Source organism: Oryza glaberrima, chromosome 1, assembly GCF_000147395.1.
Source record: "Oryza glaberrima chromosome 1, OglaRS2, whole genome shotgun sequence".
In the NCBI taxonomy this organism is placed as follows: Eukaryota; Viridiplantae; Streptophyta; class Magnoliopsida; order Poales; family Poaceae; genus Oryza; species Oryza glaberrima.
Genome location: NC_068326.1, coordinates 9,796,396 through 9,932,779, shown reverse-complemented (window position 1 = coordinate 9,932,779; position 136,384 = coordinate 9,796,396). Strand labels below are relative to the sequence as shown.

The 136,384-nt window shown below is 42.7% G+C and overlaps 10 protein-coding genes and 1 pseudogene across 22 annotated transcripts; 8 read left to right on the top strand and 3 right to left on the bottom strand.

The window, feature by feature from the left end:
* Window positions 1-37,643: 37,643 nt before the first annotated feature.
* LOC127766422 (peroxidase 2-like) lies at window positions 37,644-39,215 on the top strand. Its single transcript, XM_052291468.1, has 2 exons — window positions 37,644-37,967; window positions 38,178-39,215. Exons 1-2 carry the CDS (start codon window positions 37,740-37,742, stop codon window positions 38,991-38,993), a joined length of 1,044 nt encoding a protein of 347 aa, XP_052147428.1. The 5' UTR covers window positions 37,644-37,739; the 3' UTR covers window positions 38,994-39,215.
* Window positions 39,216-43,439: 4,224 nt separating this feature from the next.
* Window positions 43,440-44,856, top strand: LOC127760079 (peroxidase 2-like). The gene is made up of 2 exons (XM_052284289.1): window positions 43,440-43,757; window positions 43,925-44,856. Exons 1-2 carry the CDS (start codon window positions 43,527-43,529, stop codon window positions 44,729-44,731), a joined length of 1,038 nt encoding a protein of 345 aa, XP_052140249.1. The 5' UTR covers window positions 43,440-43,526; the 3' UTR covers window positions 44,732-44,856.
* Window positions 44,857-56,089: 11,233 nt separating this feature from the next.
* Window positions 56,090-57,579, top strand: LOC127760130 (peroxidase 2-like). The gene is made up of 2 exons (XM_052284345.1): window positions 56,090-56,405; window positions 56,496-57,579. Exons 1-2 carry the CDS (start codon window positions 56,175-56,177, stop codon window positions 57,309-57,311), a joined length of 1,047 nt encoding a protein of 348 aa, XP_052140305.1. The 5' UTR covers window positions 56,090-56,174; the 3' UTR covers window positions 57,312-57,579.
* Window positions 57,580-71,308: 13,729 nt separating this feature from the next.
* LOC127758871 (peroxidase 2-like) lies at window positions 71,309-73,694 on the top strand. Its single transcript, XM_052283943.1, has 2 exons — window positions 71,309-71,591; window positions 72,071-73,694. Exons 1-2 carry the CDS (start codon window positions 71,382-71,384, stop codon window positions 72,884-72,886), a joined length of 1,026 nt encoding a protein of 341 aa, XP_052139903.1. The 5' UTR covers window positions 71,309-71,381; the 3' UTR covers window positions 72,887-73,694.
* Window positions 73,695-78,168: 4,474 nt separating this feature from the next.
* Window positions 78,169-79,489, top strand: LOC127760808 (peroxidase 5-like; annotated as a pseudogene).
* A 3,684-nt stretch (window positions 79,490-83,173) lies between these two features.
* On the top strand, window positions 83,174-89,143 carry LOC127760254 (peroxidase 5-like). The gene is made up of 2 exons (XM_052284480.1): window positions 83,174-83,452; window positions 88,195-89,143. Exons 1-2 carry the CDS (start codon window positions 83,216-83,218, stop codon window positions 88,966-88,968), a joined length of 1,011 nt encoding a protein of 336 aa, XP_052140440.1. The 5' UTR covers window positions 83,174-83,215; the 3' UTR covers window positions 88,969-89,143.
* A 1,296-nt stretch (window positions 89,144-90,439) lies between these two features.
* LOC127760266 (protein WHAT'S THIS FACTOR 1, chloroplastic) lies at window positions 90,440-95,236 on the bottom strand. Of its 6 annotated transcripts, XM_052284497.1 has the most exons (4): window positions 93,926-95,236; window positions 93,617-93,701; window positions 90,768-90,855; window positions 90,440-90,644 (listed from the first exon to the last, which is right to left on the bottom strand). In XM_052284497.1, exon 1 carries the CDS (start codon window positions 95,227-95,229, stop codon window positions 93,988-93,990), a length of 1,242 nt encoding a protein of 413 aa, XP_052140457.1. In that variant the 5' UTR covers window positions 95,230-95,236; the 3' UTR covers window positions 90,440-90,644; window positions 90,768-90,855; window positions 93,617-93,701; window positions 93,926-93,987. The 6 variants fall into 6 exon arrangements, with proteins under 6 accessions (XP_052140457.1, XP_052140455.1, XP_052140453.1 ...); XM_052284495.1 differs by having other exon boundaries at window positions 90,768-93,701; XM_052284493.1 differs by having other exon boundaries at window positions 90,440-90,984.
* Window positions 95,237-103,474: 8,238 nt separating this feature from the next.
* LOC127759666 (transcription factor TIP2) lies at window positions 103,475-105,647 on the top strand. The gene is made up of 4 exons (XM_052284004.1): window positions 103,475-103,678; window positions 103,890-104,535; window positions 104,635-105,096; window positions 105,282-105,647. Exons 2-4 carry the CDS (start codon window positions 103,909-103,911, stop codon window positions 105,351-105,353), a joined length of 1,161 nt encoding a protein of 386 aa, XP_052139964.1. The 5' UTR covers window positions 103,475-103,678; window positions 103,890-103,908; the 3' UTR covers window positions 105,354-105,647.
* A 4,559-nt stretch (window positions 105,648-110,206) lies between these two features.
* LOC127769534 (S-adenosylmethionine synthase 3) lies at window positions 110,207-112,812 on the top strand. Its single transcript, XM_052295130.1, has 2 exons — window positions 110,207-110,338; window positions 111,367-112,812. Exon 2 carries the CDS (start codon window positions 111,377-111,379, stop codon window positions 112,565-112,567), a length of 1,191 nt encoding a protein of 396 aa, XP_052151090.1. The 5' UTR covers window positions 110,207-110,338; window positions 111,367-111,376; the 3' UTR covers window positions 112,568-112,812.
* Window positions 112,813-113,665: 853 nt separating this feature from the next.
* LOC127769501 (squamosa promoter-binding-like protein 1) lies at window positions 113,666-120,118 on the bottom strand. Of its 5 annotated transcripts, none has more exons than XM_052295105.1 (12): window positions 119,712-120,118; window positions 118,696-119,342; window positions 117,216-117,397; window positions 116,902-117,114; window positions 116,744-116,808; window positions 116,586-116,660; window positions 116,364-116,471; window positions 115,903-116,020; window positions 115,640-115,781; window positions 115,425-115,566; window positions 114,732-115,370; window positions 113,666-114,373 (listed from the first exon to the last, which is right to left on the bottom strand). In XM_052295105.1, the coding sequence occupies exons 2-12, from the start codon at window positions 119,151-119,153 to the stop codon at window positions 113,909-113,911; spliced, it is 2,607 nt and encodes an 868-aa protein (XP_052151065.1). In that variant the 5' UTR covers window positions 119,154-119,342; window positions 119,712-120,118; the 3' UTR covers window positions 113,666-113,908. The 5 variants fall into 5 exon arrangements, with proteins under 5 accessions (XP_052151065.1, XP_052151051.1, XP_052151071.1 ...); XM_052295091.1 differs by having other exon boundaries at window positions 116,744-116,811; window positions 119,712-120,117; XM_052295111.1 differs by having other exon boundaries at window positions 114,732-115,349; window positions 116,744-116,811; window positions 119,712-120,114.
* A 5,228-nt stretch (window positions 120,119-125,346) lies between these two features.
* Window positions 125,347-132,830, bottom strand: LOC127757986 (nuclear envelope-associated protein 2-like). Of its 4 annotated transcripts, XR_008013570.1 has the most exons (6): window positions 132,559-132,830; window positions 126,636-126,746; window positions 126,262-126,489; window positions 126,028-126,132; window positions 125,586-125,839; window positions 125,347-125,508 (listed from the first exon to the last, which is right to left on the bottom strand). XR_008013570.1 is itself a non-coding variant. In XM_052283583.1 (5 exons), exons 1-5 carry the CDS (start codon window positions 132,757-132,759, stop codon window positions 125,681-125,683), a joined length of 804 nt encoding a protein of 267 aa, XP_052139543.1. In that variant the 5' UTR covers window positions 132,760-132,830; the 3' UTR covers window positions 125,350-125,680. The 4 variants fall into 4 exon arrangements, 3 of the variants coding, with proteins under 3 accessions (XP_052139543.1, XP_052139562.1, XP_052139554.1); XM_052283583.1 differs by having other exon boundaries at window positions 125,350-125,839; XM_052283602.1 differs by having other exon boundaries at window positions 125,350-125,839; window positions 126,262-126,450.
* Between the last annotated feature and the right edge of the window lie 3,554 nt (window positions 132,831-136,384).

Genomic DNA, 136,384 nt, shown 5'->3' with positions numbered 1-136,384 from the left:
CGAACGGTTCAAAATCACATTATAATTGCATGCAAGTTACTACATAGTAGTTACATACAAACTACAAAATAGTTACATTGAGATTGTACTATATTTCTATCTATCAAAATTTTTAGAAGAAAAATTATCAATAAATATATAGCAAAATCGTTTGTAAATGCCACAATACAGAGACTGCATCCATATCCATTGTTGATCAGGTTTATGTGTGTGTATATCTTCGGCACTTCATTGTTTTCTGTAAGCATGCTTGTTACCAAAGATCGATGCGTGCAGGGCGACATACAAAGCACGAAGGGCGTCGCCGCCAACAGCGGGCAGCGGTGGGCAGCCGGGCAGGAGCACCTCGCCGCCGGCATCGCTGTTCCGAGCCCATCCAGCGTGCTATGTGGCCGGCCAAACTGCAATGGGCCGCAGGGAAAATTAACAGACGGCCCGACAAAACTTTTAGACCCATTAAAGATGGCCCTCATTGTATCGCGAACCAAGACCAGCCCGTGGCAAATTAATAAACGGCCCGATAAGTGTTGCGGCTGGCGTGTCGCGTGGAGGATTTCACACGTACTTTTTTATTTGTAAAGTTGCAAAAAAAAATATCTGCATTTAGTTTGTTGCAAAATTTAGTAAATATATAAGAAATCCTGCTAAAAGTTTGACAATATTGTCATCTTGCCAAAATTTTGGTATTGATAAAATTTTATAAAGTTTATTTTAGCTACAATCTGAACAGACCCGTACTGTACATGGGATGGGATGATGGGAATCATGAGCCAACGTAGATTCACTCCCAACAGTGTTAATCTCTCTTATAAGTCATTTTCATTTCCCTTTGTACATTTTTTTCCCGATTATAACTTACTCTGCATAACTTCAAATATAAGTCGATTTCGATTTATGAATGAAAATCAAGAAAAGTATACTACACAAAAAGTTTAATATTTTATTTGTCAAAAAATAAACATTGGACGGAGAAAAAGGCAATGCTTATAAATTCGAAAGCAATTAATATTTGTGAGTCTCTTTTGTTCACATAAGACACAATGGCACATAAACACCCACCGCTAACACATGCTAAAAGAGAAATATACTAGTGGCAAATCCTGGCTAACTAATTTAATTTATTAAAATCGTACTTACGCGTGTGTAATTATTATTGATACATCTAAAACGGGAGAGTAAAGAAAAAGCACCATGGGTATACCGTAGTCATTGGTAAATGATGCTCCCTCCGTTTTGAAATGTTTGACACCGTTAACTTTTTAGCACATGGTTGACCGTTCATCTTATTCAAAAACTTTTGTGAAATATGTAAAATTATATGCCTACATCAAAATATATTTAACAATGAATCAAATGATAGAAAAAGAATTAATAATTACTTAAATTTTTTGAATAAGACGAACGGTCAAACATGTGCTAAAAAGTCAACGGCGTTAAACATTTCGAAACGGAGGGAGATTTATGATTCCGCATAACACGGGCGAGAGAGAGCAGTACATAACAGATTAACAGCAGATTAACATGGTCATCGTTTGGATTATTCCAAACGGTATATTTGTAAATAAAAAATAGTTTATGAATAAAACTCTAATATACGTGTTTTTAGTGATTTAAAATTATGGGCTGAAAAATAAACTACGATGAAAAAACCCTAAATCAACTCCAATTTTAAAATTGAAAATTCAAATTTTAGCTTTATAAACTTAAGTGAAAAGATGAGGTTGTAAGCTAATCATATGATATATTCCAATCGTTTCAAATCGGAATAACTATACGTACGACCCTGCATGTCCGACCTACGTACACGACGCATATAAACATGGTTTTGGCTAACCCCATGTGAATGATAATAGCTTTTGTGATTGGTTGTTGGTTCAGCACGGTCGTACGTGAGTTGGATGATTGAGTCGATCGGATGTACAGCACTACTCGTTTCAAATTACTCGTCGTTTGGAGAATCGTTATATGAGCCTGTCGCTCCCCTTCGCGGCTAGCTTCGCCCACAAGTGCACGTATTTCTTGGCACAACGTGAGGCACGTACGCACACTCACATATATAGCTAGTGAGAACTGAGGACGCGGCCACTCCAAGAAAACACGGTGGGGCCCCCAAAAATAGCGACTAATTTCGATTGCTTTTCGAGATCGATGCTGTGCGCTGCGCTAGCTGGCCGGCCAGCAACAGCAAGCTGCCAAGCTAGCTACATTGCTGATGACTTGATGACCTCGACTGCGCCGCTCGCTTCACAGCGCCAGCGAAACTAAAGACAAGTAGCAACCTGCTGATCGACGCCATATACCCTCATCGATCGAGTGCTGCTGCGACGTCGCAGTCCCTGCACTACAAAATGCACTGTTGTCGGCTGGCAAGCGATCCATCGATCGATGAACATTGCGGATCTAAACAAAACTGGTATCTTTCACTGGTGGAGAAACCCTTTGTAGTCCCGGTTCGTAACCCCCCTTTAGTCCTGGTTTCCAAACCGGGACTACCAATCCAGAACTAAAAATCGCTATCTTTAGTCCCGGGTGAAATAACTGGGACTAAAGATCGATCTTTAGTCCCAATTGGTGTTACCAACCGGGACTAAAGTGGCTCAGCCATCCCGGTTGGTGTTACCAACCGGGACTAAAGATCGAGCTGACTTTTTTTTTGCATGGCCCTGTTGCTGCCATGCATATATATGTTTCAGTACATATATGCATATATAATATATGCATATATATATTATATTATATTTATATATGTTTCAATACATATGTACATACATAATATATATGTATTTATACATATATATGTTATGCAAATGCATATGCACATATACATATACATATACATATACATATACATATATATATATATATATATATATATATATATATATATATATATATATATATATATATATATATATATATATATATATATATATATATATATATATATATATGACCAAAATATATTTACATTATAGAAAATGTGTACACATGCATATAGAAACATATGTAGTCATGTATTAATTACAATCCATTATATGTCCTAGCTAGCTACGATTTCGACGTAGTAGTAGTCGCTAGCTCAGAAGCTAAGGACCTATGAATTGTGTTTCCGTCGTAGTAGAATTCACCCTTGGGATCAAGGATTTGTTCGTTGATGAATCCCATGAGTTGTTCTTGAACCGCCGTGATAAATTCCTTGTGCGTGGTCAGGTTATCCCTCATGCGAATAAACTATATGAATGTATGAAATTGATTAGTAATTAAACAAGAAATCGATACGTAATGAATTTTTGAATTTATTTGTACGTACATTGAGCTCTCTTGTGGTGATGATTTGGTCTGCAAGGCAGTGGCAATACTCGCACACGTAATAGCCGCACAAGTTAGTTCCCTTCTTTTTCTTTGCGCACTACAAATAAATGACAAACAACGAGAGATCTAATTAATATACACTTGTATGTATTTGAATCGGAGAAATATAAATGTAGAGCATGTGTACTCACAGGAAATTTGAACTTCCGCCTAAGTCTTTCTCTCCATTTGCCGCGGACCAAATGACGGAACCGGTACCAATCCCTACATGGAGTTTAAAGCTATGATTCGTAGTAGAAATTAACATAACAAGATTTTCTTAATTAACAAAGGAACTTATGACGGTACCTGTCTATAAGTTCGAAAACCTTGTCAAACGTAGACTCTTTTTTATCCATTGAGTCATATACGTTGACGGTGCAGGCCGACAGGTCAAAGAGTAAAAGCACCCAGTGGAATCTGCAATGTGCGTGGGATGCATTACATATGAAACACTTAGCAAGTTCGTATGGGAAAGAAATTTGGTATAGGAAGACAGTAAAATTAAACTAACTCTGTGTTGTACGGCAACAGTATGAACGTCTTGTAATGCTGCGCCTTCAGAAGATGGATGAGATTGTCCTCTGTGGCTTGCGGATATTGGTCGAGCATTGCGACATTTACTTTCCGAGGGTCGATGAATCCAGTATCGAAAACCCCCCGCCGTCGGGCCCTTTGAATCTCCATTCTACAACGATAAAAGGGAGTATATTATTTTCTATAGTCTACTTATATACAAGGACCTAATTAATTAAAGGAGACGTAGTAAGAAATCTAACTAAACGATATACTTACAAAATTCAGCAACTCATAATAGAGACGTCGAGGGCGTCCAGCTGGTATAGTTCGTAGATTCCCTTGAAATTGATCCAGAGAATGTCATCTCCTTGCAAGAAGTCCGTGTCCCTGATCCTTGCTCCGATCATCTCTCTACCGGTGGCGCTCATCTCCATGTACAGCTGATGGAACTTGTACATTTGTGTGGGTAGGGACTGCAGCAGCTCAGGCTTGACAAGCGGTTTACCGAGTTCGTACATGTATTTCACTTCCGCCTTTTCGATTGGTGCGACTCCTAGCAATTGATCCGTAGTTAGACCGGTGTCAGTAATAAATTCTTCTATCGTCATTTCTTTACCGGTCACCAACGGCTCGATCTCCTGGTTTGGTTGCTCTCCAAGCTAAGGGACTGGTTTGGACTTTCCAGAAGATGCTTTTTTCAGCGTTCGCTCATAGTCCGATAGCTTAATGGCCTCCTTGGTAGGTGCAGACATACCCCTGAAGAAGTTCATGACACTCGGGTCTATAGGAATCTTCTTTTCTGGACTTCGAGGCTTGAATTGTCTCTTGACTTCTGATGCCACGTAAGCGTCAAGCTCTTCTTGCGTGCAATCGTACCTTGGGTCCTTGTTCTTGGCGGCGTCAACTTTCGCCTTCTTCGTTGCCCTTGTGTGGGCAGGCGGTGGAGCTTGGGGGGCCCTTGACTTTGAAGGTGCCGGAAGAGGAGCTTGCGGAGGAGTCGGTGTAGGAGCCCGAGGAGGAGTCGGTGCAAGAGCCTGAGGAGGAGTCGGTGCAGGAGCCTAAGGTGGAGACGGTGCTGGAGCATGAGGAGGAGACGGTACAGGATCCTGAGGAGGAGATGGCGGAGCCAGAGGAGATGGTGCACGAGACGCCGCTTGTCGCCCAGGGAGGATGATGTACCGCCTGCGCCATAGAATAATGGCATGGCTTGTGTCTCGTAGATGCGTCTCACCGCCTCCTCCAGGGTAATCCAGCTCGAGGTCCTCGTACGCGCCTTCGACCAACTCAACTTCGACCTTGGAGTATCCTGCTGGAATCGGCCTGCGGTGGTAAGTACCTGAAGGGTCCGTTGGGATGGCCATGCCCGACGCCACCTTCATGTGGTGAGAGGTTATTTATTAGTAATCAACATATATAAGCAGCAACTAGCGGAATGGGCAAATCTAAAATATATAAACTACGAGCTTACCTTTATTGATAAGTTCTTGAAAGGAATATGCAGCTCACATGGTGTCCGCTGAGTGATGTCATCAACGGGGCAGGTGGATTCGTCCTGGGTTTGCATGGCGTCCATGCTCTGTGATCCTACCTGCCCCGTTGAGGCGCAGCTGCTACGGTTTCCTGATGGGCTGTAGACCCCCATTTTTATAACAGGAATCAATCGTGTAAACAGTACCATTTCCCTGGATAGGGTAGTCTGGTACACACGAGTTTATAGCTGAAATACCAAATGCACATACACGAAAGTCTAGTGCGAATTATTACATCAAAAGCCCGCAGGCATAGTCTTAAATCATCGGACCGAGCGGTCCGGAACACATTCCAAAAACAGAAGTAGATAAGGCAGCGGAGTTAAGGCAGCGACACGCCATTGCCACAGGCAACGACCGTAACTAAGACCTACTGAGCGCCATCGTCTTCATCACCCTCCTGGTATTAGGCATAGGGATCCTCCGAAGCTTCATCTCCGGCCTCTGATTAAGTTTATATTTGCAAGGGTGAGTACCAACCGTACTCAGCAAACCACCACAGCAACAATGCATATGACAGGGGTATTCAAAGGATGGCTATGGTTCTTCTGTGCAAAGCAAGTTTTGTAATTCTTTTCACAAACCTAAGACCTAGCACAGACTGATGAAATTTTAGTACCAGCGTTCATATTAAACAATGACGGTTCTGTCCACCATCCATTATGATCCCAAGGATAGCTTCCCGCCATTGAGTCATCATGATTTTCTGAGGACGTCCACATTCCCGCCTCTCAGGAAGTGGCTCAATCAGTATAGAAATCATCATGCAATATCCCATCCCACACAAGTTAAGAATTTAGAGTCTAGCCAAGTGTAATACATGTCCCGGTGCTCAATAACCACGAGCACGGCTATTCGAATAGATTTGGTTTACTCACACTGCAGTGGATGTACACTTTACCCGCACTCCGCGACTGCCCAACACATGAGCCTCGTCCCAACACATGAGACGCGTCACGGCAAAGCCTTTTGATAACCTCGCATTGGCAGTACCCGCTCCATGAACTTTAGTCCTCATGCACTCTAGGTGTCATACGTTTCTAGCAGTGAGAGGAGTTCTGGCGCTCCCGGGAAGGGAAAAACACACACTCCTACGTTGCTTCTTGTCGTTGAACCCAGTCCATCATAATTGTTCTCTTATGGGTATCCTCATGTAGTATTGCCAAGCCAGCCTTTGACCATCCGGAACGGGCATCCGCCATCCACCTGGCCATCCGAACCGGGCATCCGCCAGCAGACTGCTTGCCGCATCACACACCTAAAAGAAGACCACTACGCATGGATACTGCCTCCGCTCAGCTATCTACTCCGCTAGGTCTATACCCATACGAGAAGTGCAGTTGTACGGGGGTCGTTTCATGCTTAACTTCATGGCTCGGTCCTTAACTGACTAGGGACGGCACTAGCCTTTTCCGGACACCACCCAAATCCTCCAGCCGCCCCAGTCGAAAACAGTTGTTTAGTTTTTATTTCTCCTTTCACAAATCATGTCATCAACATCATGGCAATGTGGCGCTCATGTCTCCACATGCCGCATCTCAATTACCTTCCCAAAGGTAATTGCCCAAGCATATAATATTTGATAAATATGAGTATGCATGATTCTAAAATAGCATTTCTAAGCAATTGTCATAATTGACTAGGGACTCATACGTAAACATGGTTACAAGGATTTTAAGGGTAAACAATAATCAAGGCATGACATAATCACAAGTAGGATGTTTATCATTGCATGCAATTTTATTTGTAAACAAAATAATTTCGCAATTGGGATCAACATGTTCAAAGAATAGTGATGACTTGCCTTGCTCAAAGTCTTGCAGGTCTTGACCTTCGCTTGGATCCGCAACTCTCTCGGGCTCTATAGTTACATGCGAAAATTGATTTGAATTCGGTTAGAATTCAAATAAAAATCCAAATAAATCCAAATGGAGGTCAAATGCGAAAGTCGATTCTTTTATATTAACTTTACTATTCGCGAATTAGGGCAAACCCAATTTCGATTTAAACTATTTTACGGGTATAAATATTTTGTTATCATAAGTTTTTAATTTAATCTACCCGAGCATTATATCCATATAATAGGTTAGAAATTTCTATCGCGAGCTAAATATCGGACGAAATCCTAGAATTATCTTACAATATTATACGATTTAATTTAGTCTATGACTAAATGATTAAATATAATATACGGCTAAAATCCCTAGTAATTAAATCCGAATTTCTACCGTGAATTGATTACTTATAGAGATTACCCAAAAATAATCTATAATAATCTATAAGAATTCATCTAATTGTTCAGTTATTAATTACATCTAAATTACTACCGCAAATTGATTTCTTTTAGAAATTACCAAGAATATTCTATAATTTATATTAAATTTTGCAAATCTACGACTATAATTAATCTATAATTAAATTCTAATTATTTTAAATTTTCTAAACTATTAACCTCCCTATTCTATTTCCCTTTTTCTCTTTTCTTTTCTTTCTTTTTCTCTTTTCTTTTCTTTCCTTTTCTCTTTTCTCTCCCACGTTTTCTTTTCTCTTTCTCTCCTCCCTTTCTTTTCTTTTTCTGTCCCTCCCGGCTTCTTCTCCCTCCTCTCTCTCTCGGCTCTCTGGCGACGGCGACCGAGCAAGGGGAGGAGGCGGCGGCTTACCGACGACGGCGGCGGCGACGGCGGCACGACGACGGTGCACGACGTAGCGGCACGAAGGCGGCGGTGCGGCGGCGCAAGGGCGGCGCGACGACGGCGCACGGCGCGGCGGCACGAAGGCGGAGGCGCGGCGCAGTGGAGGGGAAGGGGGAAAAAGGAGGGGAAGGAGGGGGGTGGTGTGGGATGGAAGGGTGACCGGAGGGGGGGGGTTTATAGGGCGCGGGGAAGGGGCAGCCGGCTCCATGGCGATGCGACGGCGTGCGGCGCGTGGGGCGCGAGGCGGCGGGCGCGCGGCGATGGGACGTCGACGGCGATGGATGGCGACAGCGGTGGCGCGCGGCTCGGGGCGGGACGCGACGGGCGGCGGCGCGGCGGCACGGGATGGGCGCGCGGCGCGGGGCGGGGCTCGAGGCGTCGGCGGCACGCGCGGCGCGGCAGTGGGACGGGCGACGGCAATGGCGCAGCAGCGGCGATGGGACGGTGACGCGGCGACGGGACGGCGTGGCGCGGCGTAGGGCTCAGCGCGCGGCGCTGGGACGGGCGCGCAGCGGGGCAGGGGCGCGGGGCGTGGGGCGTGGCAGCGGCGATGGCGACGGCGCGCGGCGGCAGGCGGCGACGGCGACGCGACGGGCGGCGGCGGCGCGGGGCGCAAGGCCGGCTAGTGCGCCGTGGTGAGAGAAGAAGGGGAAGGGCTAGGAGACCACTTCGAACACCTATGCCGTAATGAACAGTGACTTTTCCTATTTATCCCGATTTTAGCCCATTTTCTATTTAAATATAGCCCTATAAATTCTAATTTTTGCACAAATGAAGTTTACTCAATATGTGTATTATACCAACCAATGGATCCACTCTAGATTAATTGTACCCATATTTTATTTTTATATAATTTACTTGATTTTAATTAGAGTTAATTCTCATTCCGTCGTATTTAGATTTACTTGATACAAATATGATCGCGATAATATTTTATTCATTTCTATCCTCACCTCAACCTTTATTTTAAATTGTAGTCCAATTATTTATTTAGCGCAATTAATTTTTTTAGGGTTTATTCCTAATTTGTTATTGTTTATTCACGATTAATGAACTTCAAAATCAAATCCAAATAAAATAGGCGAATAAGATCGGCATGATGCAATTAATTTAAAAGTTTTCGAAGGCCCGTATTTTTAGAGTTTTGTTTTTATTGGTCAAATTTTCAGGGTGTTACACGGGCTCGCCATTGCAGGAGGAATGGTCGGCTGGGGATCATTGGACCGATGTGCGGCCATGCGTACATCAACCTTCCTTGCCACCTCCTCTTGCATGCTGAGCTCATAGCTCGATACTCTGAACTCAAGATCTGCAATCTTCGCCTCGGTATCTCTCTTGCTCCTCATCCGACTCCTGTACGTGTGGATGTCCTCCTTGAACCCAATCTTCTAAGGAATCACCCCTTTCCCTCGTGTTCGTCCTAGATGCTCTGGAGTCTGTAGGGCGAGTGACAGCTCGTCCCTCTCTCTATCCGGTCGGAACGTGCCCTGAGAAGAGGCTTCCACTGCGTCTGTTAGTCGACGCGCAGCCTCTCATAGTACCAGAACTTCGATCGTTCCGGCCAATTAGCGGTGGCCGGTTCGATACCCCTCTCAAGCAAGCTAGCCTCCATCTCCTCCCACTTCGGCATCGCGACGCTATAGCCGCCTGACCCCAAGTGGTGATGGTACTTCTTCTTGGCGGCATTTTCTTTGTTTGTTTCCATCATCGCCTGCCCTTGTTCACCTGTCTTATATGCAACGAACTCATTCCAGTGATCCCTTAGCTTTGGGAATGTGTCGAAGTTCGGTGTCTGCCCCTTCAGGATATATTTCTTGTACAACTCTCCCTTGAAGCTCTGAAACTGTTCTGCCATTTTCTTCAGAGTCCACCTTTTCACTTTGTCCTTTGTACCCGCGGGAAGGGTGAATGTCTCGAGCATTGTGGTCCACAACATCTCTTTCTCCGAATCTGGGACAAAGCTCTCATGATCTCCGCGTGCCCTTGTTCTTCGCCAGTACACTGTACTGACAGGCACGTTATTCCGCACAACCCAACCACTGTGACGTACATAGTTTTTGGCGGCTTCTGCCGGGGCACTAGGTCGTCCATCTTCTTCCACTTCCGTTATGATGTGCCGACCCTCAAGCTTCTTCGCGGCACCTCGTTGCCTGCGTGCCCTCTTCTGTCCAACGGAGGGTTGACTTCCACTAGCCTCCTCCTCCTGGTTCCCTCCACATCCCTTTCCATGTGCCCCTCCTGGTTCCCCTCCGCATCCCTCTCCACGTTCCCTTCCTCGTTCAAATACTGGTTTGGATCCTCGTTCCCCTCTTCTTCGTTCCAGTACTAGCTGCTTCCCTTCGCGATTGAATCGTACAATATCTGTTCCTCATCGCGATCAGCCATCTGTTCATACAGGAAACATCTGCTAAGTCGTGAGACATTTATGTTTTAACAATCTTATATTAAAACTCAAATAATCTTATATGCTAAGACTAAACGAACAGTCATGTATGCTAAGTGTAACTGTCGTATATTAGAACCCTACACAATCTTAGAAGCTAAGTCTAATTACAAATCTAATAATCTTATACTAAAACTCAAATAGTGATGATATATGCTAAGACTAGGTGACGTATATTATAGGACCCTAGCTAGTCAATAATTATACACTAAGTCTAATTACAAATATAATAATCTTATATTAAAACTCAAATAATCTTATATGCTAAGACAAAAATAGCCATGTATGCTAAGTGTAACTGTCATATATTAGAACCCTACACAATCTTACATGCTAAGTCTAATTACAAATCTAATAATCTTATACTAAAACTCAAATAGTGATATATATGCTAAGTCTAGGTGACGTATATTATAGGACCCTAGCTAGTCAATAATTATATACTAAGTCTAATTAAAAATATAATAATTTTATATTAAAACTCCAATAATCTTATACTAAAACTCAAATAGTCATGTATTCTAAGTGTAACTGTCGTATATTAGAACACTACACAATCTTATATGCTAATTAAGTCTAATTACAAATCTAATAATCTTAATTGCATAACAAATATAACAATCATATATATATATTATTATGTCACTTGCCTGGGCGAATTCCTTTGAGGGCTAGCTCTACCACTCCGGCTTGAGGGACGACTCCGACAACGTCTTTTCTACAAGATACAAAAAGATGTATTAGGATAAACGCGAAGTAACATATATTGCATTTGACGTTCACGTTTCATTCATGATATCGTTCACGTTCGTGTTCTCGTTAAGGTCACGTTTCATTCACCTATGTTTGTTCGTTCACGTTCATTAACCTGCCTATAATTGCATTTCACATTCACGTTCGTTGGCTCGTTCACGTTCGTCCGACAACGTTCTCGTTCACGTTCATTCACCTTGTTCTCGTTCACATTCGTTCTCTCATTCTCATTCATGTTCGTTGGCTCGTTCACGTTCGTTCACTCGTTCTCGTTCACGTTCATTCACCTTGTTCTCGTTCACGTTCGTTCGCTCGTTCTCATTCACGTTCGTTGGCTCGTTCACGTTCGTTCGCTCGTTTACGTTCTTGGTATGGCGGCAGCGGAGCGGCGGCGGGGCGGCGCGGCGGCGGCGTGGCGCCGCGTGCGGCATCAGCGTGGCGCGGCGGCGGCGTGCGGCGTCGTGGCGTCTCGTGGCGCGACGTCGTCGTGGCGCGGCGTCGTGTCGTGGCGAGGTCGGCGTCGGCGTCTGAAACTCGGCGGCCGGCGGCAACCGAGAGGGAGAGAGAGAGATCGAGATCGGAGAGAGAGATCGAGAGGGTGGCGGCGCGTGGCGGCTCTCACCCTAGAGATGCGGCGGCGGCGGAGGAGGCGGAGGCGGCGGCGACGATGACGAGCGCGAGACGACGGCGAGATACGGCGGCGGTGTCGGCGCGGGGATGCCCTAGGCAATGGCGGCGAAGGAGAAGCCGAGAGAGATCGATCGGGCAAAAACTTCTAAGTGTTGGTGGAGAAGACGAGGGCACGCATCGGGAATATATATAGCCCTAGATCTTTAGTCCCGGTTGATGAGAACAACCGGGAGTAAAGATATCTTTACTCCCGGTTGTTGAGAACAACCGGGACTAAAGAAAAGATCTTTACTCCCGGTTGTTCTCAACAACCAGGAGTAAATATATCTTTACTCCCGGTTGTTCTCATCAACCGGGACTAAAGATATTTTCCCGCTATTTCCAAATTCTTTTTAAACCCGGTTAGGGTTAAGAACCGGGACTACTGATAAGCGCACTGAATATTATTTTCCATTACATATGTGTTTCTAAAATAGAAGATAATGCATTACAATTATTTAAAGTACAAAGATTAATGACAATTACTTCGAAAAATTATTGTTGTCTGTAATAAATTAAGTGGATAAACGTAATAAGCAAATATATGATTTGAAATTAATAAAAATTCTAATAATCATATATACTTAGCATATGAATGATATTATTAAATTGGTAAAAACTCTAATTAACATATGTATATACATACGGCATGATTTAAAATTAATAAAAATTGTAATCATCATATATACTTAGCATAGGAATTATATTAAATTAAATAGTGAAAAACTCTAATTAACATATGTAAATGCCACATGCATGATTTAAAAATTTTAAAAATTCAAATAGTTATATATAATTAGCATATGAATGATAGTAAATTAAATTGTGAAAAACTCTAATTAACATATGTAAATGCCACATGCATGATTTGAAACTTTTAAAAATTCTCTAGTCAATTATAATTAGCATATAAATGATAGTAAATTAAATGTTAAAAACTCTAATTAACATATGAAATTGCCACCTGCGTGATTTAAAACTTTTAAAAATTGTAAGTATCGCATATAACTAGCATATACATGATTTAAACTTGTTAAAACCTCTAATAATCGTGCGTAATTAACATATGCCATACATCAATTGATTTATATGGATAATCAATACATCCAAAATAGTTTACATCGTGTACACAATAATTACGGCAATACATCGGCGGTGACGGTTGACCGCACGTACTTTCTCCTCACTATTGTTCCCTTCTTGTGATCGCTACGTGAGTAAGGGGTGTCTTCATTTGATAGTAGGATTCTAGGGTCAATTGTCACCGTGAAAGGGGGTTGCCCATCCAACTGATCGTAATCCTCGTCAGTCTTGTCCTCAACTCCGACGATTTTTCTTTTGCCTGGGAGAACCACGTGACGCTTAGGCTCGTCAGGCCCTCTGCCCTTCTTTCCTTTGCTAGACATGTCCTTCATGAAAAAGACTTGCGTTACATCATTGGCAAGGACAAAAGGTTCGTCCGAGTATCCAACCTTGTTAAGGTCAACCGTTGTCATCCCACTGTCATCAATCATTACGCCTCCACCAGTCAACCTAACCCATTGGCACCGGAACAGAGGGACCTTGAGAGGACCATAGTCAAGTTCCCATATGTCCTCGATGGCACCGTAATATGTGCCAGTTGTTCCATCGTGTCTCATGGCATCGACACGAACAGCGCTGTTTTGGTTCGTGCTCATCATGTCTTGGGTTCTCGTGTAGAATGTATACCCATTGATCTCATATCCCTGGAATGTCGCAATCGACCCAGACGGTCCCCTCGCCAGGAAGGCAAGTTGTTGGTTGATCGACTCGTTACCCATGAGATGTTGTCGTATCCACGCGGGGAAAGTATCAATGTGATGCCGTGTAATCCATGCATCGGACTTACCGATGTTCCTGGCGCGAACTAGAGCCAAGTGCTCCTCGATGTAAGGAGCTACCAATGAAGATTGTTGCAGAACCGTGGAATGGGCTTTACGGAATAAATTGTTGTCTACCGTCATTATTGCTTTCCTTCTGAGAGTTCCCTTTCCCCGTAGTCTCCCTTCATGGCGTGATTCAGGTACCCCGATTGGGCGAAGATCTTCGATAAATTCTACGCAAAATTTGATGACCTTCTCTATTCCATAACCCTTGGCGATGCTTGCCTCTGGACGAGCACGGTTACGAACATACTTCTTCAGAACGCCCATGTACCTCTCGAAAGGAAACATGTTGTGTAAGTACACAGGCCCGAGAATACTGATCTCTTTCACAAGGTGACAAAGCAGATGCGTCATTATATTGAAAAATGAAGGTGGAAATATCAACTCAAAACTGACGAGACATTGCACCACATCATTCTGAAGGGCTTCTAATCTATCCGGATCGATGACCTTCTGCGAAATTGCGTTCATGAATGCACATAGCTTTGTTATTGTTGCCCGAACATTGTCTGGAAGGATACCCCTTATTACAACTGCCATCCGTACTCAAACCAAACCGTATGTTTCGTGCGTCCTTTCCAAATTCTTTAAATTTTCTGTCTATGTTTCGCCAGTGCGAACCATCGGCGGGGTGTCTTAGCATCCCATCCTGTTGACGCTCTTCAGTGTGCCATCGCATCATTCTAGCATTCCCCTTGTTCCTGAACAAACGCCTTATCCGTGGTATTACCACATCACCTTAGCAGGAATTCTCTTCTTTGTTAGCTACCCATCAACTTCTCCTAGATCGTCTCGTCTAATCTTGTATCCTCTTCTGTAGGTCAAGGACAGTCGCAACAGTTGAATATTGGTGGTGAGATCAAATCAGAGACTCATGAAAGCAATGAAGTTAACATCCAGCAAGTTACTCAGTCGGTGCCAGTTCAGCAGGACCAATCTCAAGAGAATAACAGTAGTGGAAGAGAGCAGCAGGTATGTTTCAACTGTTACAAGCCAGGTCACTTTGCAAGAGAGTGTCCGAAGCCGAAGCATCAGCAGCTGCAAGGTCAAGTCAACAACATTGTCGTCACAGGAGCCAATGCAGTGCCAGTTGCGTCTTCAAGAGTTGCGTCTTCAAGTGTTACAGCTCAGCTACTAGTTTCAAAGCAGTAGTAGTTTTCTTTGAAGCCTTAAAATAATTGTCGGAGTTATGTAATAAGATAGACTGCAGTTTACCTATGCCATTTTCTTTCTAGCCGTTCCGAATCTCGGGACGAGATTCTTTGTAAGGGGGGTAGATTTGTCACAGCCAGATTTTCGTTTTAGGATTTATAAATTATCAAATAAATTATTAATAGAATTTATATTAAATGTTCATTAATTTACAAGTGAAATTAAATGTGGGAAATAAAATTTCCTAAATTTAAAGCATGGATGGATTTAATTTTTATTAAATTCTCCATGATTAATTATACTCTCTGAAATTTTCTCAGATTTTTCAGAGCTCAATTCCTAATTTTAATAATACAAAGAACAATTCAGAAATTAGTTAATCATTTAATGATCTAATTATAATTATGTTAAGTGCTTTTCTTGTTTAAAAATCCTTAAATTATAAATTTTTGTCTAAAAGGAATTATTAGAAATGATCTTAAAAGCCTAAAAGAGAAGATCTAATTTTAATTTGTTAAATCTCAATATAAAATTGGGCTAGATACAATTTTGTTAAATACTTCTCTTGATTCTTTAGTTCCTAAATTTTTCTGGGATTTATTTGAGCCAAGGAAGTATTTTTAATAAATGGAATTGCATTTCATGAATAATTTAAAATGAAAAAGGTTTTAAAACTCCCTTTTTGTTTTGGGCCGAAAGTCAGCCCAAGTCTCTCTCTCCCTCTTCTCGGCCTGCTTGTGTCCGGCCCAAGTCGGCCCAGTCCGCCGCGCCCTCCCTCCTCTCTCTCGGTGCCGCTGACAGGTGGGGCCCACCAGTCAGGACCATCTTCCTCTTCGCGCCGTCGCCCGGCCGAACCCTAGCCGAGCCGCGCCGCCGATCTCCTTCCAAATCCGGCCGCCCCTTTCCTTCTCCGGTCAAATCGTTTGAGGGGAAATAATCCCCTTGATCTCCTCTATCTTTTCCTCTATAGAAACTTCGGCTAATTTTGTTTGTAATCGTAGGATTCGAGTTCGATTCGGATCGATCTCTCTCCTCTAACCCTAAACCTTTCCTTCGCCGTCGCCGGTCGCCGTGGGCCTCCGTCGCCGCCTCCTAGCCCCTATAAAAGGATCCCCGGGACCTCCTCTCTCCGCCGCCACCTTTGCCTTAGCCCGCCGTCGCGTGTAGCGCCGCCTCCGCGTAGCCCTAGCCGCCGTCGTCGTTGTTGTCGGTTCAGCCGCGTCGCGCCGCCGTTGTAGTCGCCGCCTTCGGTCGCCGTTGCCACCATCGGCATCGTGAGGTCGTCGCCGTTCCCGTCCACCGCTTCACCGCCGCCGAAGACCGCCGTCACCGCCGACCCGAAGACCGCCGCCGCTTCAACCTCACCGCCGTCGTCATCCGTCGTCGTTTGTCGTCGTCCTAGTGCTCGGTGAGTTCGCCGCGTCGCCCTCTACCCGTTGGTGCCCTCTGTTTGCGCCGCGTCGCCGCCGTTCGCCGTCGAGCTTGAGGTGCCGAGCCGCCACCGGCGATGACGTCATCGTCGACGTCAGCGCTTCTTAAGCCGTAGACCGGCGGTAGATCGATTCGATCTCGGCCGTCCGTTTTGGATAGGATCGATCTCGGCCGTTCGTTTCCTTAGACCGTCCCGTGTACCCGGTCCACCATGAGCCGAGCCCGCTGACGCAATAATCCTCTTTTCCTTTTCAAAAATAATTCATTATTGCGTCATAATTCAATTAAAATCCATATAAATGCTTTAATCCGGTTTAATCTTTAAAAATTCATAACTAATTCATTGTAACTCAGTTTAATGTGGTTCAAGTTGCAAAAGTTGTATAAAATAAAGATCTACATATTCAAATTATTCATAAATTTAATTAAATGTATTTAATCATTTTTTAAATAGGCTTTAATTAGATTTAATCTTGTAAAATTCGTAATAAATTCATATGAAGTCAGAATGAGGCCGCTCAAGTCTCATAATTCATCTAAAATTATGACCTACATATTTGTTTACTTTATATGTATTGTTTATTTGGAGTTTCTTAGTCGTTTTCCTCGTTTTGCGTTTTAGCTTGTCGTTTCCGTCGTTTCGAAGGTTCGTGAGTGCGTCGGAAGTGTTCAAGAAGACTAATTGAAGACCGATTATTGCAAGGCAAGTCACACAGATCCCAAACACAGTTCCTTTAAGCATGTTGATCCTATATTTAAATTCTCTATTTATTTCAACTGTGCATTTATTTTCGAATGTCACCGGGTGGTGTGAACTTATTCCTTTGTTATGGCCTGTTTGCATTGATTACTCTATTCCTTGATACCTTGGGTTATTATAATTTGACTAGTTGAGCTTTATATATTGGTTCAGCTAGATGTTAGACATCATTGCTTAGCCATGCTTAGAAACATTAGCACACAATTGGGATAACTAATGTTTCACTATTACTTAATGATGGATATTTAATGATAACTCACGATGGTCAATCGTGATTGGTTAATTAATTAATGTGCCTACTAAACCTTGATAATGGTGGGTTGTGAGCACATGGTTTTGATGGTCGTGCTCATGACAATTAAGGACCGGTTCACGAGTTTCGGTTGTGAAACATTAACCGTGCCAACCACAAGCCAGCATGGGCAACGGCTTTACATTTTGTATAACAAGGCTCATTGTGGAGCACCAGACTGAGAAGTGGCGGAGATAAGCCCATGGGGGTCGCTGGGGAGTCCATGCCTTGTTTATAAGGGGGTGATTATGATCCAGGAACGGTGCACTGCTTTGAGTTGAGTTATGCGAGGGGTCTTGTCACAATCACTCAACATGGTGACGTGTCTGCGCGGACACGGTAACATGCTGGTGGGTTGTGTCTTGTGGGTACAGTGGTACACCTCTGGCCAGAGTAAAACTATTCGAATAGCCGTGCCCGCGGTCATGGGCGGGTCTAACAATGTCTTTTGTGATTAGTCTCACACTTCTCACCATAATAAATGATGCTATAACTGGTAATAATTTGATTAGCTCCTGGTTTGGAATGGTATATTCCTGGTTTGGAGATAGATCTGTGCAGCCGGGTATGGTTGTTCAGAATGGTTGGGCCTGTGCAGCATGGGTGTGCTGTTCAGTGTTGATTAATATTGATGATTAATTACTCTATTGTGTTACAATTCTCAAATGTTTGCTAAATGCTGCTTTTGCAAATGAGCCCTATATTATGCCATCCTTTGGTATCCTTGTGCACTTGCATATTTGCTGTGTGGCTTGTTGAGTATGTCATATGCTCACCTTGCAATAATCAATCAAACCTCAGTTGAAGACAAGTTGCGAAGGAGAAGATGTTTGGCTTATACCCCAGTTGAGCTGCCTGTGGGACTGGAGCCGGAGCTTCGCTAGACCGTAATTCCGCTGCAGTTTTCTTTTCTTTTGTAAGTATGTAACATTATTATATTGATGAATCTGTATATTAAATTGTCAGTTTGTGTACCTCGGCTGATTCCTGGACGAGGATTTAATGCACAAATAAGTTCGGAAATTACTAGTGAATTTCTGGGCGTGACAGCTTTACAAACAGGGCATGCTTCTAGGTTCTCATACTCCTCACCGCGATATAGGATACTATCATTCGGACATGCGTAAATCTTCTGAACTTCCAGTCCTAGCGGGCAGACTATCTTCTTAGCCTCGTACATTGTCTCAGGCAATTTGTTTCCCTCCGGAAGAATGTTCTTGACGAGTTTCAATAAATCGCCAAATGCCTTGTCACTAACCCCATTTTTTGCCTTCCATTGCAAGAACTCCAGAGTGGTATCCAACTTTTTGTGCCCTTGCTCGCAACCTGGGTACAACGAAGTTCTGTGGTCCTCTAACATCTTGTCCAATTTATGGGCTCCCTTTTCACTTTCGCAGTCCTCCTTGGCGTCCTGCAACATCTGACCAAGATCATCCGCAACGTCGTTACCATCAGCATCCCTTTCCTCCTCACCCGTTTGATTTCCTTCAAATCCAACGTACTGAGCAAAGTCCGGAATATTGTCGTCTTCCACTTCATCTTCTTCCATTTCAACACCTTGCTCTCTGTGGGATGTCCAACAATTATAGCTTGGCATGAACCCCGACTCAAACAAGTGGAAATGAATAGTCCTGGATGCAGAATACTCCTTCTGATTCTTACACTTATTGCATGGACAACAAATAAAACCCCTTTGCCTGTTAGCTTCGACCACTCTCAAAAAGTAGTGCACGCTGTCAATAAACTCTTTGGACCGCCGGTCAGCGTACATCCAATGCCGATCCATCTACATGAGTCGAAAAAAAATCGTACAAAAATAATTATTCTTACAATAATGACAGTCATACAATAATTATAAGATTATTACAAACTGTTTCAACAGTCATACAATAATGACATATCTTTATTCATACAAAAATCATAAAATATTACACCAAATAATTCTTATTTACTATTTCTAAAGTTTTAAACTAATTTTAATGTGTTTTACTTCTTTTAATTTTCATTTTAGTTTGTTTTCTAGTATTCAAGATTAACTTTCACTATAGTTTTCCTTCTCAACTAGTTTATAAAACCTTCTTTAGCAAATCAACTAAATTTCTATATATTCTTTCTTCCCCACACAAATTTTCTCCCTCATCAACTTACAACTAAATTTTGGAGACAAAAAAGTGTGCAAAACATAGCTGCAAATGTAATATGACAAAAAAAACATTGGAGGATGAAGTTGCAAACCTTTTAGGCACCTCCGATTTGTATGTAATCACCAAAATAAATTCACTAGAAATTTTGGCATGACCTCCCCTCTTTTTTGAAGAAATTTTGAAGCTTGCTCGGGCAACTGGAGGAGGAAGAAGACATATATATAGGGGTGGGACTTTAGTCCCGGTTGGTGTTACCAACCAGGACTAAAGATCCCGGGGGGCCTGACAGGCCCTGACAACATTTGAACCAGGACTAAAGATGATCTTTACGAACCGGGACTAAAGATCAAATATGCCCGTTACCCTTTTTAACCGGGACTAAAGATCATCTTTAGCCCCGGTTTTTATTGCATCCGGGACTATTGTGGAATTCGGCCGACCGACGAAAAATGGTTTCTCCACCAGTGTTTTCTGGTCTTTAGAAACTTCCTCATCTTTTTTTTTATCCCCTCTGTGATGGAATCCCGGCAACTTTCCTTGTCCATAGGCTTTAAAAAGAATCTTTCCTTGTCTAGCACTTTGTTAGATACCCTATATACTAGGTACTTGTGATTCAAGCAATATATATACATGCATGAACCTTCTCAAGAAAGGCAAAACACATATCGAAAAATATATTATACTTGCACCATTATATAGTAAATTTGTTTGGTGCTCCATGGTGCCCGGGCACCATTGTTGAAATTGAGTATATACCCAATTCAAATGAGTATGAAACTTTTTCAATTACTTAGATATTAACATTAACTATTTTACTAACTAGTTCAAAGCAACTTAGAAATGAATTTGAACTTGTTTTTGTTAGATTTTGATTCTAGGTATATAGCATCCATACATATAATTAGTTAGGTATGTAATCATGGATTGTGAAATAAAGTTAAATTTGAGTTGTTTTGTTGATAGGTATAGGTATGAATCGAATTATTATAACTAGGTATATACTCACAATTTGAAAATTTTGAAAAATTTAAGTGATTGTGTGCATTAGATACCATGGTGCCCGGGCACCATGGTGCCCCATATGGTGCCCCATATGACTAATGATGCTTCTTAATTTCTTGTTTCTCATCGTGCACATGTTATGGAGGATCGAGTCCTTGGCTATCAAGTGATTGACCGAACGTGGTATGCGACAAGTCACCAACAACCATCCATGATCCTCACCCTCGCCAAGTTATGGGCTATCAAACCGGAAAAAAACGAAATTAATAAGAAAACATCACATTAATTACAGCGATAAGAATGTTGAAGATCTCTCCCAATTTTTGCGCGTTTGATCGAGTCTTATACGGCACTATACTATACGGTGCATGATTTCTTTGATAGCTGCTCTCACACGCGGCAGAACGCGCATTATTAAGAGATGCTCCGCACGCAATCCTAGTTTCATTTGTGGAGACTTTTATTAGCTTGATTTCGACGAAACAATTTTGCACAATAAGGCATAAATAATTTTTAAAAAATATCTTTTGAAGACAGCAACTCTGTGACAATGTCCATGTGCATTATCTTTTCCCGTCGTCCAATAAAACGTGTCCAAATTGCGTGATAGTAAATGACGTAGCATTATATTAAGTATATAGTTGTGTTAACTCCTCCCAGAAAAAAACACCAACAATTTTGCTATACGTTTATCGATATTTTTTTAAAATATAAAAAAATAATTATAATGTAATTGCATTGTAAACTTACATGTAACTAAAATATAAATATAATTTGTACATAATTAACGTTCATGTAATTTTGGATAGTTAGATTTACTCCACATGAAAAAAATACACGGTGCACATGGATGAGGGCATTCGATCCAACGACCTCTTGAGAAACGTTTTTGAAATTAATTTATAGATAAGTTATATTGTAGAAACATGCAAACTACAATATAATTATACTCAATTATACTATATTATTTACATTTGATAAATTTTCAAGAGGAAACTACTTGTCAATAGATATATAGGTAGTCCCATAACCCTGTATACATATGTGCACACATAATATGACTATATATCACGTGCCTTCAGAAATATGACTTATTTAAAACCTTATTTAGAATTATGTAAAATTGTTGAAAAAAATTTCTTGATTAGTGGATTTAAAATTTATAATGATTAAATATCAATTCAAGTTTGGATTGCTATTTTTGTAGTTTAATAATAACAAAAATAAAACTATGAAAATTGTCTTAATAATATGGGATATTAGTACTTCCTTGGTTCATATCCTTAGTGAAAAATTGGTAAGACAAAACATGGGGAATTGACATTTTTTTAATTCAAAGCATTTAATTTATTTTTTTCTCAATGTCAAGTCACAAGGTTGATATGGTTGCTCGGGCTTTGTGTTTGATTTTGGGCCAACTAGAGCAACAAACACAATTGATTGCAAAAAATTGGCATCTTAGTGCATGGATTGGGCAAAGTCAATACTTTAACAAACCAAATGAAGCCAAATTGCACTACTAAAAAAATATTCTAGGCGGACATTCACTCTGTCTGTACTTCAAGGCCTGCGAAAATACGTCCATTTTCACAGGTGGCCTTCAGTTCGCCTACAAAAATCATTTTCACAGCCGTCCTCTCCATCTTCGCAGGTGCTAGATCCACTCGCCGCCACCCCCCTTGGGCCAGATTTAGGGTTAGGTTTTTGGGAGGGAGAGGGAGAGGGAGAGGTAGGGGAGTCGCACCGTGCCATCCCATCCGGCCACGCCGCCGCCGTCGCCACTCCCCTCACCAGATCTAGGAGGAGAGGGAGGGGAGCCGCACTGCCACTGCCGCCCCTCCCTTTGGCTGGATTTGGGAGGGAGAGGGAGTGGGAGAGGGAGGGGAGTAGAGGGGAGCCACACCGCCACCGCCCCCTCTGGCTATGCCACGGCCGTTGACCCTCCCCTCCGCCTGATCTGGGAGGGAGAGGGAGGGGAGCCGCACCACCACCACCGCCCTCCCCCCTTCGGCCACGCCATCGCCGCCGCCCCTCCCCTCCGCCGGATCTGAGAGGGAAGGAAGGAGAGGGGAGGGGCCGTCCGCGCCGCCTCCTCCGTCGCTAGCACCGGCTGTGGCTAGCCCTCCGCCGTTGTCCGGTAGAGGGAGAGGGAGAGAGGAGGGAGAGGAAAAAGTGAGGGAGAGGGAGAGAAGTGAAGGAGAAGAGTGGAGCGAGGGTGAGGCACGACTGTGGGACTTAATCAAATTTAATAGTGTTATCATATCTTGCAGGCGGACCACTTAAGGTCTCGTATGCGAAAATCATATTATTTTTTCATGCGAAAAATAAAGGTATTTTTACATGCGGATCTCTTAAGGGGTCCATTTGGAAAAATTAATTTTCACAAGCGAGGCTAAATATAAGACCAACATTGGTAAAAATCATTTTTATAGTTGTGTTCTATTGTTAGTACCAAAATTTTTGTAAGGTTTTTTCGACTACCAATATGTAAACATGCTTGATTTTTTCAATCTGCATAATTATAAATGGATCCCACCAATATGGGTTTTTCCATATGGAAACACTGTTTTTTTAATTGATGCAGAAGTTTCTACATTGATTTTCTTTTAATTTGAACAATTATAGTTTGGTCCCCTAAATGCATGACTATATTCATTGACTGTTCGTAATTATTTTTAACAATTTTCTTCCACATATATTACTCCCCCGTCGCTAAATATAAGGAAATTGAGTATTCAAAATTTATCCCCAAATATATGTAACGTATTGGGAAGTACTACTTATCCTATCAATGATCACACCCATTTAATTTTCTTTTCATCTTATCTCAGACCACCCCCTCACATTCATTAGGCATACGGTTTTTTTTTCCTTTATCCTTATTTTCTAAAAACTACTTAAAATCCCTAAAATTTAGGGACGGAGGGAGCAATAAATAAAAAAGTTAAAATTTACATACCTCCAATCCAATAATGATGTAATTAACCATCATTCTTGTGTTAAACTGAAGGGAACACATGGAATAATTTATTTGATTTGTCATCTGCAACGTAACTGGCATTCAAAAGAGAACTAGGTACTAACTGACAAACATGTGCAAGAAGAGATCCCCACCTACTGTTCTTTGGGGCCCACCACACATGCACTGATCAGATTGACAAGTACACACAGTGGCTGGATAATGCAGCTAGTGGCACGTAATAGAAAGTCATAGCGTAAATTCAAAGGTGTTTTTGATTATTATTCTGTGATGAACAATTGGCATTGGAGATTATTGGTTTTGATATTTGGAATTTATTCAAGAAGTGGTTTTGGAGATGATTGGATTTCACAGGTGAATCTACAGGTACTGCTGTTATTTCATGTGACCGGTCAGACCGGCGGTACGTGCGCGGTCAGACCGGCTAGCCCACGGTCTGACCGGCCGACTCTGTGTAGGTTTCGGTTTCGAGTTGTTTGTTTGGATATACGTGATTGTTTCATTGTTACGACTTCTAGATGGATACTATACGTATGTAATACTGTTGTTTGCTACTAATGAGTCAAGTTAGAGATAGCTTGGTCTCGGAATATGGTTTCTTTGTTTATTTCATGTGTAGGTGACTCGATGCCTCGGGAGAGTATTTGCGGTGATGGACCGGGAGTCGGCTTGGGGATAAGACGACGTCCGTGGTGGTCAGAGATCACGCGGGATACTTAGGCTAGAGTTGATGCACGTGGTTGGTGAAGATTCCATATGGCATACGATATAGGTATTGTGTGCGTATGGGATGCGGAGTCGAATTTGGAAGGAGTCCAAATTTAGTATGATTGGTTATGTAAAGTTTGTTTCTTGTACTAGAAGGTTTCCTAAGGTGTTTAGGATTTCTAGTATGAGTTTGGTTCGTGGCTTGAGGCTGCCTACCTCGGGTATAAATAGAGGGGGATCGTGAGGCTTCCCGGTATCGCTTTTGAGAGCAATTGAGTTGAGTTTAGAGTTAGGGTTTCGAGTTTAGTCGAAATTTTAGTAAGGAGTGCTGTTGGTGCACTTTGTAAACACAGAGAGAATCAATAAAGTCGTCATCCACTTTAAGAGTTCTTCAATTTGTGTTTCACCGGGTTTCGGCGGTCTAACCGGTGATATACCGACGGTCAGACCGGCGGCAAGCAGCGGTCAGACCGGCGTCGGCGACAGGAGGCAGCGACAAGGTTCGGCGGTTAGACCGGTAGATCAACACCGGCCAGACCGGCGGCTACGCTTCGGTCAGACTAATCTACTCCGGTCAGACCGATCTCTATCGATTTCGAGGGTAACTTTTATTTCCGCTAAAAGTTTTCGGTTTTTGGGTATACCAACCATTCATCCTCCCTCTGGTTGGCTTAGTTATTTTGATTCGATCTTACAAGTGGTATCAGAGCCTTATTTTCTTCTTTGGATTTTTATCGATCTAGAATTTTTGCCATGGCTGCTCCTGTTAGGTTTTCAACTAAGCCTCCTGTTTTTGATGGAACAGATTTTTCTCATTGGTGTAGTAGGATGCAATCTTACATTATGGCTGAAGATTATGATATTTAGAGAAAAGTTTCTCATCCTTATGTGATTCCTGAAGTAATTAATACTATTGCTGCAAAAACTGAGTTTGAACAAAATTGCAAAGCTCGCAACATTCTTTTGAGTGGGATTTCTTATTACGATCGTGTTGCTCATCTTCAAACTGCCCATGAGATTTGTAATTCTTTGAGTAATTTTCATCAAGGAACAAATAACATTAAAGAACTTCATCGAGATCTTTTCAAAAAGGAATACATTAAATTTGAGATGAAACCTGGAGAAGCTTTGGATGACTATCTTTCTAGGTTTAACAAAATTTTGAGTAATCTTAGATCTGTTGATTCTTCTTATGATGCTAATTATCCACAATCTGAGATTTCTCGCCACTTTTTGAATGGTCTTGACATGTCTATTTGGGAGATGAAAGTTACATCTATTCATGAGTCAGTTAACATGTCTACTTTGACTTTGGATTCGCTTTACACAAAATTGAAAACACATGAGATGAACGTTCTTTCTCGTAAAGTTGATACTAAGTCGAGTGCTTTGGTTTCTTCTTCTTCTTCTTCTTTGGATGTTGATGCTTCTTCATCTAAGTCTTCTTTTCTTGCTATTTTTAATGCCACATCCGATGATCAACTCGAATAGATCGAGGAGGAGGATTTGGCTTTGGTTGCTAACAGAATTGCTTGAGCTATGAACAATGCCAGGTCCAGGAAAAGAGGTGGTCCAAATCGTTGCTTTGAATGTGGTTCAATTGATCATCTTCGTTCGCATTGTCCTAAGCTTGGGAGAGGCAAAAGAGAAGACAAAGATGGTGAGAAGACCAATGACAACAAGTCGAAGGGTACATCCAAAGGGAGGAAGATGAAGGAGAATCTCAAGAAGGCTTTTGATCAAGTCTACGCCGCGTTTGAGCCACTAAGCGATGTGGATGGTGATAGTGGAGATGAAGCTAAGGGAAAGAACATCTCCGGTGTTTGCTTCATAGCGCGTGGTGAATCGGATTCAGAGTGTGAGAACAATGAGGTAAGTGCTTTTGAGGAAGCTATTAATATTTTGAGTGCAAAAAATAAGAAGTGTGAGAAGATGTATAGAAAATAGGAATTTATCATTGAATCTCTTAATTCTGAAATTGCTAGATTAAAATCTCCTATTCCTAATGATGATGATTGCAAAAGTTGTGAGGTTTTAATGAATGAGATTTCAAAAATCTTCTCTTGGATTTAATAAATCTTCTCTTGCTTGTAGTTTTGCTTTGCACACATGTACGCAGGGTGAGTTGTTTTTAACTAAAAAGTTGTTGCAAAAATATCAAATTGCTTTTCATACTAGTTTGATGTTTAACATGATTTGTGCTAAAAAGTTAATACAATCTCATGATGTTTTGGATTGCTCAACATATAATTTGAATAAGATGAAATTGAAAGATGCTTTAGGTCGTGTTGAGTACATGGAAGACGTTGTGAAAAACAATGAAGTACTTTCTTGCCCCAAATGTCGTAACAGTAAAGGTGTCATGGTAGATTGTGAAAATTGTGCTAATTTGGAAAAAGAGGTTTCTTATTTGAAAAATTCTTTGCTAAGATTTTCTGATGGTAAACAGAACCTCAACATGATTTTAGATCAATCTAAGGTTAGCACAAATAATCGTGGTTCAGGTATTATGCTCATAATTCTAGACATCCTCCTGTTGTGTTAGGTGTTGGTGCTAGAAGTGGTGAGATTTTGGTTAAACCTGATACTAACAAAACTGTGTTTAAATCTGCTGGTATCATGTGTACTTTGAGTGCATCTTCTTCAAAATCCAATGTTGTGCATGCAAAACCTCCTGTTGTTGCTTGTGTTGCTAAGTCTTCTAATTCTACCAATATGTCTAATCATCGTGAAAAATATACTTGTTCTTTTTGTGGCAAACATGGACATATTGTTGGTTTTTGTTTCAGATTAGCTCATAAACAGAAAAAGGAGAGAGAGATTACTTTTGCAAAATCGAAGTGGTAAAAATCTGGTTTTCCCTCGAGGAAACCGGTCAGACCGCAGTAGGTCCCGCGGTCAGACCGGCGACCGGTCAGACCGGCTACTGTGCCTCGGTCAGACCGGTGGTGAAGCGGCGGTCAGACCGGCCCCTGGTCAGACCGGCAGCACACCCTCGGTCAGACCGGCCTCGGAGAAATTTTTCTGAAAATTCTCAAACTGTTTTTGCACATGGATATATGCCTATTGGATCTACTGGTCGTGTGTCTCAGTACTAGATAATTTTTATTAACTTCTAACCCCAGTACTGAGGCTTCGACTTCTGCTTGTGTGTAGGCTTTGGTGGCAAGGAAGGAGAACGTGTGGATCGTGGATTCCGGTTGTTCGCGACACATGACCGGTGATAAAAAATAGTTCACCTCTCTCAAAAAGGCATCAAAGACTGAATCGATTATCTTTAGTGACGCTTCTACTAGTGCCGTTCTCGCTATAGGTTTGGTTAAGGTAAATGAAAAATTTGAATTGAAGAATGTAGCTTTGGTTGAGGACTTAAAGTACAATTTGCTTTCGGTTTCACAAATTGTTGATGAAGATTTTGAGGTTCACTTTAAGAAAACTAGAAGTAAAGTTTTTTATTCTTGTGGTGATTCTGTGTTGAATATTTCTCGCTATGGAAGAGTGTTTAAAGCTGATTTTGATAATCCTATTTCACCTGTGATAACATGTTTGGTTGCTAAATTTGATAAAGATGTGATGTTTTGGCATCGTAGACTTGGATATGTTGGTTTTGATCATCTCACTAGATTAAGTGGTTTGGATCTTGTTCGTGGTTTGCCTAAACTTAAAGAAAGATCTTGATTTGGTTTGTACACCGTGTCGTCATGCTAAGATGGTTGCTTCTTCACATGCTCCTATTGTTTCTGTGATGACGGATGCACCGGGACAGCTATTACATATGGACACTGTTGGTCCAACTAGAGTGCAATCCGTTGGAGGAAAGTGGTATGTGTTGGTTATTGTTGACGATTTTTCTCGATATTCTTGGGTTTTCTTTATGGCAACTAAGGACGAAGCTTTTCAACACTTTCGTGGTTTGTTTCTTCGATTGGATCTTGCATTTCCTGGTTTTTTGAAAAGAATTCGAAGTGATAATGATGGTGAAGCTGTTGACCAAAAGGAATATAGAAGTATGATTGGATCTAACTGCTTCCAGGTCAGACATACAATTTTCTATGTGTTTGTGTGCACGCTTTCAAGCTTCTCCTCGTGCTTCACATCGTCAAGCGGTCAAGCGAATAATGAGGTATTTGAATCGTACACTTGAGTTTGGAATTTGGTATTCTACTTCATCTTCTATGTGCTTAAGTGGATATTCCGATGCTGAGTTTGGGGGTTGTAGAATTGATAGGAAAAGTACTAGTGGAACATGTCATTTTCTTGGTACATCATTGATTGCATGGTCTTCTAGGAAACAATCTAGTGTTGTTCAATCAACTGTTGAATCTGAATATGTTGCAGCTGCTAGTTGTTGTTCACAGATTCTTTGGCTTTTACCTACTTTGAAAGATTATGGTCTTACTTTTGAGAAAGTACTTCTCTTTTGTGATAATACTAGTGCTATTAACATTGCTAAGAATCCTGTTCAACACTCACGCACAATGCACATATATATTCGCTTTCACTTTTTGAGGGATCATGTTAAGAAGGGAGATGTTGAATTGCAGTTTTTGGACACAAAGTTGCAACTTGCTGATATTTTCACTAAACCTTTGGATTCTAATCGTTTTGCTTTTCTTCGTGGTGAATTGGGAATAATTCATCCTTTTGGCATGTTTTGAGGGGGAGTTTGTACCTCATGGTTTTATCAAGCAATAATATGACAATGAGAAAAATTGAGAAAAGAGAGCTGTGTTTATACATATGGTATTTTCTTGTGCATGCTAGCAATACTTTGAAGGTTTATTTGTCTCTAGCATAGCTTGTATGTATTCTAGTCTTTTCATGAGATTTAGATTTTGCTTTTAAGGGAGATGATGCATGACACTTAAATTCTATTTGAATTAAGCAAATATGCAATGTTGATGCTAGCATATGGTTTGATTTGTAAATGCTCTATATATATATATGCTTTATCGAATTGTTATTCCTCAAATAGCTTTAATTGCTCATTGTGAAAAGAGAATAAAAATATAAAAAAAATGAATATCGAATCCTTGGAAACAGTCTTGACGACAAGGACGTATTCGATGTGAGCAAAATAATGGGTGCCGAATCCCTGGAAACAGTCTTGATGACAGGGACGTACCCGGAATAAAAGAGAAAAATATAAGCAAAAAGGCTCAAGAAAAGAAAAAGTTAAAAATTCTCTTAGTTGTTTTGTGCTAAAGGTTATTTGAGAAAGAGTGATAAATGCAATAGGTATATGTGTTTAGTGTTTATTCTTCAACCTATGTGCTTGTTAAGATGTTGCATTATAAATCGTATGAAATCATGAATTTTGATTGTTGATTCAAGCTTAATTATAAAATTTTTGGTTCATGGTTATACTTTAATGCATGCTTGTTATATTATAGATGGCTTCATCTTCTTTTTATTGCAACACATGACATGATATGCTATATGTATGTTAAGCTCTTATACATTAATGCATATAATTCCTATGCTTGATGAAATCATTGTCAAAAGGGGGAGAAGTGATGTGTTTTGGCGAAGAGCAAGGTGAAAATTTTTGGAGTTGTTGAGAAGATGTTGTTTTTTGGTTCAATTGAGAATTTCTTTCTTTTCAAAAGTGAGAGAAGTTTACTTTTGGATTTTTGAGCACGATGTGTCCGTTTGTACGAAGTGTGCTTTTTACCACTTTTGTTTTTATTTTTCCAAACACCAAAACATTTTTGATGGGTTTGCCAATGTGTTCATCAAGGGGGAGATTGTAAAATCAAAGGTGTTTTTGATTATTATTCTGTGATGAACAATTGGCATCGGAGATTATTGGTTTTAATATTTGGAATTTATTCACGAAGTGGTTTTGGAGATGATTGGATTTCACAGGTGAATCTACAGGTACTGCTGTTATTTCATGTGACCGGTCAGACCGGGCAGTGTGTGCCGGTTAGACCGGGGGTATGCGCGCGGTCAGACCGGCCAGCCCGCGGTCTGACCGGCCGACTCTGTGTCGGTTTCGGTTTCGGGTTGTTTGTTTGGATATCCGTGATTGTTTCATTGTGATGACTTCTAGATGGATACTATACGTATGTAATACTAATGAGTCAAGTTGGAGATAGTTTGGTCTTGGAATATGGTTTCTTTGTTTTTTTAATGTGTAGGTGACTCGATGCCTCGGGAGAGTATTTGCGGTGATGGACCGGGAGTTGGCTTGGGGATAAGACGACGTCCGTGGTAGTCAGAGATCATGCGGGATACTTAGGCTAGAGTTGATGCACGTGGTTGGTGAAGATTTCATATGGCATACGATGGAAGTATTGTGTGCGTATGGGATGCGGAGTCGAATTTGGAAGGAGTCCAAATTTGGTATGATTGGTTATGCAAAGCTTGTTTGTTGTACTAGAGGGTTTCCTAAGGTGTTTAGGACTTCTAGTATGAGTTTGGTTCGTGGCTTTAGGCTGCCTACCTCGGGTATAAATAGAGGGGTAGCGTGAGGCTTCCCGGTATCGCTTTTGAGAGCAATTGAGTTGAGTTTAGAGTTAGGGTTTTGAGTTTAGTCAAAATTTTAGTAAGGAGTGCTGTTGGTGCACTTTGTAAATACAGAGATAATTAATAAAGTCGTCATCCACTTTAAGAGTTCTTCGATTTGTGTTTCACCGGGTTTCAGCAGTCTAACCGGCGATATACCGGCGGTCAGACCGGCGGCAAGCGGCGGTCAGACCGGTGGGCATACGGCGGTCAGACCGGCATCGGCGACAGGAAGCGGCGACAAGGTTCGGCGGTTAGACCGGTAGATCAACATCGGTCAGACCAGCGGCTACGCTTCGGTCGGATCGGCTAATCTATTCCGGTCAGACCGATCTCCATCGATTTTGAGGGTAACTTTTATTTCCGCTAAAAGTTTTCGGTTTTTGGGTATACCAACCATTCATCCTTCTGGTTGGCTTAGTTATTTTGATTCGATCCTACACATAGCATGCAGATGCAAGGCATACGAGGCAAATCTCAATACACCCAAGACAAAGTGCAGAATTAAATAAGTTTTGTTTAACATAAAAGTAATTAACGTAAAAAATAGGCCTGATTGGACCTACTAATAGGAGAGAAAGGGCGTCGTGATGGCATCATTTTTTTTACATTTTTAACATTGTGACCCTTGGAGCTAAGGTTGAGTTCATTTTTACTTATAGTTTTTTGGGTCCAATTGTAGAATAAGCCTCTTAAGAGGGTTAAAAAATGTCAAAAATTGAGTCGTGATGCAAGGTATACACCATGAAAATTTATTTTATGTATACCGATAATTCCATTTTTAGTGTTTTGTTGGAGCATAGGGTCTGTTTGGCACAGCTCCAGCTCCAACTCCACCCCTCTTGGAGCTGGAGCTCATCCAAACAGTTTCAGCTCCACCAAAACTAGGAGTGGAGCTGGGTTAGTTTTTTGGGTCCAATTGTAGAATAAGCCTCTTAAGAGGGTTAAAAAAATGTCAAAAATTTAGTCGTGATGCAAGGTATACACCATGAAAATTTATTTTATGTATATCGATAATTCCATTTTTAGTGTTTTGTTGGAGCATAGGGTCTGTTTGGCACAGCTCCAGCTCCAACTCCATCCCTCCTGGAGCTGAAGCTCATCCAAACAGTTTCAGCTCCACCAAAACTGGGAGTGGAGCTGGGTAGAGCTCTCTCACAGAATGAACTATAGAGTTTTTTTTTTGCGGGGAAAGAATGAACTATAGAGTTGTGGAGCTGGGTTTAGGCAGCTCCACAACTCTACTACAGACCCAACTACTAGAGGTTTACAGACCCAGCTAAATTTAAGAGTTAGAGGTGTACCAAATGGCCCTAGGTTTACTACTTCACAATATCCTAGACCAGCAGATCATTGTGCGTGCTCACGCAGGTACATATGTATCTCTAGCTAGGTATTATGTTGAGAATAATTGGGAGTAATTTAATTTACCAACATTCCTAAGTAATCCTAAACAATTGTGAACCACGATCAATAATAAGGGAAGAAATAGACAGTATGTAGCACCCTGTATAGACAGGATTACAATGATATATACTGACTAATACCGTATTGAAGGAGATCCATTAAAAAGAAGCAATATTAAAATACGTATAACATGTGCTGTACAGTTCATCATACGTGCAAATCATACCTAATTAATTTGGAGCTAAGCTGCCAGTTAAGCTCATTTATGTTAATTAGGAACAAAAATGAAGTGGTGGTACCACACTTGTGGAGTCGTGTGTTCATATCACAGTACAGCTAGCCCAGTTGTTCTGTTTATATGAATAATGTTAAATCCCATCATATATTATATTGTTGTACTCATCTTATATATAGTATATTCACGTGTGTATTTTTTTCTGTTGAGGGTGAACTTACACATCGATCAGCACATGTATCCTTCCTTGCAACTAATAAAGTTCTTTCACGGATAACAATGCAACTCACAAAAAAAAATATTTTGTTAGGAAAGTACTTGAACAAAAGCAGATAGGACAATGTACATGTATCCAGGCAGGAGGCAGCTGATGATAAACTATTGATACACCAACTTACGGTAGTTAGATGATAACTATATATATAATAAACATAGCTCGTGAAGAGATTGGTGACCTGTCAGCGGCATATATTGTAAAAGATTATCTAGCTAGCTCGAGGTTTATTTTCGATAAAGATATGATTTAAATCCAACGGAAAGAGCTTGTATTTGTCATTACCGAACATGTATATATTGAGGCAGTTTAACCTAATATAGCCTGAGATGTGTTCTTCTGTGACCATATATATGTTTGTTGTAAATGACGTGACCAGGTCATGAGAAAAAATAAGTTCTGTTTTGCAGGTGAAGCAAACAAGATTCGAAATAAGTTGAACCGTACCCTTCATCATTATAATATCAACAAATTGAGATTGGGTTTCTCAAGAAATAACAAATAACAACATGACGTTAATTTAATTACCAGTGTTACACATGACATACACGTCCTCAGGTGTAAATATATACTAGCCATTATTCATTTATTTGGCAATTATGTTACGTTTTACGATTGCACTGACACGTTGCCCCGTTTGAAAATGTCTTCTTGAGATTGTAGAACGTACTTAATTAATTAAACCAAACAAATATGCAGAGTCCTGATTTTAACACGGAAGTTCGTATTTTTAGTTATTTATTATTTTGGTGGTAAATGATCAATGATGTATACTATCCATCAACAGTGAGACCTAGCTGATGACTTCGTTAATCTTAAGATATCTTACCTAACTTTTTAAATGTGTTCCTAAATATATATAAGGTATGCATGTGTTTTTATAGAGATGTGCGTGCGTATATTTAGAGGTGCAACTATGTTTGTAGTTTGTACTATATCTCAAATATACACACACAGATATCTATGCCAACTACTAAAAAATAATTTTTCTATATGAGACCCCCATTAAGTGATGGCTTCTGCAAAAATCGACTTTAATTTTCACATACGGCTCCTTAAGAGATTCGCATGTAAAAATCAATTTTCGCAAACGGACCACTTAAAGGGCCGCATAGGAAAATGAGCATATTTTTACAGGCGGACATCTTAAGGGGCCGCATGCAAAAATAATTTTTCGCATGCGAAATATATGTTCATTTTATCCATAGATATCTTATCCTCTCCTATCTCTTTTCCCTCTCAACATTTCAAACTTTTCCAATTCCTCTCCTCTCCCTCTTTTTATCTTCCTCTCCTCTCCACTTTTTTCTCACCGACCAGTAGAAGAGAAGCGCCAGGCGCCAAATGGTGCGGCCGGGAGCGGCGCTGCCTCGCATGGCTCGTCAATGGAGTGCGAGGGCAGCAGTCGCGGACTCCGGTTGTGGCGGCAGGCGTGCGCGACGGTGGAGGCCCTCCCCCGGCTGGATCCGGTAGTGGTGACCCTTTCTAGCCTGGATCTGGTGGCGACGACGGGAGGAGGAGAAGGACAACAACGGTGGCGACGGGAGGAGGAAGACGTGGACGGTGGTGGCAGGAGGATGACAGCGGCCCTCCCTTGCCCCGATTTGGCCATGACGATGGGAGGAGGAGGATGATGGTGGCGGCGACAAGGGAGGATGTATCGATGGTGGCGTCAGGAGGACGAGGACAGCGATGGCGACAAGAGGAATGACGTCGACGACGGTAGTGATGGGAGGACGAGGACAACAGCGTATTTACAATTTGTGGATTTTTTTTTCACGATTTTTTCTTTTCGCATGCGATCGGCTTAAGCACCCGCATGGGAAAATTAGATCCGTCCACACGCAAAAATCGATTTGGGCCGTAAGCAAAAATAGTATCTGTAGCAGTGGCCACATCCATTGGTATATTGTTCGTCTGAATCTTCCACATCTCATATATATACAATTGTTTTGACTTGGATTATGTCTAATCAACAGTCGTAGTATATACTGTTTTTAATTAAGTAGGATAGTAATTACCCTTTTGATATAAACAGAAAATAGCATGTATACATATATATAGCTAGCTGCGGATTAGTGATAATTAATTATCAGATCGAGAGGATCAAAATTAATATAATTAGGATTAGGATTGCCCGCCTTTTAATTTTAAAAATAGCATCGCTAGCTGTGGATTAGTCATAATTATAAGAGTTTGAGATGATCACACAGGACACATTCTGCCTCATTGTGAGAATTTTACCCCCTCCGTTTCTTCATATATGACGCTATTTTACTTTTGGAATACATGGCCATTGGTCCTATTCAAAAAATTACTCATCAATCCTAAACTATAAGATTTTTAGTTCTTTAGCAAAAAACTAAATTAGATTAGAAATATTCTCTGATAGTCACTTCACTAGTCGTCTTTTTAATTTTTATTTAGTAAATTTCGGAAAAGCCTATGTTTTATGGTTAAACCACAAATATTATGGCACATGGCATTAACGTCAAGTATTATAGTTTTAAATTTCACAAAACCTTACCCTTATGTATTTTGAGCGTAAATTTACATAGAATTAAAAAACATAGAGTGTATATGAATTTTTATTATATAATTCTTGACTATGATTGATAGTTTAATTCTTCACTACTTTCAAAAATTTATTTAAGATATGCTGAATTTTAATAAAGATGAGGTTTTGTGAAACATTGAGATCACAAAAACAGTGGTTATGTGCCATACATAAAAATACATGTGGTTTTTTTTTTGCAACTTTGACCATAAAAACGTTTTTTTAAAAAAAATTACTCAATTTTAAATTGGTTGAATTCCCTTCCGTAGTATCACGTTAGTTGATAATGTTTAAATTTCCATGCACTGGAATTAATGCTCTAGAGATGCTTATATTTTGGTGCAAATTCTGAATCCTATAAATTCTTATAGTATTTTGGAACAGAGGATGAAATTATTATTTATGAGTAAATTGTAGTTTAGGCCACCTTTTATTGCTAAAGTTTCATTTTGGACCACCCTAAACTAATCTTTTCACTTTAGACCAATTAACTTTGCCATATTTTCGATTTGGACCACCTAACTCTCTTTTCTTTTCATGTTTACCCTCTATTCTGGTGAAGATATGACCTGCATATAGATGGGAAGTTCACCGATATATCGAAACCAATTTGATTGAGATTGTTGATGGGTGCTGAAGAAATTATTTAGGGTGGTCCAAATACTCTATACAAAGTGAAAATATTGGTTTAAGATTAGTCCAAAGTGAAACTTAGATAATAAAATATGGTCTAAATTACAATTCACTCTTTTTTTCCTTGTTTTAACTATAACATATATTAATTTATCATATTTGCATAAAATTTTTAATAAGACGAATATTTAAACATATATCTAAAAATTTAAACATATATCTAAATGTTAACATTATCATATACTACTGATCAGGGTAGTATTTAATTTATTCTCTTTATGGCATGCATTAGCTAATATTTAAAGAATCGATTAGCATATACAGAGTGCTAATGATGCTTCGTTAATTAGAAATCCTTGCCCTTGCTGAATACTGAAAAGTTTAGTATATAATTTGTGGGTTAATTAACTACTGTATGCATACCTCACAGCTAGCTGTCTCATTGCTGCTCGATATATATGATCTTCATTACTTCTTCTGATGCAGACAACATCCGGCAATTTATGATTCTGAAAAAGATTTGCATCAGTGCCGTACTTCTGATCGTAGAGCTAACAAGCTAGTACTCCTAATTAACAGTATTACATCGGGGTAGTACATTTCGATCAGTTGAAGAAGGTTATTTCGTTTAATTTTATCATCTGGTAGGTTATGACCGCCATTTGCAGGCAGAGTTGGTGAAAATTCAGTGCTAGTATAATATAGTATATCTCAACGTCTCTTTTCCCGTACGCTCTGACGAAACACAAGTGGCATTTTTTGCAACGCTTTATATATACAATAATAAAGTCATGCATGCCAGCATGTACTGTAACTAACCCTGAATTAGCACTCTCTGGATCTTGGTCTTCGAAGACCGAGAGAGGTGAGTCGTCCCAGACATCACGGATGGATCGATGGAACGACCTAGCTAACTGACTGAGATGTGACATGCTACTAGGAGTACTATAGTACTCCATTCTGAAGCCTGAGCGATTTAATTCTGCAGCATATATACGACATTCAACAATGCAAGACGTGCACATGCCCTTAATTTCATCTCTCCTTGAACAAAAGAAACAAAGTAGCAAACAGTACACTCGTAGCTAGCTTCAGGCTGAGGATTCTTGAATGTTAGGTGCATACTATAATTAAGGATATACATCATGTACTAACCTGACTAAACTGCTGTCCGATGGCGAAATCTATGGTCCAGCTGATCAGCCACACCAGTACAATTATATGTCTACTCTTCTTCATTGAGACTACAGAAACCATAGAGAACTATATACGGTTGTTAGCCACCATATTGGCATATATATATATATTATGCATCCTGGTTAGCAATTAATGTAGTATATGTCCCCCGTACCATGGCTAGTGCGAGAGGGGAAGGGCTCAGGAAATTCTCGTATTCTACACAACGATAATTGGCTGTGCAGCCTGGCGTATAATGCCTCTCTATATATTAATTGATATATATATCACGATCATATCAACAGCAACGGCCAGCTTGTGCAAGCACATTATAGGATCGATATTATGCAGTAGTAGTACATGATACTATATCAATTATCAAATCGAACTTGTCAATTGCCGTGTGTGTCCAGCTCGCGCGTTGGCCTCTCGCTGTCATCAGAACAGTAATCATATGGCCGTTAAAAAACCCGAAATACTTGTCCGAACCCGGCAATATATACCCCATCCAAACCTTCAGCTTTGCCATCACCAGCTCGCAGCTCAAGCACCTCTCTCAAGCCGCTTTCCTCTACAGGGCCGGTTGCTTGGTCACATAGGCTTTTGGGGGAAACATGAGGCTGTCGGTGGCCATCCTCTGCGCCCTCGTCGCCGTGCAGGCGGCGGCGCTGCTCCTCGCCGGATCGGCGGCCGCGGCGAGCGAGCTCAAGGTCGGGTACTACCACAAGAAGTGCAAGGGCGTCGAGAACGTGATCAAGTGGCACGTCATCAAGGCTCTCAAGCAGAACCGCCGCACCGGCGCCGCCCTCGTCCGCCTCCTCTTCCACGACTGCTTCGTCAGGGTACATAAAATATCATTACTACTACTATTTCTGTTTTTTTTTCGTAATGTTTGTTAGTTAAAATAAATTAACCTCAGCTATATATTTTGAAACGGAGGAAGTATATGTGGAGAAGCTAGATGATCATCTCAACTGACCTAGCTACTTACATAGCTTAGTTCCAACTTTCAAGCATTGTGGATTAATGCAATTATGTATTTATGTATGCAGGGTTGCGATGGGTCAGTCCTGCTGGACAAGTCGTACGAGAACCCACACCCGGAGAAGGAGGCGCCGGTGAACATCGGGCTGGCGGCGTTCGACCTCCTGGAGGAGATCAAGGCGGCCGTGGAGAAGCGGTGCCCCGGCGTGGTGTCCTGCTCCGACATCCTCATCTACGCGGCGCGCGACGCCGGCAGCATCCTCAGCAACGGCCACGTCCACTTCGACGTCCCCGCGGGCCGCCTCGACGGCGTCGTCTCCAGGGCCGACGAGGCCCAGGCGGAGCTCCCGGACTCCACCATGACCGTGCAGCAGCTCAAGGACAACTTCGCCGCCAAGGGCTTCGACACCGAGCAGCTGGTCATCCTCTCCGGCGCGCACTCCATCGGCCAGGGCCACTGCTCCTCCTTCACCGGCCGCCTCTCCGAGCCGCCGCAGCAGATCACCCCGGCGTACCGCGACCTCCTCAACTACAAGTGCTCCCAGGCCGCCAACCCGGACGTCGTCAACAACGTCCGCGATGAGGACGCCTCCGTCGTCGCCAGGTTCATGCCGGGCTTCGTCAGCCGCGTCCGCAAGATCAGCGACTTCCTCGACAACACCTACTACCACAACAACCTCGCCAAGATCGTCACCTTCCACTCCGACTGGCAGCTGCTCACGGACGCCACGTCGCTCTCCAAGGTCCACGAGTACGCCGACAATGCCACCCTCTGGGACTCCGACTTCTCCGACTCGCTGCTCAAGCTCAGCCAGCTGCCCATGCCGGAGGGGAGCAAGGGGGAGATCAGGAAGAAGTGCAGCGCCATCAACCACTTGTACTAAATGCATTGCATGCATGGACACAAGACGACCACACAGAGACGATGATCAACGACGACTATGCTTGTAGTAGCTTGATTTGGCTTTCACACATCCATTCTTTTGATTTCCATTTGTTGTAATTTGTTCTCTGTAATTTCTCAGCCATGTTAATCTGTTACATAAGTTAATCATACAAATCTGGATATAATAAAAAATATAATTAACTGCGATGTTAATTAATCACGATGGTGCCTTTGTAGTTTATACATAGGTTTCGAAACAACTATTCATATGTTATGTTGGCAACAGATCGACGCGGCCTAATATATATATCCATGCCTGAGACCACGCAAAACCATTGTTTCAACCATATAATATGATCAATATGTTGGAATCTGGAGCTTAGACTCAGAATCTCCACTTTTTGTGAGGATAATGTGTCTTCTTCAAATATTTTTCAGGAAAACCTCCATTCTTTATGTTCATGAATCAATGAATCATGACAATATGTAGTCTTGTTTGAACTCTCAAATAAACTACTACAAATTCTTGCTGGAAAGCATGTGCACTATCTATGAATGTAGCTAGATGGTCATACGGTGTCAATTCGATCAAGTATTGAATTTGAACTTGTAAAAAAAAAGCATGTTATGCTTCACCCATCTAACTATAAAGAAGGGGATGTCACAGAGAGCAGTTAGATGGATTGTCTCTTTAGCCATAAATTAAGGTGTTAATGATGAAAAAGAAGCATAGATGTTTAAATGTGTGGACACAAAATAATACAAGTTGAAGCCATGAAAACATGCTCACATGCTGGGACAGAATCCATCCAACAAACCGCACCAACCACATGGCTTAAGCGCTTCTCCTTGATTTGTCTGGTTTAGGATATAAGGGTTCACGAACAAGACAAGTAGTTGGAGACGTTTCGGATCAGCTCTGATCTTTTCCTTTTTTTTCCTTTCCTTCTATTTTATTACCGCAGCGCGCAGTAGTACAAAGTTTCTCATCATGAGATAAAAAGCTATATATCTACGAATGGATATTTGCCAGTAAAATGTTAATCTGCAAGTCAAGAATATTTACTGCTGATTGCTAATTCACTGACACATGCATGGGGTGGCAAACCTTTCTTGTATTTTCTCCGGCAATAAAATACTATTAACGATCTCTCCAGCTAACCTTAAGTTGGCCCTGTTCCTGGCTCTAATATTTCGATTTAATCACTATAACTGCACCACAACATCGGAAAGCAGGCTGTAGTCTGTCGGTAAAAAAAAAAAAATTATAGGTGCCATTCATCTGTCGCACAATTTGCAGTTACAACAGGTACTGTTAGAAAAAAAACCATCAACAAACTGTTTGTTGGCAAAGATCAGCCTACGTAATTAGGGACCAAACATAAAATACTTTTTTTAAACAGGACGAAAAGACAAATTTCAATGAACAATTGAATATTTTTTGAATTTATCTCTAGTAAAATTTTTCACTATTCCCTTGTACTCCCTAAAATTCATTTAGATTCAAAATTTTATAAAATGGCTAGATCTAGATGTTGTGTGTGTCATGCATGTTACTATAAAATTATCTAACAATATTTCATGACCATTTGGACCTTTGTTTTGAGAGGATGGACCTAAAGGTAAATGGTAAATTAAGGTGGACAAGGTTGACCAGCCCTGGCCCCTGGGCTAAGGGCCAGTCTCCAGCCCAGTTGGATTAACTCGGAGAAAAAATATCGTTTAGCACAAATGGGCTTTAAATTTATGTCTCAGGCTAGCTTAGGGCCGGGTACCTGGGCCAAGAGGTCCCGATCCATACCCTTGGTTGAGCATTGAAATTAAATACACTCTAATATATGTGTTTTGTTTGCTTATAACCACATTGAAATAGAATACGTATAAAACTTCAATTTCTTGGGGTGACTAAATTAAAGAGTTAATCTTGATTTTGGCCAAAATAATCGGGGAGTATGCACATAAACGCCACCCGGAAAAATCTAGAACTAACATGCATGTTCATCTCAATTGGGTGCAAATCTGCATCCTCAAAGTACAATGTACAACATCTAAAATCATTCTGGTTGTTGCAACTTGCAAAGCAAATTAACTAGATAGACGTGCAAATTTGACTCTTGGCCTTTTCTTCTTCAGCCCGTCACATGCACCCAACAACTTTTTCTTAGAAAATAAAGCCTTAGAATGTTATAGTTGATTCCAGGACCTGCACTTAGTTTGTATTCTAGGCTATATTTAGTTTGACTTAATAGTTAATGGAAGTGCACATGCATGAGTTGGGAACTTTCTTTTTTCTGCCACATGAAATAATGTCGGTTGAACAGTTTTTTGGGACTTGCATATATTTAATGAGAAAGGAGTCTATTTTTTAATTTAGTTTACTCAGTTTTCAACTATTAGATCAACACTTAATGATTTGCATGTATCATTTGTTTAGGATATACTTCCTCCGGTTTCATTTGAATTGATGTTTTAGACAATGACACGGTCTACAAAATATATATTTAACCTTATTTTTCTATTATAATATATGCAATAAATAAATGCATTTTTACTTTTATTATAGTGCTCTGAAAGACAAATCTACATATGTTGTTATAGTTTCTTTAAACTAAATATTTTTAAAGTTATTGATAGTCAAAGTTATAAAAGTTTGACCTTAACCTTGTCTAAAACATCAATTATTATAGAACTGGAGGGAGTAAACAAAGAATTATTCTAACATAGATGAAAAACATAAATTTGATAAAAATCACTATAAGATATACAGACAAAATTTTAAAATTTTAATATAATAAAAACATATATAAAAATCATATATTCCAATTTAGTATTCCAAATCAATGGTAAGAGTTGTCCAATAATTTTAAGTGACATACAAGAATCGTGCGCAAAGTCGGATAGAAGGGCGAAGGGAAAGCTTTAATTTAGTTGAATAAATTGGGTCCAGGACTATAGGTTAATCTCCAGTTCACAAAATGATGAACGGGAAGACTAGCTAGCTTTGATTTTTATTTTTTGACAAAGAGAGGGACTCTTTTCCCATTTCATTGACGAAATGAGAAGACTTTAGTTTCTACAGACAACATGATCATCCTTAATTATAAAACAAAATAACAGGTCTGCCAATCCAGCCAAAAGAATTAGGAAAAGAGTGCAACATTTCACTGAGACAGAAATCTATCCAAGAAAAAACACAAAAGATCCTCCACACTCTAGACATCCTATTCCAGACGCTTGATGTATGGGTTCCATCCATGACTTGGGCTGTAGAAATCAGAGGCCACCTTTCTTAGTAGCAATATCACTTCCAACTGAAGCTTTTCTAGCGCGACCTCCGATATCTGCAAAATGAACCAAAGAATGATCCAAGAGCACAAAGCATGAATCAGATCAACTCAAACATAAAGTAATTTCAAGAATCCACAAAATCAACTCAAAACCGACTCAAACATCCGGATCACCATCTAGACCATCCGGATCAACTCAAATCAGCTAGACCATCCGGATCGGGCACCCGATCGATCCATATCCAGCCCTCAAGCCCCCAGTCCAACCGGCCCCAACCCAGGAACCAGCACCACTTCACCCAGCAAAACATTATCTCATCAAAGTTAATATTATCAACTCACGCGCCAATTGTTCATCACAAAAACTATACGGTCCTATCGTTTTGCTTATCCTTATACTTATTCGTACCGGTTATTAGCAAACAAAAGATATTTTATAGGTAAAACTTGTATATATGTGTTATTAGCGACGATACAAAAGACTAGTTGTAAAGTAAACCACAATGAAAAACCGCAAAATAAACTTTAAAATTAAATTTTGGCTTGTAAGTATAAATATAAGCGAAACAATGAGACCTGTTAAATCAAGACATGATCATTTCACATAACCTAGTTGTCAAGTCAGAACATTAAACGCACCAGCAACCTTCATCTATAATGAAGAGAATTGTTTATCTATCAATACGAAGACAACTTGGATAAGATCTGGAGGAGATAAAACCTAGCCAAAATGCGTAGCCATGTCGGTCTGAATGTCTCTGCATAGCTATGACAGAGCAGCAAACTATCTATTGTCTTATAATAATAACTTAAAAAGAGAGAGTCCACGGGGATGGGAGAGTTAAGTTCGTGCACACCGCGTATTATACATAGACATGATTGCCAGTTTGCCACGTTCCGCCAAATTAGCTAGCTAGCTGCCCCAGAGTGCCTAATTAAGATTCTTATTATTCGTGCTAGATGCTCTTTCTTTTTTCCCCTCGAGCTAGGAATGACAGATAGATGAGCATTATTATTGTTCGTGTCTGAGCATAAACTACCGACTTACCTTTTCTCACTAAACATATAGCACTTGGATAATTCAATTGGTGTGTAGCAGCTTTGTAGTTAGATCAGCAGTATATATAAGCAGGTCAGGTTGATTAGGTTTCTATCAATCTCACACTACCACCAGAGAGCATAAGAGACGCCACATACTCGATCCAAGTCTCTTGTGCAGATCGATCGATCGAGTATACGTCAAAATGAAGGTTTTCATGGCAGTGTGCATGTTGGCGGTGGCCGTCCGGCTAGCCGCCGCCATCGTGGTGCCGTCGGCGGCGCCGTGCGCGTTGACGGTGGGTTTCTACAATGGCAAGTGCGGCAACGTCAGCGTCGAGTCCGTCGTGTACGATACTGTGAAGGCCTTCCTCGATGCTGACAAATCCAAGGGCGCCGCCCTCGTGCGCCTGTTGTTCCATGACTGCTTCGTCAATGTAAACACGATATGCTCCCGGAAATTACACCATGCGTGCTCTAATCACAATTATTTTGCTGGTTAATTTGCTAGTATTTATCAGTCGTCTGATTAATTTTTAGTGTGCTATGTTTATATTTATCTGTGACTGAATGTTAATATCTGTACTGTTGTTTTTTACATTAGGGGTGTGACGGATCGATCCTTCTTGATAATTCGACCACAAATCCTTCACCGGAGAAGTTCGCCGGCGCGAACCTCGGCATCGCCGGGCTCGACGTGATCGACGCGGTCAAGGCCAAGCTCGAGACCGCATGCCCCGGCGTCGTCTCCTGCGCCGACATCGTCGTATTCGCTGGCCGCGACGCGTCGAGGTACATGAGCAACGGCGGCGTCAACTTCGACGTCCCGGCCGGCCGCCTCGACGGCATCGTCTCGTCCTCCGTGGACGCCCAAAATACGCTCCCTGACTCCAAGGCCGACATTGGCAAGCTCATCGCCAACTTCGCGGCGAAGGGGTTCACCCCGGAGGAGCTGGTCATCCTCTCCGGCGCGCACTCCATCGGCAAGGCGCACTGCTCCAACTTCGACGACCGCCTCACCGCGCCGGACTCCGAGATCAACGCCGACTACCGCGACAACGTCCTGAGCAAGACCTGCAAGTCCGCCCCGAACCCGACGCTGGCGAACAACATCCGCGACATCGACGCGGCGACGCTGGGGGACCTGGCGAGCTACGTCGTCCCGGCCGTCGGCGGCGACTACCTGGACAACAGCTACTACAAGAACAACAAGAACAACCTGGTGCTGTTCAACTCCGACTGGGCGCTCGTCGGCAGCAACGCCACGCTCCAGCACGTCAACGAGTACGCCGAGAACGGCACGCTCTGGAACATCGACTTCGCGCAGGCGCTCGTCAAGCTCAGCAAGCTGGCCATGCCGGCGGGCAGCGTCGGCCAGATCAGGAAGACGTGCCGCGCCATCAACTATTAATCCACTCTCTGTACCGTCGTGCGCTGGCGTTTTGTTGACAGTTGATATCGCATCGATCGACATTTTGGTTGCACAATTCTTTGGTTTATCCAAGTGTAGTGTCCGGCACGGCTGGGTGTCTATCATTCATCGGTTTTTTGAGTCTGTATTGTTTGACCCAAGGTTAATTAATCTCCGAAATTTGTATCGTGATTATATGTGTTTATAGCATAGGGAAAATACACCGGTACAGAATCCCTATATGTGCCGGTTGGGAAACCCATATATTGGTACCGGTTTCCCGACCGGTACCACCAAGACGGCTCTTATGAGCAGAAGTCATAGGTGTTGATTTAGGAACCAACACATATGAGATCCTACAAACCAAAAAAAAAAAACTGGCTCGATGCATCGGTTCGATTTGAGCCGATGCATCGATCAGCTCCTAGCCATCTCCACAGCATCCCATCCAGAAACACATTCATCAATATCTACATACCAGCATCCAACAACAAACAGACCTCGAGATTGAAAGGTTTCCAAGAATATAAAGAAAAATTACAGAATCGAACATGCACATGTTAACATCCAAGAAAACAGAATTTGAAGGAAGAGAACGACAACCCTGCTGCCGTCGCCGCTTGCCATGGTGAAGTCCTCTTAGCGTCAAGCGCCACCTCCCCCATTCTCCCGCGCCGGATCTGGCCACTTCCAAGCTCGTGGCGGCCAGATCTGAAATGCCACAAGCTCATGGGAAAGGAGAGAGGGATACATGTTGACGAAAAATTCGTGCTCGGTTAATGGTGTCAGATCTGTGTTGGTGCGAACTAAGTCGATGAAAACAATAGTCTAGGAGATATGCTTAGCTCCAGTGCAGGTTCAAGAATTGATAAGATGCGGGCGTGCCAGTCAGTTTGATTCTGAAACTGAAAAGATAGATAAATATGTTGATCACCAAATAGCCGATCGGCTAAAGAGCCAATAGAGTGATACTAGCTGATATCTAATGTGTATTCCGATACTCGAGTAAATAATGATATAAAGACAATCGGTTGATGATAATTTAATAAGACAACAATATAAACCAGTAGAAACTAATAATGATATGATGGAATAAGCGTTGATCCGAAGGTTAAAACATACATCGGCTGGAGGTCTGATGCCATTAAATCCAAGCGATTAGATAATTAATGAAACCTTTGTTGTCGTCGGCTAAATCCAACTTACATATAATCCTTGTGAGCCGATCGATGCAACGTCTAGATAACTCATCGGCTGAAACCCCGATGAAACCGTTATTGACAATAGAAAAACAGGCTAGAAATTATGGTTCTAAGCACGACTTAGTAGGTCAAACCCAATTGACTCAACACTAAGTATGAAATAAAACATAATATCTAGACAATCAAACATTTGACTGTTTTTCAGGGTGATAGATATCTTAGCTAATCTAGATCGATAAAACAATTTAGCCGATACCGGCAAAACCCTAGAAAAGATCTAACCGATATAAGTATATTGAATAATCGACTTAGATTAACTAAGATATATCATAAATAGGTAGGCAAGTATTCAACCAAACCAGAGCGATCCAAGGGATCGCAGCGATGCAGCCTTGAACAACACCAATGTAGCCGATACAATTGCCAGGGCCGATGGAACATAGGACTTACCCTTTTGTCGGAGATCGAAAGCTGATGCAGCCCTGTGTCAGGTGCCAAGTTTCGTCGGATGATAAATATAACCTTAAAAAAGAGGGTGGCGATGCGTCGAAAATAGTTGTATTGATCGAGAGATAGTTACAATGACCCTGGGTGTATATATTTATACCCATGGGTAGATACTAGTCCTTATTATATACGATACAAACTTTCCTAAAGATAAAAGGAAAAACATAAAATCCTTATCGAAGACTGAACACACGTTCCTGAAGATAAAAGGTAATTGCTAAATCTTCCCTAATTAATAGATAGAATTAAGCCGCCATGCCATAGTCTTCACGATTCCTTCTTGAACTCAGTCTCTTCTAGATAAGTTCCCATCGGTTGATTGTGCTCTTTTCTTAACCGAATCCACTAAAGAATCTAACCAAATTTTGGCATTAACAATAAAAAGACCAACGATGACGACAACGTGTGGGTCATCGAGCCTGTCGAGAAATCATGGGGAGGTCATGGCCTTGCCGCGGCGAAGGATGTCCACTGACCGTCGTGCGCTGCCATGGGGAGGCCGCCCACTGCCCCTAGCTCGTCTGTCACAGCCTGAATTTCGTTTCAGGATTTATAAATTATTAATAGAATTTATATTAAATGTTCATTAATTTACAAGTGAAGTTAAATGTGGGAAATAAAATTTCCTAAATATAAAGCATGGTTGGATTTAATTTTTATTAAATTCTCCATGATTAATTATACTCTCTGAAATTTTCTCGGATTTTTTTAGAGCTCAATTACTAATTTTAATAATACAAAGAATATTTCAGTAATTATTTAATTAATAAATTAATCATTAAATGGTCTGATTTTAATATTGTTAAATACTTTGAGTGTCCAAGTATGTTCAAGATTTTTCTTGGAATTATTTGAGCATTGGAAGTATTTTTAACAATTCAAAGATCATCTCATTGGTTAATTTATTTGGAAAAGTAATAAAAATCCTCCTCCTCAGCTTGGGCCGAATTCAGCCCATTCTCTCCCTTCCTCTCAGCCCAGACAAAGTCTGATTTACCTCCCTCGCGCTACAGTACTCCATCTTCAACCTATGGACAGAGCCCGAGCTCTCCAGCCCGTGCACACTGCCGCCGCCTCCTCCTTCCAAATCTGGCCTCCCCGTTGCTCCTTTTTCCAAATTAGTTGCGGGAATGGAATCCTCTCAATCTCCTCTTCCCTTTCCAATTTCGCGGTTCAATCTTTCCTTTTTCCGGCGAAATCCTAAACTTTCCCGAGTTTTTCCCGTCGTCGTGGGCTCGATCCCTGGGCCCCCATGGCTATATATAGAGCCCCCTCCTTCTACTCTTTCGGCCGCCACCTCTCCCTCTCTCCGCCGTCGCCGAAAGCACTCTCCCCGCGAGCTCCCTCTCTCTCCACCTCCGGCCGCCGCTCCAGCCGCCGTGCGCCGTCGCCCCGGCCGTCGTCAGTCAGCGCCGCCACTTTCCTCGGCTCCGCAAAGTCGAGCTCTACCCCGGCCATTGGTTCCTTTGTGCCATATCCCGCCGGAAGCCGCTTGCCGACGCGAACCAGAAGGTTTCGGCCTTTGCCGCGCCTCCAGCCGCAGCTAGCAGCCGCCTTAGCCGCCGCTTTCGGACGCCGTCGACTCCGTTGGGTTCACAGGAGCAAGGTGAAGCTCGGCAGCCATCTCTCCAAAGCCGAAGACCCCGGGAAGCCCGTCGTCGCCGTCAACCCGAAATTCGCCGTCGCGTTTTGATCTCCGGCGAGGCCTTGCTGCACCTCCCGTCATCGCCAAGCTTCGCCGCAGCCTCCCTCGGCATCGCAGCTGCGAGGAGAACCCCGTCCACCCCTCGGTTGTCGTCTCCCGTCGCTGAAGCGCCGTCGCCGCCTTGGGCAGTACCTCGTCGCCTTTCGAAGCTCGTCACCGGCCATCTTCCGTCGCCGTCCGTCGTCGCGTAAGTGTTGGTAAGGACCGTCGTCTTGCGCTCTTCCTTCTGGTGCCCTCCGTTTGTGTTATTGTGCCGTGGTTCGCCGGCAACCGCCGCTCCTATGTCATTCACCGGTGTAGTTTATCCCTAGGGTCTTAATCCAATCTAATATAATCCGTTGTTTGTCTAGCGTCATTGTCGTCTGCATGTGTTGTCGCCGGATCGTCATCGTCGACCCTCCCTCTCCGATCGCTTTGGTTCGGTGAGACTTCTATTCGTGTTCCCTCGGTTTAGGTTTTAATCTCTTATTTGTGTCGTCAAGTAGCCACGTTGTCGCTGCCACACCGCCGTGCCGTGCTTAGCTGCTGCCTTAGCGTCGCCGCTGCGCTAGCTGCCTAGCCGCCGTTGTGCCGCTCCCTGCCACAGTCGTGTTGCTACTGCTGTGCGTTACCGCTTGCCGCTAGCTGCTGTTTGGCCGCTGCTCATGTGTGCCAAGTTGTTGCCGTCCCGCTACTGCAACCACCGAGCCACTGGCCGCCGTGCTGTGCTGTGTTGTGCCGTGCCGTTGCTGCTGTACCGTGTCGCAGTCGTGCGTCGCTTAAACCTAGCCGCCGCTATCCCGCGTTGTCGTTGTTGTGGTTTGTTCGCTGCTGTAGCTCGGTAGCTGAGTTGCAAAGCCTAAGGTGCATCCCTTAATTCCTACCGGCCTATCGTTTGCCGTACCGGGGCTTTACCGTGAATCCTGTCTAGCCCACCAGTTTAGTCGCAGCCGTTGTTGAGTCGTTCGCTCGTTCGTTCGAACGAGGTGTTCCTTGTGCTTCTTTCGTTCGTCCGTATGGAGTCGTCCTTTAGTTTAGAGCCGTTCAGAGCCGCCGGTTCCGTTCGCCTGTTTCGGTTGATCATTTGGGTGATCCCGTGTCACGTAGAATTGACTCGTTGAGTCGGTATGTCGTGAGGCTCGCTTGCCAGATCAATCCAAGCCATCCAATCTTGGTCGACTTGGTCAAGAATAATCTCAGCCGTCCGAAATTGATATAAATCCGTTCTCTCTTTTCAGTGACATATTATTTCTTTTTAATATATGTCATCTACCAAATATAATCTAATCTTTTCCAAGGTTGTTTCCAATCTTTTATCTCAGTTATAATCATTTGTAAATGGTTTAATTAATTTGGAATAGTCTTTTCTTTAATAGGTTTAATTGGAATTAAATCTTGTAAAATTTGTAATTAATTCATATGAAATCGGAATGAGACCGTTCAAGTCTCATAATTACTTTATATGTACTGTTTATTTGGTTTTTATTAGTCTTTTTCCTTGTTTTGCGTTTTAGCTTGTCGTTTCCGTCGTTTCGAAGGTTTGTGTGTGCATCGGAAGTATTCAAGAAGATTAGTTGAAGACCCTTTATTGCAAGGCAAGTCAAAAAGATCCCAAACACAATTCCTTTGAGCATGTTGATCATATATTTAAATTCTCTATTTATTTCAATTGTGAATTTATTTTCGAATGTCACTGGGTGGTGTGAATTATTCCTTTGTATGGCCAATTTGCATTGATTACACTATTCCTTGATACCTTGGGTTATTATAATTTGACTAGTTGAGCTTTATATATTGGTTCAACTAAATATTAGATATAATTGCTTAGCCATGCTTAGAAACATTAGCACATGATTGGGATAACTAATGTTTCACGACTATTTAATGATGGACATGATAATGGTAGCTCACGATGGCTAATCGTGATTGGTTAATTAATTAATTTGCCAACTAAAACTTGACAATGGTGGGTTGTGAGCACATGATTTTGATGGTTGTGCTCATGACAATTAAGGATCGGTTCACGAGTTTCGGTTGTGAAACATTAACCGTGCCAACCACAAGCCAGCATGGGCAACGGCTTTACCTTTTGTATAGCATGGTTCATTGCAGGGCACCAGACTGAGAAGTGGCGGAGATAAGCCCACGGGGGTCACTGGGGAGTCCATGCCTTGTTTATAAGGGGGTGATTATGATCCAGGAACGGTGCACTGCTTTGAGTTGTGTCATACGAAGGGTACTGTCACGATTTCCCCCTTTGCAGTGCCGTGGTGGTACATCAGGGCATGGTAACATGTGTGGAATCGTGTCTTGTGGGCACAGTGGTACACCTCTGGCCAGAGTAAAACTATTCGAATAGCCGTGCCCGCGGTTATGGGCGGGTCTAATAATGTCTTTCGTGATTAGTCTCACACTTCTCACCATAATAAATGATGCTATAACTGGTAATAATTTGATTAGCTCCTGGTTTGGAATGCTATTCCTGGTTTGGAGATAGATCTGTACAGCCGGGTATGGTTGTTCAGGATGGTTGGGCCTGTGCAGGATGGGTGTGTTGTTCAGTGTTGATTAATATTGATGATTAATTACTCTACTGCTTTACAATTCTTAAATCTTTGCTAAATGCTGCTTTCGCAAATGAACCTTATATTATGCCATTCTTTGGTATCCTTGTGCACTTGCATATTTGCTGTGTGGCTTGCTGAGTATGTCATATGCTCACCTTGCAATAATCAATCAAACCTCAGTTGAAGACAAGTTGCGAAGGAGAAGACGTTTGGCTTATACCCCAGTTGAGCTACCTGTGGGAGTGGAGCCGGAGCTTCGCTAGACCGTAATTCCGCTGCTGTTTTTCTTTTCTTTTGTAAGTATTTACGTTATTATTATGATGAATATGTATATTAAATTGTCAGTTTGTGTACCTCGGCTGATTCCTGGACGAGGATTTAATGCACAAATAAGTTCGGAAATTACTAGTGAATTTCTGGGTGTGACATCGTTTCCGTGGGAACACTACCCGCTGCCCTCATTGTGGCCCCGTTGGGAGGTAAAAGAAGACAAGAGACAAGGGAAGAGAAGACAAGAGAGACGGATGGGGAAGAGAAGACAAGAGAGAACAATGTGGGAAGAAAATGTATATATAGTGGTCGTCATTTTTGCAGCAAGGCAGCTTAGACGGCTTCCTATTGATGAGGACATCACTTCATCGGATATGTGTATAACTCCACAAGTTACAATGACAACTCGAAGTCCAGTTCAACCTTCATAGACAACAGTGATTTCAGACGGATCTAGCCCCTTCATGTCAACTCCTATTTGGGTGATCATAGACTTGTTGGAAAGCTTGTGTTGTCACCTTTCAAACGCATCTGATCTCATATCCAAATTCATCCCAAATCAACAGGAATCGTGAAAACAAAACAATGTTGTTGCTGAAACCGAACTTGGACCTTGGGCCTTGTAATAGACTAGCTCCATCTCGAAATTGTCTCCTTCCACCTCCACAAACTAGCACCTAACCCTAGCTTTATTTTCCTCTATAAATAGCTTTATACACCTGTTGATGCGAAAACACGGCGGCCTGGGAGATCTGCTTAGCTCCAGTGTAGGTCCAAAGGTTGATGAGATACGGGCGTGCCAGTCAGTTTGATCCTCCAGGTGACAAGATATACAAATAGCAGATGAATGAGCCGATTGGCTGACAAGCCGATCCAATAGTTCCAGCCGATGCCGGTACCAGCCGATGTCAATAGGGTTTTGAGCTGGCTATATGGTTGAAGTAGAGTCTGACACTTGATGTAAACAAAGATAATCGGCTGATGATAATGTAATAAAACAATGATATAATCCAGTAGAAACCAATTGACTAACAATGATATGATAGAATAAGCATTGATCCGAAGGTTAAAACATACATCGGCTGAATGTCCGATGTCATAAAATCCACAATATTAGTTAAGCACTGAAACCTTTGAAGTGATCGGCTAAATCCAACTTGTATGCAATTTTTGTAAGCCGATACAACATCCAGACAACTCATCGGTTGAAACCCTGATGAAACCCTTATTGGCAATTAAGAAGCAGGCTAGAGATAATGGTTCTAAGCACGACTTAGTAGATTAAACTTAACTGATGCAGACTAAGTATGAAAAGAAACATAATATCTAGACAATCAAGCCTTTGACTGATTTTCAGGGTGTAGATACCTTAACTAATCTAATCTAGTAAAGCGATTTAGCCGATTCCGGCATAGACCCTAAAGCGAGAATCGACCGATATGGCTAAATTGAGATACTAAGACTAGATTAACTAAGGTATATGACAAATAGGTAGGCAAATATTTCAACCGAATCAGAGCAATCCAAGAGGTCGAATGTACTGATGTAGCCTTGAACGACGCCGATGAAGCCAATACAATTGCCAGGACCGGCAGAACATATGACTTACCCCTTCACCGGAGATTGAAAGCTGATGCAGCCCCGCATCAGGTGCCAAGTTCCGCTGGATGATAAGTAAAAACGTCAGTAAAGAGGGTGGCGATGCACCGAGAGTAGTTGTATTGATCATTGAGATAGTTTACAATGACCCCGAATGTGCATATTTATACACATGGGTAGATACTAGTCCTTCTTGGACAAGAAATAAAGAAACTTCCCTAAAGATAAAAAGAATACATAAAGTCCTTATTGGACACTAAACACGCTTTCCTAAATATAAAAGAAAACTAACATACTTTTCCTAATTAATAGATAAACTGCCATGCTGCATCCTCCTTGAACTCGATCACTTCTGTATAAGCTTCCTTTAATAGATTAATTTCCTTAACCGAATATAGCAAGAATCTGACTATTGGCGACTTGATAATTCCCATCGGCCGATTCCAGGACTCTGAAGCCGATATTGACTGTAGGCCGATGATGACTTCGGGGCTTACCAAATTTCACTGTTAACAACACCCTAAAAAACAATTGTGTTTTGTATACTTGAATTTTGACAAGTGCCATTCACTTTGTCTCTAGTCTTCGCTTTATTAGTTAGCAACTATAGATTCAGAACACCTAATAGTGGGTGTGTTGATTTGCGAGTCAATTAGATTTACCACTTCAATCACAACTTTTTATTTGTGTTTAATTACCTATTTATAATATTTAGATTGCATCTTCTCTTGTTTTAGCAGTGTTCTCTCATTTGTATTATAGGGATCATCAACCGCGTGTCACAGTTGGTACGATATCGTGTCTAGTGTAGCAATTGCATGACATCTTGGACTTGTTCTGTTTGGTAGCCACATTGCAAACGTTGCACTCGATAAAAGCGAGAGTTATCCCTTCATCAAAATATCGGGCCACGAGAGAGAGCGTCATCACCAATGATAATTCATTTACAAGTACAACAAGCGCCTCCCTCTCTCCGGACCAAACTTATCGCAAACGAGCCTTCCCATGGCCCAACTGTGATCCTTTAGGGGTTGTTTGCAAAAAAAAAAAACTTTTTTAGTTGTACAGATCCAGCAGCTACGGTCCCCTTGCCGATGGATCCGAATGTCCGTAGGGGCGGGTGAGGTGCTAGCCTCTCTCACTTGCGGTGATGGCAGTGACCCATTCTCAACAAAGGTTGTACCCCTGGATTCTAGTTGACGGCAAGCTCCATGACAACAAACTGTGCTCCCTACCCTCTTCTCCTATATATATAGACTGACAGACAGACAGATAGAGAGGAGAAGAGGATAGGGATCTAGGAGGCGCATGCAACACTGGCGACATTAGCAGGGAAATTGGATGCATGAGACATATCCAAGGTCACCAAATACATTGAATCTAGGCAATGATGACAATAGTAGCTTAGCAATGATGGTAGCAAAACTCCACCACACCCTCAGCTCCCAAGCCCTTCATGAGCTCCCTCCTCTCTGGGCATGCACCGGCAACAGACAGGAGGCTAACGTCGATCTTCCCCATCTCCATTTGGCCTTGTAAGTTTTTGGTGTTCTTGGTAGATTGATGAAGATGGTGATGGTGTGATGTGCCAATCGATGAAGATGGGAATGGTATAATGTGCAAGTTGGTGTATGAATGTATATCCATTTTTGTGTGTATGGATGTGAAACAAGTTCTTAATCTGGTTATGATACAATTAGGAATTTGTGGTATAATCAAAGGTTTATTGGATCCATGCTATTATAAATTTGTCCGTTTTGAAAATAAACATTACTGCTAATCTATTTGAAACCATGATATTATAATTTCATAGTCATTTTTAATATAGAATATACCACTGCTTACACCTTCATTAATTTTTTTTTGGACTAAATTACTGTCATCTTCTTCTTTTGTCTTCATCTCTCTCCTATCCAGATCAAACCACCAACTTAAGAGCTGCAAACCAATCTTCTCGGACCTTCTTGTGTGGAAATAGTCCGTTATGGAGTACATGTAGTAGAGCAGGTCAATCGAACAGAACCACAGTTGCTGCTTCCATGACGGCACGTCCATACCGGTAACGAACCTCACTGTCAACGCACCCGGTGCCTCCGCCTTGCAAAATCTCCCTATTGCCTGGTCTGCCATGGCGGCCTGGTCCAAGTATCATGCGCAAAGATGTGGTTGGCCACCGTCAGAAAGGAGAAGTAGCTATTGGCCACTGATGGCTGATGACATGTGAGCATGTGGACCATCGACCACTACTGTAGAAACCCTTATTGGTGCCGGTTGGGAACCGGCTATAGGCGTCGGTTCCAAATTTGGGAGTACCAATACCTAATAGTATAGGTGCCGGTTTAAAAACCACATAAATCCTAAGCCAACGATGTGCCACTCATCGAGGAATCGCTCCTCCTCACCGAGGGGATGCTCTGGTGAGCCCCAAACCTCCCGAAGCCACTCCACTTCAATTCGCGATGCTGAAGTCGACCCAAAGAGCGCCTGTGACCTCCACTGGTGCTCCACCTCGTTATTTGCTAGCATGTTTGCCATCGTTGAGGTCTGGCAACCCCAACAGGGCCTCCGCCGGCATCTGTCGTAGACCATATGGTGTCACCTTTGTTCGCTTTCCCATAACAGGACAGCCGCACCGCCTAGGCCATAGATTTCAGACAAACGAACTGTCCCCTGCAAGGTCAAGAGATATGAAAAAAAAGAGAGATGAGCGGACAATGCAAGAAGACAAGGATAATTTGGTCTAAAAATTTTGGTAACCTATTTAAAAGGGGTCATAGTATTTTAATTTTTTAAATATGAAAATTGATAGTTGCATAGATCTAATTAACCCTTTAATGAATCAGCATTGGTGGTTATCAATCAATATATGTTATTCGTCCTATTGTCGTTTTTATTTCTTTTCGAAGCTTGCCTATGGCCGATATATGACTATGAGGAAACTCCGGAAGAAATGCGCCGTTTTTAATCCTAATTGTCAACTCTAATAATATAATCGAAGTCATCACTTATGAGCAACCTATATCTACAGTGAGCATCTGTCGGCTATCAATATTTTTTTTGAAAGGAATGTCGGCTAGCTACTAATATGACTCTGACGAGATAAAACCTAGCTTTCCAGTGCATAGCCCTGTCGGTCTGATCGTAGCTGTACCAGAGCAACACACGGTCTATTGTCTAACAAAACATTAAAAAGAGAAAAGTCCACGGGGATCGGAGAATTAAGTTCGTGCACACCGCGTATTATATGTAAACACGATTGCCAGTTTGCCACGTTCCACCTAATTAGTTACTAGCTAGTTGCCCCAGTGTCCCCAAGATTCCGGTCAATAACCACCATGCTGTATTCCTTTTGTCCTTGAGCTAGGAATGACAGATAGATGATCATTATTTGTTCTTGCTGCCTGAGCATAAACTACCAACTTATACCTTTCTAACTAATTAAACATGTACTTTGGATAATCGGTGTAGCTCGATCAGCAGTATATATAAGCAGGTCAGGTTGGTTTCGATCCCACACTACCACCGGAAAACACATAGAGGAGAAGCACATACTCGGTCGAAGTCTCTGGGACTCACAGTGCAGTACAGTGCAGACTGCAGAGTACGTAAAAAAAATGAAGGTTTTCGTGGTAGTGTGCATGCTGGCGGTGGCCTTCCGGCTAGTCGCCGCCGTCGTGGTGCCGTCGGCGGCGCCGGGCGGGTTGACGGTGGGTTACTACAATGGCAAGTGCAACAACGTCAACGTCGAGTCCATCGTGTACAATACCGTGAAGGACTTCCTCGATGCTGATAGATCCAAGGGCGCCGCCCTCGTACGCTTGTTGTTCCATGACTGCTTCGTCAGGGTAAACACAACTAATGCTCACGCAACCATGCATAATACAATCGTTAGTATTATTTATCAATTGTCTTATTACTATTCTTTTGGACATTAGGGCTGTGATGGATCGATCCTTCTTGATAATTCGACCGCAAATCCTTCACCGGAGAAGATGTCCGGCGCGAACATCGGCATCGCGGGGCTCGACGTGATCGACGCGATCAAGGCCAAGCTCGAGACCGCGTGCCCCGGCGTCGTCTCGTGCGCCGACATCGTCGTGTTCGCGGGCCGCGACGCGTCGAGGTACATGAGCAACGGCGGCGTCAGCTTCGACGTGCCAGCCGGCCGCCTCGACGGCGTCGTCTCCTCGGCCGCGGACGCCACGAATACCCTCCCCGACTCCAAGACCGGCGTCGCCACGCTGATCTCCAACTTCGCGAAAAAGGGGTTCACCCCGGAGGAGCTGGTCATCCTCTCCGGCGCGCACTCCATCGGCAAGGCGCACTGCTCCAACTTCGACGACCGCCTCACCGCGCCGGACTCCGAGATCAACGCCGACTACCGCGACAACGTCCTGAACAAGACCTGCAAGTCGTCCTCCGCCGCGGCGAACCCGACGCTGGCGAACAACATCCGCGACATCGACGCGGCGACGCTGGGGGACCTGGCGAGCTACGTCGTCCCGGCCGTCGGCGGCGACTACCTGGACAACAGCTACTACAAGAACAACAAGAACAACCTGGTGCTGTTCCACTCCGACTGGGCGCTCGTCGGAACCAACTCCACGCTCCAGCACGTCAACGAGTACGCCGAGAACGGCACGCTGTGGAACATCGACTTCGCGCAGGCGCTCGTCAAGCTCAGCAAGCTGGCCATGCCGGCGGGGAGCGTCGGCCAGATCAGGAAGACGTGCCGCGCCATCAACTATTAATCCACTCTCTGTACCGTCGTGCGCTGGCGTTTTGTTGACAGTTGATATCGCATCGATCCGACATTTTGGTTGCACAATTCTTTGGTTTATCCGGTGTGCTGTCCGGCACGGCCGGTGTCTACCATTCATCGTTTTTTGAGTCTGTTTTTTTTTTTTGTTTAAGCTACGATTAATTAATCTCCGCACCGTGATTACGGAAGTTCCATGTATTCAGGCGTTGGATGTAATTCATATTCGTATATTTATGGTTGTGATTAAGCATAGAGAAATGACCCAATGACTATGATTAGAAACAGTAATGATTGAACAACCCTTCTTATGTGGATGATGCGGATCAACCGGTCCAACTATATACTAATAGTAGATTAGATGACGTCTCACGTTTTGCTATGGAATATATGGATTAATATAAGTTAAATGTTGTATAAATGATGGATATATTTCGGTTGAAATATTGTGAGAATGATGCAATAATTATTTAGCATTCTTATATGTTGAGGTTAATAATGTAATAAATTGTATATGCATGTGTATACTTGCATGTTACGATTAGGTGTTTAGTAAGTTCATGTGGCATGATTAATATTGTATGTTAGTTTTAGGATGATTAATCGATGAGCTTGCATTAGATGTTTAGTGAGTTGTAAGAGGTATATATCTTTATTTCACAAAATAAACATTTTTATGGTCTCAAGTTTCAGAACAAAAGAAAATAAATTAGAAGACCTCCTATGGACCGAACTAGGCCGATTTGGAGTCTAGTGGGGCTAATGAATTCCCACTTTTCTAACGGGCCGAACCAGGCCCATACACAGGTTTACCTAAACGGACTCCTCGACTCCTCGTCGATCACTCGTCAGCTCCAATTTTCTGGACCGCCGATGAATTTGTGATCCGATGATCCTATCTAACGAAACGAGGAAAAAGTACACCGAAGGACCCTCAACTTGTCATCCGAATACAAAAACATCCTCGAACCGTAAAACCAGATATGCGGGGTCCCTTAACTATGTAAAACCGGTCACCCGAGGTTCTTTGGTGGTTTGGACCCCAGGTTTGGTCTACATGGCGCCTGAGTCAGAGTGGAACCCACGCGGGCCCCACATATCAGGTGTCCACATCAGCCTTCCTTTCCCCTCCTCTCTTCCTCTATTTCTCTCCTTCCTCCCTCCCTCTCGCTCTCTGCTCTCGCAAGGCATGGGGATGCCGACGCTAGGGCGCCCACGGCGGCGCGCGTGGTCGAGGTTGGCGTCATCGGTGGTGGAGTTAGCAGCGGCAGGGAAAGGGTTGTCGTTGTCGTTGTCGTCGAGGAGGCTAAGGAGGTCGTCGGCCGTGGAGATGAGGAGGGAGCGGGAGCGGTGGCAGGCGCGGGAGCAGCAGCCACGGTGCGGGGAGTTGGTAGGCTGGACGGCGGCGGAGGAGCTTGGGCAGCGCCAGCATCGGCCTTGCCCGTCAACGCATCGTCGGTCGGATCTCCTCTCCCGCCTCACGCCCGTTGGACTCGTCTAGCTCTCCATCGAAGAGGATGCGGCGAGGAGGGTGTCGGCAGAGGGGGAGGGGGACGGGAGGATGCGGCAACACTCGATATCTCCACGGCAGAGAGTGCGGACGGGAGGATGCGGCCAGTGGAGGCGGCGTGCGAGCGAAGCGGAGGCGCGGCGGTGGCGGCAGGCGACGTCGTCATCGGTAGCCCGCCTCCTCCCGCGCACCGCCCCTTCTCCCCGCCAGTCGCCTTGTCCCGGCGCCGCCCCTTCTCCCTCCCCCTTATCCCAATTGGCCACCGTGCGCCGCCCTTACCGCTGGTCGCCACCCGTCGAGCCATCCTCCTCGTTGGCAGCTGCCCATCTCTTCGCTGTCAGCTTGCAGAGAAGTGAGAGAGAGAGATGAGGAAGGGAGAGAAGAGGGAAAAGAGGGAGAGGAGGCTGACGTGGACACTTGACATGTAGGGGGCCACGTGGGTCCCACGCTAACTCAGTCGCCACGTAGACCAAAACCGGGGTCAAAACCACCGAAGGACCTCGGGTGACCGATTTTGTATAGTTAAGGGACCCCGTATATCTGGTTTTGCGGTTTGAGAATGTTTTTTATCCCGATGACAAGTTGAGGGACCTTCGGTGTACTTTTTCCAACGAAACGACGATTCTCCCCATCTGCCGACTGCGGGTCCTAGCTGTTCATCATCCCATGCAACCTGAACTTTGTGCTCAAAATTCCCATGAAAACGCCGACAGCTTTGCAAAGTCAAATGGCTCCATGTGTTGGTGCCATGTTAGTTCCAACCTTGATGGACGTACGGCCACGTTATCGTGATCGAGCTTCCCCTGCATCTACCTGGCTACATCAATCAGGAAGAAGTCCAGATCTATCCAGTACACCACGGTTTTCTGGCCACCGACTAATTAAGTTTCTGAGGCGTCGTTGTTACAGTGTCAACTGTCAAGTACGTTCGTATTATACGAATAGTTTTGCGGTGACCTTTGAAGAAAAACCTCTGCATCATGTCACGTCGCGATGCCAAGCCATTATTCGTGCTGCTTCTCAGTGTCCATGCATGCGCTTTCTGTGGCGGCGGCGGCGGCAGCGGCCAGCTCTCTGCAAGACGGCTTCTACGGCACGAGCACGGGTTGCGCCGTCGACATCGTGGCTGCGTCAGGAGCGTCGTGGAGCAGAGCAGTACGTCTTCTCCGACGCCGGCCGGCGTCATCCGCCTCCACTTCCACGAATGCTTCGTGCACGAACAGGAGAATCTAATTACCCGTACGTACATGGAATTTAATGATCTCATGCATATATGTTTAGGGTTGTGAACTTGTGATGGTTCGGTGCTCATCGATCCGAGCCCCCGTCAACCCGAATCCGGAGAAGGCGTCGCCGGCGAACGGCGGCCTCCGAGGGCTCGACGTCGTCCACGAGCCAAGAGGCGGCTGGAGAGCGCGCCGCGCGTGCCCGGAGACCGTGTCCTGCTCTCCGGCATCCTCGCGTTCGCCGCGCGCGACGCGGTCAGCGTCCTCAGCGCCGGGGCTATCAGCTACGCCGTCCGCTCGCTCCGGCCCGACGCGACGAGCTCACCTCGGACGCGTCCGACGCAGGCCAGAACCTGCCGCCGCCATCGGCGCAGCTCGACGGCCTCGACGGCCTCGTCGGCCTCTTCGCCTCCAAGGGGTTCGTTCGATCGACCACGACGAGCTCGTCAGTCGTCACCCTCTCCGGCGCGCACTGCTCCTCCTTTTCGCAGGCAGCGGATATGCCCCACGGTGAACGACATCGAGCTCCGGGCCGTGTGCCCGCCGCCTGACGCGGAGGAGACGGCGTGGGCGCACCTGGTCACCACGTACGTGCTGAGGGTCATTATTAGATCAGCGAGGTCGAGGGTTAAGTGCCTCCGTTTCCTAGATGCAGCTAGTGTCGGTGTTGAGGGATGCGAGGATCGGCGTCGTTGATGTCGCCGTTGACAACAAATATACTATGGGACTCTAGCTACCAACGCGTGTTTAGTCTTCTTTAGCGACTAGTTAATAGGTTCGAAACTCCTATGGGACGACCTTTTTGACACCACTTTACTTTCCTGTTTTACTAAGTTTATACACCTAAAGTTTATACATATCAAATTTACACATCTAAAATTTATACAAGTTTATATACCTAAAGTTTGTAGACCTAAAATTTACAAATCAAAAGTTTATATATCAGATTCAAATTTATCTTTAAATGTATCTGAATTCAAATTCAAATTTGAATTAGTATATAAACTTTTGACCTATAAAATATGTGTAAACCCTAGATATATAAACTTTGGTATATAGACTTAAGAAAACTATATGGTGAAAAAAAGGAAAACGTGGTGAAAAAAAACGATCACCTGAGGCGATCGATCGCTAGTTAGTGATCCCCGTTGAGGTTATTGATGCCGATGATATTGTCGTCGAGCCTTTGGACCATGAGGGAGCAGTGCGCATCGACTGATCACCCAGTGGCGCCATCTAAGAGCGGTCAACCTGTTGCCCTTCGTCAACTTGTTGTTCCACGGCTCCTAGTGTAGCGCGTGCCATGATACCAAGAAGTAGGGGTTGTTTGGTTGCATGCCATAAGTTGCCACGCCTAAAGTTAGTCATGCCACAGTTTTTTAGCTATTGTTTGGTTCATGACACAACTATGGTTAGCCACACATTTTCTCTATATGGCCCCACATGTCATACACTAGTATTTTTTGCTAACTTTGGCTAAGTTGTGGCTAGCATTTTGCTAGCCACACATTTTGTGGCAGCCACACCTTGCCTAATATGGGGTTTGGCAAAGTTAGTAAGCAACCAAACATCCCCGTATTGTTTCAAGGTGGAGATGGAGATTGGGGAAGGGGATCAGGATGAGGTTCACTACTAGAAAACTGATCTTTGCTCGGTCGCCCCAAAACTACAATAGTCCCGGTTACAAAAAGAACCGGGACTAAAGATCCTCTTTAGTCCCGGTTTAAAACCCCACAGCCATTCTACGATCTTTAGTCCCGGTTGGTAACTAAAGATCATCTTTAGTCTCGGTTCATCCCCTGTCAGTCTCAGAGGGGCGGGGATCTTTAGTCCCGGTTGGTGTCATAGAGGGGCAGGGATCTTTAGTCCCGGTTGGTGTCACAAACCGGGACTAAATATTACCACTTTAGTCCTGGTTGGTAATGCAAACCGGGACTAATGATCTTCTAGATCTTTACTCCTGGTTGGTAATACCAACTGGGACTAAAATCACGCGTAGTATATAATCCCTATTTCCTATCCTCTCACCAACAACCGGCCTCTCCTCTCCTCAGATTCATCTCCATCTCCTCTTCCTCCTCCACCCTCTCCTCCCCCTCCTCCCTTCCCATCCGACTCCTCCCTTCCCATCCGATCCCTCCTCAGATCCATCTCTCTCTCCTCCTCCTCCCCTTCCTCCTCCCATCCCGGCCCTCTCGATATGCATCCCACTCGATTTGGGAGGAAATATAGGGATTAAACTCTGGCTAAAAAACAATGAAAAAAAAGAAAAGGAGACCTAATGGAAATGCCGCTACTCTTTCTTTAGTCCTGGTTGGTAACACCAACCGGGATTAAAGATCTATCTTTAGTCCCGGTTGAAAAACTGGGACTAAAGGAGGGTTACCAACCGGGAGTATAAATGGTTTCTCCACCAGTGGTTGTGTAGTGATGACTAAAAATACCACTGCTGTTGGAGAGTGAGGTGTCTGAATTTTCTGTTTCCATGCCGAACAACCGGAGGAGACATGCACCCTCCATAACACAGTCAAAGAGGGAGAGGTTAAGGGCATGTTTCATTGGTAACTAAATTTGCCACACCTAACCTTAGGCAAGCCACAGTTTTAGTAGACAGTGTTTGGTTCTTGCCACAAGTCTATTTTGCCTAATTCTTAGCCACCTGGCCCACATGCCATACACACTATTTTCTTGCCAGACATTGCCTAAGCTTAGTTTGTCATTTTGTTTGCCACAAAAGTGTGGCAAGACTAAGCTTAGCTATCTACACATTTTTTACTAAGATAGCTAAGCTTAGTCTTGCCACACTTTTGTGGCAAACAAAATGCCACACATTTTTTACTAAGATAGCTAAGCTTAGTCTTGCCACACTTTTGTGGCAAACAAAATGACAAACTAAGCTTAGGCAATGTCTGGCAAGAAAATAGTGTGTATGGCATGTGGGCCAGGTGGCTAAGAATTAGGCAAAATAGACTTGTGGCAAGAACCAAACACTGTCTACTAAAACTGTGGCTTGCCTAAGGTTAGGTGTGGCAAATTTAGTCCCCAACCAAACAGACCCTAAAACCCCCAATCTCTAACTACATTATTTTATATTGAAAATAAATATGCATGTATGTTATATCTATGAGCACCAAAAATTAACCTATAATAAAAAGATATTATTTTTTTAAGAAATAGAATTATGTTTTATTTTTTTAAAAGATATCTTCATTGTCTTTAAGGTCCCATCAACATGTTTTGATGTCTGCAATATATGATGTGTTTTATACTAAATTTATTTTACTTTCAATTTTTGCCTGACGTATTTTTTGAAAATTTCATTCTATCAATCATCCTGGAAATGTTAGGAATTTTGGCAATTTAATTAAAAAATATAACTAGGTGGAGCATGCAACTTGGCACTCGGTAAAAACATATTCTTTTCCAATATTGTATCCCTCTAATTTAAGTGAAAATGTTAAAATTAGTCATAGTTTGTATTAGCAAATTGGCATAAAACTAGAGCGTTGTAGGGGAAATGCATTAAAAAAAAAGAAAAACCATGTTTTTGGAGTTCGATCGTGAGTGTCATAAAACATCTCTTACTCTAAACATAGAAATTTCCCATTAACTTTGTTTTTCTTTAATTTCAACTCATCTCCGTCCTCTTATGGGCTTTGCACTGGGTAGTATCATCATCCCTTGTAAAATTCCGGTTTTCATGTGAAAACTGTTTTAAATAAAAGTTTATTCAACAGTTTGGAATTTTCTTAGTGTCATCTATCTATGTCTATAGTTGTGCCAATGATACCAATTTATTCCTTTCCCCTTGACCCAAAATCGCCAAAGATGCCAAACTCATTTCAAATTCAAATTTCTTATTTTCAATCCCCTGTTTAAACACCTAATTAGATAACAATTTGGGATCCCAAACTCATTCGGACATTGAAAGTATGAACGGCGATATATATATTGTTTGAAATATGTACTGATGTAATACTGCATGTGATAATCATCATGCAGTATTGCTCTAGTTATTCATTTCCTTCATCCCAAAATATTGTTAGAATGGGATGTGACTATACTTGGCCAAAAGGCCCGGGACCCGACGGCCCGGCCTAAGCACGACACGACTTGACTGGTGTCAGGCCTGTGCTAGCCCGACCTGACCTTTGGATCGTGCCTGGGCCTATGCTCGTTACGATGGGCCGGCCCGGCATGGGCCGGTCCAATGATCAGTTAGGCAAAATAAATGAGGGAGCCAAAATAAACTTATTCTAACCATATAAGACACGACCCAATTAGAGATGAGAGTGATGCAAAATAGACTTATTTTCAGCCATCTAAGAGTTGACCTAAAGAGATGAGGGAGTCAAAACAAACTTTTCCAAGGAGGAACACGGTGGGCTTTCGTGCCTTCGGGCTGGCCTAGCACGGCACGAGTCATATTGGGTCATGCCTAGGCCGTTGGTGCAGCAAGTGGCCGGGCATGGTTCGATCCAACATTGTAGGTCGGGCCGTGCCGGCCTAGCAGATCTTGGGGCCCGGTTCTGGTCATGCCCTGGTTGTACTGGGCCGGGTGACCCATTTAGCCATCTATAGATGTGACCTATGATGTGGGTCACATCCTATCAGTGTCAAGGATAAGACATATCTCCTATACGCGGATTCATGTAATACGACAATACCATATACCGAGAAGGAATCCTTTAGTTAAAAAAATACAACAAAAAAGAAAGGAAATTATCTTTCTGGAATTGGTGTTAGTCTATTCAGGGAAGATAAGGTCTCCTTGGGCTCATATCCTGTTTTATCTCTTCGAGTTTTACTTGGAGAAGAAGGTGATCTATGGTATATATAGATCTCCCTCGTCCAGGGAGGGATATCGAGTTACAAGCCATAGCCAAAACCATATTGAGAAGCAATCCGAAGAAAGGCAAAGCTATATTTGCCAAATAGATCTCGTCGGGTCATTCTTGACAGTTTCTAGTTGGTGGATTAGACTAATCGTCCTATTCCACATTGTAATTTTTGTGACTTTTCCATCATAAATCCATATAAATTGATAGGATAATTTCTCTTAAGGATCCGAACCAGTATAAACCTTTGTCCTTGTCTGCTTGATATGATATCGTGTATACCTTGGTTCCAACGATCTCCATACTCTACAAATCCCGTCTGCTGTATAGTCCGTCGACACATCCCATCCTATCTATCAACATTTTGGGACGGACAAAGTAATTTGGTGCGATGTTGTATTTTTCAATAATATTCATCGAGCATGTTATTCCTTCTAGTACAAAATAGTATATGTGCCATACAAAAACACGTGAACATTTGACTATATATATGCAGACTTTCACTCAAAGAGAAAATGTGTCGAATGTAACTGTATATACACATATATATATACTTTAAGAGAAGTACACGTCCTATGTATATTCAAATTTTTATTTTGTATCAAAATATAGTTGTTCTTTTGGAACGAAATGTAAGAAATAGTTGACGGACTGAAGAAGCAAGGCACTAAGAATCAAATTTGCACGGCCCATATAGTTAACTAGATGAATACCCCGTCCCGTTGGTGCGGAAAATTTAGTTGCATAATATATACAAATAAGATGTAATTTGATTATCAAAACTAAAACAATTTGATACAATTTTGAGCCTAAAAATAATTGAGATCGCATGTTTTTAAGAGAGAAGAAAGAAGAGACAATTTGGACGATAGATCTATCATCCAAAGGCTAGAAATAATTAGGATGATGTGGCTTAATGATAAAAGAGAGAAATAGTATTAACTACTGGGGATGAACTATATACTTATAAGTATATAGGATTAGCTTGCAATTTGCCACCATCAAAAAAGAATTTAGGTGTTGCACACGTACATTCATGGTATTGATTTACGCCAAACTGAAATGACTGACGTTAGTTTGCATTTGCTCCGAGAGTTTGCCGGCTAGCATTTATATGCGCGGTTCCGCTTATTTTGGCCAAAGAAATTACGATCGATCCATGGGTTATTTTTAAACCCTCCCTCAAATAACCCTAAATAGCCTAAAAGTTCCAAACAGGTGAGTTATTTTAGAGTTATTTGGAAATAACCCATAAAAAAAACTACCACCCTCAAGGGGTGCTAATTGGGGCTATACAGGTGGGGCCCACTGAAAAGTGTCTTTTCTCTCTCTCCATGGGAAGGTGCATTAAAAGCCAAATAGCTCTTAAAGTAATCCTTGGATCTAAACAACTTAGAACTATTTTATTGGAGGGCTATTTCCTGTGCTAAAAAATAGTTCTCAAAATAACTCTGGGCTAGTTTTCTAAACAGGGCCGGAGTTGCAGAACTGCGACACTGCATACGTAAAATAATCGGACTATCTAAAAACTAATCACTCGGGAATTGAAAAGTGAGAATATAATCATGGCAAAACCTTCTTTGGAGACGTTTTGTTTCGAAACAAAATTTACATATTCGCTATATATATTATGCATGCCGCAATGATATATGTCAAAGTGACAATAAAAGAAAAAGGGCATTGTATACATGGCATTTGACATAAAACACCCTTCCATCGCTTTGAGACTCATGCAACAATTCCCAACCCTAATCCCTTTCCCTCTCACTCAGTCCCACCGCTGCAATTTCACCTAGACAGTTGCGTCTCCTGTGCTGCCCACACCCTCCCTGGATGACCTGCTCCCCTCTCCCCAACACTATAATGGTTCCGATCTTCCATGACAAGACACTTTTGTCAAGAAATATACAAATTTCGTCAAGAAATATACGTGTTAATAGCGCCTTTAGAACGATAAGAGAAGGTACAATAGCAGGCTATAAGCTAGCTATAAACATATTTTAAAGAGATAAAGGAAGAGAGAAAAGAGCAGCGGGCTACAGCTCTGTAGCCAGCTGCAGCACGAAGACATAATGTGTGTATGACAGGTGGAACCAGGTATTAATTGTATAGTAAGCAAATATTGTATGAATTAACTATTACATTGACTATAGATGATTTGGAGCTAGTAGTGGGCTATACTATTAAACTTGCTCTAAGGAACATGCCTTCACTTTGGTACAACCGTGATCAATTAATAGTGCCTCCTCGCATCTCTAAGAGCAGGTACAATAGCAGGCTATAAGCCAGCTATAAACATATTTTAAAGAGATAAAAGAAGAGAGAGAATAGCAGCGGGCTACAGATCTATAACCAACTGCAGCACGAACTCCAAGACGTAATGTGTGTATGACAGGTGGGACCAGTTATTAATAGTATAGTAAGCAACAATTATATGAATTAGCTATTACATTGGCTATAGATAATTTAGAGCTAGTAGTGGGCTATACTATTAAACTTGCTCTAATGTGAATGTCTCTTCGACTTTCACTACTGACCAGAACGGGGGCTAGATCGTTTTGGTCGATATGTTTTCAAATAACTCAACCACACTGGTCTGTAAGATGCGGTCACCGGCCGGTGAAAGTGTCATATGTAAATAATCTAAAATGAGAGCATAGATACGCACACTGATTTGGAAAACAAACATCGGACAAATGCACACTGTCCATGTAAACACCGGACAAATCATCTCCTCTACGTTTTTCACATCTTACATCTAGGACCTCCGTAAAACTATTGTTCGTTAGTTCTGTGGAGAAAATACTTTATCACATGTGCGCTAGCCCAAATGTTATGACAAATTTCTCCATATAATCTCAGAATCACAAATGGGACCAACATTGTGGAACCATGAGGATCCTACCTACCAAGTTCTATGACGAAATTCTTCATCATGATGTAATAGTCTAACTGCTAACGATGAAACCCCCAGTGTTTGTGACGATCCTATTTGTTGTTGGGAACACTCCTTATGACCAAGACCTCGAGTTGTCGTTAGAATTTGCTGATGCTAAACTTTATAATGATTTTCCTTCTGCAAATTCGTCATGGAGCAACGATGGATCCGCATTAAGGAAGGCCTGGTATATTGTAGCGCAGGCTGGTGGCGGCTTCTCCATCCTTCCATCTTCCTTGTCTTCAACAGCTCCCCCAAAAAGGAATGAGAAAGTAGGTAGAGAAATTAAATAAGACATAATTATGATTGGTTGAGATGAGAAGGCATATGGAGAACTAACTAAAATAGAAAATTTGAATGCTAAGAGTAGTTATATTTTGAAATAGAGGGATTATAGAAGAAGACTATATGGTTGGTACATGCTAATATATATACTCCTACCGATTATCAAATCGAAGTGTCATGCATTTGGTGGCATTTAATTTCGTGTGTTTCTAGTGCATTTGTGAATGATATTTGCTAGTGTTCTGCATAGAGATGGCCTTAGGTGGAAGTCGAACCGGCGGACGATGGCCACGGCGTCGATGGGAGGGCGATCAAGGCGGTGAGGGTGCTGTTGGAGACATGGGATGGTGGCCGGGGTTGGCGGCAGGGGCGTGTGAGGCCATGGGTTTAGGAGGCGGCAACGATGACGGCACGAGCCTCTGGAGACAGGGAAGATGGCGACGCGCGAGCATGCTGCCGTTTCCATCTTATGGAGGAAGAGAGAGGGGTAGGCAGGGATGGGGGCATGGGCGGATCTGTAGGGTGGTCCGGGTGGTCCCCGAACCAAAAAAATGCTGGCCCAAGACCCATCTTAATATAGGTTTTATAAATTAAGAAAAAAAAATGAAAGTAACCAACTGAAACCGAAGCGACCAGTCAGCTTCACTTCTAGTCTGGCTTCTGCCATTCTCAGCGGCTCTGCCTCCTAGTTGCCTACCTCACGCGACCAGCCAGCGTTCGACCGTGAGTCCGTAACACTCACACACACACACACTCTCTCTCTCTCTCTCTCGCGCGCGCCAGCCTCCACTCCAATGCACTGTGACAGCACCGGCAGCCAGCATGCAGCAACCAGTATGCAGCAATAAGGGCATTCACAATGCAAGGACGTGTCATTCAGCCTTACGCCAAAGATTCACATATTCAACAACACGTCGGCCAGCCGCAGAGCCAAAAGTGGTCATACGGACCTCGCTTCAATCGAGGTGTGCAGCACAGGGAGAAAGGTGGGGCGCGGCGTTGTGGAGGTCATTGCCTCGTCGCTCCGTGGCTTCACGCGCCGCCAGCGTTCTCCTCCTCTCGGTCGCTGGCGAGGTCACCACACCCAGCAAACCGCGCCGAACCCCCAAAGAAGTGCCACTCGCCAGATCCGGCGAACTCGAGGCCTGATCTGGCGAGCTCGATGACGGGGCGGCGACGACAGAAGGAAGATGGGGGTGCCGGACGAAGAGGAGGCTGCAGCGAGGAGAAGGAAGATGAAGGCGGCACCTAACTTCGTTGTTGGCGCCGGAGGAAGAGGAGGCCAGATCTGCCGTCGAGCCCCCGCACGCCTTCCACCGCCGAGCTCCCGTGCATCGTCCCCCGTCGAGCTCCCGCGCATCGTCCCCTACCGCCCGGCGCCGTCCCAGATCGACTGCCGCCGACTTGTTCGCCGTCGAGCTCGTCCGCCACCGAGCCCTCCGCCGTCGAGCTCCTCCGCCGTCGAGCCCTCCGCCGCCGAGTCCTCCGCCGTCGAATCCTTCGCCGCTTCCGCGGGCCGGTGCTCGCCGTTTTTTCGCGGGTGCTGGGGGGGAGGGAGAGGAGGGTGGTGCGCCGGCGAAGCCAAGCCCCGCCGCCCCTCCGACGGTCGCCGCCGTCGCCGGTTGGCTGCTCGGCCACGAATCCACGATGCACTGGGAGAGAGAGAGAGGGGAGGGAAGGTGCGTCCGTTGAGGGAGAGAGAGGAAAAGCCGAGTGGGAGAGAGGAAAAGCTGTGAACCCTACTCAAGGCAACTTGCACTGTGGAGTATAAGGCTTACGAGGTTCTTTGTCTACGTGACATATAAGGAACAACAAAAATCAGTGACGCACTGTGAACGCCCTAATGCATCGTGCGGGTACAGTGGCGTGGCGGTGCCACGTGGGGCTGCGGCACGCAGCTGGCAGGAGCAGCGGTGATGCCCACACAAAACTGTAAGCAAGGTATTTAAGGCCTCTAGACTTACTCTTAATTTATAGTTTTAACCCTTGTGAGTTTTGATGTTAAACTGTACTATTGTACAGTAGATTGTTGATGATTGAAATATGAATAGAGATGAAAATATAGTATCTCTTTTTCGGAAACATTCAGGAGAGAAGAATACTTCTAAATTGCCTTCTTCTCCCCAGTTGTTGTATAGTAATCTTCTTCAAACTTCTCTAGGCATACAAGCTTCTTTTAACTCAAAATTTTACTTAATTGTTAATTTTAAAATGCTTTCAAGATGCCTTATTAATATATCATAGTGTACTTTTAGTCTACTTCGTATATATTAGCATTGTTATATTTACAGTGATTATCAAATTTTTTTAAGTCGGCGACCAATACCCTAAGTCTTAGATACGCCATTAGATGCGGGGAGGGGGGAGGCTGGTCCGGTGGAGAAGTGGTGAGTGATGATGGTGTCAGGAGTTGGGGGAAGGAGGAGGATAAGGTTAGGGCTGCTCGAATCTTGAAGAAATCCTGGCCATCCAAATTTGACTGACTCTTTTTGTTGTTTCCAGGCAACTGAAGAGAAGACAGTCACTTTGAGAATTGAATCTGGAGGGAAAGTGTTTTTTTCCCTTGAGAGAGAACGTCCTCTCATCTTTTCACTAGTGGAGAACTAATCTTTTCCCATGGTACTCAAAATCATAATTGTCCTGGTTAAATTAAGAACCGGTTAAATTTTTATGCCATAAAAAAATCAATTGCTAGCTTTTTAAAAAAAATAACGATCAATAGATGATATATATTTTTTATAGGCACGCATGTTCAAATTAATTCGAAGTTGAATACAAATCAAATATAACTGTCGATTGATGACTTTTTAAGTGACATATCCAAAACGATGGGACTTCAGAAAAACGAACACCTTATATGGTGGCAAAGTCTTTCTGGCACTATAGCTCTATTATTGCAGTTCTTCTATTTTCGATAAAGTACTTTAGCTCTCCAAGATTAATTGCTACTATTATCGCTATAGTATAGTACTCTAGCTCTTCACAGTAGACAGGACGATGTGTTTGTGTAGAGTATACTTACAGTGTTAGTGGTACTCACATAATCCACTGTCTCAACACCGTAAATATCACTGCATTACTCTCAGTACAGTCAGTACATATAGCCGTAAAAAAATTCGGCCAAGCCCTGCAGGCAAATAATATATATACCCCTCCATACCATGAGTTTTAGCATCAGCTAGCTCTCGCAGTTCAAGCAGTTTTCCCTGCAGCTTTGTTGCTTTTGGTCTCCTAGCTAGGTGGAGTAGGTTAATTTGTGATCAGCATGAGGCTCACGGTGGCAGTCATCTGCTCCCTGGTCGCCGTCCAGCTGTGGGTAACACTTCTCGCCGGCGAGCTGAAGGTGGGCTACTATGACGACAAATGTTCCGGCGTCGAGGACGTCGTCAAGTCGCACGTCATCAAGGCTATCATCCTTAACAGGGGCAACGGCGCCGCCCTCGTCCGCCTCATCTTCCATGACTGCTTTGTCAGGGTACAAATCGAATAATTTGATATTCTGTGTTCGTGTAGAAATATTCGACATTATGATCGATATTTAATATTTTTTGGAGGATTATTTCTTAACTATTTTAACGGCATGAGTAAAATGAACCTAAAATCCAATTCATGTATGTCTTATGGGAGGAAGTAATTTAATTTATTTACACCTTCAGGACACACATGCCTTCTCAAAGTTCTAAACTGACCCACCTAGCTAACTTTGGTGGTTTTAAGCACGGTAAAGTGAAGTCAATTACAACGAACTCGATCGAATGGACATACGTGTTGTCATCTACGTCTCGCATGCTATATATTTAAACGACTATAATTTTTTTTAAAAAAAATAATAACATAATTAAGATTATAATGTCATGTGTCACTCGACTTTCAAACTCGGTCCTTCAAGAACTTGGAAAGTTGGGAGTTGAGAAATGAGTTGTTGCATGCACAATAAATGCATGAATAATGCAGGGTTGCGATGGTTCCGTCCTCCTTGACGCGTCCGGCGTGAACCCTCGGCCGGAGAAGGTGGCGCCGGTGAGCATCGGGCTGGAAGGATTCGACATCCTGGAGGAGATCAAGGCCGATCTCGAGAGGAGGTGCCCCGGCGTGGTCTCCTGCGCCGACATCCTCATCTTCGCCGCCCGCGACGCCAGCAGCATCCTCAGCAACGGCCGTGTCCGCTTCGACGTCCCCGCGGGCCGCCTCGACGGCCTCGTCTCCTCCGCCGACGAGGCCCAGGCGGAGCTCCCGGAGCCCACGTTCACCATCCGGCAGCTCATCGACAGCTTCGCCCGCAAGAACTTCACCGTCGAGGAGCTCGTCGTCCTCTCCGGCGCGCACTCCGTCGGCGACGGCCACTGCTCCTCCTTCGCCGCCCGCCTCGCCGCGCCGCCCGACCAGATCACGCCATCCTACCGCAACCTTCTCAACTACAAGTGCTCCCGCGGCGGCGGCGCCGACCCCGCGGTGGTGAACAACGCCCGCGACGAGGACCTCGCCACCGTGGCGAGGTTCATGCCGGCGTTCGTTGGCAAGCTGCGGCCGGTCAGCGCCCTGGACAACACCTACTACCGCAACAACCTCGACAAGGTGGTCAACTTCAACTCGGACTGGCAGCTGCTGACGCAGGACGAGACGCGCGGCCACGTCCACGAGTACGCCGACAACGCCGCCCTCTGGGACCACGACTTCGCCGCCTCGCTGCTCAAGCTCAGCAAGCTGCCCATGCCGGCGGGGAGCAAGGGGGAGATCAGGAACAAGTGCAGCTCCATCAACCACCGCTAGTACACTAATTCAGACACGACTTGCAGGGTTACGTACAAGTATGTTGACGACCCACTCTCTATCGATATATACGAGACAAGAGCGACGCTCTGGTGGTACCGGTAGAAATAATCTGAACCGTTTATTCTTCAGAGTAAATTAGTAATGTACTGGTACAGATTAAGGGTAACTTTGATCTTTCTCTTTCTCTCTTCTATGTCAATTTGTTATCATCAATCCCATGGTCGCTTCCATGGCTCCGGGCTCCGGCGCACGTCCGTCAGGAAGGAGTTCATCATCGTAGAGTGGTTTATGACGGCGATGGGTGTTCAATGATGGCATGGCTAGAGTCGTCGGGGTTGTCATCGCAGCAGCCTTGGGGCTCGTGTTGCTGCTACTGGACCGTGGTGGGGACGACGCCGAGGCGCGTCGCTGGTTCTTGATGTTGTCAATTGCCACCATCGGCGTTGGCAGAGCCTAGGACTTGATGCTGCTTTCGCTTGGACTTGCGGCAGCTGATTGAGCCTCCGATTGGGGAGAAGACAACATGTGGTGGCGTTAGCTGCGAGTTCGAGCGGTGGCGTCGGCTGATTGAGGAGTGGAGCGTTCAGACGCGAGCAGCGCCGTCTTATGTTGTGGTGAGAGGAGCGTATACGCTGCTAGGGTTAATAAGTGTTGAATGATGAATATACCCCTCTGTGGATAAATTTCTTTGGTCAAATATGCCCCTCCACGATTTTACTACTGCTAGATGAGATGGTAGTAGAAATAGATCTAAATCCTTCAATCAAATTAAATCAACTAAGAAGGTAGCCCGCGCGGGCATGTATCATGGTTTTGATGAATTTATATGGGTGGAATATCAAACGGATGGCACATACCATGCTTCATAAGTTCGGTTTCCTCACAAATTTCTTTATCGTATCGGTATTGCTCAAATAAATTTTCTAAGCTATTTGTTAGCTTTATACTATATAATAGTACTTAATGCATCTATACAACTAATTATTTACAGTCTTCCTAGTTATTTAAAAATAAGGTAGACTTTGTTTGTTTGTTTATCATACATTTCTAATAAATTAAGTTTGGATAAAAAGTAAGGTGTTTTTTTCTTTTTTTAATTGAATATTTAGAGCTTTTTTTACAAATCTTAACAAACAATTATTGCTAATAAATATGTTTATTTGTACTATCAAGCTAGCCCTCTCTCTAATTTGTTCATATTGATGTAATTTGTTACACATACTTTATATGATCAATAAATGCAAAGGAGATGTATATAATCTAGACCTTGCTTCCCTATGATACGTGTGACCTATAGAGCTTTTTAAATATACCTAGTCAATATGAGTCTTAAATTTTAAATCTAATACTAACAAATATAACTTTTAAGCAATTATATGTTGCTATTTTAGTGTGAATTATATATATAATAATACGTGAAGTAATTCATAATACCATGGCATCATAGATAGGGGGAAGGCCAATTTAATTGATATGGCAATGGCTGTTTCAGTTTAAGTGAAAATTAAAAACCATTTCTTTACAAATTTGTTAGATGTTCTACAATTGGTTCAATTTAGCCCCTATTGATAATTTTTTTCTATTTTATACCAGTTATTATGAATCTAAATTTGTTGGTTTAATTATGTAAAGAGCAACAATTAGAATAGATATGAGACATGTAGCTTAATATAACTATGGAAGTTTCGATATTATTGGTTGTTTCTCTTTTATCATTGCTACTCTAAAAGATATAGAGAGAAGTGGAGAGCGGAGAACCCAAGCCAAAAGTGGAGGGGGCGGAAAGTGTTGTGCGTATGTGATGGTCAGGGTGAGGTGGAGGGGACTTTGTTTTTCTAATTTTTCAAAACAATTTAAGTTAAAGCGATTATCATGTATTTTGTTTTTTAAAAAATCATTTTTAAATTTTAAAGATATCACGATGATTTAAAGCAGATCAGATCTTAGATACACAGATTTAAGCTGGACAATTTATCTAGAGACTGCCAAATGCATTGGTTCGAATTAGCTATGTAATGTTGCCGCAAACCATGCAAACTGATTTAATTAGCTATATTTATTGCCGGTAATCTCCTTTCAGAAATCATGTATAACTAATTTAATTAGCTATATATGTATAATCTCAGTGTTAATCTCCTAGCTTCCATTTATATATATATATATATATATATATATATTGCTGTGTATATAATAAATATAGCTATGAGTTAGTAGTAACATAATATGGGAGCTAATTAATCTCAGCTTGTGCTACGTATATACAGAGATAAGTTAATTAGCGATAAACTTGCCGCCACGGCCAAACCGGCTTGTAACTGGACGCGCGGTATAGCATGATGGACCGTCCGAGTCCTGGGTCTTTTCCCTGTCTTATCTTTTTTATTAAGATAAATCTAATGGTGGAGAATGTATGATGGGTCCACCTTATTAAAAGAAAAATCGATGGTTAAATTTTGTTTTTATTAGAATTCTTATGATTTTCTTTGATTTATTAGAGCGCCACGTGACGTCTTAGGAGCGTTTGTAGGAGTGACAGATGATGATTCAGAAGTGTTTGTAGAAAGTTTAATGGACTTTTAGCATATAATAGATAGATAGATAGATAGATAGTTTTAAAAAACATAGCCCTCGATTTTTATTTAAATTGATGTGTTTAGTGTTTTAAACCATCAGATTAGATTGAATAAAGAATTTAGTCTCTTCCGTCCTCTCTCTCACCTACGTAAGTCTGTTGACTATCGATTTTTATGGATGCATGTATTTTTACTGTCTTTTTTTACCTAAGTTTGTATGATTCTTTTTGTAAACAGTAGGTAATTGCTTTCAATCGTACGTACGTACGCACCATTATACTCTGTGTATCATATAAGTAGGAGGAATTTATTATTTTTTTAATAATAGATCTAATCTAATGGTGTAAAATAATGGGTCCACCAATTTAAGTGAAAATTGACGGTGAGATTAAAGAGTGCTATGTGGTGGCTTAGGAGTATTTGTAGGAATGCCACGTGGCGATTTAAGAGCGTTTCTAGGAAGTTTAATGGACTTTTAGTATATAATAGATAGATAGATGATTTTTATCGCTTTTTAATACCAGTAGAGAGCACCGGAGCAAGGCTCACGAGACAAAGCTTCTCCCTTCTTTTTTTTCTAAAAAATGTATGCTAACAACAAAGACTACTCCAGTATAATATAAAGTATTTGTATTTGTGGTTACCCATATATTTACTTGTTATGAATTGTTACTACCTTCGTCCCTGATTTTGCATCTGTTAGTGCATAGACTAAATCCCATATATATTTAGTACTCGTGGATTGTAATGTAACTAGGCTGGATCGGTATGCATATTGAGCCTATGGCTGGCTAGGCCCAATCCGCTGTGATAAGCCAACCATTCAAGCTTCTACAAAAGGAGTAGAGCCAACAGATGGGGGATCAAACAAAATAGATGAAACCTGAGTTCTTCCTTCCGATGCTCTCTCTTCTTCAACCTTTGTATCTCTCTTCTCTTCTCCAATCCCTAGCTATCTCTTCTTCTCCAATCTACTGCTAATTCTCAGTCTTGATTCCATTTCTCTCATCTGTATCCCAAATACTCATGTATCAAGTGTTAGAGGAAGAATTGTGTGCTTGTGCTGAAATTCACTAAATCACATAGAGTGGGTTCGTAACAATATGGTATCAGAGCCAACAATCCGTGGGTTCCAAGCCAGGAGATGAGGTGGATGACACACGGTGGCAGCCGCGACTTCTAGAGATTGGATCTAAGCATTTGAGGTGGTTACACTTGAGGCGTCTAAGAACACACATGAACATCTAAGAACATGAAAACAACATGAACATCTAAGAACACACATGACCATCAAGAACACAAGATAAACACACATAAACAAACCGGCATCTATAGTATAGTTGTTGGTCTTTTTTTCAAAATCGGCACTTATAAATACTTAAAGGTGCCGATTTTTCCCTCTAGCGCCCCCGCGGGCGCTTCGGTGGACAGGTAAAGCATAATAGGTGTCGGTTTTAGTTGTTCCGGTATCTATAATTAATGCTGACTTCTATGTGCCTTTTTTAAGTAGTGATTTGTGGTTGACATGATTATCATTGAACACATATGAGAGAAAAAAAATAAATTTGTACTAGCCAAATCAATAGAGTGCAGAAGAGAACTTTTGAAAATGGGGTCCAAAAACATGTTGAAACGCATTTGTTTAGATCCAAACATGGAAATTTTCGGGGTTGCTAGCTTATTGGTCGCTCGCTTTGCACCAGCTGCCAATTGATAGGCCCAGTAGTTGACATATCTGACACACGGCTGGGATGAACGTAGGTTAGCTGCTTCCCAACCAGTCAACAGGACCTCTTAAACAAAAGGGAAGTCAAATAAGGAATGTTAAATTAATCTAGCCTGGTTCGGATGCTAGATAACAGTAATGGAGTGATTAAATATTGATGAGACCACTATAATCTCGATTTGAGCTAGCGAACATGCCTGCTATAGTTCACTCAAAATCCTAAAGATATGTATATAAGGTGTTAGCGTCCTTTCCAGTGGATACGCTTAATACAAGAAGAGCTTTTGACGTGAAAGTTAATTAATTTACTACTGTACATGAAAAGAAATTCTACAAATACATCGCTCTTAGGTAACAGCACTTGAATTGAAATAAAGATACATGTTGTCAGATCGACCAAATAAACTGACCTCCTTCATACGGGCGGAGCTAGCCACCGGGCGGCTGCTCGGGCTCGTTAGCGAAAACTACACGAAATTTTAATATTGATGAATAAATAGATGATGAAATTTCTATAGCAATACCAGTTATATTGAAAATTGTCCGGCTCAAAAATCTTTCTAGCTCTGCCATCCTTCCATCAAATACTGTGCTTCGGTTGACACATGCATGATGCATCTGGACGGCCAATTAATTTACTCGAGCCGAATTTAAATTAAGTTCACCGTCACAACGCCAGGTATTGATCGATGTCAACGCCTACACGTTTTATCAGTTAGCTGTTTTGCTCCCCATGTTGTTAGACAACAAGAACTGGCAAACTATTCTGATGATTGCTCTCCAAATATTCCTCAAATCTCTTATTTAATCAATCTCCTCCTTCAAAAGGAGTAGCTCAATTATCAATGATCAATTTGCACATCCATTTGTACCTATAAATACATCGAATATTTGCCTGTCACATCATCAAACATCAACCAATCCTTTGACGTAGCGATCACTACACATATATTCATTCAGTTTCAGGCGTTTCTTTGCTGTCTCCTCGTGAACAACCTTGTCAGAATTCAGAATGTTCAGCAGAGGGATGAAGCTAATTCTCATGGTAGCCTTCCAGGCTATGAGCCTCATCTCCATATCAACTGCAAGTCTGCAGTACAATTTCTACGGCTCGTCGTGCCCAAATGCCGAGCAGACGATCAGCAATGTCGTCTACGGCTTGATCGATGCTGACCCTTCCATGGCCCCAGCGCTGCTTCGTTTACATTTCCATGATTGCTTTGTCATGGTAATTTAATTGCTAATCACAAGTTAATTTAATTTTTCAACTATGATCGAATTGATGGCTTATTTAATTTCTCACAAGATTACTGCATGCAAAGCTTAGATACTGATGATTAATCACTTCATTTTGTCCCTAAAAAAATGTAAACTAAGTTTTTTTTTTTTGATCATGCAGGGTTGTGATGCGTCCATCCTTCTTGATCCCACCAAGGCAAACGGCTCGCCGGAGAAGACAGCGATCCCGCTCCGCGGGTACGACGCCGTGAACAAGATCAAGGCGGCCGTGGAGGCCGTCTGCCCCGGCAAGGTCTCCTGCGCCGACATCCTCGCCTTCGCCGCCCGCGACTCGGTGGCCAAGTCCGGCGGCTTCGTCTACCCGGTCCCCTCCGGCCGCCGCGACGGCAACGTGTCGTCCGCCTTCTCCGTCTTCTCCAGCATCCCGTCGCCGTTCTTCGACGCGGACGAGCTCGTCCAGAGCTTCGCCGCCAAGGGGCTCACCGTCGACGACCTGGTGGCGCTCTCGGGTGCGCACTCCATCGGCACCGCGCACTGCTCGGGGTTCAAGAACCGGCTGTACCCGACGGTGGACGCCTCCCTGGACGCGAGCTACGCGGCGGCGCCGCCGCCGACGACGGCGTGGTGAACAACAGCCCCGTATCGCCGGCGACGCTGGGCAACCAGTACTTCAAGAACGCGCTCGCCGGGCGGGTGCTGTTCACGTTGGACGCGGCGCTGCTGGCCGGCCGGAACGACACGGCGGAGAAGGTCCGGGAGAACGCCGGCGACCTGACCGCGTGGATGGCGCGGTTCGCGGCGTCGATGGTGAAGATGGGAGGCATCGAGGTGCTCACCGGGGCGCGGGGGGAGGTCAGGAGGTTCTGCAACGCCACCAACAGCTAAAAAGTTAAGCTATACTGGTTCGAGTGAAGAATTAAACGTACGTGTGCCATTGTGTGCATGCCGTTTTTGCTTAGTGGCAAGTTTGCACCTCGTCCTAATTAAACGTTTTTGTTCTCCAATCTACACCATACATGCACACACCATTCATGTTGCAATTTTTTATTGCCACCTTGTTCTAAAAGAGGAGGAAAATTAACCACCTTTGTCATTCACTCTGGACTCTGGTTATAGTATTTTGGTTGTATGGCTCATGTAAAAGATTTGGGGCGTTTTAGTTTGAAGCCAAAATATGTCCGACCTATTATTTGGTCATTTAAATAGAACTCTGCCAAATATTTGAATTAAATCCAATATAGTTATCAAGTTTATACGACTATCAATACTATTTTATCAAAATATTGGTAGTTCCAGGAAACACAGCCGGAGTGGTGAAGGAGTCATGACCAGGAATTTCAAGTGCTGATGTCCAAGAATATTACACGTGCACCAGTGCGCTTTCAATTTGATTTTTAATGAAACCAAGGATTTATCATTAGTCTCCATTTCCTTTAGAATGTTAGAGGGCACATTCACGTGTCTGTGACCACGATGTAGTAGTATCTGTGCATTTACATTTTCCGTGTATTCGAGATAATATGTAATGACATGACTTGCCTTTAGACCCCTTTTTTTATTAAGATATATATTATATCTCATTTTTTGTTAGCACGTTTTATAAATTGCTAAACGGTGTTTTGTGCGAAATCTTTGTATACAATAGTTGCTCTAAAATATCAAATAAAATCATTTGTCAAGTTTATAATAATTAAAACTCAATTAATCATGCAGTAATGGATGATTTGTCATTTTACGTGTCTTTATTTAATCCTCTTGTTTATCACTTGCGAACACCACCTAAAGTTTAACACTATCAAAAAAATATTTTTTTGATAGGAAATTAAACAAAAAAAATGCCCCTTGATTGCCATCATTGTACTCGTCATACAGCAATTCCATGTTTTTCTCTTGTACTTAATCCGCTACATAACTGCTAACGGATTTTGTCGGAAGAAAACTACATGTCGATCGAGTTTAATCAGTGAACCAACGGACTAGCCGGTTTAATCAATAACTAGCATGATGCCCACACAGATTGCGCGGCTAGCATCATTATATTTTCTCTCATATAATATCATATATATTTTCTCAATGTATTATTCAAATATATTAAAATTATAACATAATTTTAATATTCATATTGTATTTTATATACGTGTTACTTATTAATTATTTTTAATATCAAATTTTAGTTATTTGTAAATTATATTCCTATATGGACTCTAGATTCATCTTTCAATTTTTTTTAATTCCGAATTTTCGTTATCTATAAATTATATTTCTACGTAGACTCTAAGCTCTTCTTCCAATATTATTTATTTTTAATTCTAAGTTTTTATTATTTCTAATTGTATTTCTATGTGAACTCTAAACTCATATTTCAATATTATTTAATTTTAAATTTCGAATTTCAGCTACTAAATTGTATTCCTACATTAACTTTAGACTCTTCTTCCCATTTTTTAAATTTTACATTTTAGTTATTTGTAAATTATATTTTTATACGGACTCTAAACTCTACATTTAATTTTATTATGTTTATTCCTAATTTTAGTTAGTTTTAAATTCCTGTATTGACTCTATAATCTACTTATAATATTCCTTATTTTTAATTCCGAATTTCTATTATTTCCTAATTGTATTTCTATATGGACTCTATACTCTACTTATAATATTCCTTATTTTTAATTCCGAATTTATATTATTTCCTATTTATATTTCTATATGAACTCTATACTCTACTTCTAATATTCCTTATTTTTTAATTCCGAATTTCAGTTATTTATAAATTGTATTTCTATATGGACTCTGGTCCCCTGTTACAATATTTCTTATTTTTTAATTCTGAATTTTAACTATTTCTAAATTGTATTTTCATATGGACTCTGTTTTTCTTTTTTTTTCGAGTAATATGAGAATTTCTAGGCTGTAAGAGTGAACGTGGAGGCTCGTTTTTCTATTACTTTAATAATTTAAAAGATGGTCGGGGTTTAGCAACTATGATTTCAAATAGCATCCAGTCATGGGCCGTGGTCCAAAACTTCATGTGCAGAGCCCTTCTGGAGGCAGGTGTTTGGGCTAGACCACAGATGGGTGATCCAGTTTCTGGCACCGACCAACTACCAAGACGGCCAGTTTGCCGTTTATGCGACCAGTTTCGCACAAAATGGATTTGAGTTTGAGTTATGAATTAAAAAGAAGATTTGAATTTGAGTAGATTTCCAAAAAAACAAATGCACTATTCATTCCCTACCTATAAGATTCTCTCTGGTGTATATTTTCGGCACCCGCACTGCTGCCATACGTTTGGCCAAGGTTATTACTATCGGGATTCTAGTTAGTATCGTTTTGCTTAAAATAGTATCATATCATAGTACCGGGATACTATGAGATTTTCTTTTTTTAAGCTTAGTTAATATTTGTATTAATTACATATAGTTATTCGTTATAAAAAAATATAGTAATAATATATGTCATGCAAATAGAGACATTTATCAAGAGAAGCCACATTAGTTTTGGTATATTTAACTGATTTTTATATAAACTTGAGCATATTTATTTATATTATTTACAAACCATCTTATTTTATATAATATTTTGAAGGATCATAAGAATCGTAGAACAGGATACTACCTAAAACTTTGTAGTATCATGTAATAATGAATAGTAGGATCAAAGATACTATAAAAACTAAGATATTAGGTAGGATCGGTATTGTTTCAATTTAATAAGATTGATGTATCTTCACATACTAGAATACGGATCGGAATACTGACGACCTTACGTTTGGCTAGTGAACAACGTACAAGCTTGGATTGGGAGCTGCGCGCGCGCTAGCTAGCCGTTACACGATCGAAGTGTATCAGTACCCAAAATTAGTCACCGAGGGTGGGAATTACGATGCACAATCACGCATGCGTCAGTACCTGCATCACCCGACCGGTATCAACGACGACAGGGACGTCGAGGCCGACGCGCGCAGCGCACGACGGCTGGGGACGAAGCGCGGGCGACGTCGGCGCGGCGTGCGGGCGCCGGATTCGCTTGCATGTCTCGTGTAGCCTCGTCGTGGCGATCGAGCGGGCTCGCGCTCAGAGGCCCGCACTCTGGCCGTGGCCGGGCACGCCCGCCTGTCAGTGGCGCAACGACTATCTTTGACGCGCGGCGTCTCGTCGTTCCAAACCGACCTGCACACGCGCGCTTCTTCTCTAGCTAGTAGTTCACAGTTTTACAACGTGATATTACTACCACGATGGCTCAGCGGCGAAAGGTTAAACCACGTTGCTAAGAGCAAGTATAATAGTGGGCTATAAGAAAGCTGAATGCTAAAGTGGATGGAAGAAAAGAGGTGAGAGATGAGAAGCGGGCTGTAAGTTTACAGCCGGTTTAGGCATAGGAACCAAGAAAATCTATGAGACAGATATGTGGACCATATATTTATAGTGAAGAGTTAACCATTATATAAGTAAACTAATAAATACACTATAAATAAGCAGCTGGCTGTATTATTATCCTTGCTCTAAATAGAGGTCGCGGCAACGGGTGGGAAAGCCATGTAATCAAACGTGACGCCTTCAGTTTACCGAGGTACGTGTACTAGCTATACCTTCCAGGTCAACTCTGCTCCCCTCTCGATATGTCACTAATCACTGCACCCCGGCACGCACATCCACCATCGATCCACGTATATAAATCACCATCACGCCTAGCTCCTGCTTTGCTGCACCACTACACTACTACACGCTGCATATATATCGATCAACACCGACGCATCGGTCACTGCGATCAGAGCAAGTGACAGTGAAGATGTGCAGCGCAGCACGCGGTGTTCGTCGTCACGGCTCGCCGGTGATCATAGCGTGGGCGATCGTGTTCTTCTCCATTTTTGCGTCGTCGGAGGCGCAGCTGCAGGTCGGATACTACAACTATACTTGCCCCAGGGCGGAGGACCTCGTCCGCAACGTCGTCCGCGCCGCCATCCTCCGCGACCCCGGCAATGGCCCCGGCCTCGTCCGCCTCTTCTTCCACGACTGCTTCGTCAGGGTCAGTACACTAACACCCGCAAATCAGCTACTCTCTCCGTCCCAATATGTAGTAATTTAATTAGGATGAGATTAGACTTTTACTAGAACTACAAATTTAGACAACTAGGAAGGTAGCCCGCGCATTCACGCGGACACGTACCGTACGTAGGATAAATTTGAGAAACTTATAAAGGCGGTATACCAACGAAATAATTTCTGCAAAGTTTTAAAATTATGTTTTTTTAATAAATTTTTTTTGTTAGAATTGTATGACGAATTTAATTGTTATTTATAAAATTACCGGAGATTAGGGTTGGTAACTTACGGTATAAAAAATGGTATCTGAGACATATGACTCTTGAGATTCCATATGAAAAGAGAGAAAACTTAAGTTATAAAAGACATTACATATACAACCATATATAATTAAACCATATATAATTAATGGCTCTACCCATTTTTGTAGAAAAATTGATAATCAATTTATTATTTGATGGCAAACATCGATTGGTCATAGCTATGGATAATTCCGCATAGGAAATTATGAATTCCATAGGGAAAGAGAGAAAACTTAAGTTATAAAAGGCATTACATACACAATCATATATAATTAATGGCTCTACTGATTTATATAGAAAAACTGATAATTAATTTATAAAACAAAATATATGACCCTCGATTTTAGACCATTATTTCTAGCCATTGGATATATAGATTATCTAACATATTGTGCAGAGTCCAACTAACCAAATTATTCGTCTTTCCTCACTACGGACAGTGGACATGCTAATTCGTACCTCAGGCAGCATGCTCGCATCATCATACTTAGAAGAAAAAAAAAGTGCCCGACATGTATATGCATAATACATATAACTATCTCATACCCCTCTTTTCGTCTGAGAAAAATATCCTATACCCATGCATGCACACCGGGATGCACTGGCTAGCCCTCTAATTTGTTCACTCCATGGACAGTATGTTCCTTTGTTCTAGTGATTAGATAATTTAATAAGTACAAATAAGTATCTAAAATCAATTTTTATTAGTAAAATATCCATAAGGACAGCTCTGTAGACCCCCTCTCTCCTTCTTCTATTCTTGGTGTATTTGTTGGATTTGAGCAACGCGATATAGGTATTTTGGGCTATAAGTTAATGTCCAACTTTCAAGGGATTAAGGTTTCCCAACTCTCAGCGCCGAACACATCATAAGATCATTCATTTATCCTTAAAAGAAGATCTATCTTTTATCAAGGCATTGGGATTAAGTAAATAGCATCCACATAAATAGCATCCACATACAAATTGAAAGATATAATTAAGTTGGTTGTGAATCAATAGGTCCATTGAAGCTATAATTAAGGTTAAGGTTAACGGTTTATAGGTTATTTTGATTTTATAAAAAAAATAAGGTGGATATTTTGATTTTTATTGAGAACTTTTAGGATTTTTTTCATATGGATGTGGGTCCAAAATATAATGATTTTATTAGCAATTAAATATAGTTGGTATAGATATTAAACTATTGATTTAAATTAAAAAATATAATGGTTCAAACAGATCATAAATTGAATATATAATTTAAAATTTACAGCTATTGAAGATTCTTTATTTATTTATAAAACATACCAAGATCAATATGTATGAGATATATTATTATTTACAAGTGCATGCAGTATTTGAAAGTAAGATGGAATTAACTTACAAATATAGAAGATATTAGATACCCTTAAGCCTTAACTTAATTACCTTAGAAAAAAAAGGAGGTGAGCAAAGAAAAAATACACAAACTCTTACCATGCGTATGGATGGAAGCATGTAAGTGCGTTGGGCGGACTTGTACCGCCTGATTGATCTTAAGTTTTTTTACTAAAGATAAATCTAATGGCATCTAATGGTAAAAAAATATTAGGTCCACCAGATTAAATAAAACCAATGGTTAGATGTTCTCCTTTTTCCATAGATTTTCTAGGAATTAATTAGAGCGTCATGTGTCATCTTTGGACCGTTTCTAGGAATCTCACGTGACAGTTTAGGAGCGGTTTTAGGATGTTCGATGGACTTTTAATATATAATAGATAGATATGTCTACGTGGGTTTGTGAAATTTACTCCATAATATATATTGCCATTTTTAATATTTTGTTTTTATTTGGTTGTCATGCAAAGAAAAAATGGTATATAGTGTTTTTCTTATATATAGATTTGATAGGTTCACCGGTTTAAACCATCTATATACCAAAATCTAATGGTTTTTAATGTTTGTTCATATTTGGTTTTCATGCAAAGTACAATGGTCTATGGTAAAATTTAGGGAAGTGTTTCTTTTTATATAGATTAATGGGTTCACCGGCTTAAATAATCGTTAAAATATTTTTTCAGGGACAATGGTTAAAATAATTGGTTCACCGATCGATTTAAGTGAAAAGCGAAGATTAGATATTTTATATAATATTTTTTACACGTTAAAATTTTCATCTAGAAATAGGAAGAGAAGGATTGGAGGAGAGGAGAAAGCATCGCATTGCACTACGTATGTACAGACATACATAACGTACGTTTACGTTTAGAGAGGAGAGGATAGGGTGGGCCGCTGGGAGAAGGGGTGAGGTATGGTATATTTTTTATAAAGATAAATATAATAGTTGAAAATAGTGGGTCTATCGATTTATTAAACAAATAGTGGGTCTATCGATTTATTAAACAAATAGTGGGTTCACCGATTTATTAGAACACCACCTAGCGGTTTAGTAGCGGTTTGTAGGATGCCACGTGGTAATTTAGGAGCGTTTGTACGAAGTTTAATGGACTTTTAGTATATAATAGAAGATTTCTCTTTCTAACTAATAAAGTATAAAAATATGAGAACGAAGAGTTAATCTAGGAAGAGGGTGGTGTAATATTAATCAATTATTATAATTATGTAATTACCTATGAGATTAGGACAGAGGGATTAAGTAGTTTAATAGATCTATAATGGTTAAAAATAATAGGATAAGTGTAAATCGATGGTGCCATATTTTGCCTGTTTCTCACAACTTTTTGAATTTTTTAATCATAAATTACGAAGGAGATTAGCAGTGAGGGATTAATTAGTCTAATAAATCTAATCAAATCATCGAAATAATATTTTCATCGGTTTAAGTGCAAATAGATAATATGATGTTTTGCATTTTACTTAGAACTTTTGGATTTTATTGATCTTAAATTAATTTGTTTAATTATAAATTAAATCATGACAATTTAGCTCATCATATTTACCTTGAATTGCTAGCTATAAAATAGAAAGTAGAGACAACGGCAGACACATGATATATATGTATTACGGTCAACATATCAAAATAACAACAACAACAACAATAATATATGAGGTATATTATTATTATTTTCATATATAATAGGTAGTTGTATATGAGATATAAGTATGTACCTACTATCTACAGGATGGGTGGGTTAGGTTTGGGTGGTTATAAATCTAATGGTTGCAAATAATGGGTCCATCAAATGTAATGAAAATCAACGGTTATTTGTTAGAGTGGCATGTGGCGGCTTAGGAACACTTCTAGGATGCCACGTGGTGATTTAGGAGTGTTTGTAGAAAGTTTCATGGACTTTTGGTTAATATAGATCAATAACGATGTAGAATAATGTGTCCATCTATTTTAGTAGAAACCAATGGTTTGATATTTCTCTAATTTAAAAGTGCCACACAATGGTTAGAAACATTTATATGATATTTAATGGACTTTAACATTTGTGGAGGTATTCTTTCTATAAAGATAAGTTCAATTTTAATTGTGATCGAAAAAAGAAAAGAAAGGAACAAAGGGAAAAAAAAGGAGAACGGAACAGGGGAGCAGTACGTGCGTACTGCATGGAGGTGGGGCCGGTGAGAGGTTTTGGTTTTTAAGATAGATCTAACGATATAAAATAATGGGCCCATCGATTTAAATGAAAATCGATGGTCAGATTTCTTTTATTTTATTAGAGTGCCACGTGGCAACATGAGAGCGTTTTGAGGAAACCATATGGCAGCTTGAGAATGTTTATAGAGAGTTTAATGGACTTTTAGAAAACTATCTTATATTATTTTTTATTGGGTAAATATATAATGGTGTAAACTTTATTTTTAAATATTAAATATTACATAGCTAATTTAGTCTCGCACATTTGGAATGAGCTATATGATGATATAATCTACATTAATCTATATATAATTACCTATCATATGATCACAGTGTATGTATATTTGCATTAACTTTGCTCACCTTTACAAAGTAGCTAGCCAGAAATAAGACATTTGTACGCATTTGTATGAGTATTTCTGAGGAAAGAGAAAAGGAGAGGGGAAGCAGAGAAAACGGATGTCTTGTTCGGTCTTGTGCGTACGCTCATGTACGTACCTACGCGGAAGGAGGAGATGTGACCGTAGTTGCGGAGGTTTTTGGTTTTTTAAGATAGATCTAACGATGTAAAATAATAGGTCCACTGATTTAAATGAAAATCGATGGTCAGATTTCTCTATCTTATTAGAGTGCCACATAGCAACATGAGAGCGTTTTGAGGTAGTCACATGGCAGTTTAAGAGTGTTTATAGGTAGTTTAATAGACTTTTAGTATATAATAGATAGATGTATCAATTCGTAGTTCTAGAATGGAATTGTTATATATTGGGATGGAGGGAGTAGCTAGCTAAGCTCGTTTGCATGGTCAAGGCTGACCCTGTGTTTTTTTTTTTTGTTGCTCTGCGTGTGTGTACGTAGGGGTGTGACGCGTCCGTGCTGCTGGACGCCGTCCCGGGCAGCAACGCGACGGTGGAGAAGATGTCGCAGGCGAACAACCCCAGCCTCCGGGGCTTCGCCGTCATCGACCGCGCGAAGCGCGTCCTGGAGCGGCGTTGCCGGGGCACCGTCTCCTGCGCCGACATCGTCGCGTTCGCGGCGCGCGACGCCTGCGGCATCATGGGCGGGATCGACTTCGCCGTGCCGTCGGGGAGGCGCGACGGCGCCGTCTCCGCCGAGTCCGACGTGCTCAACAACCTCCCGCCGCCGTTCTTCAACGCCACCCAGCTCGTCGCCGGCTTCGCCGCCAAGAACCTCACCGCCGACGACATGGTGGTGCTCTCCGGCGCGCACTCCTTCGGCCGCTCCCACTGCTCCGCCTTCTCCTTCCGCCTCTACCCGCAGGTCGCGCCCGACATGGACGCCGCCTACGCCGCGCAGCTCAGGGCGCGGTGCCCGCCGCCGGCGGCGCCGCCGGCGACGGGGAGGCGGGACAGGGTGGTGGACCTTGACCCGGTGACGAAGCTGGTGCTCGACAACCAGTACTACAAGAACATCCAGAGAGGGGAGGTGCTGTTCACGTCGGACGCCACGCTCGTCAGCCAGAGCGACACGGCGGCGCTCGTCGACCTGTACGCGCGGAACCGGAAGCTGTGGGCGTCGCGGTTCGCCGCCGCCATGGTCAAGATGGGCAACCTCGACGTACTCACGGGAAGCCAAGGGGAGATCAGGAAATTTTGCAATAGAGTAAATTAGCAGCTAGTACTGTAGTTCTTCTCCACGGATCGATGAAGCTACCCGCTTCGATGCTGCGGCTGTGAAATGGATTTTTACTGCTAGTAGTTGTTTGCTAATTAACTTATTGAAGCCTCGTGTGTTCTTTTATTATATCATTAAACAATATTCATTGTTCGGCTTTCTAATGATCATAAATCATAACATCCATTGTATAATTTATTACTACCTTGATTTTATATTACAAGATAATTTAACTTTTTTTAAAGTTAAACTTCTTTAACTTTAACTAAGCTTATAGAGAAATACAGTGATATTTTCAATACAAAACAAATATAGTATCGAACTGTATTCAATGTTAAATGTAAGGGAACAAATTTAGTGTTGTAGATGTTGTTACGTTTTTCTATAATATGATCAAACTTAGCAACATCTAAATTATCAAATTAATTTTATTAAATCTAACATTAGATATATTTTGCCAATATGTTTCTTTTGTATTGAAAATACTACTATATTTTTCTATAAATTTGATCAAACTTAAAAAAATTTGATTAGCAAAAAGGAAAAACAACTTATAATATAAAATGGAGGGGTACGTATAATGTATCCACGTGTGTTCTATTGAAGAATTTGTGGTTTAAAGATAAAAAAGAATTGTGTTTTTTCCATATGGTCTATTTATTGAAATTGCGTTAGGAAAGTACACTTGCGAGTGCAGTGGTGGATGCATGCGTCTTGATGAATGAACTCGGTTCCTAAAGACCTTATTTCGAGGCTTCGAGCTATACATAGGCATAGCCACAACCACAAATAAGGCCTTCTAGAGATGGAGCTCCACGTGAAAAAACAAAATGTCACAAATAAGCCTCTTCGACTGCTTGACATCTTAACGTATCAGGGAGACCAGCAACGTTAGAATTCTTCCAAGCATGTGCCATGATGAGGTTTGGCGTAATCTCCTAGAATTAGTGGTTTAGTTTACCATGCATGCATATATATATGGTTATTTTCCTTTTTGAAAAACGTGATGGCGAATTCTAATGACTTGATTGTGTTTGTATTGGAAGGTTCGATCACTGAATAAATAAAGGGAAATGAAGTTTACACGCATTGGGGTTTGTGGATGCTATCACTCTTTCTAGGGAAAAAGAAAGCAAACGATGAAGCCTCATAAAAATTCAGTCGGGCAGAAACGAAAGGACTAAATTAGTATTTCCTCCGGTTCCAGCGGTCTTAATTCTTCACGTTTTGAACAAAATTAAGATTAAACTTTTATAATTTTAACTACGAATAACTCCTAAAATATTTAAAGTAAAGATACTAGAACAATATAAAACAATATGTGTAGATTCGTCTTACATGGTACAACAACAAAAATAAAATTGTATTTATTTATTGTATATATCATATTAGAAAATCATAGTCCAATATATATTTTGGAGACCGTGTTATTGTTTAAAACGTCAAAAAATATAATAGATTACCCAAATTTCAACAAATAATTAAGCGTCAAAAGAGCAAGTCTACCTGAATTATGGGTTTCCACAGTTACAATTATACAAGTGCATCAGCCGCTGTCGTTATCAATTATAGATTCATAGTGCAGCGTTGTGTGTACTGACAATGTGGTGCCCCTCTTCTTTGTTTTTTCAGGAAGTACAATGCAGCAGTTATTCTTCAGTTCAAACATCTGACTACAGATAAAATAACTGTCTTCAATAGGAAAACGATTCCAAAACCAGATTTTAATCCTAGGAAAACTACAATATTTCCTAACAATCATGTTGAAGTTTATCTTTCAGCAATGTAGGAAATACCTCAGGTAACCTTTCGATGGCATCTGCCATATTCCATTTCTTCAACTCGTGAAATGCTCTTCACAGGTACTCGCCAGGGCTGTTCAGACTGAAGTTGAAAAGGACATGGTCATCAGCAATTGGAGCCAATTGGATTCAGCAGTTAGCACTCAGATGACAGCAACAGGCTTCTGAGAAGAGTTGAACGGTTTGTAATTTGGATTGTGCAACCGATTCTCTAGATAAGCATGTCAGAAGATTAACCAGAAAACAGGGACAGCATGTTAGAAATAAAAGACCCTCCATCCCGAGAATGATGTCTCGCCAAATTGATTGATAAGAATTCACATTCTAATATTCATCCTATTTACTTCAGATGAGTATAAACATGAATAACAAATGCAACTGAAATCGCTGTGGGTAATCATACCTTCAGCAGATTTCAATAGAAGTAGTACGTACAAAAGGAATCAGCATTATTAGCTTGAATGAATGTATTTGTGGTTGTTAGAAATATTGTATACAGAAAGCAAATCTCTTGTCTTTATGAATGACTTGTATGTTTGATCAGTGATCTGTGAATTCATGATTCATTTAGGCTGAAACCGCATAAATCATAAATCTAAAAAAACAACGGACAATGAAAAATTGACAAAATAAACTCGCACCACCACCCGTTTTAAACAGCTGTTTAGCACATTCATCAAACTAATACACTTAAAGCTGACATTCAGTGACCACATGTCCACATGAATAGTAATGGGCTAATGTGGTGGATATATTATCTATTTGAAATATAAATTGTTGTAGCATGCATGTGGTAACTTTGACAAACTTTTTATATACAGATATCTAGATTTTAGTGTTCTCGGACATGCTGTTCCTGGTTTTGGTGTTGCTGCTGCTTCCATTGATATTTCCATGTGAAGGATTAGACCATAACAACATCAATATTCCAAAGTAAACTAACTGAACATTTATTGGGTAGCTAAACAAACATAAAACGGGGCAATTTCATTCTTACCCCTATTTTGACATCCAATTGTGATTTTGCCCTCACTTTTTAGGGTTTTCGTTTTTGCCCTTGCTTTTTTGAAACGAAGTAACATTTTGCCCTTATTATGCCCCTATTGTGGATGATAAAGTTAACGGTGTTAAGTTATTGGCGAAAAGACTTTTGCATCCTTACATGTTGTTGCACATTTGCTTCTACTTTTGTTCAATAATTGTATTTCCACCCTCATTTGTGCCCTTATCCTGTGTAACTTACTACGTGTGATCCATAGGGCATATGACAAATATTGCAGTTATATGACATTATTAAGATCATAAGAAAATGTGATGCTACAGAAAAAAAGCATCAGCATGTTCAAATCAAACTGCATCAGATTAATGAAAGATCATCTTAATTTAACTTCAGTTTCACCTGTTTCTGTTGTGATGTTGTCACATCAGAAAGATCTGAAACTAGATCAAAAGATCTAACGCAGTTGAGTATTGATTTGGAGATTTGCATACTCTAACGCTTCTATTCACCTGCTAGCAATTTTTTGTGCATCCTGCTAAAGAACCTATGAGCAGCTGATACAAATATGCTTGCTTGCCTGCTTCCCGCGTGCCACAGCCCCTGCGTGCAGCTGCTGGCCTCCTGCTCCCTGCCACGCCGCCGTGGCCTCCTGCTCGCCACAATGGCTTCCTATGCGCCACCGCCTGCTCCCAGCCCAGACACCGCCGACGGGGCCAGCAGCCCCACCGTGGCCTCCTGCCCGTGGCTGGCCGCTCCTGGCCGGGACACCGCCGCCACCGGGGGTGGGGATTAGTGATAGGGTTTTGGGTACTGCTCGGGCCAGCGAGACGGCCAGGGGTACAAAGGTAAATCTTCAATTTGCAAAATCATTATTTATTTTATTTTCAATTTCCTTACTACAACAATTACAGCTCCACTAACTTCCATGAGAACTAGGGGTAAACGCCTGTTTCATTTCAGAAGAACAAGGGTAAAAACAAAAACCCTAAAAAGTAGGGGCAAAATCACAATTGTATATCGAAATAGGGCTAAAAACAAAATTGTCCCTAATGTTTATCATATTATACTAAGTGTCAGCAACAGATCATTCTCAAATCTCACTGATCCTGCTGGAAAAGGCACAGTTTGTGCTCTTTGGATGGGTTTCCTCTAGTAAGTTTTCTGCAAAACATGGATGTCTCCCTTTGAAAAGGATAAAGACATGCTTTGTGGTGAATAACTTGTTGGCCAAGAAGTGTTCCACTTCCATGCTCAAAAACATGTTGTGAGTTGGGACTTGGGAAGATAAAACTGTGGTTGGGATAGCCTCTTCTAGGATAAAATATTACAAGAACAGATATTATAACTCCAGTTTTTTTGTTTGTTACTTGTAGAGACTGTTCATTATCACTTATCAGATTGCAGTTTATTTTCATGTCAGTTGCACATACTGGTGCTGTTTGTGTGCGCCAATATCAGCAATGGTTGAACTTTCCTGAAAAGTTCTTGCATGTAATTATGGTTAATGAAGTCCCTATCTTGAAAAAGAGGTCCATTCTGTCAAAGTCTCAACATTTGGTTAACCAGCAATATCTGCTATGGCAACAAAAACACATATAATGATTTTATTTGTTCAAAAAAACACAGCTGGATATGGTTTGCATATCTAGTAATCACCTACAGAGAAATGTAGCAAATTTTTATAGGTCATTGTAAACAAATATTCTGCACTGTTAGTTGTTCAGTGTCCTCATGAGAATCAGATAGCACAAACAAATATTTGGTTCACCTGTCTAAAGCATGACATGATGCAAACATGTTTAGATAGTTCAATGAAAGGAAAGGTTTTGAGTGATATGCTTACAAAGAATATCCTCAAGTCTTGACAGACTGTTTAGAGGTTCCAAAACAAATGCTGCGATTCCATTTCCAACCCCAGATCGAGTCAACTGACAAAAACAAAGCCATCATTTAAAGAATTAATCGAAAAGAAAATGAGTTAAGTCATAAATGAATAAAGGCATCTTGCCATAAAACAGTATCAACGGCCACAACATCATAAAACCTACATTTCAGCATAATTTCAGAAACAGAGTTGTTGGGCATCAATCAGTCATCTTATTTATTTGCAGAAAGTTGATCAAACTAAGAATTGAATGAATCATCAATTTACCTTGGCCACTGCTCCCCAGGTCATACTAACCATAGAAGCGCAACAGAAATCATATGCACAACTCACAGGGCCTCTCCTTCTTCTGAATCATCATCTTCATCTGACTCATCAATGCCTTCCTCCTCCATCTCATCCTCAATACCTGTGCCAACTTTGGCACCCCTATAAGCCTCCTGCAGTCTCTGTTTCTCCAACTCTTCCCTCTTCTTCCTCAACTCCTCCAAATACTCTCTATGCCCCTCATCCATGATTGCCACAAACCTCTCCTTCAGCTCAATCATTGGATCCTTATCAACAAGCTCGCCATTCTCATCATATGCTTCCCTCAACACCGCCGTCTTGATCCCACCCTTCAACGACACATAGAATATCCCCGGATGTCTCGTGAACGCATTAGCAAACGCATTTGACAGCCTAAACTCATCACAGAACTTCCCTATAATTGGTACAGCCATCCTCCGCTCTACAGACAAGGATAAAACCTCATGTAAAACACCAATCAACCTCTTCTCTGCTTCCGGTGACGCCGGGTGAAGCCCAGACGTATCGGCGTAGGGCGATACATACGGCAACTCAAGCCAATCCCTCACCCACTCCCTCATCTCCTTCTTGAGATAGAATCCCCTCGGCAATTTAACCGTAAAATTCGGCCTCGGCCGAATGCCAACCACATCGGCCTCCTTGTCAGCCCTCAATTCAATCACCGACTTCGCCAGCTGATCATCCCACGAAACCAGCTCAAGAAACGCGTTGCCGGACGCGTCAGGCCCCGGATCTCCAACAAGGCGGAAGAGGTGAGGGTACCTCGGGACCAGCGAGGTCAGGAAATCGTCGGGGAGGCCGAAATCGCGCTTGGCGGCGGCAATCTTGGGGACGGGGAGGGCGCGGGTGGAGGAGATCATGAGGAGCTTGGCGAGCCTGGAGGCGAGGAGAGGCGAGTGGAGCGCGTGGTGGCGTGAGGCGAACTCGAGGAAGGAGAGGAGGTGCGGGGAAGGGGAGGCGACGGGGTTGGGGGGAGGGGAGACGGAGAGGAGGGTGGGGTACCGGCGGAGGAAGGTCGGGACGAGCACCGGGAGGCGGATTCGTTGCCGGCGCTTGGAGAGGTAGCGGAGGAGGAGGCGGCGGCCCGGGGAGAGGAGCACCTCGCGGACGAGGCGGGAGGCGAGGCGGTACCGTCGGTCGCGGAGGATGGCGGCGTCGAGGGCGGCGTCGCGGCGCCAGGGAACCTTGAGGGAGGAGATGCGGCGCACGGGGCAGAGAGATTTGAGGCGGTGGACGCCGGCGGCGGCGGCCGGAAGAAGCATGATGCGATGTGCGGGTTTAAGGGAAGTTTCGAACGGTGAGGTGGAGGAAGAGACATTCTTCACTAACGAAATACGCTTTACGAACTAGTTAACGTATTATGGAATACGTATTTCTGAAGTGAATAGCCACGATTCCTAGCCCATCCCAGATATGGGCTGGAAAGTTAGTTTGATTTCCTGGGCCATCGTGATTATGGGCCGGGTAAGTAGGGCTATCAAATGAGGCCTTATTAGGCTAGAAGTCTATGAAGCTTTTGCCTGTCTACTGTTCGAGCGACTCGGCGTCCCATTTGAAAAGCAGGTATTTTCCAGAAATTTCTAGTAGAAATTAAGTTCAGTTCCCGTGGGATCTAAAGTAGTGAAACAAAAAAAATTTCACCACCAGAACATGCCACATCATCCAAATAAATATGACCGTCAGATGCACCAGTACATTCATCACGGGCCATTGGATTTTAACATAACATGAGTAGACGGAAAGGCTGGAAGGCTCGCGAATACGTCAAGCCCACGTGTCCAAAATCCACCGCAGTACTCCCAATCGCGGCCTCACGGATTTTAGTGAGAAAACACACACAAAACCCGTACTCCCAATTGCGTGCACCGCTGCCTCTTTCGTCTTCGCTCTCCGCCCCTATTGCCGTCGCCTCCACCGGCCACCGCCGCCGCCTCACCTCCACTGTCCACCCTTCCACCACACCTCCCCATCCGCACCACCACCCACCACAGCGTTTTCCGCCGCCCCCGCTACGCTTCCCCATCGATCTGAATCACAGCTCCAAAGAACGGAGCAAGATCAAGGTCGACGATGGTGGATCGAGGTCAAAAAATCAGATCACAAATTCAAGCTAAAGGACTCCAACAGAACAGTGTCGCCATCTCTTCCTCCCTAACCCACTGAATCCCATCCCAGGTATCTGGTAAGTTACATACTCAATATATCCCATCCCCTCCTATCTGTCTTCCCTAGAGGTGGCAACGGGGAATTCCCCGTCGGAGGATACATAACCAGACCCGCCCCCACGGAGGAGAATTTCCCCCGTCCCCGCCCCTGTGAAATGCAACGGGGCAGCATCTTTCACCATCACCGCCTTTGTGTGGGTAATTTATCCACGTGGAGGCTCCATCCCCGCTCTCAAGTTTTTCAGCATGTATATTTCACATATCAAATAATAATTCTCATACACAAGATTTATCACTAAAAACAGCAATTTCAGCACATCAGCAACAACATAATTATACAAGAATACAAGTTCACAAATTCATATCACAGGTTCACAAATGCACATCGCAACAAGCTCACAAGCTCTTCATCACTTCATCACATGCAACAGGCAACGGCACTGCAGCAACAGCACTGCTGGCCATTCATCAGATGCAACAGGCAACAACACTACTGGCCGTTCATGTGGACTCGTCGTTTTCCCCTTTCTTTGCTGTCGTAGCCTTCACCTGCATCCACCATCCCAGCAGAGTAAAACAAATAAGCCCAAATGTGACGCATCGTAAATTTGGAACGAACAAAGGGAGGGCAGAAAAGAAGGTCGACTCCCGGTGCTAACTGCTGTGTCTCTCGGCGGCGCCGAGAGACAGGCCGTGGAGGCGAGGAGAGGCGGTGTTGGCGGCGCACGCAGGCGCGCAGGGTGGCCCTGCACGGGACGGTGCCGCTGGGAGCCTGGGACGGCGGCGTGGGGAACAGGGACAGAAGGGAGTGGAGTTGTATACCCTGTGTGGGTGGTGCCTAGGGTTTTTCATTATATACTCTATGTTTTGGGCCTAGTTTCTATGGGCTAACTGGGCCAAATATACATAAAACGAAGCACACACATTGTTGCATCGGGCCTCCACGGAGGGCGGGACGGGGGACGGTGAACCATACCCGCCCCCGCCAGACCCGATGGAGCCTATTTTTCCTCCATTTAATCCTCCATGGAGGCATAATTCATACCACCCCCGGCTCCTAATAGCAGGATTCACCGCGGGGAATTGGGGGACGGGGACCCATTGCCATCCCTAGTCTTCCCACGCTGTGGCCTACTACTGTAGATCGACTCAGATAGAAGAGACGACACCAGCAAATGGAGTGATGAAGAGCAAGGCACAAATTTCTGTATGGCTAGAATCATGATAAATATTACATTGATATTCACAATGATAGATGTGCCAGCACAATATAATGAACTGGTGTAGGATCACCCTCACAAAAAAAAAAGGTCTAGGATCACCATAGATCGTGAGTAATGGTGTGGAGGAAGCAAAAATAAATAGAATGCATTCGTTCTACTATTTATGCAAAACACAACATCTCATTCTTTCATATATAGGATTTTGAGGCTTTGAGTCTCATATCAAGGTTTTGTGGGATTTAAAGATGGGCCGAATTCTTCATTGTTTTTATTTTCTACGATAAGCATCGCATCTAGGTAATTATTTGTTGTGTAATGGTCAAGGCAAAATGCAAATGTTGTTATATAAGTTAAGTAGCAATGCATAACTACATAAATACATAATTATATACTTTAAGTAGTAATTCCATTTTCAAGGACATCTAGCAGTAAAATTCAATTCTATACTTTCCGGTGCTATTACACGAAGCAAGACTACTAACTGCAAGTGACATGCTATTATAGTCTCCTTTAGCCAATTTGTATAGCAAAACTAACAAGACGCTAAGCTTTCATTTAGAGATCGCCAAGCAATTATGTTTGCTCCTTACACATGATAATAGGTATTATAAACTTAGAGTCAATAAAATTTGAAAGGGCACCTGAGGTACTACAGTTTTTTACGAGACAATAAAAATAATTTTGCTGAAAAACTGAAGCACTTTCACTTGCATTGAATTAGAAAAAATATTAGATGACAACATTAGATGGAATCTAAAAAAGATATTTTCTTATTGAGTTTACCCTTAAAATATTTTTTTTCTTCTAAGCTGTAACTCTTTTTTATAATCTACTTATGCTGTCTCCAACTTAACATCTCATAAGAGAATCAGTATATTCATATCTTAGTTTTGTTTTTATTCCAAAACTATAACTTCAACTAGACCTAAATATTTTTTTCATTTCAGGGGGAAGAATCATGTTCATTGAATTGCTTCTGCCATCAACCACCAAGCTAGGGAGCTCAGAATGTTCTGACGAAGTTACTCGCAGAAGTAGAGCTTACCAACTTCAAAGGAAAGAAACATGAACTATATTTTCTGAAATTATTATTCAGGGCAGCACCATCACTTACAAGGATGAGAATAACCTGTAATCATTCGTTTGCTGGCTAGGAGAAACTATCTGAAGATTTATATTTTGTTGAAGTGAATTTCCTGCAATTAGTTGTCTCATACATATCTACTTTCTCAGGCCTAGAGAGAAGAGTTGAGAAAATCTCCTTGGCTTTGGGTTGAAGTGTTTTTGGTTGGCAACATTGCACAAACAGACAAACTACACTAATTGTGATGACTCTGGATTTTTTACTACACTTCATAACAAAATTGTGCATTTTTATTTTGGGATGTTTATTATGTTATCTTCTTGAGATACTCAGAGGTCAAATGATCTTTGAGCAATTTGTGTTGGTTTCAAATCATGGACTACATTGCCGTTTAGTTTGCTACTGTGTATTGCGTTAGGTTTGACTATTGTATGCTTTATGCATCATATCGCTGAGCAAACATTCTCATCTTTTGACAGTATATGGTAAGAGGTTGATCCTGGATATAATATTTGAACCTTCAGTTCAAATATAGCTTGAGCTGAATCTATAGTTCTAACTAACAGTTTATTAAGTTGTATGATTTTGTAAAAGAAAAAAAAAATCAAATTTAAGTATGATTGAGCATTATGGGCACCCAAAGTTGTGCAACGCACGATTAAGTGGCTAGTTTCTTTGAAAATGTTTCATTCCAAAGTAGGCCAGAAATGGGAAATGCCAGCGCTTGAGTAATTGAGTTGTATACTTGTATCCTTATCGACATATCGTGCCCTATTCTTTCAGAAACGCTTAGTATCGGACGTATCATGAAAAATCGAATGAGCAAACTACTATCTCCCTATCCACTTCATACATCTATTATATGATATAATGATTTTAAAAATATTTTTTCTCCTAAACTACTTATCCAATTGATGATATGACACACCATTACATTTGTTATAATTAAATCTTTACAACAAGATATCACATCATTACATTCCGATAAAAGAAAAACATATGTTTCAATCCGTTAAAATTTAATGTTTCAGACGCGGTAACAATATGTTTCAACACATGTTTTCATTATGTTTCATAAAAATAATTAAATGTTTCGATAACTGAATTTTTTGTTTCACCATATATATAACCTAATGTTTCATAAATGACCGAGAAAAAGTATATGATGTTTATGTCACTAGTACTCTCTCCTATCATTCGATTGGCTTTCTCCCCACACCACGCATGTATGCATGTATTTAGTGATCTTAAAAATACTTTTTCTTCTGAACTATTTATCCGATGAACGATTTGATCATACCGTTGAATTTGTTATAATTAATTTTTTACAACAAGATATCAAATGATTATATTCTGGTGAAAGAAAAACATATGTTTCAAACAATAAAAACTTGATGTTTCATACGTGATAGCAATATGTTTCACCGTGTGTTCTAATTGTGTTTCACAAAATTTCTGTATGTTTCAGAGGCTGATTTTTTTGTTTCACCATGTATAACATAATGTTGCACCAACGGTCAACTGATACATTTGACCATTCGATTTTTTTTATACCATCGGACGTCCTATTTGTAGCTCTCTCCCTGTTCTTTGCCTGGCAATAAAACAAACAATTGACATAAAAAATAAATATAAATAGTCTGTCATAAATATGAGATACCCAGTACTTGTCTATTAAACTTGGCAGGGCCCACCATACATCAATACCTATATGAATCAAACCTTAAACAAATGGTAAAAGTCCTAAGTAGATAAGTAAAGAATTCCATTTCAAAAAAGTCTTCCAAGTGTACTTGTGAGATATTATGATTATATAATGGTAACATCGGCTTCAACCAACAGGAGTATGGCTATTAACCGTCATGTCCGAACCCGTATAAAAATCTATCACACGTATTTTCACCGCAATCTCGCATGTGTTGGTATCAATGTTCCCAATGCTTTACAAATATCGTAGTCGGGTACATCCCGTTGAAATAAACAAAACGAATACAAGTTATATTGTTATGTTCCTCGCAAAAAAAAAGTTATATTGTTACGATGACGGCCTCAAAATTGACATCGGTGAGCAAACACAGAAGAAAGTCATAAAAAATCATAACATGATGAAGACATGATGCACAATATTTGGTAACAGAGTTTAATCACAGCCTATATCTTTCAGACATTGATTACGGATAATCTTTTCCGATCTATTAGAGTGTATTAGGGTATATACAACTATCGGCCGGCTAAGTTGTCGGCTAGTTATTCTCATACATGCTACTGCTAACATGTGGTTATTAAATGTGTCTTTCTTAATTTAAGAAATAGTTAGACCCTAATTATGTATTAATTGTACACATTATATATTTAAGTTGAATTTTATAACCAACAATTAATTTATACCCATATTCGATATGAACATTTATAGTCACACAGTTAAATCCCAAACAAGTTAGTACGAGCCCGGAGCAAATAGCCATAGCTGGCTGTGCTGGCTGCGATCGAGATTGATCTGATGGTACGGGAGGAAGAGGTGAAGAAATGGCGTGAACCAACCAACCTCCATGGACGCCCTGCCTAACAGCAATCCAGATCATGAGGTTAACTTTGCATGTATGCACGGCTTACAGTTTGGAGATTCCTTTCTATCTCCTCTGATTCTCTCTCCCTGACCCCCCTGGCCTGATGGCTGATGTAACAAATGAATGATTACGCGTATCAAGTTATAGGACAGAGAAGAGATCCATGGACGTATTTGCAGTTAGCTAGGGTGGTGCATGCACGCCTATGCATATGCATATGCTAGCCATCACACATTCACACTAATTATGCAGTAAAACCTGAAAATTAAACATGTTCTTTTAGAATGGATTCTAATATCTCGAAAGAATGTTCTCTCGTGTAGTTTTTTCTTTCAATTTCAATACAAATAGTTATGAAAAAAAATTCAAAAAGAATCGATCCACCAAAATCAAGTTGAATTTGACTTACAGAGAAAAAAAATTAGGTGTGAACAATACGCTATTATACCATTTATACGTTTAATTCGCTTTTTTTATATCTTGTTGTGTGAGTTGAGTTTTGACCTAAAATTGTGTGTGTGTGTGTGTATATATATATATATGCTTTATGAGTATTGTAAAATTTCTCAAGAATTTTTATAACCGCTCTGATGGTTTTTAAATAAACAAGAAACAGGCTCCTACGAAAGTACGTTACAAATAATGCGGTCAAAGGTTGACCAATTTGCCTTCTTTTTCACACTCTTTTTAGTTGCATCCTTGTTCTGAATCGTACATGGCCCCTAATCTGATAAAGTATACTTTTCTAAAGGGTGCGTTCTCATCGGACTATATATATTATGAATGAAACTGAGTTTGTCACCATTATTTGTGGGCACAAAGGGTTAAAATATACTCCCTCCATTTGAGGTTATAACGTTTTAGTTATAAAATGTTTTAACTTTGGTTGAAATCAAACTGCTTTAGTTTGACTGAGTTTATAGACAAATATAATAATATTTATATTATCAAATTAATTTTATTAAATTAATAATTAAATATATTTTTATAGTAAATTTATCTTGGATCGAAAATATTACTATTTTTTTATATAAACTTGATCAAAATTGAAATAGCTTGACTTTGACTAAAGTCAAAATATCTTATAACAAGTTGGTTTGAAAAGTATTCTGAGAAATTTTAACAAAGAGTTATGTTATTTGTATCTGTTTGATTTCATTTCACTGATCATTTAATTTGGTGGTTCCCTTGATGATGGTCATGCACCATGCATGCATGCCGTCGCAAGCACATCCAGATATGCTTTTCTTCTGTTCCCTTTCAGCTTGCCAAAGCTTTTGACTTGGTTTTTGTTGGTCGGTGCGCTGTGTACCGCTCTTTTTCCTGTACGTGTTTAAGCATGTCATCTTCTGCCATATGCCACTCGTCGATGCAATACATGTTACTACTCTTTTCGGATGCAGAGACTACAGTACAGAATTAACCTGACCTACATGGTCAGGTTAATTAACAAACTAATGCCAAAGTTTAGAACAGATGAAATGGCGGATGATAGATATGATGATCTATTTCTTAGAAGGTTAATTAAATATTACATAATATAAAGCTAACCGATGCCTTGGGGAAAGAAAATTTTAAAGCAATGTTGATGAAGGAAAGCATTTGAAGAAATTTGTTTTTTTTTTTGGAAACGTGGCATGAATAATTAGCTCAATAATCCTTAGTTTGGTTTTAGTTAAACCGAACGGTTAAGTAACTAACATACCTGGACATTGTTAACATGAACACGCCAGTTGGACGACGTACATATATATCAGGATTTCATGAGGTTTATTTAACAGGGGAACTTATCTTCTGATATTCATATACCATGTTCCTACACTTATGACTACATTTACACCTAGTAAAAATAACCACAATAGTTATGACTGTACTACTTACTCTTTATATTGGTTGAAATAAGAGAGGGAAAGAAAACTACTCACATACTGTATCATCTTTATTCTTGCTAGTTGGTTGTCACCTGAAGAAAGAAAATATATGCATGTGGACTATTTGCTGCACTCAAATTAATACAGTAAAAACTACATCGATCTAACCATCAACCAGACAGTAAAACTAATTAAACACTACAACACCCTTGATCTTATCCCAATTCCCTAATAGGTTCCTAACCTCTGATCAAATAACCAACCATGCCGGCCACTTCTCTGTCTCTCTCCCTCGTGCAGGCTTCAGAAAAAGCTAGGCAGCAGCCGGTGTACAAGTGTACATCAAACCAACAGCAACTGGGGGGGCATGCATGGATGCCTTTCTGAAACCTGCATGATCATGTACCACTTAAACTGTCAGTGTGTTGCAGATTTTGGTTTGCTTTGGAGAGAGGAGGGTCAGTGGGGCCCTCCTGGGAGGAATCCCAGCAACAAACCACTCTTCTGATGAAAGGCCAGCCAGCTGAGTGATCTGCATTGCAGCTAGTACTACAAGCGAGCATTTTGTACAAGTGTCATTTTCTCTCTGCCAATCCACAAGAAACCAACTGCTTTCTCCTACCCAATATCACCCTTGCCCCTTTTATATACTCTTCCTCTCATCACCTTCTCGATCGGCCTCTCTCCTCTCCTCTCATCAGCTCACACCCCCAACCAACAAACCTAGTTAATTTAGCTCTAGTTGGTTCATCCCTGCTGCACTGCGAGCTCAAGTGATCGATCTGAGCTCTGAAGAAAAAGGTCTGTTTCAAATTGAACCCTTTCATCTCATCTTCTCATTACTGTTTGATTCATTAATTCTAGTAATTTAGAGTTTAAACCATCGCTTTTCTTTTTGTGTGTGTTCTTGCATATGCTTGGACGATTTTGAGTTTGTTCTTTAAATTTGGGCTTGAACATAGGTTGATTAAGCGAGAAGATTTTCATGGTTTGGATTCTTGATTTGTTGCAGGTGGTAGAGTGCGAGGAAGATGTATCACCCGCAGTGCGAGCTCCTGATGCCGCTTGAGAGCCTGGAGATGGACGTCGGCCAGTCGCACCTCGCCGCCGCCGTCGCAGCAGCCATGCCGGGGGAGCTCAACTTCCACCTCCTCCACTCGCTCGACGCCGCCGCGGCGGCTGCCTCCTCCACCGCCGCCTCGGCCTCCTCCCAGCCCACCGTCGACTACTTCTTCGGCGGCGCCGACCAGCAGCCGCCGCTGCCGCCGGCGGTGCAGTACGACCAGCTGGCGGCGCCGCACCACCACCAGACGGTGGCCATGCTGCGCGACTACTACGGCGGCCACTACCCGCCGCCGGCGGCGGCGGCGGCGGCCACCGAGGCGTACTTCCGCGGCGGGCCAAGGACGGCCGGGTCGTCGTCGCTTGTGTTCGGCCCGGCCGACGACGAGTCGGCCTTCATGGTCGGACCCTTCGAGAGCTCCCCGACGCCGCGGTCCGGCGGCGGCGGCGGCGGCGGCAGGAAGCGTAGCCGCACCACCGCCGGCTTCCACGGCGGCGGGCCGGCCAACGGCGTCGAGAAGAAGGAGAAGCAGCGCCGCCTGCGGCTCACCGAGAAGTACAACGCCCTCATGCTCCTCATCCCCAACCGCACCAAGGTATATCACATGCCCTAGCTACCATCGTCTTCGATAGTTCGATCTCTTCTTGTGTTCATCCATGGATCGATCGATGATGATTTTGTCTTTCTTTTTCAGGAGGATAGAGCGACGGTGATCTCGGACGCGATCGAGTACATCCAGGAGCTAGGGAGGACGGTGGAGGAGCTGACGCTACTGGTGGAGAAGAAGCGGCGGCGGAGGGAGATGCAGGGGGACGTGGTGGACGCGGCGCCGTCGTCGGTGGTGGCGGGGATGGATCAGGCGGCGGAGAGCTCGGAGGGCGAGGTGATGGCGGCGGCGGCGGCGGCGGCGATGGGCGCGGTGGCGCCGCCGCCGCGGCAGGCGCCGATTCGGAGCACGTACATCCAGCGGCGGAGCAAGGAGACGTTCGTGGACGTGCGGATCGTGGAGGACGACGTGAACATCAAGCTCACCAAGCGCCGCCGCGACGGCTGTCTCGCCGCCGCGTCGCGCGCGCTGGACGACCTCCGCCTCGACCTCGTCCACCTCTCCGGCGGCAAGATCGGCGACTGCCACATCTACATGTTCAACACCAAGGTCACAACAACCAACTAAAAATATCGCCGCGTTTATCTACAAAACTAACCAATCTCATAATAGTAATTAATTCTAGAACAATTTTATCGTGTTGTGATCAACATAAACCTATATATGCAAATAAATTGCTTCTAGTTAATCTCATCATTGATTTATTATTGTTTATTTGGATGCGATGCATGCAGATTCATCCGGGATCTCCAGTGTTTGCAAGTGCAGTGGCCAGCAGGCTGATTGAAGTGGTGGATGAGTACTAACTAGCTCGAGCTAGCTAATTAGCCGACCGACCGATCGATATGATGAAAGTTTCTATGTTGCTAGCTAGCTAGGGTTCTTGGATGCATGAGTACTGAGTAGCTCTTTAATTAATTTCCTTTTAATTTTAGACTGTTTAATTTGGATTGGTAAAGACTCGTGTTAGCTTTTGGGAGATCTTTGGTATGTCATGGTTTGCATGTATTATTTTGGTCTACTTGGATAAATAATTGATGCTCTTTGAGACGTTAATTAATAACATGTAAATATTGGATTATAGTATTTCCTGACTTCCAGTAATATATTATTCATGCATGGGGTGAGTAGGTTGCACTTGCAGTAAGTAGCTAGACCTGACCGGTATAGATGTGGATGCATGAAATTGGGTTAGGTGAGTCCTTGTTCAGCTGTGAGTAGCTTTTCGTTATGATTTAATTGGGTGTTGTTTGTTATCTTAATTTCCTCCAAAGTTTAGTTACTATGTTATCTTTAGTTATTAATAATTAATTCTAAAATTTAACTCATACTTGGATCTGCTAGTAGTTTAGGGTTAGGTTGGTACATATATTAATATACTGTTAGTAATAGCATAAATATATATGTTTTTACAACTTACTAGTGTTTCTTCTTGTTAGGGCATCTCCCAATGGCTCTTAATTAGCTCTGAATTAAACACATAACTGCATGCCAATGCCATATATGGATTCGTTCAGTACACTGGGCGTTGGCTGTTCACTGCAGGCATGCAGGCTAGCTTTTCTTTTTTTCCCCTGCAACTAGCCTGCAAAAGTTTGCTTGACTTGGTCTTGGTCGGTACAGTACTAGTACTGATCGTCTGTTAAGTCGCTCGATACATGCATGGTTGCGTTTTGTTATATACACCATTCTCTGTTTAATTCAGATGAAGATTAGTATATATTCTATCTTGCGTGCAATCGCATTACACTATTTTATTTTGCACAATAAAATAATTTGCTGACAGCTAGGTGCAGATTCATCTTCAGTAGACGTACATTTAAACACAGCGAATACACAAATCGGCGGTCTACCCGGCAGATACAAAAGTAATTAGCACCGATTAACTCAGCTGGTATAATGTCGTTTGTGGTGGATCGAATCTGCTCACACGGATTAAATCCCAAATTTAGCACACAGGCACTCGTATTGACGGCTAGTTAGTCTTTAAGTGATAAGAAACATATATACCCATCGATAGCAAGTTGTCAGTGTTGACTCTATTAATTTTAGGATATACCGACATAATCATCAGAGTGCTTATATGTAGGATGTGTGTCTACCTTCGTAGGGGTGAGTGCTCACCCGTATATATGAACATCTGCATTGTATTTTGAAAAAGAAAAAGTAATTAACGGGAAACATATATATAGCTCTATACTTTAAGGTCTTGTTTGGCATAATTATAAATCCCATATCAATGCAACTGAAGTTTGTAAATTAAATTACAGTAGTCTAAAATCTATATATTTAAAGAAATAGGAACAACATAATTCATCAAAAAATTATCAATTAATTTAATTCTAATTTTATATTCATGGATAATTGGAGATATGATGATAAACGCGCTTAAAAAATTTTGATCTTGAGATTTGCCAAATAGGACCTAATCAACATCCTTGAAATACAATGAAAAAAAAGGATTTGCCCCTAAAAAAGAGAACTTTGTGCGATGTATAACTTAGTTAGATTACCAGGGTGGCACCTCTTCTCGCCCACATCCCCTCAACCCTAGTCATTTCCCGTCCTTCACCCTATTTTACCTTCCTCCTTCTTCCTTCTTTTTTTTCCTCAAGATCTAAATCCAGATCTTATTTTTCCTTGCAATAACCGGCCAAAAGCTGGTGGTGCGACGTTGCCTAGTGGCTGGAGGGTGCTCGCAAGTAGTGGGAGGAGTGACGCCCGATGGCTAGATCGGCCAAGCTAGCAGTACCGACAACAAGGACGGTGGGTTGATCTACTTGCAAGCCTAGTGGTGGCACGGTTCGCTTGCTTCCGCTAGTTCGGTGGCACAGGAGTACGAGGCGGAGGTGATGTGTCTTGGCGGTGACCAGTAGTGGCATCAAGCGCATGGTTTGGTAGTGACGACGGACGACGAACAAGACTACCGGTGATAGGCAACTGCTGAGGCTAGACCTCCACCCTGCGTCAGTGATCAGCTGGTGGACATGGTGGTGACGACGTGCAGTGACCGGTTCGGGCGGTGTTGGACAGTAGCAAGGGCCAAGCCTCTCTTCTCCTCACTCCGCCACCGGTGACGACAACATTTAGTTTGCGGAGAATGGTGGTGGCGCAGTTTAGTGGGTTCGCGACACACTAGGGGCATTCGGATTGCGCCACGGCGTCAAGAGATCCGTTGTGGTAGGGATGGTGTAGCAACGTGCAACGTGGACAAATTCCGCTTCTCCCCTCTCGTGCTACGACGGACAAGAAAAATTCATCAATGGAGAATGAAACTTAGTTTTCTAGCTCTTCCGTTAGAGCCCAAGAACTCGTGTATTTTTTTGGCTGTGTACACCAAACTTAACACTTCCATCAGTAATTCTAACATTATGCTCAATTTCTATATATAATTCATTAGCTGATATTGGTTACTAGTTATTCTCACAGGCTGTAGTGTAGGCATTTTTTTCAAGTTATTTATTTGCTTGGCATAAATTCGTCAGCAAGGCACGGAATATATATCATCTTAGTACCATTTAGAAATACACCATCTATGTTGTTTTTCTTAGATAATGGAATATTTCAATACTCAATAAAACCATCCAGGCTTGGCATCGAGGACGATGTACACAACCAACAACGAAAAAGCAAAAAGAAAGATAAAAAGAAAACCTAGACATCATGTTCTTGTGGCATTTTGCTCTATTACAATCATGAAGAGTTCCTTCAAAAAAAAAATCATGAAGAGAAGGCTAGAAATGCAGGTACACTCCAAAACAACATCTTCGAGAAGTGATGGTCATTTGTCTCTGTCGATGTCATCTAGCCAACCTAAAAAGGATAGTGCTGGATTTTCCATCTGTGTTGTTGGATGTATCTTAAATGCTTATTAAGCAAATTATATCCATGTGATTAAGGAAAACTGAAGTCATTTTTGGTGGTCTAGCTAGCTTCTCGTACGATTGTTATGACTGGGCCGAATGGCCCGTGGGCTTTTTACATTCGAATTTATACGACAACAAAAATCCTCGGAAGAAAACGAGCTGGGACAGGAAAGGCCACTCTTGAAAGCCATAAGTTAGCCCGATCCGACTTGACGTGGCCTAATCCTGAATCCTCTGGTTTTCCATTCTGACCATCACAGACATACAAAAGTGATAATGCTTAGATATATGAACGTGGAAATACTCTCTCATGGACAAGATTTTCCGATCACTAGAAACTAATTATCGGTTTAGTGTAATTGGCGAGGAAGCCTTATCCAAAGGGATAAGCATGATACACCAAGTCAAAACCGTGGATTTATTTCTTTATTCTTTTATCTTGAAAACATAGTATAAACGCACGCGCGTCTCCATAAGGCTGAAACAACATGTATCTTTATATCGACGATGTTACTATGCTTCGCTGTCGGATTAGTATGTTGCATATCACTGAAAGAATAATTAGTAAACACCTACATTAAAACTGCATTTGGAACAACTACCTATAGCTGCATAAGCTGCAGCTAAAGTACTCAGCAATCAAAATTCTGCTTCCAGTGCTACAGCACTGTGACTGTGCAGCCACAGCCCAACTAAACTGAAGAGTACCTAAGTCTAAAGTAAAGGGAAGTAGACTCCACCGTCAATAATTTTTTAACCAGCTGACTAGCTGAGCGGCCACTCGCTCATTTGTGCAACAACCAACGAGACACAAGCCTCAACAATTTCGCAGCGGTACGAACCAAGGAGGCAAGGACTTAAATTCGTGACTGATACCTACACGAAAGCAGAAAGCTTAATTTAGTATCCTTGACCATACCTAACCAACCAAAATGCAGAGAGAGAAATTCAGGTCAGATGCATATGCCTTCCTATGGAGGAGAGCTGCCAAACTATATTGAGTTTTTTTTTCTTTTTTGAAACTCATAAAATTTATTGAGGTTGGACTGCTTGCAAGTTGCAATTGCATGGAGGATGGAGCGGCCCGTGCCCATACCGTTCGGCAAGCCACTGGGATTGGTTGGTCTGGTCAGCAAGCAGAGCACCGCGTCCTTTTTTCCTCTTTTCTAATACCTTATTCGTTTCAAAATATATAATAACTATCCAAATTTATAATAATAATATATATTTTATTTTAAAAAATTATATATTTTAAAACGAAGGTAGGAGAGGATGGAGTTGAAGAGCATAGCTCGATGATGCCTTGAAGGCGATAGAGTGGGGAGTTTTGTCATTTTCAATATGTTCCAACTAAGTATTTGTCACTGACATGTGGCCCCTAATGTCTATGATATATAGGTACAGTGATAAATTCTTAAGTGTCACTGGTAAGAGTAGCAAATACTATATGTTTAGTTCAAACTAAAATTGAAAATTTGATTGAAATTGAAACGATGTGACGAAAAAGTTGAAAGTTTGTGTGTGTAGGAAAGTTTTGATGTGATGGAAAAATTGGTATTTTGAGAAAAAAAAACTTCGAAACTAAACAAGGGCTTAATTATTCGAGAGAGTGGGCGGCGTGCGACTCCGATTCCACGCGTCCCATTCCTAGCGCGCGTAAACCGGTGCGTGGGTCCCAACTCCGGCCGTCTTCCGCCGTTGGATCCCATCCTACGGCCCAGCCACCCACCTTAGGTGCAAGTACTAGCACCCGCGCTGCCTCTGCCTCCCTCCTATATAAAGGGGAGAGAAGCCGCCGACGACCCTGCGGCGAACAAACCGGGCCGGATCTCTCCTCACTCCTCCGCCACCTCAAAGCTCTCCGTTCAAACCATCCCGCGCCGCCGCGGCCGCTGCAACCCGAGCGCGCGGACTCCTGCCTCTCGGTTAGTTCCTCTTTGCTTCTTCGGTTAGATCGATAGATTCAGCTATAGTAGTAGTTCAGCTCCGGTAGATTTAGATTGGAGTTTTTTTTTAATGTTTTTTTTAATTGTTATTATTATCTGCAAAGTTCTTGGGTTGCGCGCGTGCCCTGCGGCCGTTCTTGTTTCTATCGATCTTACTATGAACTAAGGGGGGAGGATTAGCGTTTATTTTTCCCGTCCTAGATAAGTGTGGTAGCTAGGTGAGTATGCGGTTTGCAACAATTAATTGGGGGGAGTGATTTTACGAAAACTGTCGCTTGAGGAGGTGTGTCATATTTTTAGTTAGTGTTAATTTGTGGTATTTTTCTCTCTAGTATGGAGGTGACATAAGATGCTGGAACACAAATTTCTTTTTTTTTAAGGAAAAATGTGGCAGTACATCATCAGGAATAGTAAAAATTCTCTGAACTGGGTCAGTAACAGCTCAACTGTAGCTTTTGGTGCGAATAATTTAGCGAATCGAATTTTTTTTCTTCGAATCTTGTGCTGTACTCCTGTTAAGAACAAAGCTGCTGCGTGTCGATCTATATGCTTTTGCGATGTGGGGATGCTGAGTTCGCATGTTGCAACAGTTGGGGGTTGAGTGCGGTGGTCATTCTTTTGTTCCTGGAACCTTTGGCAATCGGCATCTTGCCCGACATGGACTCATGTTTTTCAGGCCAAGTCCAGGACTTCAGCAGGATTTGTCTGATGCCCAGTTGCCTACTTCCCACTTGGGCACTGTCTATGTCATGGAAATATATACTTCCATTGCTGCTACCTGACACTAATGAGCAATTCACTAGATTACCAACTGTTATTACTTATTAGTAGAATTTAAGAAACTCATTACTACTTGTTAAAACGAAGTTTTCAGCTGTATTTTAAGGTTGTGTAGTTGGAATCATTTGGGATGTTCTTTTCTTAAGTTGAACTTATGGGATCTGAACAATTTTGCTTGATGCAAATTTAAGTTCTGAGATATGCAAACCATGTGCTGCTTTGTGCAGGTCGAAGGAGATGGCTGAGGTTGACACCTTCCTCTTCACTTCCGAGTCCGTCAATGAGGGACACCCTGACAAGCTCTGCGACCAGATATCCGATGCGGTGCTTGATGCGTGCCTTGCTGAAGACCCTGAAAGCAAGGTTGCCTGTGAGACCTGCACCAAGACCAACATGGTCATGGTGTTTGGTGAGATCACTACCAAGGCCAATGTTGACTATGAGAAGATCGTCAGGGATACTTGCCGCGGCATCGGCTTTGTGTCCAATGATGTAGGCCTTGATGCTGAACACTGTAAGGTGCTTGTCAACATTGAGCAGCAATCCCCTGACATCGCACAGGGTGTCCATGGGCACTTCACCAAGCGCCCAGAGGAGATTGGTGCCGGTGACCAGGGGCATATGTTTGGATATGCAACCGATGAGACCCCTGAATTGATGCCACTCAGCCATGTTCTTGCTACCAAGCTCGGTGCCCGTCTCACCGAGGTCCGCAAGAACGGGGCATGCGCATGGCTGAGGCCTGATGGGAAGACGCAAGTGACAGTGGATTACCAGAACGACAATGGCGCCATGGTCCCTCTCCGCGTCCACACCGTGCTCATCTCCACCCAGCACGATGAGACCGTGACCAACGACGAAATCGCGGCTGACCTGAAGGAGCATGTCATCAAGCCTGTCATCCCAGAGCAGTACCTTGATGAGAAGACCATCTTCCATCTCAACCCGTCAGGTCGCTTCGTCATCGGTGGACCTCATGGAGATGCAGGTCTCACCGGGCGCAAGATCATCATCGACACCTACGGTGGCTGGGGAGCACACGGTGGTGGCGCGTTCTCCGGCAAGGACCCGACCAAGGTTGACCGGAGCGGAGCCTACATTGCAAGGCAGGCGGCCAAGAGCATCGTTGCCAATGGCCTCGCGCGCCGCTGCATTGTCCAGGTGTCGTATGCCATTGGCGTGCCGGAACCGCTCTCGGTGTTCGTCGACACTTACGGCACGGGCAAGATCCCTGACAGGGAGATCCTCAGGATTGTCACGGAGAACTTCGATTTCAGGCCAGGCATGATCATCATCAACCTCGACCTGATGAGGGGTGGCAATGGCCGCTACCTGAAGACGGCGGCTTACGGGCACTTCGGGAGGGAGGACCCTGACTTCACCTGGGAGGTGGTGAAACCCCTCAAGTGGGAGGAGCCTTCTGCATAAACAAACACTTGCAGCCTCTAAAACTGTTTCGGAAATGTTTCCATTGATTTTGGAGATGTTTTTATCTACACTTCAGCCTCTGAACTTAATCAGACCGTCACTACATGTATCTATTTTCACTGCCTTAGTAGCAGGCAGGTATGTTTAAGGTCTTATGCTTAGTGTTCTTGTGTTAAAGAAGCTTGTGTGGTGAGTGGTGAGGGGATGATGAAACTATAAAGAAACTGAAGCCTCTCATTGGTCCTTGTCTTGTGCGCAGTGCATTTCTGTCCAAATCTGGTGTCTTGCTTGATCTCTGAATAATTAAGCAAGCTCTCTTGCATATGCTATTTTGTCAAGACGCTTTCGCGTACAGATGGAATTAGGCCTCGTTGGATTATGCTTATGCTTATAAGCCAAAATTTGAATTTTAGAAGTAAAATTTGAATTTAATTTTTCTCCCATCGTTGTTTATTTTATAGTATTTGCTTTTGAGTTGCTAAGGACATGCATGTAAAGGTTTTACTCACAAATTATCTTTTGTTTGCTAATAAGCGATTCAAATAAGCATATGAACAAGTGAAACAATAGGCTGAAAAACTTGTACCATACCGTGTTGCAAAACAAATATATTACCAAAATTTGTTGTGACAATAATTTTCTAAAAAGATAAGCTGGACAACTGGATCTGATTTTTACAAAGCCTCCATGACCTCCCATAAAAAAACCAAAGCAATTTTAACATCTGGCATATCACCAACCAGAGATCCTCGACTTTAATTACAGCTAGATCCAAACCAAAGCTATTTTACTCTCTCTGTGATAGTGCTATACTGCATTCTACTCCCTCCGTCCCATAATATACGGGATTTTAAGTTTTTGTTTGCACTGTTTGACCATTCATCTTATTAAAAAAATTTGAAATTATTTTTTTTGTGACTTATTTTATTATCCAAAGTATTTTAAGCACAACTTTTCGTTTTTTATATTTGCACAAATTTTTTAAATAAGACGAGTGGTTAAACAATACAAGTAGAAACTTAAAATCCCTTATATTATGAGACGGATGGAGTATTATTAAAGAGCATGGAAGCACTGTCACTCTGTCAGCTGCTCTGCTCACGGTAAAACCATTCAGATAGTACTGCATTCTATCAAGGTCAGGATGCCTGTCCAATGGAATTTCTAGATATGCAAGTTTCGAATTCTAAATGTTGTACAGTAAAGTAGTAAACAAATATAGTTATTCCGTAAAAAGATAAATCTATGTGACAAGAATATACAGACTCGAAGCAAAACATCTCCATGCTGCATGATACAGCTGAACTGTATTTGCAGATGCTTGGCAGTCAATCTACCATATCACTTGGGGCCTGAACGCAAAGAATTCCAGCGGAAAGGACCTCTCATACCTCCAATGTGGGGTGGCCCCTGCATGATCAACCCTACACAGACACAGACAGCAGCAATGGCGACCAAGGAGAGTACTGCTGGCCTGGTTGACAGAAACCTGTTCAAATGATGCCGGTAAGCGAGTTCTGGGAGACACTGCCTGCAGCTCAGTGGTGGCTTTGTGCTGATCTGTTGGCCCTTCTCCACATCAAATGCGGTTTGATCTGTAGTCTTCGATTGGCTCGCGTGCTTTTCGGTGAAGTCGGTGGTGGATGTGGTGCTGGATATGGTGACAGACACATGAGCTTTGGGTAACCTGCTGTCAATCTTGTTCTGGACCATCTCGATGTAGGATTCGTGGCCTCTCTTCCGAGCGTAATCCTCCGGAGTCAATCCAGTAGCATCGCGAGCATTCTTCCATGCTTTGGTTCCCAGCTGTAACAGTTATGCAGAAATAAGGAATAACCACAGTTCATATTTTCAACGTAGGCAGTAATTTAAATGTGATGGATGGAAGTGCCGATTTTAACCTTCAGGACATGATAACTCCATAAACCAAGTTTTGAAGATATTCCTTTTTTTTTCTCTTTTTCGGGGGTAAAAAGTGAATTTCTGTTGGATGTGGTAGTGGACCCATCTCAGGAAAAAAGTACTAGGTTGTTGCACCAAATGTTCAAAGATGTATGTTACCTTGAACATAGTTGTGCACCATGCATTTGATAGATTAAGGGAAGATAAGAAACAGAAATGCATGTGTCGATTCTGTAAAATCACAGGTGTTTAGAGTAAGTACCTGCTGAGGATCATCAGTTAAAGCATCTAAAACACCAGCAGTATCACTGTATGTGGCTGCAATATGAAGAGGTGTAATATCTGATGGACCAGCTATGTCAGGTGTAAACAAGAACTGAGCTGGAGCAGCACTTTCAGTTCCGTCCATTGGAGCAGAAGATGTTGTGTATGTCAACAGAAAGTCAATTAAAGGCTTCGACCGTTTGTTGACAGCCACAAATACTAAATCTTGTTTCAGGACAAATTCAACTGTTGATTGGACATCCAGATCAACACCACCCTGAAACAAGGTGTCCAGAAGCTTCTTTATAACAGCACAAAATTCCCGATCAACTGCAAAGGACAGCAACCATCTAAATCTTGCAGCAGGAAAGCCCTCAGTACAATCTTTTGGAGTCTCAGATGTAGCTCGTATGTGGCTCCTTTGAAGAAACCAACCAAATTCGTGTAAAAAATTTAAGGCTCGATCTCGAGAAGCCAACAAATCGTTTTTCTCTACCAAGGTGTCATCAAATGAAACCAGATTCAGTAAATGTTCCAGTGTTCGAATTTCAGAACATACATCTTCTTCAGCAACAACAAAGGGAAATGAAAGGCTGCTTTGATCATGATCTTCAACCTGGAAAAGAAAACAAGAATTCTGCAATGTAAGAAGGGGAAAATGAGAGCATACATAACGACATAAAAATTGTACCTCTATGAATCCTCTTCCACTAGTACTAGGAAAGGAGCAAGAGAAGGTCAGACACTGAGGGCCTCGCTGCATTTTAGTATCATCAAGTAGCTTTTCTGTTGCTTCTTGGATTAGATACTTCCCACCAAAAATGCAAAGTAATCTGAATACAAACATTCTATTAATAAATACGACAGCTCGGTCAGTGGAGATGTTCAATGTCACGAAGTACCTACTTTGTGGTTGGTTGAGCTATGTTGAGACCTTTCACTGAGAAGTTTGCTGTTGAAGAACAAGCAACTGCAATAGGGGTTATAAACAATATCTGATGCTTGTTGCCTATTGCAGGCTGCCAGGGAGACGCTAACATAAGATTACCTGCAAGACGAGGGAAACAGCAAAATATGAGAAACTGGTGCTCAAGTAGATGAATACAAAATTTATAAGGAACAAGGATGAATGACCAGCAAAATAATGACCAGAAATAAGGTGAACAAACCGTTGCAACTCAATGTCAGGTAGTCCTGCACCCTTGCATACATCCATCCTGTTCTCCACAAGGTATCAGTGGACAAGCTAATTAGCTTCTGTATCCAGTGAGCTGGGTCGGCAGCAAGCTTTTGACAAATTCAGCAAAGAAAATTAGCAGTAAGTAAGCAGTTTGCTTCTTTATCCAAGGTTTATAATTCAAATTTATATGCTGTTTATCCATTTTAGTAGCTGAAGCTGATAAAAGCAAGTTAGCTGGTAAATCATACTTCCTCCGTTTCATATTATAAGACTTTCTAGTATTGTCCACATTCATATATATGTTAATGAATCTAGACATATATGCGTTCCTAGATTCATTAACATCTATATGAATGTGGGCAATGCTAGAAAGTCTTATAATCTGAAACGGAGATGGTATAGAGAAGAGATATACATATCGATACAACTGTTTGCATAGCGCAACAATACCTTATCCCACATCCAATTAGGGAGGCGCATGTAAATAGTTAGGATGATACAGCCAGGCCTGATATAGCTCTCTATATCACTTGGGCAATTCGACAACCAGCTGAGGATCTGTAAATAAAATAATTTGATGAGAGAGTTAAGCTGTTAGAGTAACTCAATATATTCTCAACAACAAAGCTGTGAACAGAAACATTTAGTACAGTTTGAAGTATGGGTTGTAACCTGAGCACGTAAATCAGAAGGAAAATCATTTGGCTCTTTCCCAAAGAGTTTAAACACAATTTTATCTGTTCGATTCTGCAAATGTTGTGAATGTCAGAGAAACCAGACAAACTCTAAATTGTACATCAGAAAGACATCTAAAAATCAAAGTAACTGACCTCATCTCCTTCCACATAAGCATCATTTAAATCAAAATTTTGCACACGCCTTTCCACTGTAGGTTCTTCTGGTAACAAATGTGAAACACAGTTTATTTGAAAGTGTGGTATTCATTAGCCTTCGCGTAACAGCAGCAGATAATCAAGTTGTTTTTTACCTGCAGTGGATTCAGTGCCTACAGGAATATGTGGTCTTGAGTCATGTAGACTATTGCCTTTTGCAACATAATTACCAGTATGTGATGCTATTGCAGCAGAATTTGCATTCTTTAGCATATCTTGATTTCTTTGTGTACCAGCAAGAGCAGCAAGATTCTTCACAAGATTGGTCAAATAGTTAGGACCATTGATTTGCTCAGATGGACCACTAGCTGCCACCAAAATAATAACAGTTGCATGACTATGGCTTGATCACATATGAAGTAATATATAGCTGCATCTAAAACTGTTTCATAGAATTCTAAAAACTTACAATCTAGGCCAGAAAGTTGTTTCAACAACAGGAGTAATGTGTTGCTCAAAGAATGATTTTCATGCAAGGAATTCACATCTACACCAGCCTGCACTTGTACTTTCCTCCTCCTTCTGTTATGTTGTGCTAGCCGTGAGCGACAGCTCTTCTTTCCTTCATCAAATTCTTGAAGAAAGTGAAACCTGACAAGGCATGTCAAATAATTACCATAAAACTACAAAAAAAGACACACAAGTAATCTTCACATCATTTTTGTTCATTGATACCCGCATAATTGGATGTATCATTCATAAGCCCCTGATATGTCAACCACATTAAATTTTCTTCACTATTTATCATAGTTTTTTGCAGGAACCATGTGTGTATCAGACCAGGGTTATCCACAAATTGCACGCTAGTCTAGCATGTAAGCATCAATTTAACATCAAGTTAACACATAGTAATTAATTGCTTGGAACTGGAAAATATGGCCCGCATACAGTATTTGGGTGGAGGGCTTTATGTACACCATTTCAACTTAGGATGGCAATGAACGAAAGTGCAGTAGAGGGGCCAAAGTGAAACATGTGATTAATGTGGTGTTTATATATTTTCCCTCTTGTTTCAGTTCATGAGTTCTGACTACCTAAAAGATATGGACTTTTTTCTAATTATGTGAACAATCTGAATTTAGTTATACTCATAAATCCTCGTTTCATACACACCTTGAATCCATTATCTGCTTCAGTTTAGAACTATGGTGTTTTTTAGACTTAACAATTTAAGAGTGTGAGAACTTTGGATCAATGCATACAGAAACTTTCTTGTCAAATCAACTGAACATAAACTACAAGTGAAACTTTAGCTGTTGATTTGATAGAGAATTGATCGTGACTAACTTTCCGCAACTGTTGATCATTAATTAAAATTGTCACTTAAACTACCATTCAAACATTGAACAACCTTTTCTGAACCTATCTGTTGCTTCTAAAATAAATATATCATTCCTCAATTAGAAGTAAAGTTTTTTTTTAACATTTATTCAGTCTCCAAATCACAATTTTGAGTACCAATTTCTGTTGTGATATGTTTCTCAAGACTGATAAAAGAATAAAATCAGTATCTTTTGAAGAAAATCTCTTTTTTTTTGTATTTTTGTCATACAGCCAGTCTATATATTGAGGTACTGTTGATCAAAGTAAACGTTTGGTTACAGGATGTAACATGTTTTTTTATTGGCGATATAACAAACGTAGAAAGATGTTTATAGCCTATCTATATTCAAGGTTTTATGACTTATTGACAACATTACCTTCACTTGTTTTTTTTCTCCCTCTCCCATAGAGTAAAATTCTAATCAGAGAAGAGTCCCAGTTGAAGGCATTTTGAAGTATATATAATAGGACTATGTCACAAGCATAAATGCACTAAACTGAAAAATGCACAAAGGTACATGTAGCATGACCAACTTGTTAATTTGACAAGGAGATCACCGACTAACCTGCTGCACTGTTGACAGAACCGGTGTTCTACGTTTTTTATACGAACCACTCCCGACTTGGTATGCACCTCACAGACCTTATGCCTCTTGTTGTAATCCCTGGCACTGCTGAGATTGACCGTGCAGCCGTCGACTTGGCAACACGGACCGCTACTAGAACAGGCGCCTTGCCTAGGCATCTCGTCCTCACTGCTCCTTCCTCTCTGACCAGAAATCTGGCCATCGTCCCCATTCGTGGTTGCTGCATTGATGCACTCCTCGCCGTCATCATCCTCTGGTGAGACTCTTCTCCTCTTATCAACCACACCGAAATCGATCTCCCCCTCGGCTCGGCCCAATTCCCTCCTGCTGCACTTGGATGGAGAAGCGTTGGATGGTGTGGCCAAGAACAGGTTTGAATCCCATCTCCAATCGTTCAAATCCCACTCCAGGCCCTTCTTCTTGAGCCCACTCGACATTCCTGCTACATCAATTTAGGATCCTCCCTTTGTGTGCTTCGTCAAGAATCTCTTCCCCTCTATTGATCCTCCTGTTCTTGGTTCAGTAACGGCCTCAGATTCACCTGCATCCCCAGCTACAAGTGCATCAGGCACACATGATTAATCACACACGCCACTGTGCAGCCTATCTTGATCTTGCAATCAATCCTGAAATAACCAGAAAAGATAATCAACAACTTGGAACCAATCATGAAATGGCCCAAAAATAAGAAGAAGAAAGAAAGAAGGAAAATCATGAACTTGGAACCAACCCTGAAATGACAAAAAAAAAAAGAGAGAAGAAAATCAACAGCTTGGAACCAATCCTGAAATGACCAGAAGAAGGGAAAAAAGGGAAAAAAAGATAACTTGGGACAAATCCTGAAATGGTCAGAAAAAAGAAAAAGGAAATCAAGAACCAAAGAATCCGTTGCATACGATGCGAACCACTAGCTGATGGGAAAGCTTGGAAACATACCGAAAGAAAAGATATTTCTGCAAAGATAAGGATGGACAAGATCGCGCAAAGTTACTCACCGACGACAGGCAGAGAGAGAATCAAGAAACCGAGCAGGGTAGAGTAGCTTCTCTCACAAGCAGTCTTGGGGGAGTTGGAGAAGGGAGGAGGAGGCGTAGGGCGGCGCGTGTCCCGTGGGAGTGAGGGGGGGAGGGGAACGCGGGGCGAAGTATCCTGGGGGAGGCAGGATCTGGACTCCTCCCTCCCTCGCCCAACCTTGTGCAATGGGCAGCATATTCACATCGTCTTCATTGGCGGCTTCACCTTCACTAGGACATGGACAGCGACGGCAGGGAGGGGGAGGCACGGCATGGGAGGAGCAGGAGCGCTGCTTTGTTTGTCGTCGTCGCTCGCGTCTCCTCTCCTGCTGCACCCCTGCACAGCAGCGTCGACTCGAGGTCATCGTCGTCGCTTCGCCTGTGTTTACCACGACCTGGTCCAAAGACACGATGCTCTAGCTCTACTCGCCGCCGTCACTGACACCGAGTGAGTAGGAATCCGTAAAACACTTGTGGTGCTCTTTCACCAAAATTGTTCCGTTTGACTATTTCTGGGAGGCGAATCCTCTCAATTGTCCTAGGAAGACCTTAAAAAAAAACAAAAGTAAAATATACGATCGAACCTATACCGAGTTATCGCATAAATCTATCAACATTCAACATTGTGCATCTAGAATTTTAATCTTAGTCTTTATTCCTTATAAAAGAGCTGGTGGTGGTGGTTCTGTCATCACCCCACTACCAACTCCTAACCTTTTTAAGGAGGAAAAATAATACGTGAGACTGGAGGATCACATGCCGGCTAATCTCACCAATTTTCTATTTGTTGTGGAAAGGGAAAAACGTAAAACTAAAAAGATCAATATATTAGTAACAAATATGTACAACAATTAAGAGATTGTAATAACATCTTAATGATATTTTTTTAAATTAAAATCCCTTTACAACGCACGGGCAATATGCTAGTATTATCTAAGATTTAAAGTGCAGGTAACGTAGCCTTGGGTCTTAACGTGGCCAGAATTTTGTATTTAGGCTACTCGTGCTATAGTACGCCCTCAAGTTAACTCCTACCCCTACCAAAAATTAAGTGCATTACTTGAACTATAAATTTCGTAGATGGTGAGAAATACATATTTGATGATATTGAGGTGGTAGGAGTCTGTTTTGGATAAATACTACAGCGACGGGGCTGAGTGCACAAATTCTCGTAACCGTGGACACAATGTTAGCACTTGAGCTGCATCATATGCAGGTGATACATTTAACCAAAATTAAGAATCTAAATGTGGATTTTATAAGTTGGACTTTAAGTGATACATTTAACCAAATTTAAGAATGTAAATGTGGATTTTATAAGATTATGAACCTAGGCTGCATTCGGCAGTCAGGTTCCCAACTCTTTCTCCTCGTTTTCCGCGCGCACGCTTTTCAAACTATTAAACGATGTGTTTTTTATAAAAAGTTTCTATACGAAAGTTGCTTAAAAAAATCAAATTAATCCTTTTTTTAAAAAATAGCAAATACTTAATTAAATCACACGCTAATCGCTGCTCCGTTTTGTGTGCTGGGGAGTGAGGGTTTCCAACCCTCACTCCCGAACGCAGCCCTAGATGATACCTTGGTCGAAGCTCAAGGACCGACCGTCTATTTTACTACAAACTAGCATGGTGGCCCGCGCAAATTGCGCGGCTAGCATCATTATATTTTCTCTCATATAATAGTATATATATTTTCTCAATGTATTATTCAAATATATTAAAATGACAACATAATTTTAAATTTTATACTAACTTTACGAAACTACTTATGTGTAATATTCATATTGTATTTTATATACATATTAGTTATTAATTATTTTTAATATTAAATTTTAGTTATTTGTAAATTATATTCCTATATTGACTCTAGACACGTCTTTCAATTTTTCTTTTTTTAATTCCGAATTTTCGCTATCTGTAAATTGTATTTCTATGTAGACTCTAGCCTCTTCTTCCAATATTATTTATTTTTAATTCTGAATTTTTACAATATTTTTGATTGTATTTCTATGTGGACTCTAAACTGATCTTTCAATATTCTTTAATTTTTAATTTCGAATTTCAGTTACTTCTAAATTGTATTCCTATATTGATTTAGACTTTTCTTCCCATGTTTTTTTAATTTTGAATTTTAGTTATTTGTAAATTGTATTTTTTATATGAACTCTAAACTCTACTTTTAATTTTATTATGTTTATTCCGAATTTTAGTTAGTTTTAAATTCCTATATGGACTATTTACTCTATTTCTTATATTCCTTATTTTTAATTCCAAACTTCATTATTTCTTAATTGTATTTATATATGGACTCTATAGTCTACTTCTAATATTCCTTATTTTTAATTCCGAATTTCTATTTTTTTTCTTAATTGTATTTCTATATGGACTCTATACTCTACTTCTAATATTCCTTATTTTTAATTCCAAATTTCTATTATTTCCTAATTGTATTTCTATATCGACTCTATACTCTACTTCTAAATTTCAGTTATTTCCTAATTATATTTCTATATGGACTCTATACTCTACTTCTAATATTCCTTATTTTTAATTCCAAATTTCTATTATTTCCTAATTATATTTATATATCGACTCTATACTCTACTTCTAAATTTCAGTTATTTCCTAATTGTATTTATATATGGACTCTATACTATACTTCTAATATTCCTTATATTTAATTCCGAATTTTAGTTATTTCCTAATTGTATTTCTTTATGGACTTTAGTCTCCTCTTCTAATATTCCTTATTTTTTAATTCCGAATTTTAACTATTTCTAAATTGTATTTCTATATGGACTCTATTCTCCTCTTCTAATATTCCTTATTTCTTAATTCTGAATTTCAGCTATTTCTAAATTGTATTTCTATATGGACTCTGCTTTTTCTTTTTCTCTGATTAATGTGAGAATTTTAAGGCCATGAGAGCGTCTTTCAATTTTTCTTTTTTTAATTCTGAATTTTCGCTATCTGTAAATTGTATTTCTATGTAGACTCTAGCCTCTTCTTCCAATATTATTTATTTTTAATTCTGAATTTTTATTATTTCTGATTATATTTCTATGTGGACTCTAAACTAATCTTTCAATACTCTTTAATTTTTAATTTCGAATTTCAGTTACTTATAAATTGTATTCCTATATTGATTTAGACTCTTCAACCCATGTTTTTTTATTTTTGAATTTTAGTTATTTGTAAATTATATTTTTATATGAACTCTAAACTCTACTTTTAATTTTATTATGTTTATTCCGAATTTTAGTTAGTTTTAAATTCCTATATGGACTATTTACTATATTTCTTATATTCCTTATTTTTAATTCCAAACATCTATTATTTCTTAATTGTATTTATATATGGACTCTATAGTCTACTTCTAATATTAGTTATTTTTAATTCCGAATTTCTATTTTTTTCTTAATTGTATTTCTATATGGACTCTGTACTCTACTTCTAATATTCCTTATTTTTAGTTCCAAATTTCTATTATTTCCTAATTGTATTTCTATATGGACTCTATACTATACTTCTAATATTTCTTATTTTTAATTTCGAATTTCAGTTATTTCCTAATTGTATTTCTTTATGAACTCTAGTCTCCTCTTCTAATATTCCTTATTTTTTAATTCCGAATTTTAACTATTTCTAAATTGTATTTCTATATGGACTCTAGTCTCCTCTTCTAATATTCCTTATTTTATAATTCCGAATTTCAGCTATTTTTAAATTGTATTTCTATTTAGACTTTGCTATTTTTTCTCCGATTAATGTGAGAATTTCAAGGCCATGAGAGCGAACGTGGAGGTTCATTTTCTATTCCTTTAATAATATAATAGATATTACCTAAATTCTATTAGAATGGTTACTTTTACTAAAGTTCGATATCAAACCACTTTCTATTTAATATTTTCACATAAAGGCATGCATTATTATCTATTGTTTACATTTTACACACGGTGATCCGTGTGACCGTGTGTCAACCAGTGACCGGGCCTTGTAAAAACTATGACCCCACGGATTTTTTTGCAAATACACCTTTAGCATGTGAAAAATAGTGAAAGAACACATGAAACAATAAAAAGTTATATAGAACCCACGTTGACGTACTTAATGTATTTTGCTCACAGTTGAGAATAGCTCCGTTACTAGTGTCAGCACGTCTAGGAGACAAAAAAAAAAAATAGGAAGGAGTTTAGTAGAGATGGAGTGAACTGATCGTCTTCTCCAGCCTCGGTGATGATATGTCCCTATCCTGTTTCTCCACCGCCCTCAAGCGTCTCACTATGACAAACCGTTTCATGGCAACGGGAAATTCACCGTAGGGGTCACATCCACGTCTCTGTCCTCGTGGTGATAAAGTTTCACCGTCCCCGCTCCCGTCAACCACGACGGGGCTATATTTTCTCCGGCCCTGATCCCTACGTGGTGAATTTATCCCCGCGGTTATCCCGTCCCCGTGAAATAACATATTCATCTGTAGGGGAATGGGCAATCGGCATGGAGAATCGGTGGCGGCGGACGGCGTGCTGGCGGTGGACGGCGCTGGCGGTGGAGGGCGTGCTAGCGGCGGAGGGCACTTGCGACGGAGGGCGCTGGCGGCGGACGACGCTCGCGATGACGGCTGCAGGCTCCGGGCGGCGCAACGACAGCGGCAGACATCGCGCCCGCGTCGTACGGTTGGGACGGGACAGCGCCCGCGTGAGAGGAGGCGGCGGTGCACGTGCCTGGTGGCGCTGGTGCGATATGGAACTGGGGATTGGGGAGATTGACTTGTTGACTAGGGTTTAGGTGTTATATATACCTACTAAGTGGGCTTTAATATTACGGGCCAAAATGTCTAGGAAAATCTAGAATTGGTCCTACATACAGTTAATACGGGTCACCACGGGGGGCGGGGACGGGGGATAGAGCACCATCCCCGCCCCCGTCATCCCTGATGGTGATTAGTTTGGAAACATTTGATTCCTCATGGAGGATAGATTTCAACCCTTTCGTCTCTTCTTTATTTTAGTCTTTTTTTCTCCCCTTTCTTGACATAAGTCGGTCTGATTGATTGCGTCATGTAACAAACATTATATTCTTCTAATATATTGACGTGCAATCCTTTTGTGCGTTCGAGAAAAAAAAAAGATAGATTTCAACCATCCTCATCCCTAATATGTGAATTTACCGTGGGGAATCAGTGATCGGGTCCCATTGCCATTTCTAGTAGGTCGAGCGAAAGAATAGAGGGAGAAGGAGCAGAGTATCGTACGCCAATAATAGGCGTTTTCTTCACTCCATTTTCACAAATGAAATGGATAAACAGTTACCATTTCTATAGAATTCTTGCCGTATTTTTTTTCATTCGGTTTTTACAGCTCAAAAGGAGATTGAAATAAGGCACAACCAATCGGCCATGCGGTTATTCCAAGATTTGTACCCTCGCTGTTTGTTTAGCCATAGAAAAACAAATGAATTTTTAACTTAGTTTCAAAATTTTCTAGTCTCTTTTTTTTTAAAAAAAATAGTAGCCTTAATTTTTAAACTGCTAAAAATAGAAATAGACAAGTCCAATTCTAAAATTTAATTTTTTATCATGTTTATTTTTCTACATCTTTATCAGCCAAACCTGGAGGCTCTCTGTCCATCAAATTCAAACCCAATCTCATCATCAGCATCAGCACAATAAATGGTCGATTCAGAAATGAAAATGGCGCACCTTAGCCGCCGCTGGTCACGATCTTCTTCCCCAAGTTCATTTAGTGCATTGGTTTAAGTTTCCACCACGCTGAAGTCTACGACAGTACACTGAATTTCGTCAAATTTGGTACGGAGAACTGGTAATGATGCTACACAGATTTATCATTCATACCATCAACTATCTCATAACCCTGACACCAATACAGGAACATTTGCGTCTGCCATAGACAACTGATACACGACGACGTCAATCATCACTTGTTCAGTTCATCGCTTCGACAGCATAGCCAGGGCCAATATTGACATGGAGGCTATGATCCTGAAGCCTGAGCTCTCCCACAACTTCTGCTTGTCGCAGGCGGTCTGCTGCTTCAGCGGCAATCGGCTTTGTAGTTTTTTGAGAGGTTTATCTCTTCGCTCTCCCATCTACATAAGGAAGATTAAACATGTATGATTGCAAGATATTCCAACTACATATATGATTAGATTAGCAGAGAGAAGATAGATGGTTAATTTTCAGGAAATGAAAAAAAATGTGATTGCACTCATGTTGATCAGTAATCCTCTGAAGGTGAAAATCATTCCCTGAATATTGCAAGTGGTAAGCATAGTACCTTATGTAGTTTTAGCAGCTGAGCTCTTGATACTTTGAGGGTGCATTCAAGTTTCAGTACCTTCTTCTTCAGCTCATGAACCGTTGTCATTTGATTCTTCTCCAACTATATATTACCAACAAATTTAAATTGAATAAAAGCATAATTTAAAATTTCAATATAAAAACATACTAAATAAATGTATTTTGTGGATCAAGGAAGTAATTAATTTGTAACTTGTAAGCGTATAACGACCTGCGAGAGCTCTTTCGCTTCAAGGAACTTCTGAACAAGATCTAGCTGCTCCTCTACCTTCTTCACTCGAAGCTCGCATTCACCCAAAGAATTGATCTTCTCATGCCCTCCTGACAGGGACAAGCACTGCAACCGTGCCAACATGGCTGATTCTGCACTGGCTTCTGCAGTGGCTTGTGCCACTGAAATCTGTGATCTAAGAATATCCAATTTGTAGGAAGACAAATACTGCTGACAGGAAAATTTCCCATTTGATTTGCAGTTGATGAAACTACTAGGTCAAAAAAAAAATATTACACCAAAACATAACAGTTACCTGAACACATCACACTGGAAGATTGACAGTAAGTGTAGTATAAGGGGGTGATGATCACCTGTTCAGTGCTACATATTGATGTTCGCAGCTGCTCATCCTTGTCCTGTAAACATTTATGCAGCTTCTTCACCTCCTCCTCCATGCATCTCGCCCTCGACTCAGCAAACTTCTAATATTTCATCAATTCAGTGTGTTAGAATTTCAATGGTTACTCTCATTGAGAAGAGGATGGCACTCGAGATGGGGCAATTTTCTGGTTTTCTTCATTCACAAAACACAAAAGCCATACCATCCCGAGGGAGGTTGGATACATATATATAGCCATAGCTGGCTGCAAGCCTATTGCTGCACTCTTCTAGTCTAAAATTCGAAATTTGAAAGGGATGCTGTCCTAGAGGGCATCCAAACTGAATAAAGCATAAAGTGGGGGGGGGGGGGGCATAAAGGAGATGCTAACTGTTGCTGTCCTACTAACCGCAGCTGTCCTAGCAACTGAAAATATGCTAAAGGAGTAGATGATAAAGGAGTAGATGCTGTCCTGAAAAGGTGAAACTACCCAAAAGCAAAAGAAAGAATCACAAACAAGGACCACAAAAGAAAGAATCACAAACAAGGACCACAAAGACTTATCCATCATTCTCCCCCTAAGTCTTGTACGTCGTCTTGTGGGGAAGTTGGGCCATCCCAATCCTGGAGCAGAGCTCGAGGAACTTGATCCTCCCAAGAGGCTTGGTGAGCAAGTCCGCAAGCTGGTCCTTGGTGTTGATGTAGCTCGCCTTGATGCTCCGTTCCTCCAAGTAGCTTCGGATGAAGTGTTACCTCACCCGGATGTGCTTGCTCCGTTCGTGAAAAACGAGGTTCTTTGCCAGGGCCAGAGCGGACTTGCTGTCCACCCTGAGCTCTACCGCTCCAGTGTCTCTGCCGAGGAGATCACCAAGCAGTCGAGCAAGCCAGAGCGCTTGGGTCGAAGCGGCGGAGGCCGCCATGTACTCGGCCTCGCAGCTGGACAGGGCCACCACCTGCTGCTTGACCGACTGCCAGTTAACGAGGCATTCGCCGAGGACGAAGAGAATCCCGCTCGTGCTTTTGCTGGTGTCGATGTCGCCGGCGTGGTCGCTGTCGCTGTACCCGACGAAGTGTGCCTTGCCAGGACACCTTGGGTAGTAGAGACCGTGGTCGAGAGTCCCCGCAACGTAGCGGATGATCCTCTTCACAGCCTGCTGGTGCTCCGTCGTCGGTCGCTGCATGAACCGACTGACGTAGCCGATGGAGAAGGCCAAGTCCGGCCGTGTGTGGGTGAGGTAGCGAAGGCTCCCCACAAGACGCCGGTACTGTGTAGCATCCACTTCCTCCGTCGTGCTATCTCGGCTCAGCTTCAGTCTCTCCTCCATCGGAGTGAGAGCTGGGTTGCAATCGGTGAGCCCAACCAGCTCTACGACGCGCTTGGCGTAGGCGGTCTGTCGAAGCGTGATCCCGGAGTCGTCCTGGTGCACCTCGATCCCCAGGTAGAAGGAGAGAGACCCCAAATCACTCATCTGGAAGGTGGCCTTCATCTCCTCCTTGAACGTCGCGACCTCCGCATCCTTCGTGCCGGTGATCACCAAGTCATCGACGTAGACACCCACCAGCAAGGCATTTCCACCATTGCCCCGCCGGTAGATGGCCGCCTCGTGCGGGCTTTGCTCGAAGCCCATCCCTTTGAGCGTGGAATCCAACTTGGCATTCCATGCCCTCGGTGCTTGCCGCAAGCCGTAGAGGGCCTTGTGCAGGCGTAGCACTTTGCCCTCCTTGCCGGGGATCACAAATCCCGGCGGCTGGTGCACGTAGACCTCCTCCTTCAAGTCACCGTTCAGAAACGCCGATTTGACGTCCATGTAATGGACGCCCCAGCCCTCCTGAGCAGCCAGCGCAAGAAGGAGTCGCACGGACTCCATCCGTGCCACGGGAGCGAAGGCATCGTCGTAGTCGATCCCCTCCTGCTGCACGAAACCTCGTGCCACCAAGCGAGCCTTGTGCTTGACAATGGCTCCGGCTTCATCCCTCTTCAGCTTGAACACCCACTTAAGGGTGATCGCGCGGTGACCACGAGGGAGGTCAGCAAGCTCCCAGGTGCGGTTCTCCTGAACCGCGTCCATCTCCGACTGCATTGCGGCACGCCATGCCGCGTGTTTCTCGGCCTCTGCGAAAGACCGAGGCTCACCGTCGTCGCACGCAAGGTGCAACTGTGCCTCCAGGTCACGAGGTATCAGTCTCGGCACCGGCTGGTCGCCGAGAAGGTCCTCCATCGTATGGTACCGTAGCTGCTCGCCGTCGTGGTACGCGTCGATGCGCTCCCCGTCGTGGGAAAGCGGAGTAGCGAACTCCACCGGGCTGCGCTCAACACGAGCTGGCATCGGAGTAGACGTGCTCGGAGTGGCTGTTGGTGCTGGAGCGCGTGGGGTCACTGGCTGTAGTGGTGTCGGCGAAGAGCTCGTCGTGGTCGAAGTCGTGGCCCGAGAGTGTGTTGGAGTCGGAGTCGGTGGAGGCTCAGGGACTGGGGTAGACACGCTCGGTGAAGAAGAGCTGCCTACTCCCCCAGCTCCCTCGAAGTGGACGCACTCGATGGTGAAGTCGTCGTACGTCGGAGTCGAACCATCGTCCACCGCCTTGTCCCATACCCACCCTCGCCCTTCGTCGAACACTACGTCGCGCGCTGTGCGCACACGCTGTGTCTCCGGGTTGAGGATGCGGTAGGCCTTCGAGCCCTCCGCGTAGCCGATGAACACCCCTGGGGTGCTCCTGTCGTCAAGCTTGCCGATGTGGCCAAGCTCCTTGGCGAATGCGAGGCAGCCGAAGACTCGCAGGTGGGAGACCGCCGGCTTGCGCCCATGCCAAGCCTCGTACGGTGTCCTGCCATCGAGGGCCTTGGTAGGCGAGCGGTTGAGGATGTAGATGGCTGTCACCACCGCCTCCCCCCAGAAGATGGCCGGCATCCCCCTCTGCTTGAGGAGAGCTCGAGCCATCCCCACAACCGTTTGGTTGCGCCGCTCGACAACGCCGTTCTGCTGCGGGCTGTACGGCGCGGTGTAGTGGCGCTGAATGCCCTCATCAGCGCAGTACGACGCGAATTCAGCCGCCGTGAATTCGCCGCCGTTGTCGGTGCGCAGCACGCGCAGCTTGCGGCCGCACTCCGCCTCTACAGCAGCCTACGCGCGCCTGATGGCGTCCGCAGCCTCTCCCTTGCTGCCGAGGACCATCACCCACATGTAGCGGGAGAGGTCGTCGACGAGCAGCAGGAAGTAACGTCGTCCTCCTTGTGTGGCCGGTGTCACTGGGCCACACAAGTCCCCGTGCACGAGCTCGAGCCGCTCCTTGGCTCGGAAGCTCGTCTGCTGGGGAAAGGGGAGCCGCCGCTGTTTCGTCACCACGCAGACGTCGCAAAGCTGCTCCACGTGGTCAAGGCACGGCATGCCTCGCACCATCTCCTTGGCACTGAGCTGCTTCAGGGCCTCGAAGTGGAGGTGCCCGAAGCGCTTGTGCCACTGCCACGCCTCGTCGTCCCGACGAGCAGTGAGGCAAACTGGTTGTGCGACCTGCGCGCTGAGGATGTAGAGTCGATTAGTGCCTCTGGTTACCTTGGCAAGAAGGCGACGACGGCGATCCCAAATCCTCATGAGTCCGTCCTCGACCAACACGCGTGAGCCGTTCTCATCCAGCTGTCCCACGCTGATGATAGAATTTCTTAACACGGGGATGTAGTAGACTCCGGTGAGCAGCCTGTGCTCACCGGACTTGGTGGTGAAGGTGACGGAGCCAACACCCTTGATCTCCACGCCGGAGGCGTCCCCGAACTTGACGGAGCCTCGGACGCTGGAGTCGAACTCGGTGAAGAACTCCCGTCGGCCGGTCATGTGATGGGTGGCGCCGGTGTCGAGGTACCACCCATCAGCCTTGTCGTTGCTGGAGCCGTTGCAGAGGGAGACGAGTACCTTCGGCTCATCAAGGTGGAGGAAAGCCACTGCGGCCAGTGCCGCTGGAGGTAGCTCGATGCTTGCGTGAGCCAGGAGCAGAGCCCGCTCTTCCTCCTCCACCTGTGCGACGTGGGCCTGGCCGCGTCGTGGCTGTCGACAGTCTTTGGCCCAATGGCCAAGCTTGCCACAGTTGCGGCAGGCGTCGTCTCGTGCCGGCTAGTGGTTGCCGGTGGCAACGCCCTGGGCGCCTCTGCGGGCGTCACCCTCGGCACGTCTTCGCGCCCACCGTAGCTGGCTCCCCGCGCCTTGCGCGGCTTACGGCCGCCTGTCGGGGAAGATGACTCCCCCTTCCTCCCGTCACCCTGAGAGGCCTCCCACTGCTCCCGAGTGAGATGGAACTTCCCGCCAATGGTGATGGGCCCCGAGAGAGGCTGTGGCTCATCACCATCGACGACCTTGAGGCGACCTAACGCCTCCTCGATCGACATCGTGGAGAGGTCCAGCAGAGATTCGATCGAGCGAGCGATCTGCCTGTACTTCTCAAGGACGCAGCGGAAGAGCTTCTCGATAGCTCTCTCCTCGTCGTAGGTGTCGTCGCCGTACTGCACCATTTTCTGCAAGAGAGTGTTGAGACGGAGAGCAAAGTCATCAACATCCTCACCTGGCTTGAAGGCCAGGTTCTCCCACTCCTTGCGGAGTGCCTGCAGTGTGGACTTGCGGGCGCGGTCGCTGCCGATGCGTGCCGCATCGATGGCGTCCCAGGCCTCCTTGGCAGTCCGCTTCTGGGAAAGCGAGAACTGCATCTCGGGCGGGACTGCAGCGATGAGGGCATCCAGTGCCCGCCGATCCTCGTCGTAGTCGACGTCGCCGTACCGGACTGCCTCCCACATGTGCCGCACCTGGAGCCTCACCCTCATCACCGCGGCCCACTCGATGTAGTTGGTTTTGGTAAGGGTAGGCCACCCACCGCCGGGACCAAAGTCCCTGACCACCGTCTGGACACTGTGGTGACCATGGCGCCGGTCAGGGGAGAGAGTGCCGCGCTGCCTGCGAGGGCCGCGTGCGGGCTCCGGGCTGCCACTGGCACGCCCGCGCCCATCTGGGTTCCCGTCGGCGGGCGCGCGGTCCCTTGGGCCACCGCCGCCGCCGTGGAGGTGGGCTGCTACCCACCGCTCTGCCCGCTCTCGTGCCCTTCCTCTTGCCAGCTCCTCAAGCTCCCTGTCGGCCGTGATGTCGCCGGCGATGGAGCCGTTGATGCTGCTGCGCAAGGTCTCAACCTCTACCTCCGCCGCACATGCCGCATCTTCCGCCGCCTCCGCCCTGGCTGCTGCCAACTCCGCTGCTGACGCCGAGTGCTCGAGGCGACCGAACGCCGAGACCGAGCGTCGGACATGGCGCACCTCCGGGGGGCTGCTGCGTGGAGAGGGGAAAGGAAAAGGGGAAGGAGGAGCAACCGGTGCTGCTGCTGCTGGCTGAGAGCTCAACCGAGCTTGGGAAGGGGTGGAACAAGAGATGTTTAGCCTACAGGAAAGTGTGGCTCTGATACCAGATGTTAGAATTTCAATGGTTACTCTCATTGAGAAGAGGATGGCACTCGAGATGGGGCAATTTTCTGGTTTTCTTCATTCACAAAACACAAAAGCCATACCATCCCGAGGGAGGTTGGATACATATATATAGCCATAGCTGGCTGCAAGCCTATTGCTGCACTCTTCTAGTCTAAAATTCGAAATTTGAAAGGGATGCTGTCCTAGAGGGCATCCAAACTGAATAAAGCATAAAGGGAGGGGGCATAAAGGAGATGCTAACTGCTGCTGTCCTACTAACCGCAGCTGTTCTAGCAACTGAAAATATGCTAAAGGAGTAGATGTTGTCCTGAAAAGGTGAAACTACCCAAAAGCAAAAGAAAGAATCACAAACAGGACCACAAAAGAAAGAATCACAAACAAGGACCACAAAGACTTATCCATCACAGTGCAATTGTTTTTTCACAGAACATCGAGAAGTCATGATTAGGAGAGTGGAACATACCTTCCTGTTTTCTGATTCCTGAGCAAGCAACTGTTCCTTGGAAGCAAGCTTGATCTTGGCATCCTTGAGCTCTGCATCCAGCCAAGCCAAGCTTCTCCTCAGGCTAAGCTTCTTCTCTGCGAGATCACTCAACAGTGGATCCAACTCCAACGAGTAATATGACGATGATGGCGTTGTTGTTGCCCTCTCTGAAACCGGCATGAAGACAGAAATGCCTGCACTTTGCAAATTTCAGCAGGCAAGAAAAGCCAACCTGGAGCCACAGTTTCTGAAAATAGTGAGTATGTTGTGTCAAAAGAGCAAAGCAGTGGCCAAAGGCCACTAGTTTGTGTGGAGCTCGAGAGCTGCAACTAATGAGAGACATGTTGCTTTCGTTACCCATTCGAGATAATCCTACGGTGGTGAATGGCACGGGGCGAGATCGAGTGTAGTGATCAGATTGTTTTCAAGTACTCCCACACTCCAGGTCGATAACACTTATCGTTTTAGATCAAATTGATAATATTGTTGGAGAGATGGTTTCGAATCATCACTCTCGAACGCAGTCTTAAACTCTCGAGAGGACGTCCCTGATTTATTCAAACACCATATAAATAGTTGTTAAAAATTTAAAAAAAAATTTGATAACATTCCTACAATATACCTATACTACCCCACAAAACATAAGCTACATATTGAGAAATAAAAAAGACAAATCCAACACCCATTCAAATCTTATGTTTTTCAATTCTTAATGTGTAGATCGAATTTAAATATGATCTTTAGCGAAGTTGTAGGCGTTATTATACTGTACATTACCTATTTTCTTTTAGAATTTTGTGCAATCATTTACATTGATTTTTTTAAAAAAAAAATATACGAGGGGACATCTCCTTGAGGTATTAGAATCCTCTCCCATTTTAATTTAGGGGTTAATTGGATCGATGCTATTGCAAATTTGCCTATTCAAATAAATGATATTACAATTCATCTATTCGTAGCTGTGCCACTGAAATTTTACAAAACTAGGATCGTGCCACTGCCGTTAAGTTTTCCATCCATATCCTTCTTCTTTTTTTCTGTTTTCTTCCTTCTTTCTCCTGTCTTCTTCCCTCTCCTCTCCTCTCCTCTTTGCTCGGCGGGGTGAGGGCCAAGGAGGCAGCGGCGAGATGCTCGTCCTCATCCTCTTCCTTCTCTATCTACCCACAGCTGGGAGGACGGTGACACGGCTCGCCCTGGATGCAGCGAGGTGGCGCCTACTCGTGTTGTACACCGACCTGGCGCCGTGGTTCATGTACGCTGCCGTGGGCGCCTACGAGCTCGGCTCCTGGCGCTGCCTCTCCCTCGCTCGCCTCGATGGGCCAGGTGCGTCCACCGTCGCCACAGAAGACCTCTACGGCGCGAGAGAGGAGGAAGGGGGAGAAGAGGGGAAAGAGAGGAAAACCGAATAGTCACTGATATGTGGGTCCCATAGTTTTTACGGATTTTGTCAACATCATGGCAGCCGGAACAGCCATCCAAACTGACTTGGACCTTATTTACACTGGTTTTGGAGTTTGAAGGATGCATCATATCTAATATTGTAGTTCAGGAACAAATTTCAGACTAGACAACAAATTGAGGGACCTAATGTGAACTTATTCCTTTAGGATACCTGTGGTGGTCCGAAGATTGGGCTTCATGCTGGACAGTTGAAATGGGCCAAAAACGCTGAGACAAAGGATGCAAAGAAATAAGTTCATTGGAGGTCCCTCAACTTAACAGCGAGATTTTTTAAAATCCCTTAACCACAGAACCAGAAATCATCACCCCTAAATTATACAAAACCGTCTAATTTAGGTCCCAAGACAGTATAGATGGCTAGTTTCGCTGACGTGGCATCGTAGTCAGCAAAAATAATAAAATAAATATGTGAGGGCCCACATGTCAGTGAGAGAAAATGATGTGGGCACTACATCTCTTTTTTCTTTTCTTTTTCTCTACTCTTCTCAACTTCTCACGCGCAGGCGGGTGTGCGGCCGACGGCAGAGCGGGCGCGGCCACCGGCGCTGCAGGCTCTGCGGCGCACGGGGAAGAAGCGAGAGAGGGGGAGAGGAGGCGGCCGGCACCAGAGAAGGGTAGGGAGGCGGCCAGCGCAAGGCCCGCGCCGAGGTGGAGGGCGTGGGCGCCCCTGCGCTCCCCGCGCGCCACCGCCTGCACGTGGAGGGGAACCGGTGGCAGCGGGACTGGAAGTTGTCGGAGGCCGCCGCGCGCCTAGGCCGGCGCCGTCTACGCCGTGCTCAACTGCTGGGCCGGCCGCTTTGCCGGCTGCAACTTCCCTCTCCTCATCCGTGTAAGGGCATCATCCCACGCTCTGTAGTATTTCATGAATTGAATTGCGGATGATATACATCGATGTGGCTGTCATGGTCGCGTTCTTATGATTTGCCATCACGCACGAAGTTATCGATTGCTTGAAATTACAAAAAGCGACAACAATTCTATCAATCTAGCTGTGTTGTTCATTCATCCGTCGACTCCGCTCTCCGCCGCCGCCACTCCGGCCGCTTGCCGCCGAGAGCCCCGCGTCGTCGTCGTCCCGGCCGCTTGCCGCCGAGAGCCCCGCATCGTCGTCGTCCATCCCGCTCGACCCTTCCCTACCAATCCTCATGCTCGCCGTCGGCCCTCTCCCGGCGCTCCCATCGGCGCACGCATCCACCCCGGCCGCTCTCCTCCGCATCCTCCGCCGGTGTCGCACTGAGGAGGTGCGCGGCGCCGTGGTGGCGGCGTGGCTGGTGACAGCGAGGTTGCCGCTTGCCCGCTCACCCGCCGCGGCTCCGAATAGGGAGAGGCGGGCGCCGGCCACTGCTCCCGCCGTCGCGGGCGGTCGCGCCGTCCACCTCCTCTCCCCATCTCCCGCTTCTTCCCCACGCGCTGCCCCGCCCGCCCTACCGTCGGCCGCCATCTGCCCGCATGCGCGTGAGAACTGAGAAGAGAAGAGAAAAGGAAAAGAAAAAAGAGATGTGGGGCCCACATCATTTTCTCTCACTGACATGTGGGCCCCCACATATTTATTTTATTATTTTTGCTGACTAGGATGCCACGTCATTAAAACCAGCCACCTATACTGTTTTGGGACCCAAATTAGACGGTTTTGTATAGTTTAGGAATGAAGATTTCTGGTTTTGCTGTTAAGGGACCTCCGTGAACTTATTCCGCATGCAAAAGATCCGCCCAGTCTGATCAAAGTAGATGAACGAGATAACAATGCAGAACAGAGATAGTACAGCGAAAGAGGGAGAAAGAAAATTTAAAAAGATAGAAGTTTAAAAGTAGAATGAAGAAAATAATGTCATTTAAACCGAACCAAACTTCCATGAAGCAGTTACTGAGAATCAAATCACCCGCCTGTTAAGTTTGTATCTGTAGCGTAATTTTGTACATTCAACCAATTCCAGTCAACTTGTACCATTTCATTCATAGACGATCCCATTCACCAATCACCATCATTCATCAAATCAAATACTGATCAGATAAAATTTATCATGATAAATTCAATACAGGCCACTTTAGACCAATAATCCCCACCGCCCACACACAAAAAGAATTGCTTTGGTGTTAACTAACTAGTTTTATTTTAGTATAATTATAAAGTGAAGAAATGGACATATCAGGTGAAATAAATATGCAATAATCTATTGTATTATTAAAACAGCTTGAAAGAAAGTACTATGTCGTTGTGGGGGCTAAAAATTCTCACAGTAATCGAAGAAAAAACAAAAAATATTGAACCGTTAGATCACAAACTGACTAGATTTTAACGGTGTAGATTAATTTGAAGATATGAGTATGAATAGAAACTACTGCT

Bases quoted from the DNA above. Each gene is read 5' to 3' on its own strand.
- LOC127766422 (XM_052291468.1), top strand. From the start codon at position 37,740: ATGAGGCTGTCGGTGGCCATCCTCTGCGCCCTCGTCGCCGTGCAGGCG. The intron at 37,968-38,177 runs GTACATAAAATA...TTATGTATGCAG, and splicing joins TCCACGACTGCTTCGTCAGG to GGTTGCGATGGGTCAGTCCT.
- LOC127760079 (XM_052284289.1), top strand. From the start codon at position 43,527: ATGAAGGTTTTCATGGCAGTGTGCATGTTGGCGGTGGCCGTCCGGCTA. The intron at 43,758-43,924 runs GTAAACACGATA...TTTTTACATTAG, and splicing joins TCCATGACTGCTTCGTCAAT to GGGTGTGACGGATCGATCCT.
- LOC127760130 (XM_052284345.1), top strand. From the start codon at position 56,175: ATGAAGGTTTTCGTGGTAGTGTGCATGCTGGCGGTGGCCTTCCGGCTA. The intron at 56,406-56,495 runs GTAAACACAACT...TTTGGACATTAG, and splicing joins TCCATGACTGCTTCGTCAGG to GGCTGTGATGGATCGATCCT.
- LOC127758871 (XM_052283943.1), top strand. From the start codon at position 71,382: ATGAGGCTCACGGTGGCAGTCATCTGCTCCCTGGTCGCCGTCCAGCTG. The intron at 71,592-72,070 runs GTACAAATCGAA...TGAATAATGCAG, and splicing joins TCCATGACTGCTTTGTCAGG to GGTTGCGATGGTTCCGTCCT.
- LOC127760254 (XM_052284480.1), top strand. From the start codon at position 83,216: ATGTGCAGCGCAGCACGCGGTGTTCGTCGTCACGGCTCGCCGGTGATC. The intron at 83,453-88,194 runs GTCAGTACACTA...GTGTGTACGTAG, and splicing joins TCCACGACTGCTTCGTCAGG to GGGTGTGACGCGTCCGTGCT.
- LOC127760266 (XM_052284492.1), bottom strand. From the start codon at position 95,229: ATGCTTCTTCCGGCCGCCGCCGCCGGCGTCCACCGCCTCAAATCTCTC.
- LOC127759666 (XM_052284004.1), top strand. From the start codon at position 103,909: ATGTATCACCCGCAGTGCGAGCTCCTGATGCCGCTTGAGAGCCTGGAG. The intron at 104,536-104,634 runs GTATATCACATG...TTTCTTTTTCAG, and splicing joins TCATCCCCAACCGCACCAAG to GAGGATAGAGCGACGGTGAT. The intron at 105,097-105,281 runs GTCACAACAACC...CGATGCATGCAG, and splicing joins TCTACATGTTCAACACCAAG to ATTCATCCGGGATCTCCAGT.
- LOC127769534 (XM_052295130.1), top strand. From the start codon at position 111,377: ATGGCTGAGGTTGACACCTTCCTCTTCACTTCCGAGTCCGTCAATGAG.
- LOC127769501 (XM_052295091.1), bottom strand. From the start codon at position 119,153: ATGTCGAGTGGGCTCAAGAAGAAGGGCCTGGAGTGGGATTTGAACGAT. The intron at 116,661-116,743 runs GTCAGTTACTTT...CAACATTTGCAG, and splicing joins CTTATGTGGAAGGAGATGAG to AATCGAACAGATAAAATTGT. The intron at 115,782-115,902 runs GTTTGTTCACCT...CTCGTCTTGCAG, and splicing joins CCTGACATTGAGTTGCAACG to GTAATCTTATGTTAGCGTCT.
- LOC127757986 (XM_052283583.1), bottom strand. From the start codon at position 132,759: ATGCCGGTTTCAGAGAGGGCAACAACAACGCCATCATCGTCATATTAC. The intron at 126,747-132,558 runs GTATGTTCCACT...ATGAAATATTAG, and splicing joins AGGAATCAGAAAACAGGAAG to AAGTTTGCTGAGTCGAGGGC. The intron at 126,133-126,261 runs GTCGTTATACGC...GGTAATATATAG, and splicing joins AAGCGAAAGAGCTCTCGCAG to TTGGAGAAGAATCAAATGAC.